The sequence below is a fragment of the Oenanthe melanoleuca genome, chromosome 26 (assembly GCF_029582105.1).
Source record: "Oenanthe melanoleuca isolate GR-GAL-2019-014 chromosome 26, OMel1.0, whole genome shotgun sequence".
In the NCBI taxonomy this organism is placed as follows: domain Eukaryota; kingdom Metazoa; phylum Chordata; class Aves; order Passeriformes; family Muscicapidae; genus Oenanthe; species Oenanthe melanoleuca.
Window position 1 is genome coordinate 1,928,864 of NC_079359.1, and position 122,273 is coordinate 2,051,136.

Sequence of the window (122,273 nt, forward strand, 5' to 3'; positions counted from 1 at the left end):
GGTATTTGAATGAAGAATGCAGAAAACGAACCCCAAGAGGCAGCTGGGACGTGGTTTGGTGTCACAGGAGCTGAGTGTGCCCAGCTCTGGCCCTCCTGGCTGGCACAGCCACCTCTCCATCAGCAGTGCTGAGAATTTAAATTGTCCTGGTTTGAGGGACAGGTGTCTGCCAATAAAGGCAGAAGTTTCTCTTTGAAATGGAGAATGTAAACTCCCCTCCTCCAAATTATTATAATTTTGAAATTAAGGGGCTCTCAGGCAAAGATAACAACCTGACACCCGTCAGTCAGTCAGGGTGTTGGCACAGTCCCATTCAATGGTGGCTGCATCCTCCTGCAGGGGCAGATGTGGTTCAGCTGGAGCAGTGCTCCTGGAGAAGGTGCAGTTTCCTCTGAAGCTCCAGGGATGATGTGCAAAGGTCTGGCTTTCCTCTGGGATCCAGTGGCAAAGGCTGCTCTGGTGTTCCAAATCTCAGTTTTTATCTGGTAGGAAAGGCTTGGCTCCTCCCCTGGCTGGAGCATCTCCCAGTGGGATGATGGAATTTTATCAGTCATGCCCTGGGACTCAGTGGCCATGAACAGGAGATATCTCCTGGAGGGAGGATGGGCTGTGGGAAGATAAAGATGATTGCCCAGCTGGTTTAAAGATGGCCCATGAGCAGATAATGTGTGCCAGGAGATCAGGGGCACTGCCCCAGCTGGTTTAACAGCTGGTGACAGAATTCACATTTCTGGCCACATCCTGTATTGCAGCCCAAGACATAAATACAGAGAACAGTGCTCAGCACCAGGTCCTGCACTCGGGCTTTGATCCATCCCTTCTCTCTGCTGACAAAGAGCATCCTCTGGACACCAAATCCTGCTCCCAGACTGGGACAAGAAGAGCACAGACCCTCTGCTGGCCTCACAAGGGCCTGGTGGGAATCTGTTGGAACAAAGCTTTGCAGAGCTGCTTGGCTGAATCACTGCAGTCCATGGTCATTCCTTGTCTGAAACAAGCAGGGAGCTCCTCAGGGCTGGGCACAAGGGCTGATTTTACATCTCCTCTGAGCAGGGGGATCCTTCCTGCTGCTGCTTGTAATTGGAACAATCCCTGCTGATATTCGCCAGCACAACAATTCCTCTTCTGCCTTCTCTTTTAACAGCAGCTCTTAAATTATTTGGATCAGGCCATGATCTTTTGCTGACCACTTTGTTCTCTCCCTGGAGCTGTGTAAACCAGGAGCAGGTCTGAGGAAAACTCCCCAGCCTCAAAGCTGCCCCAAAGTGGCTCCTCCAAAAGAGCAGGTGGAGTCTCCCCGCTGGATGGAGTCTATGAATAAAACAATGTTTTATTAAACTACTATTACATTTTGATTGAACAGCGTTTGGACAACAGAGGAGCAGACATATTCCTGAAAGTAATTGGTTTTCCACATCTGCTTTCCTTTCTAATTGGACTAATTACTTCAGTGTAGGATCATGTTCACTACTCTCCAGAAAGCAAGAAACCTTGATTTACAGTGAGAAGAGCAGCAATTAGAGAGAATTAATTCATACGGCAACATCTAAATAAATCATATTATGAGAAGACAGCAATGTAATTATTGTGACTGGTGACTCCCTTGTGGAGAAACATCATCCTTAAGCTGAAATCGAGCAGCTCAGTCCTCCGAGGAATCCACCACACTCCTCCAGTTTCACAGAGCGTGTAGTGCTGATTTTAAGACCTAATTGAGGTGCATTGTCAAAACCAATAGGTTCTAACACTCCTCAGGCAGCTGAGGAAGAGCAATCAAACCCTTGACAGCCCCTTGCTTGTCCTCAGAATCCAAAGTGTGTTCAACAGCCATGGATAACAGATGTGGCAGCAGCTTCCCAGCAGAGGTGCAGGGATTTCCTGGGTGTGAATCCTCCCTCTGGGATGAGCCAGGCTTTTCTCCCTCTGCCCAGCCTAACCCCATCCTGGGCTGGTTAAAGGGTTTGGAGAGGAGAACCAGTCAAACCACGGGGTTTCAGAGAGGATCCTGCTGCACACATGGAAAAACCTCCTCCCCCCTGCCCCCTGAGCAGTCTGGTGCTGCCCTTGGGATGGGGACGAGAATTTGCTCTGCTCCTTTGGGAAGTGGTGAAAGTGCTGAAAGTGGTGAAGGGAGGGAGCTCCCTTCACCTGTGTGTCCTTAATGCCACTCTCCAGTTATTAATGATGCTAATGACTCATTAATGACACGTCTCTGTCCCCAGTGGCATTCCCAAGAACATGGGTGCTCCTCTTATTGCTGGGGAAAACTGTTTCCTTCTCCTCTTGTACTTGCAGAAGAAAACCCACAAAGCCTTTGTTAGGGATAGATAATAAAGGGATAATTCCCACACTTTAACCAGACAGTGCTGAATATCCTGGGCCATAATTCCATGGTTTGCATGGAGCACCTCCAAGATTCTTTTTCTCCTCGGGTACTGAGTTTTTTTAACCCAGCTGTTCTGCTCCCAGGGTCTCTGTAGCAGTGACTCCTCCAGGGCTGGGCACTCCCTGGTGTCAGGCTCAGCAGCCCCTGCCAGGGTCCCAGGCTGTCACACACTCAGGACACGCACAAACACGACAGGAATTAGCATGATGTGATGCTGCACATCCTAAATCCCTCAGAGCACAAAGCCACCTTCACATCCCAGCTCTCCCCGACTCTGCCTGATCCATCAGGAATTAGGGAGATAAATTGTCACTTTGGACAGGTGCAGGCAGATCCATCCCGATTTGTGGCACGGCAGATAAACACAAGCATCACTTCAGCAGGGAGAGGTGTTCAACACCGAGCCTGTGGGGAAGAAAAGCCTGGGGCTTGCTGGGTTTAAGCAGATTTAGGAGCCTCAGCTCTCTCTGTTATTATTGACTGCAATTCAAATCTCTCCTTTTCCTTCTGAGAGGTTTTCATAGCTGCCTTTAAATCCCGAAGCGCTTCCAAAAAAAGTAAAATAAAATAAAATAAAACCAAATAAAAATGAAGAATTCCCTCTGCACTGAGAGTTTATCCAGACTCTCAGACATTTGCATACATAAGGTGAGAATCCCTGGGGATAGATTCCCTGTCATCCCATACCTGGGGCCATTGCTGTGCAGAAAATACATTGAGGGGGTGAAATGCTGCACAGAGGGGATAAAACATTGCCCCCCAGTCCAGCTGCTCTCTGTGCTCACAGCTGGCAGAAATTTGGATTTCAGTGCCACCAGGAACTTCTCAGCTCAGAGCAATACAAAACTCTCCTATTCCGTGGCCTTGCTCCATTTTTATATTAATATTTGTTACCTTAACCAGGCAGGCCTGGAAACAGAATAATGGGGAAATGGATCTAATTACTCTGGAAGCACGGAAGGGATTTTTAATTGGTTTTGGCCCTGTATATCCCTAACAAAAATACAGATGCAGAATGAGCAGAAGTCCGAAAAGAAAATTAAGGCTGCAGGAAGCACAAGCTCACTACAAAAGGAAAAAGAAAGAAGTACAATAATAAATATACCCAAGTATCACAACAGTGTAAGAACTATTTTGAAGGGAAGTGGAACAGCTAATAATTCACAGCCATTATTCTTTTATCATTGTTCAGATGAAGGTTGAGAAGATTTTAAAACTGCAATTATGAACAATAGATTTGCATTGAAATCAGCTCCTCTGCTGCCTTTATCCCTCCTCTCCCCTCCTCCTCCTCCTAAATAAAGAGGTGGAAGCAACAAAGAAAGCAACATCTTGAATACAAGAGAGAAAAGGGGTATTTAAGGAATATCTACATCATCAGATACTCCAAAAAAAAGGAAGAAAAGCAGAGCCTGGCTCCTTGGGCATCTCTTAAAAACCAAACCAGTTGAGTTGGGCTCTTTGTGCCACGTGGTCAAATAAGAATTAAAGTCCCTGTTGAGCCACACTGGCAGATCTTCACATCCTCTCCAACATCCCGGGCCAGGTTTCAGTGCTCACTCCTTGGGGCTCTCCAGGAAGGGGAACCTCACTCAGCTCAGCCCTGGGAGCTGAGCACAGGGCAGACCCAGAGCCAAGCCCCGAGGCTGCAGGTCCAGCCCAGGGGCAGACAGGGGAGATTTTCCTCTGGAAATCCCTTTGGAGAGAGGGAGCAGAGTCCCTGCACCTCCCCAGCCTCAGCTCTCCTGAGGATTCACCCCTCCAGCAACTCCAGAGATTTACAATCCCTTTTCTGGTAGAACACTGCCTGCTTGGGATTTGTTTTTCATTTCTGGTGCCTCCTTCCCCCGAGTCTCCTAATGACCGTGGATTAATGAACAATTACAAGGCTTCATTCTCACTGCCATGTAATTCCAAGAAAGGAAGAGCATCTTTCTGGAACATTATGCTTGAAAAACAAAGGAGAGCTTTGACTGTCAAGTCACTGATGTTCCCTCTTCACTTAAAAGCTTTCCAATTTACTTACAAATTATAGTGTTTTTAATGCAAATTAAGCACTAGAGAACATTCTTTCCTTCCCCCAGATTAGCAAGAACCAAATTGACCAAGAAAGCCAAACATGAAATCTGGACTCAATGAATATTTGAAATAATGAGGCTGTTTAATTATTCTGATTGGTGCAGGGTGATGTTGTTAAACCCTCTGAGCTGATGACAGGGTTGGAGCTTTGTGAACGCTGGGAAAGTGTTTTCTGGTACCCTGTGTTCTGTTTGCTGTGGAGTGAACTCTGGGGGTGAAATGCAGCTGCTCATGCTCTGGAGAATCTCCTGCTCCAGAAGCAAATCCCAGAATGGGAAGGCAGAGGAGCCAGGAAAAGTGGGAGGGAGCACACCCTGCCTCATCCCATCCCATCCCATCCCATCCCATCCCATCCCATCCCATCCCATCCCATCCCATCCCATCCCATCCCATCCCATCCCATCCCATCCCATCCCATCCCATCCCATCCCATCCCTGTATCCCATCCTTTGCCTTTTCCAGCAGAGGGAGCAGGAGGGGATTTATCCCAACCCAAAAGAACATTTTGACCCCAAGCCTGGCGCTCTGAAATGGGCCAGGGGAGCACAACAAGAACAAGGATCAGGCTCAGGAGGAAGAGACTGGAAACAATTGCAGTTGCTGGCAGAATGATGGAGAAATCTGCTCAAAGTGGGGCTCTTTTGTTTGTTTTCTAAATATTTACCATTAATTTCTATTTCAAAATGCTCTAAAGAGCACCAGTGCCTCGGGGTAGGATCCAGCTCTCTCCAAAGATCCAGGCTCTGTAACAGGATCCAGGATCTGCTGCTGCTCTGTCCTGTGGGCACTGCTGAAGGCTCGTGGAGAAACCCAATCTGGTTTTTCCCAGGCTGTTTTGACTTTTCTCAGCTCCAGCCAGGATCTTTCCCAGGCTGGGGATCTTTCTCAGAGACAAAACAAGGGAAGGTAGAAAGGAAACACAGATGGACCCCTGGTGTTGAGCACCGAGCCGTGTGTGCCTGGTGATGTTTTGCACGAAGCATGTTTTCAAAGAGGTGTTGCCTTCTTGGACCAATGAGTCTTTTCTACTTTTTTTTGTGATCTCCCTTCTATAAATGCCGTGGCTTTTCAATAAATCTCTCTTTCTTGCTAAGAAGTCGTGTTGCTGTGATCTTTTGCTGCTTCCTAGCCTTACAGCAGCACTGTAACACCCTAAACTTCCTCAAAATGGGCAAACCTGCCACTCTCAGTGGCCAAAACCGCCAAACCAGATGTGCTGCAGCCCACACAGCGCTGCACCAGCCAGGAACCTCCTCCTGCAGCTCCCACTGAGCTTTCCACTGCTGCCAGGGATGGCAAATTCCCCCTCAGGAAAAAAAAAAAATAAATTCAAGCTTCTACCTACATGAGCTACTGAAGGAAAAGACACAAAACCCACAAAAGCCAACTAAGCAAACAAAAAGGAGATAAAAGCAGTTTGCTTTAAGGCAGCAGCTTTTCTGAAAGCCCGCAGTAAATCTTTAAGATTATCAATAATGAACACATTCAATGTCTTTTTTCGTCTTCTTTTAAATCACTTCTTGCAGTGGAAAGAAATCAGTCCGGGGGGTAGTTCCTATGTGAGCTGCATTTATTATCAAGGGATTGAGAGTGCTGGAGATGGAAAGAGGGAAAATGAGCCTCGACAGGGCTTGGGGAAAAAAGCACAGCGCCACTTTCTAGTCCTTCCTCCACCTCTTTGTCACAGCACCCCGTAATGAGCCCTGGAATTCATCTCAGCTCTAATGACACTCACAGTGGTGGATGTTTCTCCCAAATTTAGTCAAGTGACAACACAGAGTCTTTAATATGCAAAGGAGGCCTTTGTGTAACTCCCCAGAACTTTGGTGTCTTGTCAATTCTTACAGGAATTCCGGGGGAAACAAATTGCGCTAATCACAGGAGGGGCTGTCACAGCAGCGCTTGATGTTCTGCACTCACCGCGAATCTCCCGAGCACCGCAACATCCCGGGATTCCTCGGGAATGCTCCAGCCTTGGGGACCCCTCCGTGCACACAGCCAGCAGTGACAGGGGCACAGGTCACTGCCCCAAACCAGCCCTGCCCCAAAAACAGCTCCAAACCAGCCCTGCCCCAAAAAACAGCCCTGCCTCAAAACCAACCCTGCCCCAAACACCAGCTCCAAACCAGCCCTGCCCCAAAACAGCTCCAAACCCCTGCCTTAAACCAACCCTGCCCCAAACACCAGCTCCAAACCAGCCCTGCCCCAAAACAGCTCCAAACCCCTGCCTTAAACCAGCCCTGCTCCAAAAACAGCCCTGTTCTAAACCCCAGCCCTGCCCCAAAAACCAGCCCCAAACCACCCCTGTCCCAAAAACCAGCTCCAAATCCCTGCCCCAAACCAGCCCCAAACCAGCCCCAAACTCTGCCCCAAACCAGCCCTGCCCCAAAAACCAGCCCCAAACCCCAGCCCTGCCCCAAAAACCAACCCTGCCCCACAGCCCAGCCCTGCCCCATCCCAGCCCAGCTGTCCCCAGTCCTGCTGCCGTTTCCAGGATGGAACCCAGAGCAGCCCCTGGCTCCAGGAGAGCTCCTGGGCAGCGCCCAAACCCCAGCAGAGGTGATGCTGCCAATGCCCAGGGTGCAGAGAGCTGGGCTTGGGCCTCAGAGCGATGGGATGGGCTTTGCAGTCACAGAATTTTTTAAAAAATCCATCTTTTTAGACATTTTCACAGAGTTGTCTTGGGGATTTGGCAGTGGTTGCTTTGGTTTTGCTTGTTTCTTGTTTTTTTTTTTTTTTTTTTTTTTTTTTTTTTTTTTTTTTTTTTCTTTTTTTTTCCTTTGGGGCTATTTTTTGATTAAATGGGGAGGAAATAAAGCAACACTCCCCTCCTAGCCCAAATCATTATGTTAGAAAATCCTTCTGGCCAAAGGCATTAAATTAAAAAGAATGTGTCATTTTCTCCTGATAATTTTTAATTGATCACATCCACCACGGAGGTGGAGCTTGGCTAGAAAGGGTCTGCACCAAACAGCTCCTATTTGTCTGTGATTTCCCTGGGGCATCTTTTAAACCATTAAAATTTACAAACAACTTCATTTCTTATTAACACAGTTCCTTAATTGCTTCCATGGGAAAAGAGTCAAGTTATTTGCATCTTCTTTTCTTGGGGCTCCAGGGCTTTAGAGCAAACATTTAAGGATAAGCTTTGAAATGAAGCAGTTCTGCTGCAGACCCAGGCCAGGCTCCTCTCCAGGCTGGCTCAGACACCTGCACATCCCACGAGGCTGTTTCAAACCTCCTGGACAAATGAAGGGATGGTTTGGGGCAAATTTTGGGATAACCCACTCACACCAAGACACCTCCATTGTCCCCCACATCTGCCAAAAGCTTCCAAGGAGAGCAGCACCATCATCTGTAGGACTGAACACCCACGAACAGCATCTCCTGCCCTGGGGGAAGGCACAAACCCCAGTCTCCTGCATTTCCCCAGCCAGGGACATTCTCATCCCCTGAGCCCCTCAGCACTTTGATGCATTAATTAAACCTCCTGCCCAGGGCTGAGCTCACACTGTGCTCACATCAGTGCGAGATGAAGCCGTTCCCAGGTCCAGGAGAGCCTCACCAAACAGAACTGAGGTTCCTTTGCTGAATGTCCCTGGCACCAGGGTCCTGTCTGAGGAGCCCTGGCAGAGCCCCCAGGCAGCTCCTGCAGCTGGGCCAGGGGCAGGGGGTGTCCCAAGAGATTTAATTTCACACACACCCTCCAGGCAGCTCCTGCCGGGCTCAGAGCAGCTCCTGGGCTGGGGCAGGGGGTGTCCCAAGAGATTTAATTTGTGGGAGGTGTCCCTGCCCATGGACTGAATAATCCTTAACCAGCCCAGGCTGTGGGAGTCTTTGTGTCAGGGTAGACAAAACTCATGTGCTCTGTAGAAGCTGGAAGTTACTTTTACATTTATTGTAAGAGTGAAAGTACATGGAGTCCCACTGAGTGTTCCTAGTGCAGCACAGAGTAGGACAAGGAGTGAGAGGGGGTTAGAGAAAGAGCAATGGGATAAGAGCGTGAGGGGGTAAGAGAAGAGGGAGAGAGAGCAAGAGGGGTAAGAAAGAGTAAAAGCAAGAGAGTGAGAGAGAGGGCAAAGGGGTAAGAGAGAGAGGAGAGAGAGAGCAAGAGGAAGGTAAGAGAGGGGTGGTAGCAGTAAGAGTAAAAGAACAAGTAAAGAGAGTGATTTCCGTGTTCCTGTTTACAATACAATAAATCTTCTTCCATGATGAATATTCTAATTCCCACTAACCAATCTAACACAAGATACAAATTCTACAGCATTTACATACAGCCTATAAGAATCCTTACCTTACCACAGTGTGTTGTACTTTAAACTCTAAAAACTTCTCTTTGTACCCTAGCAAGTCTTCTCTGACCTTTGGAGCTGCTCTCCAGCAGAAGACATTGTTCTATCAAGAGGGGATTACTTTCAGCTGGCCATCCTATTGTCTTTAAGTTATTCAGTAACTGAGGTTTGGTATCTCAAAAGTGGCTTTCATTTCAATCTCGCTCATGTTTTCCATATTCTCAGAATCTAAACATTCATGTTTGCAAGGTGTTCCTGGTTCATCTTTCCCAACACCAGGCCACTCCACGAGCGATGATTCCATGAAATCGTGATTCCCTGGTGGAAATGTGAATGCAGAGTGCTGCATCCCGTTTCCATGGGTGTCTCAGCACTGCTCCAGCAGGATCCATCAGCTGTGTGTGGGAGCATTCCCAGGGAGCCCCCACATGTGCCATGGAAATCCCCAGCTCCTCCCACGAGCCCGGCTGCACTTCCAGCAAACGGCACCGGCTTTGCCATAAGCTGCTACATTTCACAAATTCTCTTTACATCTAAAGACTGAAATATAAATCCCAGAGCTATATTGAAGCTGGAGCTCACCCAAAGCCAGGAGTCTGTTGCTTGGCTTTAAATATCACTGGGAAATAGAAAGGGATCCTTTGAGTTAATACTAATTATTATTCAGTCTATCATTAACAGCAACTGTGCTTTGATAGACGGGTTGAGAAGCAGCTTTGGTTTGCACTGATGGGTCTGTGACGAGTTGCCAAACTTTTTTTATTACTGATAATTAGCTGCTGTTCGTTCATCAGCTGCTCCTGCTTCAGCACTGGGTGCTGAGGGCTGCTCAAGCCTGGGCAGTTCTGAGACGGGAGAGATCTGAGCAGGCTTCCCAAAAATCTGAGTGGGCAGGGACAGCTGCCTGCGCCAGGACAGAGGGAAAAAAATAAATAAAGTTGCTTCCATAATCTCAGCTAATTTCTATAAAATGACCTTTGCAAAACTCGAGCTGCTCATCCTCTCCACAGCATTTTTAACAACACAAACGGGATGCTGGGACTGGCGATGGCAACTTTTATGTTTCCTGCTGGTGACCACGGAATGGCTTCAGGTGCGCTTTAGAACTTCTGACACATCCATCAGGGCATGACAAAGAGAGCGGGGCACAGAGAACCCATTAGAGGAGCTTTGCTCAGAATTCCTGGCAGTTGAGTCATACTTTTGTAAAATAAAGCCTCTGTTGATGTCTCCTCGGGGCATAAGAAGTGTTTATAAAATACCCATTACACACGGGGATTATGAGCAATTTGGAGATTTATTTTCATACGTGCGACTGATAAAAATCTCCGAAATTTTCGAACATTAATTTCGCCAAACGTCAGTTTCGCAGCTCCTTTGTTCTAGGGGACAATGGTGAACAATGTTCCAGTGACCTCCAGTGGGGAGCGGGGAGAATACAGCGACCCTGGGCTGCGCTGCAGAACCCGGGCAGGACACGGGATCCTCCCGCAGGGCTGCCTGTCCTGCCCCGGACGGACAAACAGAACGAGGGCTCCGAGAAAACCATCTTTGTGTTCTATTCAAACAGCTCGAACTCACCCCCACCCCTCTGACACAGAAACTCAGGTGAAAATCTTCCCTGTTTGGACAACAGGACCTTGGACAAAGCTGCCTGAGCCCAACCAACCTCGGAATTCTGCAGGTCCTTCACCTTTCCATCAGCCAGCACAAGCCAAGGGCTCTCAGCTCATTCCTGGTTATCTCCTAATGACTTCTGAACCAGCCAAGAACCAAAGACTTTTAGTCTAAGATTAATCCCCCCTTTTCCTGTTATTGGTGGGGGCCGGGGAAGAAAAGGAGGATGGTAATTTTTAAACCACAAATCCTTCTTATCACCATCTGGTGCTGATGAATACGGGCAGAACTCTGGAGCTCCGTTAATAAATGCAGGATTACACGGTAGAACTGATAGCAGGGGGAACACATCAGTCACACACGGCAGAGCTCTGCTCAACTCACAGGGATGACCTTGAATTAAAGGAAACTGTGACAGAAGGAAAACCCACGTCCTGTTCTGGATCTGAGTCAGGAGAGGCTAAACCAAATCAAGACTAAACCAAACCAAGACTAAAAATCTTCTCCTGATCTCAGCTTTCACCAAGACCTGCAGTGATGTTTATCTACAGGTGGCTGCCCCAGCCACTGCTCCTTTTAAAGCCCCTGGAGGAGCTCATGGAGTTCCTGGAGAGACAAAAAGCCACGGGCTGCCCTGGCTGTGCTCTCTCTGCCATCCCACACCCATCCCAGGAAACTCCTGAGCCGTCCCAAACACAGCAGCACTCCCAGCGAGCTCCACATTCCCACAGGATTCCCCTCACGTTCTCTCTGCCTGATAGCACAAGAAAAACAATTGTGTGCGTTTTGCCTCTTTCTTTCATAATTAAAGGACAAACATTGCCCTCAGAACTCATTGAGTGTCCCAGAACACCATCCCTCACTGCAGTGAAACTGCACAGAAGGGTAATTCCTCATCATGGAGGGAGCACCAGCACCAGTGCAGGGTCTCTATCTGCCACTGTCTGCACGATATTAATGTAGAAAATAATATATTGGCTGGAATCAATACTTCCCTGACTCCTCCATCCATCAGCCCCCCTCCATTTGATAAAAGTCCTTCCATGTCACGTTTCCCCAGACTGATGAGATCACAGCACCTCTTCCCAGCATGAGTGATGGTGTGGGGATGTGTAATTGCCCAATAAATCACACCCTCCGGATCAAAGAGCTGAGATCCTCTGGGTGCCAAGGAGGCACAGCAAACATCATAAAATACAATAAGTTAATTAATTGCTGCAAGATTTTTACCACCTTGAGACAGGCTGAGCGTGACTTGTCACACACAGATCCCCTGAAGGAGCCGGGCAGAAGCTCCTGGCTGCTCTGGGCTGGGGGGATCCAGGCCCTCCTGGCTGCTCCCATCCCTGTCCCCAGCACAGCCCAGCACCAGGGAGCTCCTCCAGCCACAGTCTGTGAATGTGAGCTCAGGAAAAACCCCCCAGCATCCAGAACCCTCTGCTTTACAGGCATCTGATTCCACAACCTTTAATCCTTTCTGCCAGCCCTGCAAGATCAGGTATTAACATCTCTGTAACCTCTTGTTCTAATTAAGACAGCAGATCTTTGGAATTCACCTCCCCAGCAGCTTCAAAGCCGAGCACTGCCAGGGCACTGAAGTGTTTGTGCTTTGCTGAGTGGCCCTTGTAGAGCAGAAATGATAATGAACACACCACAGGAAGCTTTAACAGGAGTGTGCAGCCATCAGCGAGTGGATTTGGGCTGAGAAAACCCAGGTTCAGCTCTGGGAGATCCCCAGGCTGGTGCTGTGGGAGCAGGCACTGCTCCCCAACACTCTGCAGAGCCTGGGGTGCTCTGCCCAGCTCTGCCTTCCCCCAGACACAGCCCCGACTTCTGCTCGTCCCAAACTGCCTGAGGAGCAGCAGGGGCTGCCAGGAGAGCCTGGGAACCACAGCAGGGCCAGGGGAACTCAGGAGCAGGGATTCTGCCCTCCTGGAGCTGCAGGGAGGATTTCACACGGACACACACACCATGGTTTAGTATTTAGTGTTTAACAGATACTATTTAGTATCTAGCATTTAGTATCTAGTATTTAGAATTTAATATCAGTATCTTATATTTAGAATTTAGCATTTAGTATCTAGTATCTATTATTTAGCATCTAACATCTAGTATTTAGTGTCTAGTACCTAGTATTTAGTATCTAGCATTTAGTATTTAGTATCTAATATCCCATATTTAGTATTTAGTATCTAGTAACTATTTAGTATCGAGTATCCCATGTTTAGTATTTAATATCTAGTATTTATTTAGCATCTAGTATTTAGTATCTAGCATTTAGTATTTAGTATCTAGCTTTTAGTATTTAGTATCTAGTATCTAGTATTTAGTATTTAGTATCTAGTATCCCATATTTAGTATTTAGTATCTAGTAACTATTTAGTATTGAGTATCCCATGTTTAGTATTTAATATCTAGTATTTATTATCTAGCATCTAGTATTTAGTATCTAGCATTTAGTATTCAGTATCTAGCTTTTAGTATTTAGTATCTAGTATCTAGTATTAAGTGTTTAATATCTAGTATTTAGTATTTAGTATGTAGTGTTTACTATTTGTAAATCTAGTATCTCATGTTTAGTATTTAGTAACTCATATTTAGCATTTAATATCTAGTATTTAGCATTTAGTATTTAGTATTTAGCATTTAGTATTCAGCATTTAGTATTTAGTATTTCGTATTTCGTATTTAGCATTTAATATTTAATATTTAGTATCTAGTATCTAATATTCAGTATGTAACATTTAGAGCCATTTCTCAGCAAGGTTTGCAGCAGTGAGAGGTTCCTCCCCTGCTCACAGCTCAGGGCCCTGGGCAGGGCTGGTCCCTCTGAGCTCCCCCTGCAGCCCCAGCTCAGGCAGGTCTGACCCAGCTGAGAGCAGCTCTGAGCTTAGGGCACAGCCCAGCACACAGGATTGGATAAAACTGAAATCCCAAAAGCTGCTTAGGACCCAGCACTGCTGTTGTGTGCTGGTCTGCAATGAGAGGCTGAGCACTTTCTCCACTTGCAGCTCGAGAACCACAGTTCCAGGGAAAGGGAACAGTAAAAATGGGTTTGGTGTAAATATCCCCAACCCCTGCCCAAACACCTGGGGGCACTGGGAGGCCAGACCTCCCTACCCACCCCTTCCAGCCAGCTGCTCAGAGAGAGCAAAAGAGCAAGAAAACAAGACAGGAAAAGAAAGGAAAAGCCTCCAGTGCGTTTTCTCACGCAGCTTATCCAGTCCTCACCGAGCCCCAAGTTCCATTTTCTGTCCCAGCACAGGCTTTGCCAAAGGAGGTTTTCTGCAGGGAACTCCCTGTTGAACACAATTCACCTTTGCCTCCTCATCTGCATCTCCTTCACCTGCTGGGTCTGCCCAGAGCAGATCTCAATAAAATCATTTGGCCATAGGCGTTCAGCTCTTGGTCCCTGCTCTGCCCTTGGCCGAGATAAAGAATTAGGAAAAAACAAAATCAACTCAGAAAAAAATATTTTGGTAGGTGGAATAATTCCATTGGAAATTTCAGTACTTTTCCAAACATCTCTGCTGGATTTCACTCCATGCTGGTCTCCCCAGCTTAACAACACACTTGGCCAAGTTAACCTTTGGAAAGGTTCTTTTATCGATCAGATGTTCCACAGACATTTACATTTCTTGGAGGGAGGGAGAGGCAGGGAAGAAAATTAAATTACTTTGCTCAGTCATCTTAATTATCTGAAATAATTATCTTCAGTCAATTCTCAAACAAGAACTCTCTGGAGAACAGTGTATTTTAGTTTGGATAAAGCAAAAGGAATTGAGTCCAGAGGAACACATTTTGTAACTTATTTAGAAATACCTAATTAACCATCTGAGTGAGGAATCCAATCAGAGCTCCTCCATTACACTTAATTATTAAAAGCCATTTGTGGGGAGACACAAAAGGAGGGGTCTAAAGCAGCCCTCTGTGCCTCAAAGAGTAATTTTAGCACAGAACTGCACAAATTGTGTGCAGGGACTGTGATGTGCCTGTTTTGGGGCCGTTTGAGGCATTTCCATGACTTGTGTGGGATTCATGGAGAAGCCAGGCTAAGGATGCTCCTCCTGTAAAATCAAATTAATAACTCAGAGCTCATGGCTCTAACACAGCCCAGGATGGAGCTGGGAGGGTTCCCCACCACCAGGAGCTGCTCTCCTGAATTTCCTCGTGCAGAGCTCAGCCCACCTTGCCAACCCCTGAGGTGATTCCAGGACTTAAAAGCAGGGTGGTGTTTAAGGGTTCAATCAAAGCAAACAAATTGCTAAAAATAAATTGGTATCCCATCTGTTGCCAGGCAAGGAATTCAGCCTCAACAATCGGGGAAGGGGATGAAAGGCTGCAATAAACACCTTGAAATGGATATCTGAGCAATTCTGTGGCCTCAGGAAAACGGTCTGGGTTTCTCTTCCTTCTCGTTTAATTCGTTTTTCCTGAGGGGAAGAGCGAGTGTGGGTTTGTGCAGCGTGGGGAGAGAAGCAAACAAACACTGAGATTATGAATGTTCCAGTGAACTTTTGCTGATAAACAGGATTTCATGGGCAGGACGTGCTGCACGGGGGGCTGGGGGTGAGCATGGAGCCAGCCCAGCTCTGCTCTGTCCCCACAGCATCCCAGGAGACCCTCCCTCATCCTCCCCACCAAATCCATCCTGTGGCAAATCCTCTGCTCAGGGAGTCGATATTTTGCAGCCAGCCTGAGGTTTATGGGCAATAATGGCCACTCTGGCTGCAGCAGGACTCAGCCCTGGAGAAATCCAATTCCCCAGGGGAGAACATCAGAACCTGTGAAGGGTCTGAGCAGGAGAACAGGGTCCTGTGCACAGCCTGAGCTGCTGTGGGGTGCAGGGACACCTCCCACTGTCCCAGACTGCTCCAAACCCACTGTCCAGCCTGGCCTTGGGCACTGCCAGGGACCCAGGGGCAGCCAGGGCCTGCCCACCTTCCCAGGGAAGGATTTCTTCCCCATCTCCAATCTCAATTTCTCTTTGGTCAGTGTGAGGCTGTCCCCCCTTGTCCTGTCCCTGCAGGTCCCTCAAGGGTCCCTCCCTGGGCTCCCTGCAGCCCCTCCAGAGCTGGAAGGTGCCCTGGGCTCTCCTTGCAATCTGCTCTTCTCCACATCTCATCCATCCCAGGAGCAGGTGACATTCCCAGTGTCCCAGGTGACATTCCCAGTGTCCCAGGTCACATTCCCAGTGTCCCAGGTCACATTCCCAGGAGCAGGTGACATTCTCAGTGTCCCAGGTCACATTCCCAGTGTCCCAGGTGACATTCCCAGTGTCCCAGATGACATTCCCAGTGTCCCAGGTGACATTCTCAGTGTCCCAGGTCACATTCCCAGTGCCCCAGGTGACATTCTCAGTATCCCAGGTGACATTCCCAGTGTCCCAGGTCACATTCCCAGTGCCCCAGATGACATTCCCAGTGTCCCAGGTGACATTCCCAGTGTCCCAGGTCACATTCTCAGTATCCCAGGTGACATTCTCAGTGTCCCAGGTCACATTCCCAGGAGCAGGTGACATTCCCAGTGCCCCAGGTGACATTCCCAGTGTCCCAGGTGACATTCCCAGTGTCCCAGATGACATTCTCAGTGTCCCAGGTCACATTCCCAGTGTCCCAGATGACATTCCCAGTGTCCCAGGTGACATTCTCAGTGTCCCAGGTGACATTCCCAGTGTCCCAGGTGACATTCCCAGGGTCCCAGGTGACATTCCCAGTGCAGGTGGTCCCCAGGGCTCAGGACAGACGTGGGGGTGACACCCAGAGCTCCAGCCAGTGCAGTCCCCAGTGCCAGGCCAATCCTGCCTTTCTCAGCCCTCCCACACGCTGAGATGGACTCTGAGGCTGCTCCTGAAATGTTTTGTCATCTCACTTCCACTTCCCCGCAAGCTGACGAAAAAAAAGCACAAATCCCTCCGACGTGTTGTCTTCCCAGCTCCTGATATGTTTTGGCTACTTGCAGAGAGTAAGAGGAGCCTTTGGAGCAGATGTGAGATTCAGCTCTTGTTTCCTCGCTTGTCATCACTCAGAAAGCAAAACAAACACTTCAGCTGGTGCAGAAAGCAGCCCTGGTGTCCTGCTCTGTGCCTGCTCCTCCCTGGGGATGAGCTCCTCTCTGTCCTTGTCCCAAATTCTTCAGAACCTGCTGAGAAGCACCAGAGATCAAGATGGTGTTGGTGTTTCACTTACAGGAGGGGTTTTTTTTCCTCATGTTCTTAAGCCTGTAATCACAGATAAAATAGAAAAAGTGATTTAAAGCTGCTATGTGGCCCGGGAGGAAAAAACCTGAACTGAAACACGCATAATCCTGTATGAGACAAGCCCAGAGAAATCTAATTGGATTCTTCCCCAAACCAAATTCTACAGTACAGTTATCTCCTTGATTATTTACTGCTCACAATAATAAGCTGACAAAGAAAAATTGCTCCTGGAAAAGTCTTTCAGGCAGATTTCAGCATCCTGAAAGATTTCTTTTGCTGGGAATGCCTTAATAGGTCTGAGTTTTAACAGCAATCACAAGGTGTGAAAGGAATGGCTGTGGAAATTCTGAATTCCATTGCTCCTGTTGCCTTCTTTGTGAGGACTGAGGTGTTGAAGCTTCTCCCCAGTGGGACACAGAGCAGGGAGGTGTCAGGGCCCAGCCAGAGCAGGCACTGGAGGGTGCTGAGCTCCCATTCCCACTGTGCTCCTGCTCCCAGGTGAAGCTTCCAGGGAGCCCCAGAGCTGGGGACAGCTCTGGTGTCCAGCAGCCCGGAGGGCAGGACATGAAACAAAGCCCAGCCCAGCCCCAGAGCAGCTCTGCACCTTCCCAGCCAGTCCCTGGGTGAGCAGGGACTGCAGGACATGAACTTCCCAGGGCTCCCCAGGCACCAGAGCCTGCACAGCCACGGCTCCCTGAGCCTCCCCAGATGCAATAAATGAAGTTTTGCTCTTCACTGATGCATAATTAACCCCGTGAGTAAACATCTATTCAAACCTGCATAATTAGCAGTGAATTTTTCAAAAGGCTAATGAAAGGCCCTTTTAGGTCCCTAATTGGCTTCCTCTTCATCAGCTCTATGAACTGTCAGCACGGGAAGGGCTCTGTGTGGATTGGGAATGTGAGGCTGGAATTCCACACAGGATGGCCAAGGGTGCCCAGCCAACCTCTCCTCGTGGGGACTCTCACTCCAAATGTCACTCAGGTTGGGGAAACACAGCCCCAAGCCCCCCAGCTCTGACTGGTGGGCAAATTTTGGGGTGGTGGTTTGTACAGGAGGTTGGGATGTGTCCCTGAAAAAAAGTTTTCTATGGAAATGATGGAGATGGAGGAGATGGATGGAATTATTTAGGGACAGGTAATGAAGCTGTGCAGTAAATGTGCCACTGAACAGGGTAATTAACAGTAATGCTCATCAGGAGCTAATTACATGATTCTTTGCCATTTTTAAATGAATAGTTACCATGTAGTTTCCAGAACCAGAATTCCCAGGTTAAGGAGAAACCTGAGAAAACTGAGTCTGAGTTCCTTGGGTAACTCATTCACCAATTTATCCATTGAATTCAAAAAAATAAAGCCTGGAAAAAAAGAGCAGCTCTTTCCAACTAAAACTCAAAGAATCAGCATCCAGACCCACCTCAACTCATTCCCAGTCATTCCACGGATGGAGGAGCCTCCCTGCTTCACAGAATCCCTGTTTGAGGGCAACAAGAAAAGCAAATAATGCTCCCAGACTGAGAGGAATGCGTTATGGAATTGCACATTATTTCCAGGAGTTCTGCTACAACGGCCAACTGTTCAAAATCCCAACTGCACCACTCGTGTTCTTACAACTTTTCCTCCCGTTTCCTCTTGCTCCCGAGGCCAGGTGGCTCCATTGGCTGTGCTGCAGTGCTCTCTGCTGGCACCAGCCCGGAGCTCCTGGGATGCTCCAGCTGGGCAGGGCTGTCCCAGACCCCCACACACAATCACAGAACGCTTTAGGCTGGGAAAGACCCTCAGGAACGTCGAGTCCAGCAGTGCCACAGCCACCAGCAGCCCACGTCCCCAAGGGCCACCTGGCACTGTCCCTGTGCTGCAGCCAGAGCCAAGGTTTGCAGCTCCAGCCAGCCCTGGCTCTCTGGGTTTGCTTTCTGAGGATGTGTTTCCATTCAGGGTGTTCAAAATCCTCCCCCAGGACCCACCCCGGGCACACAGGTCCTGCCTAAGGGCCCTGCTCCCCTCTCACTGGGGAAGGGATGTTAAAGATCTTCTATTTCCAATTTCCCCTGTCCCAGGCTGCTCCAGCCCCAAGGTCCAGCCTGGCCTTGGACCCTTCCAGGGATCCAGGGGCAGCCAGGGCTGCCCACCCTCCCAGGGAGGAATTCCCTCCCAACACCCACTCTAAATCTTCCCTCTTTTAGTTTCAAACCACTCCTTCTTGTCCTCTCACCAGCTGCCTCTCCATCTTTTCTATGACGCCCAGGAGATATTTTTTCCTTTCCCCATTTTTTTCACGTTGCAGGTGTTTCTCCCCAGGGATAGGGACACCAGCACCTTCCCCTGTGCACAGGGGCTGCTGTGCTGTTCCCTCACACCCCCTCAGTGTGATTCACACCAGCACAGCCAGCAGTGCTCAGGCTCTGCTGCCTTTGGTTCATAGCTGCAATTTTAGCTGGAGCCCACGGAGAGCTCTGCACGAGTCCCTGAACTGCCTTGCTGCTGTCCCAGATTTCCATCAGGCAAGGTCAGGAGCCACCATCTCCATCGATTCCTGCTGGGCAGAGCCTCAGGCAGCTCTCCCCCCTCTCCTGCAGGTTGTTGGTGTTTTTCTCTCAGTGTTTCTGAAGGCCAGGCTCTGAACTCTGGTGATGTGGGAACGCTGCAGCTGAAGTGTTCTGCTCTCCTTCCCTTTCCTCAGGGATGTTTCTTCCTCTTCTGGCTGCTGGGCATCCCCAGCAGGGCCCTACTGCCCTGGGGCTCTTGCTGTGGGATTCTGAGACGTTCACAGGGAGTTCTGCAGGCGCAAGGCAAGGTTGGGCACCCAGCTCTGACCCAGCCACCTCCCCTGCAAACAGCTCCAGGGGCAGAGCTCCCCTTTGTGCTCCTCCAAACCATCCCAGGATGGCTGTGAACCCCCTAATAACCCCCCAAAAACCCATAATAAACCCCCCAAAGCCCCCTAATAAACCCCTCAATAAACTCCCCTAGCAAACCCCCCCAAAAACCCAAATAAACCCTTCCAATAAACCAAATAAACCCCCCAATGAACCCCCTTAATAAACCCCTCAGTAAACTCCCCTAACAAGCTCTCCAATAAACCCCCCAAAACCCCCTAATATACCCAAATAAACTCCTCTAATAAACCAAATAAATCCCTCCAAAAAAAACCCCAAATAAACCCAAATAAACCCTTCCAATAAACCAAATAAACCCCCCAATGAACCCCCTTAATAAACCCCTCAGTAAATCCCCTAACAAACTCTCCAATAAACCCCCCAAAACCCCCTAATAAACCCAAATAGACTCCTCTAATAAACCAAATAACCCCCCCAAAAAACCCAAATAAACCCAAATAAACCCTTCCAATAAACCAAATAAATCCCACAATGAACCCCTCTACTAAACCCTTCAGTAAACCCCCCAAATAAACCCCTCTAAAAAACACATAAACCCCTCCCAAAAAAACCCTAAAAAACCAAATAAACCCCTGCATTAAACCAAACAAGCCCCCAATAAACTCCCCTAATAAATCCCCCTAATAAAATCTAATAAACTCCTCTAATAAACCCCCTAATTAACCCCCTAATAAAGCCCCCCACATCACTCTGGTGTCTCCCCCAGCACTGGGAATGGCTCCCCCTCACTCCCCAGCTTTACAGAGGCCTTACAGTGATTTTACTTTCTTGGTAAAATCCGTGCAAATTCCACCTAAACCTTGCACTAAGGGAAACCTGCAGGAATCCTGACCAAAATCCCAGTGGAGTTCCCAGAGATGGAGCAAAGACAGGACCAACCCCAAAGAGCCTCTGCCTTGGAACCAAGCTACTGAGGGAAAATATACTGAGAAAAAGAATGTGGTTCTCAAGTATTGCCTCAGAGCTGATTTATTCCTGACATAAAACTAAACTTCCCAATGATATGGACTTTTTCCATGCATTATTCTAGATGGCAGTGTAAATCAACTGAGAATGCAGTCAGTAAAGTTGTTATTGCCAGCTCTAAAACTCCCACACTGGAGAAAAGATTCAAAGAATTATTAATATTTCCTCTATTCATGTGAGCAGGCACTCCCAGGGAGGTTTTGAAATTCGAAATAGAGCCATTGTGTGGGGTGAAATTGCCCTGAATTCGGGGCATGGAGATGAACCTGGCTCAGTGATTGCTCTGCTCGGGTTTGTGCCGTTTGCAGACGGAGAACGAGGAGCATCCCCTGTCCCAGGGCAGCCCCACAGAACTCCCATCCCACGGAGCCATCCCAAGGCAAGCGGGGCGGTTTCCACGCCCTGGGGTTTGTGCGAGGAAGGCAAATCCCGTTTGCATCCCAGCGGGGATGTGCCAGCAGCGAGCGAGGAGCGGCTGCTGCACGCCCAGCTCCATCCTGAGCCTGCCGGGATCCGGGGCTGCCAGCCCTGCTGCTCCGTGCCCTGCTGACTCCCTGGTTACCAGCTCGGCTCCATCTCCTCCTCCTCCTCCTCCTCAGCGAGCTCTAATCCCCGCAGACTCGGAGCTGAGCGCCGGCAGCCAACAGGAGTTGCTTTGTCTGTGCTGACTTGGGTAAGCAAAAATATTCTTTCCTTCCGAGCCATTTGCTGTTCCTGCTCTTGCAGTGAAGCAGGTGGGATCCCTGCTCACCTGCTTGGCTTTGAAATGGGTTTGATCCTGTAACAGGGAAATACCAGAGGACTTCTCCTCTGTGGTATCCTCCAGGTTGTATTCAGCAATTTCATAGAAAGCTGCCTCTGACATTTTGCATCCAAAGTATATTAGGGAATCTGGGATGCTTATAATGAAAATGGAGATTTTGCAAGTGCTCCCCAAGTTGCCTTGGAATGGATGGTGTGGTGGGGGGAACACGGGAGCTTTGACGTGGGTTTGTTTTTAATGGCGAGCTCGTGGTTTCAATTTCTTCTTCTTTTGTCCCTGAACACAGAGGCTGCCCTGCACTTCATTCATTCATTCATTCATTCACATGCAGATTTGCTTGCTTTGCTGTATTTTTTTTTTTAAATCAAAGCTCTTTGAATTTATATTCTCCTTTTTTTCCTATAAACTTCTAATTCCTACAGCAAACCCCTGAAAGCTGCATGTCTGTTCACCCTGCACATGGAAGTTTGTCACGAGACCATTAATCATGACTTACAATCATTCTGCTAATGCAGAGCATCCATTCAGGAGCAGGGTCTGCCTGCAGATGGATTTGTTGCTGTGGGATGTGGAAGCAGAACAAATTTCCTCAGGAAAGATTTAAGCAAGGTCATAATAACATCCCTGCACTGTGAGCAGTGTCGTGCTGGCTCAGACAGAGCAGAGCAGTTTGTTGGCTCGGGCTGTGGGAGAGCCCAAAGGTCAGACATTCATATCAGACTTGTTTATTATCTTCTATCTCTGATATAAACCCAGCTGAAGCCCTGGGTGTTATGCTGGGGAAGCTGCACAGATTAAAGCTGTGCTGTGCGCTTCATCCTCAGCTCAGGTTCTCACCTGCATTAGTTAATGAGCTTTTCAACCTCATTACACAACCACAGCACAAGGTGTGCTTGCACTGCCAAGGGGTGAACGGGCAAAGGGCACCACAGCCCCTTGCTGGGATCAGGGGCTGAAAAAATGGGAATTCCCAGTGCCCACGGGTGCTCTCAGTGTGCTGGGCTGGGTCTGTCCCCAGGCACTGCCAGGGTGGAGCTGCCAGGGCAAGGAGGGCACAGCAGGGCTGGCAGGGTGAGATGGACACAGGGCAGGGCAGGAAAAGCTGCCAGCCCCAGCACGAGGGCTCTGCCCAGCTCTGCCATGTTCTCACTCCTGTGGGAAGCCCCTCCAGCTGAGGGAGTCCTTCCAGAAACGCAGGTTTGGGCACCAGCAGCAGGAAAGGGAGGGCACAGGGTGCCCAGAGCAGCTGTGGCTGCCCCTGGGTCCCTGGCAGTGCCCAAGGCCAGGCTGGAGCACCTGGGACAGTGGGAGGTGTCCCTGCCATGGCAGGGATGGCTCTGGATGGGCTTTGAGGTCCCTTCCCACCCAAAACCATTCTGGGGTTTTGGGATTTGTTGCACCAGAGCTTGAACTAATAACAAAAGACGAACAACAAATCCATCAAACACTGCATTGTGACCAACTGCTGTGAAGTGCAACAGGTGATTTAAGCAGAGTGAGAGACAAGGATGAGCTCCCAGAGACTCAGGGAATTCACATTCTCCTGATCCCATCATCGTGGCTGGACCCAGAGGCTGCTGTGTCCTGCACCAACCCCTTGGCAAACTCTTCCCCAGAAGAGACAAAACCATGGGAAGGGTGTGACCCAGCAGGAGCAAAGTGGGACTGTGCCCATCACCTGAGCACACACAGAATCACAGCACTGGGGCTGGGAGGGACCTTAGAGACCATTCCACCCCCTGCCATATGCAGCTCTACGTCTCAGGAACTCAAACATTGCATTATTTTGCTCTCAGAATAGCAGCATTTACTCCCCTTCCTCGCAGAGAGGCGAGGGCAGGCAGGAAATGACTTGCTGATGATGGCACAGAAAATCTGAGAAAGCAGGAAATCAAATCCACGTGTAGGGAGTGAGGGCTGCTCATGCAGCCTGTCCCCAGCACCAACTGCCACACAGAGTGACAGCAGGAGCAGCTCTGAGACAGGCAGATGATTCACAGGAGAGTGAAGAAAACATGGTATTACCTTCCCTTGGGAGCAAAATCCGCTTTAAAATAAGGAACTTGTTGAATTCACAAGGAGTTAAACATCAAAATACTCCAGGAATGGAGATGAAATGAGACAGGATTGGGAAAATTTAACCCTTGGGCTTGGATGGGCCAAATTCTCAGAACTGAGTGTGCATCACCCCCCTGTCCCCCAGTGGTGGGGACAGTCACCTCTGCCCAGTGCAGGAGGGTTTCTGTGCCCTGTCCCCTCTGTCCCACTGAGCTGGTCCCAACCAGGACGTGCTTCAGCACAGGAGCCCAAAATGCCACTTGTCCCCAGGGCCAGGCTGACCTACTTGGGTTTTTTTCCTCTTTTTTTTTATCTCATATTCTTTAGCTGACAGCAGCCTGGGAGAGGAATGGAGAGTTCCTCTCAGTGCTCCCTGTCCCTCAGCACCACCTGCCAGCCCAGCTCTGATCTTTATTTAGAGTGGATAAAACTCACCTGCCATCACCAGCTAAATGTCTCTGCCAGCAAATTCACTTTCTGTGATGTTCCAGATGTGTAGATTTGGGATGGGCAGATGACTGCAAAGAAAATATTATTTAGGGACTTAAAATAATTGGCAGAAATGTTTCTGCTGATTGATCAGCACTTTTGTGAAGGACTCTTCACCTTCCCTGCTTTCAAACAGCAAGATAAGGCTGGGTTCTAGAAGGAGCTGTGTTCCTGTGAGTTACACAGGCATCACAAACCAGGAGGTAAATAAAGGTCAAGTTCAGGAGGCCTTTGGTGATTTTATGGACTGAAGCCTTCAACTGTTTACAATCAAGTCAATTTTTGTTTCAATAATGTTAAATTAACCTTTAAAAATTGTGTCAAGGAGCTGAAAACCCTGCAAACGTGCTAATTAAGGAGATAAAGTAGGTTCAGGAGGAATCCAATATCTAAGCTGTCTCTCATGAAAAAAGACCTTTCAGCTTTTTCTCTACTTTAATACTTCTGCCTTTTCCAAAGGGATAAAAAACATCCATGAAAGCTTTGGCTTTGTCTTCTGAAGGCTCAGCTGTGTCCTACAGCCTTTGGCTCCCTTCCTGCTTGGGGAAGGGGGATGCTCCACATGTCCAGGGATGCTCCACATGTCCAGGGATGCTCCCCTATCCCAGGGATGCTCCCCACTCCCAGGGATGCTCCCCACTCCCAGGGATGCTCCCCTATCCCAGGGATGCTCCCCTGCTGCCCAGGGTCACTTTCAGATCCCGTTTTCCTTTGTCTCCAGGTTCTCTCTCACCTTCCAGTGTCCCTCCAGTCCTTAGAGCCGATCTCATTACGAGCACTAAGAGGTTTGTGGAGCGTTTTGCACCTCCCAGACCTTGGCCAGCTCTAATTCTGATGGAGCTGGGGAGCCCTGGGCTTCCTGCAGACACAACCCACGGCAGTGACCTCTCCCCCTGCTCCTCACAGCATCCCCTGCTTCCACTCTGGAGGAGATGGGGCGCAAGGAAGAGGATGGCAGCGGCTCCTGGAAGAAGCAGACCAGCAACATCCGCAAAACCTTCATCTTCATGGAGGCCCTGGGATCGTGAGTACCCCCAGTCCCGGCCCCCCAGACCCTCCTGGCCCTGGCCAATGTCCCAGGGACCCCCTGCCCAGGATGCTGCTGCTGCCATTCCTGGCTCACCCTTCCCAAACAGCCCCAGCTCCCCCAGGCACAGCTCCAGGTGCCCCCTGCCCTCCCCTCCAGCCCCTCTGACCCCAATGGAGCCTTGCACCAGAAGGTTTTTGCCCCTCTCCTGCTGCTGCAAGGTCAGAGGAATTGCAATAACAAGTTGTATATTTAGCTCAGGAAGCCTGACTCAGTTGGGGAATGAAACAAAAACAAGGATGTTGGAGTTGTACGATCCTTCCCTGTGCGTTAACAGCTTAATTTGCCTATTCATGGGGATGAGACAACAAAACATTTCCAAGGTGGTGGGGGAGGAATTGAATTACCTCCACCAGAAAGTTCTGTCATGGACAAATTTTCTGTGACTTCTGAGCCTATGACAAAGCTCCCAAAGAAGCAGCTACTCCAAAGTCCGTGCCTTGTCAGCCTCAGAGATTAATTCAATTATCCAGCAGCTTTCACTAAAGGAATGAGGTTAGAAAAAGCTTTATTCTCTCCTAGCCCACTTGTTGATTTCATCATTTTTAATAAGGGGCATAATTATTATAAACTGTTTGGGACAGAGACGTAGAACAGATGCCCCAGCAGCTGGTTTGTAGGTTGTTGATTTCCTACTATTGCTTTAATAGGAAAATTTAGCATTAGAAATTGGGATTTTTTTTTCCCCCATGCATCACTTCAGCTCTCTGAAGAACTGAAATGAAGATCTGGGACTTTAAACCATCTCAGAGTTGTTGTCACTGTCCCCCAGGGTCCCCAGCACTGCCCTTCCTTGCCTGCCCTCAGCTCCCTGCAGGGCTTTGCAGGCTCAGAGCCAGCCCCACTCCATGGCCCCAGTTAAGGAGCTGCTGGATTGATGAGGATTAGTGAGACACAGTGTCACTGTCACTGCCCCAGCCTCGTGCCCAGCTCCCAGGTCAGAGCTGTAACAGGATTGGGGGCTTTAGGCAGGTTATAAATACCTGCTCCCACTGCTCAGGGCTCACTGTCACTCTGTCACCAAGGGGACACAGGGAGCAGCAGCCTCTGCAGACAGGAGAGCAACCAGAGGCTGAATTTAAAGTTAACTGAGGTTCTCCTGCTGTTTTGCATTTCAGACGTGCAGAATGTTGGGTGACACCAACCCAAGCTGCAGCTCCCTGGTGGACTGTGCAGAATTAGCATTTTCTCTTCAGAAAAAACTGTGGGGTTTTATTTACACTGCATGACCTTGCCTTGACACCCTAACTTTGGGGCTGCTCCAGTGCAGCTCCAGCTGTAGAATCAGCATCCACCTGAAGTTTTCCTGTGCTATTTCCCCTCTCTGTCAGTCCCTCCCTGTCCCCAAAGCAGCACCCACTGAAATGCAGCTTCTCCCCCTCTCTGCAGAGGAGCCTTCTCAGAAGTTTTCCTGGTGAAGCAGAAAAGCACTGGCAAGCTCTTTGCTCTGAAATGCATCAAGAAGTCTCCTCTCAACAGGGACAGCAGCTTGGAGAATGAAATAGCGGTGCTGAAAAAGTGAGTGTGACATCCAAGGAACATTCCTGATGTGTTGAGTACTTTAAATAAAGGGTTTGGTCCCCCACTGATGGTGCCTGGTGCTCCAAAGGGAATTGGATGGGCATCAGTGATGCTCTGCCATGCAGGGGGCACAGCAGCCCCAGAACACCCCATGAATTTTCCCTGTAGATCAAAGCAGGATCACTGCTGGGTTCTCCACCTCAGAACCCCTTCTGTCCTTGCCAGGATCTCTTTCTGACCCACATTTCCCTTTGCAGAATAAAGCACGAAAACATCGTGACTCTAGAAGATATTTATGAGAGCACAACCCACTTCTACCTGGTGATGCAGCTGTGAGTACCAGCAGAGCCATTTCCTTGGGAAATTCAGGAAATTCCCACAGAGGGACAGGGCAGGAGCAGGGGGATGTGTGGGATTTCAGCACCTGTACCCCAGAGCCCCTCGAGGTCCCTTCAAACACCCTCAGTGCCGAGGCTGGAGCCGACCCTGAGGCTCCTTGGGGCACCTGGGCCCAAACCCACTCTAAGCAACTTTCTGAACCATGGTTTGGATCGATTTATGCAAATTAATTCCTCACAGTTTAGCAGGGCAGAGACAGAAGTATTTCTAATTAAAGCTGTGCCACGCAGGGTTTCTAGAAATGGAATTGGGCACCGTGTCAGCGGCAGGGGAAGAGCTCTGAGCTGCTGCTGCTAAACTGCAAATTCAGTAAAGAACAAAACCCTTGTAAAGAACAAAACCACCTGTGGAGTGGAGCCCGAGGCAGGGCTGGGAACCTGCAGCTCAGCCCTACCAGGACTTGCCTCACAACCTCTCCCAAATCACTCAGGTTCACCAGCAACCCTGGAATTGCACCCAGGAGCCTCCACCAGCCTCAGCCTCCCAAAAACTGCTGCGAAAGGAGCAGAAAGGCAGCTGGGCTAACACAAAAACGCTGTTCACGTTTTTTCCCAGTCCTTTTCTTTCTAAGCTGCCCTCTCCACAGGGTGTCTGGGGGAGAGCTGTTTGACAGGATCCTGGAGCGGGGCGTTTACACGGAGAAGGACGCGAGCCTGGTGATCCACCAGGTGCTGACGGCTGTGAAATACCTGCACGAGAACGGCATCGTGCACCGGGACCTGAAGGTGAGCCCTGCCCCACCTCCTGCTCCTCCTCGCCATTTCCTACCCCAAATTTCACCCTCTGACCACCCCTCCCACCCTGTGTTCCCAGCCTGAGAACCTCCTGTACCTCACCCCCGAGGAGAACTCCAAAATCATGATCACGGATTTTGGCTTGTCCAAAATGGAGCAGAACGGGATCATGTCCACGGCCTGTGGGACTCCAGGATATGTGGGTGAGCCAAGGGGCAGCAGTGGGCTTGGCTGGTGGATTTCCTGGAAAAAAGGCTGTGCACATCCAGGACATTCCCTGGCAGAAGGGGAAGAAATACATCAATATGTTGATAACAACCTGGGACTCACAGATGCACTGCACAGACCTTATAAACTGAACTGAAAAATCTCAATATTTTAAAGATGAAAAGGGTAATTTTGAGAGCAAAATATATATATTAGTAATTAATATAGAAATTAAAATACATATAAAATATAAAATATAAAATATAAAATATAAAATATAAAATAAATATAAAATATATTTTTATATAATATAAAATATATTTTTATATAATATAAAATATATGTATATATTTATATATGTTAATATATTAATAGAATATATTTATTGAAAATTTAAATTAATTTTAATGCAATGGAATTCTGTTTAATTCTCACCAGACTGCATTGGCTGGATGCAGGCAGAGATTGCCTTTGGTTCTTTCTATATAGTGGCATAAAAAACACACAATTCCAATTGTGACCAATTCAGCTGGGAGATGGGGCTGCTCCTGGCTGAAACTCCTGGATAACTCATTATTGCTCAGAATTCCCCTTTGGTTTTGCTGACCTGCAGCCCCCTGTGGGAGTTATTGTTGGTGGATGGTTGTCAGACAAACTCAGGAGCTCTCTATATTCTGGTCTTGAAGTTTGTAGTTTGTTGTTAGGGTGTGGGTACAGGGTCCTGCTAAGAGCTGCCAGCCTCAAGTTAGAGCAGGACAGAGAGAGAAGTATGAGAGGGAGAGAGTGTAAGAGAGAATAAGAGCGAGAGAAGAATATAGAATAAGAGAGCAAGAGAGGATAAGAGGGAATAGAGAGCGATTTCCTGTTTACAATACAGTAAGTATTCTTTTATGTTGAGTATTCCAATTTCCACTAACCAATCTGCTACAAGATACACATTTTCTACTATTTGCATGCAACCTATAGGAATCGCTCTATTACCATATTTTATGGCTTTTTATCTATAAACCTTATCTCCAAACCTTTCCTGCCATACTTGGAACAGGATGTCTGCTGGCTCTTTGGTATTCGTGGCATTTGGCATTATCTAAATGAAGGAAAGAGGCTTTAAACGTTCACATGGTTGCTCTCAGCCCCACAGTCGAAAACTGCTATAATTTCTATTTCGCTTATGGTTTCAAATTCTTTCACTAAGCACTCATATTTATAAGGTTTTCCTGTTTCCTCATTCCCAACAGCCCCCGAAGTGCTGGCCCAGAAGCCCTACAGCAAAGCCGTGGACTGCTGGTCCATCGGGGTCATCACCTACATCCTGTGAGTAGCAGCAGCAGCATCCCCGTGCCCTCCCCAGCTCCCACTCCCCCTGCTCAGCACTGAATTCCTCCCAAAATTCCTCCCAGCAATTGAGGGATGTGGGAATGCAGTGCAGGAGCGGAGATGAAAGGAATCACATTTGCTCTGTTCTGTGCCTCATCCTATGCTTTGTTTTTCACCAGTTCCCTACAAATACCATCCCATCTTCCCGGGTACTTTTTGTTTCGTTTCCTCCCACACTGCTCAGCTCGGTACCAGCTGTGGCTTTGTCCTCTCGCTGCTGCAGTGAAGTTTTTAACTCTTTTGAGGGAGAGCAGCTCTCCTGTCACTCGTGGGCTGCAGAGAGCCTGTGCCCACTTTGTGGTGGCACTGAAGGGCCCCTGGCTCTGTGCTCTGTTCCAGGCTCTGTGGGTACCCTCCTTTCTATGAAGAGAGTGAATCCAAACTCTTTGAGAAGATTAAGGAAGGCTACTACGAGTTTGAGTCTCCGTTCTGGGACGATATCTCCGAGTCAGGTGAAGCTCTGGGGATGGGGTCAATGTAAACCTGATTTTCACAACTGATTGCTGAGCTCTGAGTAGGCTCAGATTTCCCTTGGGGGTGTCCAAGGCCAGACTGGATGGGGTTTGGAGCCACCTGGGGCAGTGGGAGGTGTCCCTGCCATGACAGGGATGGCCCTGGATCAGCTTTAAGGCTCCTTCCAACCCAAACCACTCCGTGATTCTGTAAGAAGGGAAACTCTGGGGGTTTCTTCCCCACTTTTTTCCTCTGTCCTTCAGCCACCACTTCACCAGCCCAAGCTGCTCGTGGAGCTCCCCCATGCACAGCTCACTGCAGGCAGCATCCTCACGGCTTATTTCAACATCAATCTTTTATACAAACAAACAGACCTAGCAGGGGGTGTGCTGGGGTTTAATAACAAACATCACGATCCTTCCTGCAAGGAAAACAAGGGGAGAAAAGGGGAGAGATGTAAGAGCTCTTCAGGGCAACTTCTAAATCTGCTCTGTTTGCACTTCATGGTTTTTAGAGTTATTTTTTAGGCGAATAATTCAACTCCAATTCACACAAGCTAAGAGTGAAGTCTGCTTCATCCAGAGCTGAAACAGAAGCTAACCTTCTCCCTGCTTTTCCCCTTTCCCGAACAGCCAAGGACTTCATCCGACATTTGCTGGAGAAGAACCCGAGCGCCAGGTTCACGTGTGAGGAGGCGCTGCGGCACCCGTGGTGAGGGTCGGGGCGGCCACGGGGATTCTGCAGCCCCAGCTCTGCTCTGTGTGCTCCCTGTGCTCCGTGGGAGCAGGGCACAGGATGGTGACAGGGACAGGAGTGTCCCCAGAACAGGATTATCCCCAGGACAGGATTGTCCCCAGGACAGGATTGTCCCCAGAAACAAGATTGTCCCTAGAACAGGATTGTCCCCAGAACAGGATTGTCCTCTGGAACAGGATTGTCCCCACAATCAGGAGTGTCCCCAGAGCAGGATTGTCCCCAGAACAGGATTATCCCCAGGATCGGGATTGTCCCCAAGAATAGGATTGTCCCCAGAACAGAAACGTCCCCAGAACAGAATTGTCCCCACAATCAGGATTGTCCCCAGGAGCAGGACTGTCCCCAGAAAAGGAGCATCCCCACAATTAGGAGTGTCCCCCAGAACAAGAGTGACCCCAGAACAGGACTGTCACCAGAACAGGATTGTCCCCAGGATCAGGATTGTCCCCAGAACAGGAGTGTCCCCACAATCAGGAGTGTCCCCAGAACAGAAGTGTCCCCAGAACAGGATTGTCCCCACAATCAGGATCAGGATTGTCCCCACAATCAGGAGTGTCCCCGGAACAGGAGTGTCCCCCACCCATCATTAACGTCATCGCCTCCCCGCACTCCTGGCTGCCTCCTTCTTGTGTGCAAAGAAAGCAAACCATGAATAATTAAAGATGCAATTTGTGCATATTTGCCTCCACAAACAGAGGCAGAGGAGAAATCCCACCCTGAGCTTTCCCAGGCTTTGAAGTGTGTGTTTGTGTTACATTTTGTTGCTGTTTTTCCTTTGGGTTTAATTATTGCTGATTGAACGTACAAAGCAGTTCAGTGCCTCCAGAATGTGGAATGCCTTACAAATGCCATCTGCCTACGAGCCCATTTTCTTCACTTCCATCTGCAGGATTAATGGAAATACAGCCCTTCACCGTGACATCTACCCATCTGTCAGTGCTCAGATCCAGAAAAACTTTGCAAAGAGCAAATGGAGGGTAAGTGGCTGCTGCCGGGAGCCCACAGCCATTTCACCAACAAGTACCAGTTGCTGTCAGCCAGCACTGAGCAGGGCTTCAGAGGGGAGGGTAAGCACCCAAAAACTGAGATCCTCCAAAGCTGGATCCTCCAAAGCTGGAATTGCCTGCAGTCGATGGTCACGGGGTGTTTGGAGCAATGTTCCTGCTGCAGAGTGAGCTGGGAGGTTCACCACAAGCATGGAGCTGCAGGGGCCTCCCCAGGAGAGCAGAGGGCAGGGGGTCATTTCCAGCTGTGCCCCGTTTTCCTGGGCTGGAAGCAGCTGTGAGCTCCAAAAGCTTCAGCAGCTGGCACTCGGTGGAAATCGCGGTGTTTGTGGCAGGAGTGTGCCCACCCCAAAGGCAGGGCTGGGCCTGGTGTCACCTGGGGGGGACCAGTGTCCATCCCAAGCAGTCAGTGCTGGCAGGGCTGTGCCTGGTGTCACCTGGGGAGGGGGACAGGTGGGGACAGTGTCCTGGCATCTGCAGCTCACTGGTGGTTTTCTCTCCTTCCCCAGCAAGCCTTCAACGCCGCGGCCGTCGTGCACCACATGAAGAAGATGCACATGAGCAGCCACGGGGCAGCTGAGGGCTCTGTCCCTGCCCCAGAGAGCTCAGAGCCCCCCAGGGCCAGCAGCCCCACGGGGACCCCCCTGCCAGCAGCGCCAGGCGATGACAAGGACACGGCACAGGGACACCCAAACCCACCCAGACCTGCTCAGGACATGGCAGTGGGGGGGGAAAAGCTGCCAAACCCCCTGGAGGAGGGACCCCTGCCCAGGGACAGCAGCCTGGCCCTGCTGGACACCCCCAGCCCCCCAGAGGAGGGACCCCTGCCCAGGGGCAGCAGCCTGGCCCTGCCAGACACCCCCAGCCCCCCAGAGGAGGGACCCCTGCCCAGGGGCAGCAGCCTGGCCCTGCCAGACACCCCCAGCCCCCCAGAGGAGGGACCCCTGCCCAGGGGCAGCAGCCTGGCCCTGCCAGACACCCACAGCCCCCCAGAGGAGGGACCCCTGCCCAGGGGCAGCAGCCTGGCCCTGCCAGACACCCACAGCCCCCCAGAGGAGGGACCCCTGCCCAGGGGCAGCAGCCTGGCCCTGCCAGACACCCACAGCCCCCCGGGCAGGAGCTCCTGTGGCTGCAGCCCCTCCTGTGTGGGCCATGAGAAGACAAAGGCACCCTCCTGCTCCGAGACAGTGCTGGTCAAAAAGTCTTCAAAATCCCAGTAGGTATCCAGGTCATTCCCATTAGCTTCCAGTGAATTGTGTGGGAAGAGCCGTCCCTGGCACTGGCACTGGCACAGGAGCTGTGCCCAGGGGGAGGACAAGGGGAGGGATGAGCCAGTGCTTTGTTTGGCTGGAGGCTGTGCCCAGCCCAGGCTCTCCTGGGTGTCCCTGGCATGAGCAGGGTGCCCAGGCTGGGGGGCACAGCTCCCCAGGGACTGGAGCACTCTGATTTTCCAGAACAGTGACCAGTGCTTCAATCTGCTGGTGCTGAGTGCCCAGACCCTGCCTTGGCTGCAGGGACTGTACCCAGCCCTGCTCTGCTCTCACAGCTGATGTTCTGTGCATTGACACCACAATGCCCCTGCAGAACAACCTGAAATAACTTCTGTTTCTCTTTTTTCTGTTCCCTCTCACCCATTCCCAACCAGTCACTTCAAGTCAGAGGTTCTTGTCCCAATGAAAACCAGCAAACACTCGTCTCACTGTGGCACTGGGCAAACTGGAGTTTGTTTGATCATGTGATGGAGGCAGCCACCTGTTCAGAGGTGAGTGCCCTGCAATTCGATCATCCACTGCTCTTAATTAATCCAATTAGTCAGGCACAAATACCACAGTGACTGTGCATGAAATAAATGAACCCGGGATTTTTGCAAGAGAAAAACCCTTTCCCCAAAGCACCTCTCCAGCAATGGCTCAGCTCTCAGCTTCAGGGCCAGGACTCGGAATCCAACTTTCACAGCACCACGAGGAACGTGAGAGAGGAAGCCAAGCATGGGCTTGTCATACCAAACTCCACAATGATTTCAAGCTATTCACTGGCAAAAACTCTGATGCAAACGTGTCCCTCAGCTGGGATTGGGGCTGTTGAGCCAGGTCCCAGCTGTGGCCACGAGCAAAGGGCTGACAGAGCTGCAGCTCCAGGGCTCAGCACGTCTCTTTCCCAGATTTGGCCCAGACAGGCTTGAATGTCTTTGTGAGCAGAGCCCAGAGAGGCTCCTTTTGAAAAGCAGAGTAAAATAATGAAAGTTTGATCCTGTCATCATTTGCACCACTTTGAGTGTGAGCAGTGAGGAGCTTCCCTGTTAGATCCTGCTCTAAGGAACGTCCCCAAGGTGAGCTCCTGCTGGCAGAGCTCTCCTCAAATGCGACATCAAGTGAGCTCCCTCCTCTCATGTCCTGTGCCAGTCTCTGCTGATGAGGCTGTTTGAACAGGACTGCCATGTACAAAGGATTAACAGCAGAGCCAAATGCGAGTCAGAGCCAGTGCAGACTCCAAAGAGCCCATTCCAGCAATCAGCGCTTTGTAGGAGCCATCAGAGGGAGCCGAGCTGTCCCCTGCCCCTGCAGCTCATTAGCAGCACTCCTGCAGGCAGCAGGGCAGTGAAACAAAGCCCAGTCCTCACCTGGAATTCTCTCTCTTGCAGAACCAGAAGGGCTCTTTCACTCTTTCCTGCACTTCAGAGCCAGACAGCGCCAGTGTGAGCAGGACTGGAGGCCAGCAGCTCTGAGAGCAGTGCCCAGCTGGGGACAGGGGCTCAGCAGGGCCAGGATCCATCCCTGCAGCAAGCTCGGGGTGTTTCTGATCATTGCAGCTGGGAGGAGGCTCGGGAAGGTCTAAGGCTCCTGCTCTCACACCAGTGTACATTATCATAGGGCATCACCAGTGCTACCAGCTTCTGTTTGCTGTTCCCCGTTTAGTTGTCAATGCACAAATGCTCAACATCCACCCCACAAACCAAAGCCAGGCAGAGCTTTACTCCCGTGGCAGCTCAGTTTATTTTTACAGCCCTCACAGGCTTTGGCACTCTGGAGTTCAGCTGCCCAGGCTGCTCAGCCCCCACTGCAGCTGCAACAGGAGAGAGCCTGCTAGAAACCTCCCTGTGTCTGACAGTAGCACAGCAAGGTCTGAGCTCCCCTTCCAAGGCTGTAATTGCACAATGAACACTTGCTTAATAAAGCTGAGATTTGTTTTGTAAAGTGCCTCTTGGTTATTCATAGAAATCTGATGTGGAAATGGTTTGTTAAGTCCCTCCTAAAGCTTTCCCTGTGCATCTCAGACCTGCTCCCGCTGGTGCTTTTCTGGCAAAATGTTCTGTGGTAAATAAGCAGATTGTGGCAGAAAATCAAACAAGACATCTGACTTCACCTTTGACTGTGAGCCTGTTTCTCTCTAATTTGCATAAATATAGGTACGTTGTACAGAGGGAGATAAAATTCTCCATTTCTCTGATCTGCTTATTTGAAGGAAGATCTCAGAGGGAAGTACTGAAGCCACGGCATGTTTGAAGAATTAACTGCAGTACAGATAAAAAGCTTTAGAAGACCCCACAGGAGGGCTTTGATTTGAACAGTGAAATTCAGCTTAAAGAGCTTGAATTGGCTAAAAGAAGAAAAAAATAACGTCCTGGTTTATGAAGCCCTCTGGAAATAACAACCTGTGGATGTGTTTATTTGCCATGGGAGCCTGATGTCTCTCCCCCTTTTTCCTCCAACCACTGGGCAGCTTTGGCCAGTCCAACCCACTCCATGGGGCTGCTCCTTTGGTTCAGTGCAGCTATTTTCCAGAGGTTTGGAAAATTAACTTGCTAAAAATAGGGATATTGGGCACAGGAGAGCTGCAGTGGGAATGGGGATGAATGCAGCAGTGTGTGTGCAGAGGGGCAGTGGTGCCTGGGGCAGGGGCTGCTCAGGGCTCAGGAGCAGCTCTCGTAGTAGGCGACTTTGCTCTTGATGCTGTCCCGGATCCTCCCCACCTGCTCCTCCAGCCCCGACAGCCGCGACATCCTGGACACCAGAGCCTTGTTGCCTTCCTGAATTTCTGACTCTAAAGCTGAGGAGAGAGGGCAGGGCAGGGAAGGGTTAAGTGGTGTTGTTGGGCAGAGCCTCCACCTCACTCCTACACAGCTCTGACAGGGCAAGAAAACCAACATGCTGCACTCCCTCTGCTCCCCACCTCTAAACACCCCTAAAGCACCACTCCCATTAATTGTGAGTGCCAAAAAATGGAAGTGAGTGTGTGGAGGAAAACGGGAGCACAGTGGCACTGCAGCCAGGGCTTCCCTTCGTGCTGGCACCCGTGAAAACTCCCCATTTCCTGGCCCAGCACCACCAGCTACAGCCCAAATCCCTCCCTCACTGCCCAAAACACATTGTCTGCCTCCTCACTCCTTCCCCTCACCCCACAGCAGTCCAAGCTCTCCCCTGGGGTGTGATTGAGCTTGTGAGAGCCTTACTTTCCATCCTGAGCATGATGCCCATGGTGTCCTGGAGGAGAGCCTGTGCCTCCCGGCCGATGCTCTGCACCCTCCTGCCCTGCTCCCCCAGCGCCGGGCCCTGCCCCACCCTGCTCTGCAGCTCCAGGTACAGCTCCTTCACCTGGGCAAAAGCCTGGCCAAAAGCAAACAAACACTGCAGGTGAGATCCAGGCTGTGCACAAGGGGCATTTCCAGCGTTGAACCCTGTTTGGATATTAAATGGAACAGCACCAGAGCTCTGTCTCTGTTAGCAATGTGTGACAGTTTGTGATGCGCTCAAGGACTGACACACGGCTCCACGAGCTGCTCTGCCTCAGGCAGGACAGCCCAGAGTTCCCAGCAAAGGGCATTAGGGAATGGCTCTGGAGGAATGCAGCAGTGGGACAATGCTGTGGTGTGCCAGCACAGCAGCCAGGACTTGCACAGGAAGGTCTGGCCTCGCTCAGAGCAGGGCACAGCTGGCAGTGCTGTGCTGGCAGCGGGCACAGCACGAGCTGGTACCTGCTGGGCAGTGCTGGCCCTGCTGTGTCCCAGTGAGCTGGTACCTGCTGGGTGCTGCTGTCCCCACTGTGTCCCACTGGGCACACCCTGAGCTGGTACCTGCTGAGCACTGCTGGCCCTGCTGTGTCCCAGTGGGCACACCCTGAGCTGGTACCTGCTGGGTACTGCTGTCCCCACCATGCCCCATTGGGCACACCCTGAGCTGGTACCTGCTGGGCACTGCTGGCCCTGCTGTGCCACTGTCCCCACCATGCCCCATTGGGCACACCCTGAGCTGGTACCTGCTGGGCACTGCTGGCCCTGCTGTGTCCCAGTGAGCTGGTACCTGCTGGGTGCTGCTGTCCCCACCGTGCCCCAGTGGGCACACCCTGAGCTGGTACCTGCTGGGCGCTGCTGGCCCTGCTGTGTCCCACTGGGCACAAACCGAGCTGGTACCTGCTGGGCACTGCTGGCCCTGCTGTGCCACTGTCCCCACCATGCCCCAGTGGGCACACCCCGAGCTGGTACCTGCTGGGCAGTGCTGGCCCAGCTGTGTCCCAGTGAGCTGGTACCTGCTGGGCAGTGCTGGCCCTGCTGTGTCCCAGTGAGCTGGTACCTGCTGGGCACTGCTGGCCCTGCTGTGTCCCAGTGAGCTGGTACCTGCTGGGCGCTGCTGGCCCTGCTGTGTCCCAGTGAGCTGGTACCTGCTGGGCGCTGCTGGCCCGCTGTGCCGCCGTCCCCGCCGTGTCCTGCGTGTCCCCGGCCCGCAGGCGGTTCTGCTCCGTGCCCCGCTGCAGCTGCAAGAGCCGCTCGGCCAGCCCGGCCAGCCCGGCCCCCATGGCCACCACGTTCTTCTCAGCCGGCCCAAGGACAGCCTCGATCTGCGGGCACAGGGGTCCCCGGGGTGTTCGGCCACATCCAACCCCCCTGTGCAGGGACAGCTCTGCTGGCTGCAGCACAGGACGGGGACGGCGCTCGGGGTGGTTTTTGGGAGCTGCCGCGCATCCCTCACCTCGTCCAGGCGCTCCTGGATGAAGCGCAGCGAGGAGCCCGAGCCCCTGAGGGCCCCCTGGGCCTCCAGCAGCACGGTGCTGGCTCGCTGCAGGGTCCCCAGCACCTCCTCCACGCTGCCCTCCACGGCCTTCGCACGGTTCCTGGGGACAGGGGGAAGCAGCCAGGAGTGAGCGTGGATGAGGGCACAGAGTGGAAGTCGAGGGCACAGAGGTAAAATCAGGGAGCTTGGGAAGCAAGAGGATTGCTAAGGGGAGGTTGCAATGTCCCGCTCCCAACCACAGGTCTGCACTCCAGCAGGTTTCCTTGCGAGAGGAACATCAGCTCTACCTCACAGCCTCAGGCAGAGGAGACCAGCTAAGAAGGGGAGAGAAACATCCTCCTTGAAGCTAGTCAAAAATTTCATGGTTCATGACAAGGCATCAAAGGAAAGCACTGAGGCAGTTTCAACGGCCAGTGTTCTGCTGACGGTGGGACTGCTCAGGCTGGGTGACAGAGCTCTGGAGAAAACCAAGCTCCCCTGTCTCATCACTTCCAGCAGGTTAAGCAGGTGTCAGACACTGCCAAGGAGTTTACAGATTTATCCTGCTGACCTTCTCGCTGGAGCATTGCTGCAAGTCAACTTGTGACAAAGCAGATGCTCCAAATTGGCAAGGACACCCTGTAATTACTTTTTAAGGGACCATGGGATAATTGTCCCAACTTTCACCCAGAAAACAAATAGCCCACTGACTCTCCCCGTGCTCTCTTGTGCAATTGGGATGTAGGTCATCCATACCAACTAATACCAGGGCAATGCTGTCACCTCCCAGCACAGGCACTCGAGATAAGGAAAAGCCTCCACTGCTTTTGATAAAGCCTTTCTTGTCCTGGTATCTATATTGGGATCTATTCTTGGGAGATTTATTCACCCTGGGGCCCCAGGGAGGTGTCTGGAGATTTCAGACTCATTCTTTTAGGCGCTGGATGGACACAGAAGATCCTGGCCTAAAACTTCAGATTGTGCAAGTCAGGACAGCTCGGGCAGAGCGAGATTTGACCCCAGCTGAGAACCACCAGTTCCACCCCAGCCAAGGCACCCTCAGCTGCCAAGGGCTTGAACCCCCACCGACCTGGCCTGCTCTGCCTCCTGCTGCAGCCTCTTGGCCCTGGCGATGTCCTCGGCCGTCTGGGCAAGGATGTCCTCCGGGCACTGCAGCGCCGTCGCCAGCCTCTGGATCTCGGCCATTCTCCTCCGGACTGCGGCAGCGTCCGTGGGGAGGCGCAGGGACAGAACTGACTCACTGATTTCCTGGATAGAGGCAGGATCCGTGTCCTTGTCTGCAGAGCCAGCACACACACAGCGTCAGGGAAAGTGGGAGTGCGAGGGAGGAGGAGGGCAGCCACCCATGCACATCCCACGCACATCTCCTCATTCCAGCTGCCAGGATCCCTTCTGAATTAAACTCTTTGAATTCCATGCACTTCTCATTCACACCAGCAAAACTTTCAGGAAGCAGCTGAAGTGATACCTTGGATTTGGCAATGATAACATCATGGCTGAGCCCAGAGCAGCCAGGCAGCTCTCACTGAGCAGATGAGGGTGTGATTCAAGACAAACATTTTTCATTTCACAAATACAAGTTAATAAATCAGAGGCGGGCAAAGCCCAAGGGACATTAGCCCAGCGATTAGCTCAGAAATATCTTCACTCATCATTAACACCAGGCAGCACCAAATGACCTGATTTTCTTATTCAGCTAATGCTCAGGAGGCTCATTATGTTATTACAATCTGTCTGCGAACAATAAGTCATCCCATCGGTTTGTAGGACAACAAGGAATTCTCATCTGATTAACAGCCTGCCCCAGAGAAGGGTCATCTGTCTGTCTGTCTACATCAGCGTGCGTGGCCAGAAAACCTCTCTGCATCAGGTCCCTGCTGGCTGCCAGTGCCCATCCCTGCAGTGCCCAGGGAACACCTGGACGTGGCACTCAGGGCACAGCTCGGACTCGGTGACCGTGGAGGTGTTTCCCAAGCTCAGTGATTCCTGCTCACAGCTCACACCGGCTGTGTCCGTGCCCAGAGCTGCCCCAGCCCCGCAGTGCCACAGGTACCTGCCAGGAAGCCGCGCAGGCGCTGCAGGAGCTGCCGCACGCGCCGCACGTCCCCCTGGATCTGCGTCCTGGTCACCGCCAGCTGCTCCGCCAGCCGCCGCGTGCTGCTCCGGATCTGACCCGCCGACAGCTCCGTGGTCTTGACCTGCACACAGCAACGGCCTCCGCTGGATCCAGAGCCCACAGCCCTGCCCCAGCTCTGGCCTGGGCCAGGCGCGACGCTGCTCCCTGTTCTCACCGTGCCAGAGCTTTAGAGGACTGTAAATGTTAAAGGCTGAGGGTTGGATGTGCAAAGGAAGCTGTCAAAGAGGGACAGCACCATGTAGCTTTTAAAAATGCCTTTGAAATGGATTTTGAATTACTTTGAAACCTCACTTCCTCTTTGCAACGCAGAGAAAGAAGCTGCAAGAGCTTCTTGAACACTCTCTGTATCAAATGCACCAAACCCGCAGAGAGTTTTCCAAATTCCCAGCCCTTCTGCCGTACTGAGGGAGAGAGAATTCCTTGTGGTGTGTCCAGTTCTCCTCAGGCGCCTTCATCTGCACACCCAGCAGGGAGCCTCCCGCTCCAAAATCCCTGCCTTTCTGAAGCTGCCCAAGGCATCACACAGAGTGTGAGGTGGGTATCCTGGCTCTGTGCTGTCTGACAGGGGACGGGCAGTGCCCACACTCACCAGCTGTGCCGTGTCCTGGAGCCGGGCACTCAGGCTGCTGAACTCCTTGGCCGCTTGCCCGGCCGCAGCCAGGGCCCCGCTGGCCAGCGGGAAGAGGCCGTGGCAGGGCTGGCCAGCCCCACAGACAGAGCTGTTGTCCCGAGGGCACAGCAGCCCCGGGCAGCGGGCAGGGGTGCACGGCTCCACTCGGGCCCCTCCGCACACCTGGGCAGGGAGAGAACAGCTGGAGTTGTGCTGGGCACAGCCTGCAGGGAGGCAAACACAGCCCTAAGGGATGGCAGACCCTGTTCCCTGTTCCCAGGGAGCTGGGAACTGCTGGGCTCACACTGCAGGAGCTCTGTGGGCGCAGGAGGGAGCCCAAAAGGCTGGCAGTGACACAGGTGGCACAGCCACACTGCAGATGTGCCACCATCAGAGAAGGGCAGCCAGAGCTGGATGCCCTCACCTGAGCCAGTGACACTGGGTCAGCACAGCCTCACCAACCCAAAAAAAGGAGCAAAGCAGGAGTAAAGCAGGAGCCAAGCCCCAGTGGCTCACAATGTGTAAAAGCAACGTGTGGAGCAAACATCTCTGCAGAATGACCCATCTGCCTGCGTGCTTTGGGGCAGAACTGGATGAGGAGCCCCTGGAGAGCAGCAGCTCTGACTGCGGCATCTGGCAGAGCTCCCCCCAAACCCACAGTGCAGCAGGGCACGTGCACAGCCAGGCCAGGCCAGGCTGGTGGCTCAGAACGTGCTGGTGCCCCCAGCAGCAGAGAGGGGAGGCTGGTGGTCTCCACAGCAACCGACACCGGGATGGATCTCCATGGCAATGACAAAGCAGAGAAGGAGAAAGAAGAGAAACCTCATCCAGAATTAAAGTGGGTCTTGGAGATACAAGAAGTGACACGGGAGTCCCCAGAGCAGGGGTGGGAGGGGGTGGAGGGCAGTGCTTTGGGATCCCTGGGCAGGGGGTGCTCGGCCAATTCTTCAGCTGAGTCTGTCTGGGCAGAGATGTGTCCTGCCACACCTGAGGAGAGGCACTGCAGGATGAGACTCCTGCCTGCTGAGCCCTGCAGGGCCCCCTTGGAAAGCAGGAGCAGTGAAAAACCTGCTTTGCATCTTCACCTGGTTGATGGCAGGGGTGAGGTCGGGGGCTGAGGCCAGCTGGCCCTGCAGGGCCACCAGCCGGGCCGTGCTGGCAGCCAGGTCCCGCTGCAGCCCCGCGGCGCTCCGGCGGCTCTCCCGGGCCTGGGCCAGCAGCCCCGGGGCCCCCTGCGCCAGGCTGCCGGCGCTGCTGGAGCTCTGGTAGGCAGAGCGGATGGTCTGGAAGGCTCCTGTGGGCATAAGGGATAAATGGCACAAATGACTCAGAGACGCCGTGCAGCCCCTCGGGGAGGCTCTGCCTCTGCCCTGCACAGGAGAGGGTGCAGCCAGGGATTAGTCACCAAAAACTCCTTCTAATTCCAAACACCTTTCAGCCATGCCCTCAGCGAGATCGAGGTCTCCTGAAGGACTGAACTCAGGGAAGTCCCTTCCATCTGTGCACAACCTCCGTGCTCTCAGTGCCTCGTGGATTCAGTGACACTCCCAGCAGGGCTGGCCCCTTCCCACCCTCCCTGGCAGCAGAGATTGCGCTGGTGGGGAGCAGGAGCACGGAATGAGCTCAAAAACACCACAGCAAATACCCCAGAATGTGAAAGGCAGGTCATGGAGCAGGGAGCATCCCTGTCACTGGGACAGGAGATCTGTTTGCTGTTCTGAGGCTGCTAGGGGTAAAAATCGCTCCTCATCCACCAGGGGGAAACCCTGGCAGCCAGGCTGAGGTAAATTAATGACTGCAAATTAAGAGATGCTGCAGAGCTGTACCTGCCAGGTCCGTGCTGCGGCTGCTTTCAAACTGGGTCTTCTTGCTCTGGTACTGGGAGCTGGTGGCAATCAAGCTGCTGTTGAGGGCTTGGAGCTCCCTGGATAACGAGGCAGTGTCATCCAGGAAATGAAGGTCGGGATTTATGCCTCGGACCTGCTCCCTGGGAGAGAAAAAGAACAAAACGTGAATTAGGTAGAGAACAAAGGACCTGCAAACAGAGATCAGGGCTGAGAGGGCCACCCGTGCTGGGGCACTGCCAGCACCTGGCAAAGGGACACTTCTGAGCCCAGAGACAGCCCAGGACAGCCAGGGCCTCTCAGGTTTACAGAGGGAGGAGCTGGGCTGCAGCCCCTTCACAGCAGGGCCGTGTCCACACAGGGACCAGAATGCTGGATGTGCCCTGGGAGAGCCACCACACATCCCTGAGTGCCACCACACATCCCTGAGTGCCACCACACATCCCTGAGTGCCACCACACATGCCTGAGAGCCACCACACAGCCCTGATTGCCACCATGTCACCCCTGAGTGCCACCACACATCCCTGAGTGCCACCACACAGCCCTGAGTGCCACCACACATCCCTGAGTGCCACCACACATCCCTGACTGCCACCACACATCCCTGAGAGCCACCACACATCCCTGAGAGCCACCACACAGCCCTGAGTGCCACCACACAGCCCTGAGAGCCACCACACAGCCCTGAGTGCCACCACACATCCCTGAGTGCCACCACACAGCCCTGAGTGCCACCACACAGCCCTGAGTGCCACCACACATCCCTGAGAGCCACCACACATCCCTGAGTGCCGCCACACATCCCTGAGTGCCACCACACATCCGTGAGAGCCACCACACAGCCCTGAGTGCCACCACACAGCCCTGAGAGCCACCACACAGCCCTGAGTGCCACCACACATCCCTGAGTGCCACCACACAGCCCTGAGTGCCACCACACAGCCCTGAGAGCCACCACACATCCCTGAGAGCCACCACACAGCCCGGAGAGCCACCACACATCCCTGAGAGCCACCACACAGCCCTGAGAGCCACCACACAGCCCTGAGTTCCACCATGCCACCCCTGAGTGCCACCACACATCCCTGAGAGCCACCACACATCCCTGAGTGCCACCACACATCCGTGAGAGCCACCACACATCCCTGAGAGCCACCACACATCCCTGAGTGCCACCACACAGCCCTGAGAGCCACCACACAGCCCTGAGAGCCACCACACATCCCTGAGAGCCACCACACAGCCCTGAGTGCCACCACACATCCCTGAGAGCCACCACACAACCCTGAGTTCCACCATGCCACCCCTGAGTGCCACCACACAGCCCTGACTGCCACCACACAGAGCTAGGTTGGGCAGGGGCAGAACCAAAGCAGAACCAAAGCAGAACCAAAGCAGGACCCAAACAGGACCCAAACAGGACCAAAGCAGGACCATAGCAGGACCCAAACAGGACCAAAGCAGGACCAAAGCAGGACCCAAACAGGACCCAAACAGGACCAAAGCAGGACCCAAACAGGACCCAAGCAGAACCGAAGCAGAACCCATGCAAGGGCCCACAGCTCCCGGAGGAGCAGGGACACGCAGCCATCCCTCACCTGACGGCCGCGAGCGCGCTGCCCGCCTGTGCCAGCCCCTGCAGGGCGCCAGCGGGGTGCCCCAGGATGGCCCGTGCCTGCTGCAGGTCCTGCAGCGCCCGCGAGAGCCGGGGGCCGAGCTGGGAGCCGCCCGCGGCCGGGGGCAGCCGCGCCGTGGCGTTGGCCAGCCCGGCCTGGCGCTGGCGCAGGCGCTGCACGGCCCCGCCCTGGCTGTGGAAGCAGGGGTGGCACAGCTGGCAGCCGGGGTAGGAGCCGCAGTGGCCCTGCTGGCACTGGTCACAGCGCGGCCCGCTGACCCCCGCCCGGCACAGGCACCGGCCCGTGGCCCTGTCACAGCCCAGCTCCTCCGTGCCCTGGAAGTCGCAGTCGCACTCTGGGACAGGAGAGAGAAGGTGGCGGTGATGAGCTTTGTGTCTGCACAAAAACAGCCCCTTAATTAGGGTTAATGAGGCCCCAACCCAAGCTGACATCCATCCCCTCCCAGCTGCTGGGACCAAGGTGGCACAGGCAGAGGAACAGGATGAGCCCCCAGGCCCAGGAGCTGGCACAACCCCTGACCCCACAGGGCCAGCCCAGCATGGCAGGACTCGCCCAAATCTGCTGGGACCAAGGTGGCACAGGCAGAGGAATGGGAAGAGCCCCCAGGCCCAGGAGCTGGCACAGCCCCTGACCCCACAAGGCCAGCCCAGAGTGACCCAGGACTCGCCCAAAGCTGCTGGGACCAAGGTGGCACAGGCAGAGGAATGGGAAGAGCCCCCAGGCCCAGGAGCTGGCACAGCCCCTGACCCCACAGGGCCAGCCCAGCATGGCCCAGGACTCGCTCAAATCTGCTGGGACCAAGGTGGCACAGGCAGAGGAATGGGAAGAGCCCCCAGGCCCAGGAGCTGGAACAACCCCTGACCCTACAGGGCCAGCCCAGAGTGACCCAGGACTCGCCCAAAGCTGCTGGGAGGGCGCTGGTGGATAGTGGAGATGAACTGGGAGGCGGTTCCAGAGAGGAAATGTCTCTCACCAAGCAGCACAGGGATAGGGATGTCAGCACATGGGCCAGCTGCTCCTTTTCCCCGGTAATCCGTGGTGCCCCCCAGGAAACACCAAAGCCGTACCTGTGCACCCTCCCCGTGCATCCCTGTAGTGCCTGGCTGGGCACTGCTGCTGCCCCAGGGCCGAGCACGTCTGTCCTGTGAAGCCATCCCTGCACGGGCACTGTCCTGTGAACTGAGAGGAGGCACAACAGGGACACCCCTGCTGGACACTTCCCTGGCAGAGCCCTCCCCCAGCTGCTCCTGACCACCACAACCAGCCCATGGACCATTTCCTCCTCTCAGTCTGTGCCCGAGGTGCCCGTGCCAGGCTGCAGCTCGGGCACAGGGTGCACACAGGCTCCAAACAGCCCCAGCACCACAAGGCTCAGCCTTGTTCCAAAAACAAAGCGATCGCCCACGAGCAGCTGCTTTGCCATCTCAGGTCTCCTCCCCACGCTGAGCTTGTTTGGAATCTATCTTAGGCTCTTAGAATTTGTCATGTTTGGGGTTTTTTTTACATTTAACTTTAATTTTCCCAGTTGCCTCTTAAGCCTGAAGTGGCACACATGCATTTCATTGACAAATGAGCGTAATTAACTTCCCTCGCCTGTATGAAGATGTCTTATTAGCACTTCCTTGATAAAGATCAAGCTTGTTAAAGTGACTTAATCTTGCCTCAATAATTACCACCTTCTTTCATTTTCCTTAATAATCTGCTGTGGTGTTTTCTAAGAATTAGGAGAAGGAAAATAGGAGTGGGATGCACTGGGGAGCACATGGCTGTTTGTGTGAAGGTTCCTATGGATAGGGGAAGGGAAGGGAAGGGAAGGGAAGGGAAGGGAAGGGAAGGGAAGGGAAGGGAAGGGAAGGGAAGGGAAGGGAAGGGAAGGGAAGGGAAGGGAAGGGAAGGGAAGGGAAGGGAAGGGAAGGGAAGGGAAGGGAAGGGAAGGGAAGGGAAGGGAAGGGAAGGGAAGGGAAGGGAAGGGAAGGCTCAGCTGGGTTGGAGGTACCTGGTTGCAGTGGGGGCTGTGGGAGCCGTGGGGGTGGCAGGCACAGGGCTGGCAGCCCTGCCCGCTGGCCAGCCCCCAGTGCCCGGCCGCGCACTGCCCGCAGTCGCTGCCCACCACGTTGGGCAGGCAGAAGCAGCTGCCGGTGTCACCGTCACAGGGCACCGTGTCCTGCCGCGTCCCCAGGGCGTTGCAGGTGCATCCTGCAGCAGGGAGGGGCTGGCTGTGGCAGGAGCAGCCTCTGGAGGAGCCACAGCCCCCCAAAGAGGGGCTCTGCCCCTCTCCCTTCCCACCCGAGCTCAGGAGATCTGCGCCTCGCTCTGACAGCCCCCCAAGTGCAGCAGCAGGAATTGGAGCCCGAGGGGCCTCCGCATCCCCCAGCCCAGGGGTCACAGCAGTGCCCTGACCCGTGCTCTGCATGGCATCACCTCCTGAGCCCTGGGGACACCCCCAAACCCCACCTGCCCCATGCTTTTTGCTAAACATACACCTGAAACCACCCCCAGACTGAACAAGGAGCTTTTATAAACCTTAACAAATAAGACCCTTGGCTTGGAAACCCCAAAGCAAAGCTGGGCAGGACCCGGGTCCCTTTTGGAGGGGGCACCCCGGGGGCAGGGGGGTGTCCTGGGGGTACTCACTGCGGCACCCAGCGGGGTTGGCAGCGGCCAGCTGGGCAAAGCCCGGCTTGCAGAGGTGGCAGCGATCCCCCTGCACGTTGTCCTTGCAGACACAGCGCCCCGTCCCCGGGTCACAGGCAGAGCCGGGCACGGTGCCATCCGGGTCGCACTCACAGGCTGCAAACGGGCAAGAGATGTCCCAGCTGAGGGGGGCAGGTCCTGGGGGACGTGCTGGGGGGTTCTGGGGTGTCACTCACGCAGGCAGGCCTCGGGGTGGCTCAGCTCCTGCCGCGGGTTACGGAAATAGTTGGTTTTGCAGCGCTCGCAGTTGTTGCCCTCGGTGTTGTGCTGGCAGTGGTCACATACCCCCCCGCTGGCCCCGCCGCTGGCCTGGTACAGCTCGGGGTCAAAGTGGCACGAGGACGAGTGACCATTGCAGTCGCATCCTAAAAAAGCCCAGAAAACGGCTCAGCGGGAGCTGGAACCGCGCAAGCCCCTCTGGCAGCAGCAGCGGCGGCACTAGAGGGTGCCCAAGGCTCCTGTGTGACACAGTGACACCGTGACAGCCCCACAGTGGCACCAGGCGCTGGGCACTGCTGCAGCCCACGAGAGGCACCGTGCCACCCCCCAGCCCCACAGAGTCCCAGGAAGGGGCTGGGAGCTGCGGGCTGGGCAGGATTTGGGGCGGGGGCAGCACTGGCCGTACGCTGGCACTCGTGGGGGTCGCTGTCCTGGGCGGGTGCCCAGGGCCGGGCGTTGAACAGGGCAGCGCAGCGCTCGCAGTGCGGCCCGGCCGTGTTGTGCTGGCACACGCAGTGCCCAGGGACCTGCTGTGTGAACAGACACCCTGTCACCCACCCTGGGACAGTGACCAGGATAAACCCTCACCCTGCCGCTGCCCCTCCAGCTCTTGCCCATCGAAGAGCCTCCCACAGCCACATATGGTCACTATGACTGGTGACCAAATGGTCACTATATCCCCAGGAGCACCCCAGGCAGGCAGTGGAGCCATGCCAGTCATGCCCAGACCGCTGGCAGCCCACAGCAGAGATATCCCCATGGTGCCCAGGTGCCTGGCAGGCAATGGAGCCATCCCAACCGTGCCCAGACCCCTGGCAGGCAATGGAGCCATCCCAGCAGTGCCCACACGTCTGGCAGGCAATGGAGCCATCCCAGCAATGCCATGCCCCTGGCAGGCAATGAAGCCATCTCCATGGTGCCCAGACCCTGGCAGGCAATGGAGCCATCCCAGCAGTGTCCATGCCCCTGGCAGCCCATGGCAGAGCCATCCCAGCAATGCCATGCTCCTGGCAGGCAATGGAGCCATCCCAGCAGCGCCCATGCCCCTGTCAGCCCATGGCAGAGCCATCCCAGCAGTGCCCAGACCCCTGTCAGCCCATGGCAGAGCCATCCCAGCAGTGCCCAGACCCCTGTCAGCCCATGGCAGAGCCATCCCAGCAATGCCATGTCCCTGGCAGGCAATGGAGCCATCCCAGCAATGCCCACACCTCTGGCAGGCAATGGAGCCATCCCAGCAGTGCCCAGACCCCTGCCAGCCCATGGCAGAGCCATCCCAGCAGTGCCCATGTCCCTGGCAGGCAATGGAGCCATCCCAGCAATGCCCACACCTCTGGCAGGCAATGGAGCCATCCCAACTGTGCCCAGACCCCTGGCAGCCCATGGCAGAGCCATCCCAGCAATGCCATGCCCCTGGCACCCGCGCTCACCACGCTGTGCTGGTTCCCTGCTGGGGTGCAGCTCTCGGCGTGGCCGTGGCAGAAGCAGCTCCCCAGCACCTGCATCTCCGTCACGGCGTAGAAGGTGCTGGGCGAGTGGTAGCCCTGGCGGGGGATGTGGGGCAGCTCCGTGAAGTTGATGCGCAGGTTGGTGAAGGGCCCCAGCTCTGCTGGGGACAGGGGATGGGTGTGAGGGGCAGCAGGTGCCCAGCGGAAGCTCCTTGCAATTGGTGGGGAGGGTTTGGAGCATGGGAAGGAGGACTTGGCACAAAGAGCAGCAGCTGGGCCAGCAGCAGTGACCAAATGCTGCTCCTTGAGAGCCCAGATGTGCAGATGAGGGTCCCCCAGGGGTTACCCAGCTCAGCACTTCCCACCCTGCAGGGAGAACCACAAGGAGCCTCAGTCCCCTCTCCACTCTGGACGAGGCCCATTGCTTACTCTCCATAGCTTGGCTGTAAGAGGAGCTGATTGTAGACCCCAGGTCTCGGACACTGAATTTCACCTTAGAGGGCAAAAAGCCAGAGGTTAAAAAGCAGGAAACTCGAGCTGCTCTCTGCTCCTGCTCTGGGCACTGTGTGCTCTGGACTTGCCTTTGCCACTAAACACAGGGACAGCCTTTAGAGCTGCAGAGGATTTTACAGTAAGTCCAACACAACAGCTCACCCATCACAGAGCAATGACAGCTTTCCTGCCAGAGGAGCAGGAACCTTCCCAAGGACTGCCCTCAGCAGCCACCGGCCCCATCCTTCCCCAGGTGTAAGAGACTTCCACCCCGCCAACCCTCACCAGGTGTACAAGGTTTCTACCCACCCAATCCCTCACCAGGTGTACGAGGTTTCCACCCCCCCATCCCTCACCAGGTGTACAAGGTTTCCATCCCCCCATCCCTCACCAGGTGTACGATGTTTCCATCTCCCCATCCCTCACCAGGTGTACAAGGTTTCCATCCCCCCATCCCTCACCAGGTGTACGAGGTTTCCAACCCCCCACTCCTCACCAGGTGTACGAGGTTTCCAACCCCCCACTCCTTACCAGGTGTACAAGGTTTCCACCCCCCCATCCCTCACCAGGTGTACGAGGTTTCCATCCCCCCATCCCTCACCAGGTGTACGATGTTTCCATCCCCCCACTCCTCACCAGGTGTACGATGTTTCCATCTCCCCATCCCTCACCAGGTGTACGAAGTTTCCACCCCCCATCCCTCACCAGGTGTACGAGGTTTCCATCCCCCCACTCCTCACCAGGTGTACAAGATTTCCATCCCCCCATCCCTCACCAGGTGTACAAGGTTTCCAACCCCCCATCCCTTACCAGGTGTACAACGTTTCCATCCCCCCATCCCTTACCAGGTGTACGAGGTTTCCATCCCCCCACTCCTCACCAGGTGTACGATGTTTCCACCCACCCCAGCCCCAGGGCCACAGTGGGGTCCCTGCCACCCCCCAGTCTGTACCGTGCCCCCGTGCACGGGGTGTCCCTGCAGCTCCTGGCACCGGGGGTCCTGCCAGCCCTCGGGGGGCCCGCGGGGCACGCGGGGGAAGGCGGTGGCACAGTCGGAGGCCAGGTACTGCAGCACCTGCCACGTCCTGCCCGCGTCCACGGAGCGCTCGATCAGCATCGCTGCGGGCGGCGACTGCGGGCACGGACACACACACAGACAGACACAGGGGCTGGCACCACGGGCGACACCAGGGGTGACACCTCACGGGCAGAGGAGCTGCCCACAGACACCAACCCTGAAGTGCAGCACGACGCTGTCCAGCTGGAACGTCTGCTCCAGGTCCAGCTGCAGGGACACGCGCTCGACACCTGCGGGCACAGACAGGCACCGTCACAGGGACGCGCTGGGGACGTGGGGACAATAATAACCAGTCAGGCCAGCCATTTCCTCCCTCCTCCCCATCCACAGAGCTCAACACCGTTCCCTGTTCCCCTCGGGCACGTCACTGGCAGCAGTTTGTGTCCCTCACCGTTCTGGGACTGCCACCAGCGCGCGCGGCCGGCCGAGGACAGCACGTTCTCCACGCGGTGCCCGTTGTAGCTGTGGGGCAGCCTGGAGTCACACCTGCAGCACTTCATGCTCCACTGCAAAAGAAAGGACAGCAGGAGTGACCATCCCAGCATCCCAGGGGGAAAGGGCTCAGGGGTGAGCAGGAAGGGCAGGGTGGATGCAGTAAGGACCAAGGAGCGGCAGCACAGCTCAGTTAGAGATGAAGGACCACGATGACAAGACTGCCAACACAGGCCTCAAGTGCTCCCCTCCACACCTCGGTGAAAACCACAGCTCAAGGTTTTATGGACTATAAACCCAAAATGCTTTTGACCAACACAGATTTTTGGCAAACCATCAAAATTGTGGCTTTTTAAGCAACCCCCCTGGTTTCCACAACGCCAACACTCGATAGAAAGCCCTTTGCAGCTTTTCAGGACTGGTTTGCCCTTTCCACACAGCAGGGCTGTCTGGGGGCAGAGGAGCCTTCCTCTCCTATCCAGGGCTCCGGGCGATGCTCGGCCCCCAGGGCTCTCCCCGGGGAGCAGAGCAGGAGCGAGCAGTGGGTGAGAAGCCAGGGGGTGGAAGTCGAGTGGCTCAAAGTTCAGCCCTTCACTTGTGCAAGTAATCCAAGGAATAAACAGAGATTTAGCGCGGGGAATGTGGGGACGGGAGAAAACGGTCCCCGGGGAGCAAACAAATACCCAAAATGTCACTAACCGGGCAACGCTCCCTGCAGGCACCAGCAGCCACCGCCGCGGGGCTCCCGAGCCGGCTCAGGAACGGGCAGAGAGCAGGGGAGGGGGTGAGCAAGAGCCGGGAGTGGGGAAGGGCTGGGCAAGGGGACAGGCAGCACAGGGTGGGCGAGCAGGATGGGCGAGGACCACCGGGAAACGGGGATGGAGACACCCAGGTGAGACCACGGTGGGGAAGGGAAGGGCTCGGGGGATGGGGAATTAGGGAGTGATGAGGAATTCAGAGATGATGGGGAATTAGGGGATGATGGGGAATTAGGAGGTGGGGAATTAGGAGATGAGGAATTAGGAGGTGGGGAATTAGGAGATGATGGGGAGTTAGGAGATGGGGAATTGGGAAATGAAGAATTAGGAAATGATGGGGAATTAGGGGATGATGGGGAATTCAGAGATGATGGGGAATTCAGAGATGATGGGGAGATGGGGAGATAGGAGATGATGGAGAATTGGAAGATGGGGAGTTAGGAGATGATGGGGAATTAGGAGATGGTGCCAAAGCCCACAGCAGCATCCCGGGGGGGACACAGGGAGGCCCCAACTGAAGCACTTAGAGAGGAGCAGACTCCAGGGACTGCAGAGGCCACTGGCAGGGGAAAGATTCTGCTCAGGGTGTGAAATGAAGGGTTCAGCACCTCCAGCCTGGTGGGAAACAGGGTATCCTGAGAAACTGTGGGTGCCCCATCCCTGGAAGTGTCCAAGGGCAGGTTGGATGGGGCTTGGAGCACCCTGGGATATTGGAAGGTGTCCATGACAGGGCACTGGAACTGCATCCCCTCCTCCAACCCAAACCTTGTGGAATTCTGAGCTGTCAGTGGCCTGAGCAGCAGAGCAGCCTCCCAAATGGAGCAGTGGGACACGTCTGTCACACTGACACATCCCAGAGCCTGAGGGATTAGAGATGGCAGGAGCCAGCCCTGGCAGCTCAGAAAGGTCACCCTGGGTGCAGAGTGGGTCTGGGGGACAGCAGGGGACAGGGCCTGGCAGGGGCACAGCTGGCACAGCGAGGGCAATGAGATCCCCTGGCAGGGCTGGCAGGGGCTGCAGTGACAGCAGGGGCACGGGCAGGTCTGGGGGCCCAGGGAGGAATCAGCTTTCAGTGACAGCAGGGACATGGGAGGTGACAAGTGACAGCAGCACTTCACAGCCACCCTGTGCTAAAACCTTCCACGGGCTGCTTAAAACAGAGCAGCCAAATCCAGCCCTGAGCAGGGCCTGGGAAGGGACAGGTCTGTGCTCAGGGGAGCAGCAGGAGGTGGCAGCCACTGGGCCACGGTGACACCACAATTTCTGGTTTCCCCTTTAGAAATTAATTTGTGGTTTACAAAAATTAGTCTGTGCTTTCATTCCTAACACATCCTAGACCTGAGTCTGCTCTGTCCCAGGCCTGGGAACCCTTCCCCAGCTGGGTGCACAGTGAGATCCTCCCTTGAAACCCATCTGTTTCCATATTTTCCACAATCTTTATGTTCTCTGTCTATAAATACCCCAGCACAGGAGTTGGCAAACTACAATATTTATAACAATATCACAAAGTAAGCAAACATAGCACTGAAAATATATAATCATGCAATTTCCCTGGCTCTACCAGTGAGAATCACAAATAATTTAATCAGGTCTAGGCAGAGCTCATTTCAGATAATGGCCACGAGCAGCAAATTGTCAGGGAGCTGCAGGAATTATCCACAGAAATAATCTACTGAACAATTGCCAACGGTGATTAAACTTCCCACCAGTTCTGACTGTGCTTAGCAAAGGAGAAAGGAAGGTTTTCTGCGAGGGGAAAGGTTAATCTCGGTTAAATTATTCATTAGCAGTGACTCGTGCATACTTATGAGATCATTCACACAGGCAGGACAGCGGCACAATGCAGCTGCAGCCCCACTTCCAACGTGGTGCTAAATCAAGATGTGGCTTCAACTCTGTGAGACAAACCCTTCCCAGGCAGCCCAGGGCTGGCTGGGTGCAAAAATCGCCTTTTTTTTCCCCTTTTTTCTCAGTTTTCTTAATTAAGACTAAAATTAACACTGGAAGCCAAATTCATTTCACCTCCTCGGAGTAAATTGTGAAACCCCTGTATTGCACAATAGCAGGATTTGCTCTTACCAGCTGTGACTATGTGTCTCAAAGTTCCTTGGGACAGAGGGAATTACCAAAAATTACAGCCCAGAATGAGGAGAGATTTACCAGCACGTACCTTTTTCCAGCTTTCTTCCATGTGTTTTTTTTTTTTTTTTTTAACCAGGCTCAGTGGATCTCTGGGAGCTGGGCCAGGAGCACACAGTGCTGAAGCACTGTGTGATAAATTTCAATTATGTGATAAACGGCAATTACATGATAAATGGCAGGGAAGATTTTGGGATCTACTCTGGGTCAGCCACCCCGGGGCAGCGCTGCCTCCCTGCACGTCCTCCCCTGGGGAAGGGCTGCCAGGGCCATTTTAGGAAGGTAAAACAGCCTGTGGGTCTGCCAGGAAATCACTTCTCACCCTCTGTGCCTCCAGGCTACTCCAGAGTCACCCAAAATATGGGGTTTGGAGCTTCTGGGATTAAGGGAAATTCATTCCAGACTTTTGAGAGATAATTCACAACACAGTTCTGTGGAAGGCTACTGTGCTCAGAATAAATAGAGTCATGTTTCAGAAATAAATGGAAGGGGGGAAAAGTCCACAAAGAACAACTTGGAAATGCCCAGGTGACAGTTCTGCAGGGTTGTGCTGCTCTCCCCCTGGCCTGGCCTTGTGATCCAGCTCCTGAGCAGCCTCCCTGCTCGTGCAGGGCAGCAGATCTCACACGATTTCAACCTGATGCTGCCTGACCAAAGCTATTTCAGGAGCTCCTGCTGCCTTTTAACATGAGCAGAGAGCCCTTGAAATAAAAACCTCCTGGCACAGGAGCTCAGCCCAAAATAAATTGCACTAATTCATCAGCAGAAAGGGAAGCTGAGCCGTGGAACAGAGACCTCGGGGGTCCCAGCTCGTGGCAGGGATTCAGCACTGTGTCTGTCAGGCTCCTGGCACTCAGCCTCCCACCAGGCAGCTCTTGCACAACCAATATTCCACAGGGAGAGCAATTGCCATTCCAATTTTATCTGGGAACAATCTGAAATTTATACACACACCATGATTTTGGGTTATTAAACAATGGGGTGAGGCCAGCTGTAAGTTACATGGGGGACAAAGGCAGCTGCAAAGCCAAGTTATGTAATTCCCCATCCCAACCCATTTTCTGCAGGACAGTCTCTGCTCCAGCAGTGTTATCTGCAGGATATGGCTGTGCCAGGCTCATGGAGCAGGGCTTGTCATGCCTGGGAAGAAATCCATACATTTGCCATGGGAAAAGGCAGCAGAAGTTCCTGTGGCTCTGTCATCATGGTTAAACTTCCCAGTGAGCAACTGGTATTCACTAAACTGGACTGGGATTCAGTTTTGGAACACAGATCTACCACAGAATTGTGGGGTTGAAAGGGAGCCATGGGATAACTGAGTCCAGTTCCCACAAGGACACCCCAAAATCCCAAAGAGGTTCTCTTTGCCATGACACCAACGTCACTTCCTTGCCTGGCTGGGTGGAAATGCCACTCAAAACCAGTGAGGTTATGCTCAAAACACAGAGAGGGCTCTGCCCCCAGCTTGGCTTTACCCCAGATTCAGAGAGGGCAGCAGAGATGGGTGAAGACATGAGTTGGACAAACATCCCAGGGATGAGGCTCAAGGAAATGAAGTTCCTTTCCCTCACTTAAAAGCAAGCATGTGGGTGCTGTTTTCCTCACCCCATCTGTTCTCACATCAGCAGAACTTCATCTGAAATCTGCCAGGATGGTTTGACAGGCTGCAAACCCCAAACTGCACCAGCTTATCCCACACCCCACCCGGGTCCTGCTGCCTCTGCAGCTCGGCTGCCAGGCAGTGACGAGATGTCTCCAGCATGTGTCAATCTGCAGCCAAAAAAATGAGATGCAGGGAAGGGAGGAGGGAAAAAATGATGGGAAATCGGCTTTTTCTTCAGCAGGTAGGGGCACATCCGTGCAGCAAAGAGCAGGGCGTGCCTGATGAGATAAGCACTGAGCAGCAGCTGTGCTTGCTGCATTACCTCCAGCCCATCAGGAGCACTAATTATTCAGTGCAAACCCCTGACTTGATGAAGAAAAACCCCAACTGGAAGCCGTGCTTCGGTCCCATCCAGCCCCAGCTGCTCCATGTGGATGCAGTGTCCTGTAAACCTCGCTGTGGGTGTGGGACAAGGTGAGCTGGTGGGGTGGGCTCCCAGCTCCCTGAGTGACTCAGGCAGGTGGCCCAGCAGATGTAAGCACTAGCCAGCACCAGCCAGGCTCCAGACCTGTCTGGCACTTCCCTCCTGGCAGACATTGGCCGGTATTTTTGGAAGCAGCCAAAGAGGAGCTGGTGCTGAGGCTCCAGAGATGCTGCAGCGCAGCCCTGCCAGGCAGCTGCCACCATCCATCAGCAGCAGGGAGCCCTGTGTGTGCCAGGAGCTCCAGAGGGCTCACATCTCCCTCCCCTGGCTCCCACAGGCTCCCCTGGAAGATCTCCTCTCCATCCCCCATGGTCATGTCACCCTGACACCAGAGCTGATAGAGTGACCGCCCACCCTCCACATCCGCCCAGTGCCCACAAAGATCAGAAGGCAGAAAATCCTATGCAAAGAACATTTTAAATATCAAAAGTGTCCCAGGGCTGGAGGGTGAGGAGCCCCAGTCACAGCCCCAGCCTGCTCCACGCCAGCAGCTCAGGGACACAGCTCTGCTCCCCTCCTGCCTGCTCTCCTGCCCTCCAGGATCCCACAGGGATGCTCAGGGTGTCTGGGAGAGCACCCTGTGCCTCCCCTTGGCTGGAGGTTCCAGTGGGAGCTGCTCCCTGCTCCTCGGTGCTGTGCAGACATTTACATATGTGCATACATATTTAATATAAAACATACATATTTACATATGTAACACGTATATTTACATATGTAATGTTCTATAATTAAAGGAGAGAAGTGTTGACTGGCTTGACTCACGCCTCAGTCCATCACAGTCTTTCCCACTGAGCCTTTCCCTCAGCACCTCCCTGTCTCCAAACCCACCCTCGCTTCTTTTCCTGTTTTATTTTCAGTTTCCCTGCCCAGCTGGCTCCAGCAGCACCTCCCAAGCACTGAGTGATTTCCAGAGCAGACCATTGGCCTGCCTGCTCCCACTCCCCCCTGCCCTGCTCGCTGCCCTGTGCTATAAATGGCAGTGCTGAGTGTCCTTTCTGCATTTCACCGAGCCCCCCGCCAGGGATGGAGCAATCAGGAGTGCAAAGTATAAAGGTTAGAGGGATCTGCAGCTGGGGCAGACAATGGAGCAGAGGCTGAAGTTGATGAGTGACCACCAGGGTTGCAAAAGAGGGCCCTGGGGCCAGCAGGGCACTGCAGCAGCCACAGCAACCCCTCATCTCATGCCCTCTGCTGAGGTTGCAAAACCACCTCCAGATTTGTACCTATTTGGCAACTGAACAAGAGCAAGGCTTGCAACCAAAAAAAGAGTCCTAGGAGTCTATAAATTAAACGTGCATGCTTTTTATAGGATGGGAATAGGGAAATTGAGTTCAGTTTTGCTTAAATTAGGGAAGTAGGGAAAGGGAGGGAAAAATTAGGAAATGTTGAACCCGTGGGGATTTCTCCCTAGTTGAGAGTTGCTATAATCAAACCTCCATCAGCAATTACAGCTGTAGAGCAGAAATTGGGGGATTTGCTATCAGTGACTCTGAATCTCTCATTTCAGTAAAGGAAAGGAGCAAAATGTGAGGAAGCAAAGACCCCATTCCCAGAGCTAGAACTGGAGAATCCAACTCAACATAATGTTAATTATGTTAATGATCTAAACCCCCTTTAACCCTGGTTCTTGTAAGGGATGAAGGATATGAAAACCAAGTAGTTTGGGGATTTGTAGCCTGGAAGAGAGAACTGCAGCCTCACTCCCTGCCTTCCTCCAGGAACCCCCACTGCCCAGCCCTGCACTCAGCAGGTCACTCCTGCTCCAGGGGTAGCACAGCCAGCAGACATGGCCAGGTCCACTTCAAAGATTCCAAATGATGCAGAGGATCACAGTGATGCCCTTAAAAGAGCTCCCAGGGTCAGCAAAGGGGGTCACCAGCCCATTCCAGCTGCTGTTGGGATGAGCAGCTTAATCAGGGTTTTGTCCACACTCACTTCCCAAGCACAAGGCCCCCATGCCCCCTTTTCAAATAAAAACCACTGCCAAAAGTCAGTGCCTCATCAGAGGCACATTTATGAGCAATTTCCCTCATCTATAAGGAGAAATTTGGAATGAAAAACTAGTTAAGCCACGGGAAACAGTTTCTTTGTGTGGTGAGCACAAATCCTGATCCCCGAGAGCAGCAGAAGAGCTCCAGAAAAAGGGAGTGGAGGAAATGCCTGACTGTGACTGTCAGCCTAGAAAAGGACCTGAGGGAGGAGAGATGCAGCATCCAGGAGGATTTGGTGCTCACACCCCTCTGGGCCATCCCTGAGCTCAGGGATGAGTGGAAACCTCTCCAGCCCAGCCAGAGCACCACTGGCTCCACAACAAATCCACTCACAGCCGCATCTTGGCCTTCAGTTTGCAGGGGAATTAAAAGTAGGAGAGTGACTCACTGCTCCAGAAAACACTGCCCCACTGGAGAGCTGCCACCTCCTTTCCTCTGGAGCATCTCTCCCAGGACCCTTTCTGCCTGTCCTGCACTGAGCCCTCGGGCTCCTCCCAAGGCACTTTGGGGTTAACAGCAGCCCCAGCAGGGCTGTAGGAAGTGCTCCCACCAGGGACACTTCACCCCTGCAGCTCTCAGCTCTGTGCTCAGGCAGATCTATCCTCCAACTCTCCCAGTGCCTCGGTGGCAGCTCTGGGAATCTGCAGCTGGATGCAGCATTGTGCCCCAGCAGGATTCCTGCCCCCACACAGCAGTGATTGGAAACAGTTGTTCACTTCAGCAGCTTATCCAAGTCTTTGTGAAAGGCCTGAGATGTTCCCATTTATGACAAGTAAAATACGAGTTTAGTTTATAACTAAAATGTCCACAGGGCTTGGGGTGTTTCACACACAGTGCTCATGCCAGAACCTTGCTGTCCCTGCTTTCCTGCTCAGTTCCTCTCCCATGAGGACTCCAGGGGACACTGCAGGTGGAGCAATGGCCCTGCAGGGCTGTGGGGGGGCAAATCCCAGCACCACAGAATGATTTGGGTTGGAAAGGACCTTCAAGCTCATCCCATTCCACCCCAGCCACGGGCAGGGACAGCTCCCAGGGGCCCAGCTCAGATGTGCCAGTGGGGGAGGATGGGGGGGATGAAGGCATTCCCATCCCTCCAGGAGGTTTGGGGAGCAGGGTGGGCAGGGCTGTACCTCTCCATGGGGTGTGCAGTACGTCTCAGGCTTGCTGAGGCCGCAGGTGGAGGAGGCTCTCAGGTGAGGGGCTCGTCCCAGCAGCAGGTCCCCGGGGGCAGGGAAGCAGGCTCCCTGGGAACAGGCTCTCTGTGCTCCCAGCAGCTGGGGGGCAGCTGGAACAGCAGGAAAAGGGATCAGGGAGGCACAGACACCAACCAGCCCCCCAGAACAGTTTGCTACACCAAACCATGAGGCTATGCCTAACACCTGTGCCAACAAAGAGAAGGGAGTTTCACCCCGAGGTACCTTTATTTTAATAATAGTGCTTTGTACTAAGAGTTACTTCCAAAACACTTGCTTGCCCTGGCTCCAGGTTTTGGACTGCAGGGGAGGTCTGTGCATTGCCCATCAAACTGACCAGCCCAGGTTGGTGTCCCCTGTCCCCAGAGCCAGCCCAGACTGATGTCCCCTGTCCCCAGAGACAGCCCAGACTGATGTCTCCTGTCCCCAGAGCCAGCCCAGGTTGGTGTCCCCTGTCCCCAGAGCCAGCCCTGGTGATGTCCCGTGTGTCCTGTCCCCAGAGCCAGCCCAGGTTGGTGTCCCCTGTCCCAGAGCCAGCCCTGGTGATGTCCCGTGTGTCCTGTCCCCAGAGCCAGCCCAGGTTGGTGTCCCCTGTCCCCAGAGCCAGCCCTGCTGCTCAGGACAGAGAGCAGCAGCCTCCTGCCAGCCCCCAGCACTATAACCAGATCTCCCAGCAGCAGCGCTGCTGTTTAGCCAGCTGCACCCCTGCTGGTTTGGAGCACTGTGAGCGAGCCTTACCCAGCAGGACAAGCACTGCCCACGGCCACAGCTGGCACAGAGGCTCCATTCGGCCACACCTGGGGAAGTTTGCAGAGACTGAAAAGAGCAGAAAACATCGGTTCAAAAGCTCAGTCCAGGTCCTCCTTCCTTTTCACTTTGCAGGGAGATACTTTTAATTAATCTATACAGAATAACATGGGGGGAAAATCAAGAATAATAAAGAGGAAAATCAGATGCTCAAACTGAATTTGCCTGTGAGGCAACGAGCCCCCGCCCCAGCCCCGCTGGTGCCAGGAGGGAATGCGGGGCTGGAAGGGAAGGGATGGAGTGAGCACACACAGCCCGTCCAACCCCAGCCGCCCCTTCCCTGTGCTCCAGCCCCGTGGGACAGCCCAGGGGAGGAAATGCTGCCAGCACACACCAGCCCCAGCCCAAACCTCACCTGCCCCGTGCCCCGCGGTGCCGGCGCTGTCCCCGTGTCCCCCCGGCAGCCCCGAGAGCCTCTGAGCTCGGCGGAGCCCGGCCGGCTTTAAGCGCAGCTGCCTCACCTGCGGGGAAGGCGCCCGTGGGTGCAGTGATGATAAAGGAGTGATTCAGGGATCCCCAGACATCCACACCCTGCTAGCGCACAGCTCATGCCAGCTCCCAGACGGGCACGGCGAGGGCGGCGGGGAAAGCCCGGCTTAACCCAGCGCGGCTACCCGGAGCCGGCTCTGCTCGCCCACCCGCCCGGGCAGGGTTTGCACCGGGGGTTCAGTGCCACCGTCAGCGCCTCATCAAACTGTGGCATAATTTTATTATTATTTTATTGCGGCAGCAAAGTAAGAAACTTTTAAAAACCTGCTTGAAGTGAGGACTGCTGAGAGCGCAGCCACCACCACCCCAGCAGTGCTCACACGCTGAAGTTCAGCTAAAACAGCTTTTCATCCTCAAAAAATCTTTATTTACTTGAGTAAAATAACGCCAAAGTCACCTCCCCTCCCACCCTGGTGAGGGCTCAGCAGGACCCTCCAGGTGTCGCGTCGGTGTTGGTGTCACCCCCTCCCATCCCCACCCCGAGTGACACAGGCTCGTCACAATGAGGACCAGCAGCTCCGAGCAGGGGGACGCACAGAGCTGGAAAAAATAAAAAATAAATATAATCCCTGAGGCTACGGTGTGTGGAAGCCGGGCCGAGGTGTGGCTCACCTGGGCGAGCTCAGCAATGCGGTAACGCCGCATTCCTCCCCCAGCCCCCGCCCCGGCGGCCCGAGGGGAGCAGGAGAAACCCTGGGATGTCTGAGAGAGAAAGGGAGCGATGGGACGTGCCCCGAGCTGCACACACTGCTCTGCACGGGGGGGAGCGAACCCCTCGGTTCCCACCGAGCCCAGGCTTGCCAGAGCAAACATCGCCTGCGATTCCACATTCCACAAGTTCTAACAGGAACAAAACCGAGGAGAAGGCTCGTTTACAGAATATCCATGGAAATGGGAAAGGAAAAAGCCAGCTGTGAGCGGGTGGCAGTGCCTGGGGATCCCTGACCCAGGGCCCTGGTGGGAGTCAGGGGGCTGGAACAGCTCCGGGCTGTCTGTCCAGGGCTGTCCTGGGCAGCAGGGAGGGAATGTGTTACAGGTGGAGATTGTAAGTGATGGTAAAATTGCAGCACAGCAAATGAAATGTCCACTGGAGCAGCCTGGGATCAGTGGGACAGACAGGGGGATGCTCACAGGGCTCCACTTCCTCTCCAGCTCAGCATGAGCTAACCTGTGCCAGGCTGTGCCCACAGCCCTCAGAGGGCTGGGCGAGACATTCCCTGCAAAACAAACACCATTAACTGCTGCAGGAAATCGGGTCTGAGTCACGGGACATCCCCTGCCCTGATGGAGGGGACATTGCTGTGCAGAAATCTCTCCTCCAGGACATGGTTGTGCAGATATCCTCTTCTCCAGGACATAACTGTGCAGAAATCCTCTTCTCCAGGACATGGTTGTGCAGAAATCTCTTCTACAGGTCACTACTGTACAGAAATCTCTCCTCCAGGACATTGCTGTGCAGAAATCTCTCCTCCAGGACATGGTTGTGCAGAAATCCTCTTCTCCAGGACATGGTTGTGCAGAAATCTCTTCTCCAGGTCACTACTGTGCAGAAATCTCTCCTCCAGGACATTGTTCTGCAGAAATCTCTTCTCCAGGACATTGTTCTGCAGATATCCTCTTCTCCAGGACATAACTGTGCAGAAATCCTCTTCTCCAGGACATTGCTGTGCAGAAATCTCTTCTCCAGGACATAACTGTGCAGAAATCCTCTTCTCCAGGACATGGTTGTGCAGAAATCTCTTCTCCAGGAGCAGGTGAGCACTGCTGCTGCTCCCCATGCCCAGGGACATCACACGAGCAGGACATGCCCTGTGCTGCAGGGCTGAGCTGTGCCAGGCAGGAAAACTTAGGAGGGTTTTGTCAGGGATAAGAAATTATGTCTCGTGTTGTAACTTTTTGACAACTGTCTCAGTTGCAAGATTAATGATATCAGTAATAAAAGAGGTTTTCTTCCACCTAATCTTTTCATTTCCCATTTTAATTCAAACCTGATCAGCAAACTGTCTCCTTATTCCAGCAGAGATGATTTAAATCACTGGCTGTGCTAATTACCATGATCTCCTTTGAAAGCATTTCAGTAATTCCTGACGAAATTCCAATTCCTGTTCTGAAAACCTGCTCTGAAAGCAAATAAAACTTTGAACTGAGAAGCCACTGACCTACTTTAGCTTTGAATTCCAGTCGCTCTGGGAGCTGGCTCCAAAGTGCAGCAACCCTGTGCCCCAGGCTCGCTCTGCAGCCCCTGCCCAGCTCCAGCTGTGGGCACAGCTGGGCCCGTGCTGCCAGGGAGGGACAGAGCTCAGGACCTGCTCCACACCCAGCCCAGCACTGCAGCAGAGCACTCATCCCAAATCCCTTCAACACCACTTGCAAAGCAAAGGCTCAGGATTTGCCCTTAAATTTGGTTTTCCTTTTTCCCCCCAGTTCCTTTCCCCATCCCATGAATCCCCCAGTGCCCCCAGGATCCCCCTGGAGCAGGAGGGGCTGGGCACAGGGACACAGGGCAGAGCTGGCAGGGCACAGGCTGGCACTGTGCCTGCTCCCACCAGGACCTTGATAAAATTATCCTTGCAGGGGAACAGCGTTATTTTTGTCACGTCCTCATTTTCTAAACAGGAAAATATTCCATTAGGAAAGCGTCCAGCTCCCCTCTGAAGGGTTTTGGCTTTTTCAGGTGGTGGAAAGGAGGGGTCTCTGCACCCCTGGTGCCAGCCAGCAAACCCTCCACAGCCTCCCCTGCAGCATTCAGGGCAGAAGTTTAAATTAATGGAGCATTTCAGAGCCCACTTTAAGGCTCAGATTGTCCCTGTGTGTGACATGGACACGCTGTTTGCTCCTGGCTGCCAGCTCCCCCCAAAATGCTGCACCTGCAGCAAGGCTGTGCGTGGGATCTGAGCTGCCCAGGTAAAACAGAACCTGCTCCCACCTCTGCTGCCCTCCCAGCTGGGCTGAGGGGTGGGCACAGCCCCTGGGGCTCACACTGGTCACAGACAGAGCCCAGCAGGGCCCATGTGGGGAGGAGGCAGCAGCACTGGTGAAGCTCTGTACAGCTCTGGTGCAGCACTAATGCAGCTCTGGTGCAGCCCTGTACAGCTCTGTGCAGTTCTGTGCAGCTCTATACAGCTCTGGTACAGCTCTATAAGCTCTGTACAGCTCTGTGCAGCTCTGTACAGCTCTGGTGCAGCTCTGTGCAGCTCTGTAAGCTCTGGTGCAGCTCTGTACAGCTCTGTGCAGCTCTGTGCAGCTCTGGTACAGCTCTGTAAGCTCTGTACAGCTCTGTGCAGCTCTGTAAGCTCTGTAAGCTCTGTACAGCTCTATACAGCTCTGGTGCAGCTCTGTACAGCTCTGTACAGCTCTGTGCAGCTCTGTAAGCTCTGTACAGCTCTGTACAGCTCTGTACAGCTCTGTACAGCTCTGTGCAGCTCTGTACAGCTCTGGTACAGCTCTGTGCAGCTCTGGTGCAGCTCTGTGCAGCTCTGTAAAGCCCTGTACAGCTCTGTACAGCTCTGTGCAGCTCTGTACAGCTCTGTGCAGCTCTGTGCAGCTCTATACAGCTCTATACAGCTCTGTACAGCTCTGTGCAGCTCTGTGCAGCTCTGTGCAGCTCTGTGCAGCTCTATACAGCTCTGTACAGCTCTGGTACAGCTCTATACAGCTCTGGTGCAGCTCTCTACAGCTCTGTGCAGCTCTGTGCAGCTCTATACAGCTCTGGTGCAGCACTGGTACAGCTCTGTACAGCTCTGGTGCAGCTCTGGTACAGCTCTGGTACAGCTCTATACAGCTCTGGTGCAGCTCTGTGCAGCTCTATACAGCTCTATACAGCTTTATACAGCTCTGGTGAAGCTCTATACAGCTCTGTGCAGCTCTGTGCAGCTCTGTAAAGCCCTGTACAGCTCTGTGCAGCTCTGTACAGCACAGGTGCAGCTCTGTGCAGCTCTGGTACAGCTCTGTGCAGCTCTGTACAGCCCAGGGCAGGGCTGTGGCACATTCAAGGACCCAGGGGCTGGGGCTGGCTCAGTGTTTTGTCCCAAAATCCCTTCCACAGAACAGGACAAGGCTGGGGCCCTGTGGCTGTGCCTCTGTGCCCCGTGCAGGGCAGCAATCGCTCTCAGAGCAGAGCAGGTCAGCGCAGTGACCAGGTCACCACGGCCCGGCCACGTGGCCAGAGCTCCTCACCCTGTGTCCATCACGGCCTGGGGGAGGCTCCTCTGGGCTAAAGGCACCAAACCTGCATTATTCCATTCTTTTCAACAGGACAGACCTTTAACGTGCCTTGCTGGGCTTTAGGCTTTCCTTTTTCCATCCCTGCTCCCTCGGCTGTTCCAGGGTGACACCCCCCACAGCAGCTTGTGCCCGAGTGGATCAGATGTCCTGGAAATGTCCTGGTGCTTCCTATGGGGGTGTTCTGGCAGGAGGGGCAGCTCCCTTTCCCTCCCAGCCCCTTTCAGGGCAGTTCTCCTCCCCGAGCTCCAGCACGCACCCGCGGCGTGGCCAGCGCCTGCCGAGCCCCTGCCCGGGCCAGCAGGGAGTGTGCCAGCCCTGGGTGCTGAAACCAGAGCTGGGGCACCTGGAGCCGTCCCCAGGGCTGGCAGCACTCCCACAGCTCCACTCCCCAGAGCATGGCCAAGGTTATCCCCGTGCAGAGCCAGGGGCAGCAGGGCTGCGGCTCAGCAGCACCTCCAGAGCTGCTCCTAGCAGATCTCCCCTGGCTGGGAGCATCATCATCATCATCATCATCATCATCATCATCATCATCATCATCATCATCATCATCATCCCCCGGCTGCCAAGCATCCCAGCCTCCCCTCCCTGCAGGATTTAGGTTAAGCTGCTGACGTGGCTTTGGAAGTTCTTCCCCCCGATGACGTTAAGCTCGTGCAGTTCCCCCAGCCACAAAGCCTGGTTTAATCAAAGTTGTGATTAAACCTGACAATATCCTTGTGCAGACTCTCCTTAATAAGATTTAGAACAGCTAAAATTAGTGTAATTTGGTGTTAATCATTAATCGTTTTATCCACACTTAATTCAATTTAAACGTCCACACAACGAGCTTGCGTAGACTTTGTTGCTGAAATACAAACCAAAATTGAATTAAATGTTGTTAAATTAGATCAACACAACCTGAGTGCTGCTATGAGAAGTGTTTGCCAGAGATGATTATCAGCTGATTGGTTAATGCTCAAAATTATCCTGAGCTGTGTTAGCCCAGCAGCTCCAGCCTTTAGTACTTTGGGAATGCATGGACATCTCCATCAGTATTTAGTGGACAAAAATGCCCTTGCCAGCCCTCAGGAAAGACTTGCAAACATAAGGTTCAGCAGGCAACAAAAACCCTGCCTGAAAAAAAAAAAAAAAAAAAGAAGAAGAAAAAAAGAAACTACCGAAAATCACTTTTTTAGGTGAAAAGTCACAATTCCACCACTCCACAGTGACCTCTGTGTCAGGGGCTGGGGTTGAGCAGGGCCGGGGCAGCCCCCGCCTCTCCCTGGGGGCTGGGAAGGGTCAGCACAACGACCCCGGAGAGGAACCGCGACCTTGAACTTGCCCTGTCTGGTCGCTGTCTCCTCCAGCTATCTTTTCTCCAATGGCCATTTTTTTTTGAGTGCTACAGAAGAGAAAAAACAGCCCGAACTCAGGAATCAGCTGCAACCTCGGCTGCCAAGTTGGCAGAGAAGATAAGGACTCTTTATTTAAAGCAAAAAACCCCAGACGCTGAGGAGGGATAGACAAGTCTTTAGCAACTTTTACAGCCGGTCGTGCAATACAATTTCCTAAGCAAACTCAAAACTTGCAAAAAAAAAAAAAAAAAACCGAGTTTTCAGCAGAAGGGTTTCCTTGAGCGCTGCGCTGCTGCTGCCAGCCCGGGACGTGCGGGATGTGCGGGGAGTGAGGAGCCGGGGGTGACTCACGGCCCCACACACCCCGGGCACTGCTCACCGCCAGGGAAAACCCCACAAGTTCAAGGACAGTGTCCCTTCTTGGGGCGGGTCAGCAGTGCCCACAACATCGTGGGCAGGGAATCGAGCGGTGTGTGAGGCATCAGAGACTGGGGAGGAGGGAAGGAAGGGAGGAAAGGAGGAAGGGAGGAAAGGAGGAAAGGAGAACATTCCTCACCTGCAGGATGCTGGGGCAGGAAGGGCAAACACAGCACCAGCCATTCCATCACCAGTTATTTATTCATTTACGTCACAGAGAGGTTTCCCCTGTGTGGCCCGAGGTAAAACCCAGCTCAGGGCATCACACCCACATCTCCTGTGCCACAGGGCCTGTCTTGCATGTGCTGGGGGACAGGAAGTAAGGCAACCCCCATTTCTCCCTCTCTGGTTTGGGGACAAGCTCCCTTCAGCTGCTCTGGGGGCTGGAAACCTTTACAGCATCCTTTGAAGGATCCCTCAGGCTTTGCCTTCTTCCACATGCACCAACCTCTCCCTAAAACTGCTGCTACAACATCAGCTTGTATTTTAATTTCTATACACTGCCTAGCAGAGTAATTCCCATCCTCTCAGCCACATGGATCAGCCGGGAAATCTGTCCCAGAGTCCATAGTCTGCTGGAAATCCCAACAGCTTCTCGTGGCTTCAGCAGCTCTCTGGGCTCAGCAGCTGCTGAGATGTGCATGGAATCCACAGGATTCCTGCAGCCAGAGCAGTGTCTGCTCTGATGGGCCCTGCAGCCGGAGCAGATGATGGTGATGTGGTGATGATGATGATGATGATGCAATCGTTCTTGCATCATCACTAATGCCGGGGGTTATTGGTGCAACACTCGCTGGCTGCAGAGCAGCACAGCCTCCTGCTTTTGGCCAGCGTGGAAACAGCACCTGCAGGTGGCACAAGGAGGGACACAAGGGGTGACACCAAGGGGTGACAGAGATTCAAGTGCAGGAAAAGTGAAGAGTGGGTTTTAAACTGACGTAACTTCCTCCAGCTTTGGAGTTTCCAGAAGTTCTCTCACTCCCAGGAGGTCAAGGCTGCAGAATCCCCTGCTGATGTTCCCTCTGCCATGAGCACCTGCAGAACCTTTCACAAACACCTCGGCCTGGGTGACGCTGGTGACACCGATCCGGTGCCTCCCTGGGGCAGTTTCTCACCTCTTTCTCCCCCAGAATGAGCAGCAGGGCAGGGACACTTTGCTGAATTGGCCTCGCACAGCCCCAAGCCCTGGATCCAAACACTGCCGTGTTTTGGGAGCTGTGGACAAACACCCTCTCCTCCCAGCCAGGCAGTCAGCAAAGCCTCCATGAACATATTCAATATCGATTGCAGAAGCAGGTACAGAGCTGAACAGCAAGTCAGGCATCAGAGCTCTGGTTCAGGAATTAGACTTTGAGACACTTTTGGGGGTTTTGTTGGAGGGGGTAAAAACACAAGTTTTTAAGAGAAAAAGGAGAAATGGAAGGAGGGATGGGAAAACACAAGGAGAGACAGAAGAAGAAAGAAATTGAATGAGGAATGGAGGGAGGACATAAAAAGAAAAAAAAAAAAAAAGAATAAAATGTTTTTACAAAGGAGGGGAGGAAAGGGTTGAAAAGAAAAAAAAAAAAGAAGAAGAAGAAAAAAGCGGTTTTTTTTTTCGTCTGGCCGGATTAGGGGCAGGAGCTGCCAAGCGGCGGGGGGGCCAGGCTGGCCCGAGCTCCGGGCCCCGCTCCCGGCCCGGCCCCCGCCCCGCCCGCCCCGCCAGCGATAAAAGGAGGCGGCGGCGGCCCCGGGCAGCAGCTGCAGCGGAGCGGCCGCGACAGCGACAGCGCCGGCGACAGCACCAGCACAGCTCCGCAGCAACACCGCAGCGCTCACTGCACAGCAGCTACAGCCGGTAAGGGATGGACGGGATGGGGATGGAGGGGATGGGGATGCGGTGAGGGATGCTGTGCGATGGGACGCCGCACAAAACGCGCGGTACCACAGCGTGCCCACCCCTCACCGCAGCCTGGTGAAGGCGGCACTGTCCTGGTGAAGGTGGCACTGTCCTGGGCAGGGTGGCACTGTCCTGGGGACGGTGGCACTGTCCTGGTTAAGGTGGCTCTGTCCTGGGCAGGGTGGCACTGTCCTGGTGAAGATAGCTGATTCCTGGGAAGGGTGGCTCTGTCCTGGGGACGGTGGCTCTGTCCTGGGGACGGTGGCACTGTCCTGGTGAAGATAGCTGTGTCCTGGGCAGGGTGGTTGTGTCCAGGGGACGGTGGCACTGTCCTGGTGAAGGTGGCACTGTCCTGGTGAAGATAGCTGAGTCCTGGGCAGGGTGGCTCTGTCCTGGGGACGGTGGCTCTGTCCTGGCAGGGCTCTGCTCTGTTCTGAGGCACTGCGGGGACACGGTGGCTGCATTTTCCTGAAGCAAACCTTCAGCAAAAAGCCCCGATCCTCATTTATAGCGCAGCCGGGGGGGGTCTGCAGGGAGCCGGGAGAGCTCTGCCACCACAGCAGCTGGATTTAACCCCCGTCCCTCTCTCTTCTCTTCCAGAACTGACACCTAAACCTGCTGCTGCAAAACAGAAATGGAAACCATGCACGAGCTGATCCCCTTCGCCAAAGAAATGCTCAGCCAGAAGCCCAACAGGAAGATGGTCAAGCTGTACATGCTGGGCAGCGTGCTGGCGTTCTTTGGGGTGGTCATCGGGCTGGTGGAGACCGTGTGCAGCCCCTTCAGCTCCCAGGGCAGGCTGGAGGAGGAGGAGGAGGAGAAGACCAAGCCCGCGGCAGCCCGGGAGCAGCGGGTGCCGCAGAAACAGGAGGGTTTGGTGCTGGACAAGGGCAAAGCTCCGCCGGCGCTGCACAGGGCGCTGGTGACCCGGCACCACGCGTCCTGAGCCGGCAGCGCTCCGGACTCCGCCCGCACAGCGCTTCCAGCACGGACAGAGGGCTCGGCTGAAGGAGGCTGCACGTGTGAGACCCGCCGCAAGCGAAGGGCTTTATTTGCTGCTGTGCAGCAGTGGGAGAAAATACCTTTTTGTTGGTATAAACCTGTGCGCCATGCACAGCGTGGTTTCTTATTTTTCTTACGGACGCATTTTACACCATTTTGCAAGATCAATAAATATTTTATATGGTACCAGTGGTCGCTCTGGCTGCATTTATTTTCAAAGGCTCCTCGTGCTGGTTTGCAAAGAGGTTTTGCTCACACCTCTGGCTCCCTTTGCGGGGCAGGGGGCCCAGGGGACAATGGAGAGGGGGCTGTCCCCTCCCCATAAAGCCCAGTGAGGCTGCTCTGGCTCTGTCCTGTCTGTCTGTCTGTCCCTCTGGCAGGGGAGGAGGTGGCCCTTGTGTCACACGGGTGCCACATGCCCCGAGCTGGAGCTGGGGTTACCTGGGTTCAATGGCACAGATTTGTCTCTGCCATGGCCATGTGTGCACAGAACTGGTTTAAAATAAATCCAAACCCCATTCTTGCCCTGGCAATCCTCCCGCAGGCTCCAGCTGCTGCACAGCTAAAAATATTTTTTTTTAAAAACAGCAAAACCCTTCTACCTTTCCTGGGATCTTTCCCAAAGGCACCACAGACACCTGATTGTGCAGGGTAACACTGGCTGGCAGTGTCACAGGGTGTCACACGTGGAAAAACACGGAGATGGCACAGCCAGGCTGGAGGGTGTGGAAACAGTTCCAGGCTTCAGGCTCTACTCAGAGCGCTGCCAGCACCATTAGAGGACTTTCACCTATTTAAAAAATGTTCTGGGGCTTAGCAAGAGCCTGTTGCATTTGGGACTGTGTCATGTCAGTCAAACAGAGTCTCCAGCCAGCCACAGCTGAGTGATCCTGACCACACTTGAGAGGGGAGGGCAGGCAAACAGGCCCTGCCAGTGCTGAGCAGGGCACAAAATTCTATTTATCTCCCAAAGGTACACCTGCAGGGCAGGGGGAGGAGCAGGATGCACACCTTGCACGGAAACTGGGAGATGCACCAGCAGTGTGCCACTCTCCAGCTAAAAGCAAAACAATTGAGCCAAACATTGGATCATGGAGAATGAACAATCCCTGCAAGACCTCAGTGCCCTCCCCGAGCTGCACAAGGTAAGATCAGGGACTGAAAATATCAGAATACAGCTGAAGTTCACGATTTCATTTTCACAATACATAACCCACAACTCATTTTGTTGACAATTATTTCTGTTATCAAAACAAACCCAGCAGCATAGAAAGAATCCTATCCAGTATCTGCACAAAAACTCTGCTCAAGCTTTCAATCCAATTTAAAGCATCTTTTCCTCAATTAAAATTATAGATTCATTTAAAATAGCTTTAGATGAGACATACTTCATTTACTCTGTAACAAACCCTTTGGTTCTGTCCAGGTAAGAATCACAACCTGACAGGTAAGAATCACAGCTTGGACAGGTGAGAGTCACAGCCCTGTCCAGGTGAGCTGGGAGCTGTCCATCACCCCTCCTGCTCCTCTGCAAGTCCCAGGTGTCTCATCCTGCCTGGGAAAGGGGCTTGGAAAGGGAGGAGAGGGAGCTCCAGGTGAGCCCCCCACCACTCCTGGTGCAGAGCCCAGGTTTCCCTGCCCTGCTGCCCGCACCTCCTCCTCCCAGAGTGCCAGCCCCGGGGTTATGAGCTTAAAGCAAAGAGGGTTGTGAGCAGTCAAAATAGCTGCTAAGACAGCTCAGGGGATTAGACAGCTCAAGCCCAGCCCAGCAGCCGCCCTGGGAACCTGCAGAGGACGAGCTGCTGCCCTGCAGGCTCTGCTGGGCACCGAGCCAGGGTCACTCACGCTGCCAGCCCAGGCTGGAGGTCAGCCCTGAGTGCTGCCCGTCCCCAGGGCACTGCAGGGACTGGAGGCACTGCTGGCTCTCTGCAGAGAGGGGGATTAGACCAGTATTCGTCACTGATTTTACCACAACGACCCTGTAAAGTCTTGGTTAAACCACACAATAAATTCAGAGTGCCTGAGGCTTGGGACAGCACTGCCACAGTGACCAGTGACAGACTGGCCCAAACACTGAAAGGCTTCAGCAAAACCTTCTCATCTTTAAACCCCAGGCACAGCAAACAGCATCCCCAGAGCCCCTGGTGAATTGCAAAGACAAAGTTTAATCACAAACACTGGGACAGAGCAGAGAGAAGCCAGATGGGATGAGGCACACAGAAGCACCTGGGAGGGAGCAGGCAGAGCATTCAAGGCTGAGTTAAACCCAGACCCTGAGGGACAAACTCCTGGGGAGAGAGCCACACACTGCCCCGGGGCTGAGTCACATTGCTGGGTTTGATTTCTGCTGTTCTCAGACTTGTCAGAATCTGGTTGATTCCAACCTGCAAACGTGGCACTTTCCTGGTGCATTAAATCCTCAGGGAAAATGCAGCTGGCACAAAATCTGGTGAGTCTTTGTCTGTACCCATCTTTCCAAAGCTCTGATTTCAGCCTGGAGCTGCCATCCAGCCCCTCATCCATGGAGCAGAGAGCAGCAGATCCCCTCTCACAGCTCAGCCCCTCCAAAGGCAGGAGCTGAATGTCTTCAGAGTCCTCTCTCTATTTGCAGTGTGGACACTGAATATTCCAGGCTAAATTTAGGGGTGCAGATAAGAATATCAGCCTCAGCCACGCAGCTCCAAGGGCACTGGGGACATGGACAGTGGCCAAGGCTCAGCAGCCACAGTTCCAACAATGAAATTTCAAGGCAGCAATTCCCAATTTGGTCACACAGGGAAAAAACCACAAGTTTAGGGCTCGGAAGTGACTTAAACATCACAGTATTTTCTCTAAACCAGAGTGTGTAGAAATGTGATGTCAAACCAAACCAAACCCATCCTCAATCCTCTCATCTCCCATGGGGCTGGGAGGGCATTTCCAGGGGTGTAGCTGTGACAGAGATGGGGTTCTGCTATACAAGTAGAAAAATAGAACTGAGGGCAGCCCTTTATGTCATGATGGCCCTGTCTGTAAAGAAAGGAATTAGAGCTGTGTTCATGGCAAAGGGCACTGGGACAGCTGGGTAGGAAAAATAACATTTTAATGTCTGTGAGATATAGGAAAGCAAGAGGGGAAAGAAAAAAAAAAAAAAAAAAAAAAAAAAAAAAAAAAAAGAAAAAGGAAAATCTTCATCTGACCAAGATTTGATAGTGATTTGAAAAAAGCCAAATATCACTCCAAAAAGGGGGGGAGGAAATAAAAAGAAGTGGTATCCAAATTCCTGCCACGTGTTTTTGAGTCTTGGAGCTGCCTGCAGAAACCTGCCCGAGCCTCAGCCGTGCCCTGAACGTGCTCCCTGCAGGGGCTCTGCAGCTCCCCTCTCCCAGTTTGCTGCCAGGACAAGTTTCCTTCCCAGGTTTGGAGAAATCCCCGTGAGCAGAGCAGGCAGGGGAGCAGCAGCATCCCCTGGGCAGCTCAGCACAAACACACAGGAGGGAGCTGGAGCAGGGGAATCCACCCAGGGCCACTCCAGGGCTGGGCACAGCCAGGATCAGAAAACCCTTCCCTGCCAGCCCTTCCTGCCCCCCTCGCCCTGCCCGCGCTCCCCGCCCCCAGGAAAAGTTAAAAACAAGTTCTGGAGCTGCACACAGGAAAACAAGGCCAGAAAAAGCCGTGAGTGGGAGTGAGGAGCAGCAGCACCCTGGCAGGGATGGGAGGCTGAAACTGCTTGTACAGGAAAACTGGGCTCGGTTCTGTCCAAAATATTCCATATTTCAGTCCTTTATTGCAAAAACTCAACCCCTCAATTCCTGCCACCACCAGCAAGGCAGGCCAGTGCTGGCTCTGGAATCCCCCAGTGCCTCCAGCCCCCATCCCCTGGTGCCACCATGGAGTAAAGAACACGATTCCTTCCTTTCCCACTTGCAGATGGTGCACAGAGGTTGGTGATTATTGCTTCACTGATGCCAGTAATAAGCTAAAATATCTTGAAAAGAGCCTCTCTCCCTGGCAGCTGCAGACAAGATCCCAGCTCAGATATGGTTAATTACTTCATTTTCCTTCCCTTTCCATAGCCAAGGAGTGAAATGGTTGCCCCATGATCACAACCCAGGCTCCAAGCAAGGCAGGAAAAGCAGAGTGACTGCACTGGTGTTATCTGACCCAGTGTGGGCTGAGTGCTTCTTATCAGAGGGAAAGTTGAGACTAGAGTAGAAAGGCAGAAAAGGGAAAAAAACTCACCCATAAAGCAGTAGCAAGGCCAGAGAGCAACTGCTCTACCAGGCACACCACTGAATTAAAGCACTTGTATTTTAAAGATATGAGGGGAAAAACCATTAAACAATTCTGTGTGGTTGTGTTAGAGAGAGCCAGGCAGAGTGCTGTGCCCCAGACACCAGAGCACAGAGCACTGCTGCCCTGCCACCAGGCTCCTGCCCTGCTTTTGTCCCAGCTGAGGCTCTGGCAGGGCAGCATTTCCCCATCTCTGGTACTGCAGGATGGAGATCCCAGCCCAGACCAAGGCTGGGAATGCTTTATCCCCATGGCACAGGATCCCCAGCATGGAATGTGCTGCTGCTGAGGCTCAGGGTGTTCTGTGGGTTTTCCCCAAGATTATATTCATTTAAAAGCCAGAACAGAGCTCTTGCAAAACCCAAAGGAGGAACCACAGCAGCAAGGCCACTGATTTCTCTGCAGAAAACACATCCAGTGTTTCCCTGCAATCCTCCCTGTGCCCCTTGGGGCTGAGGTGGCTGCACCCCACAGATGGGTCCAGCTCCCTCAGCTGCTCACAGACAAAAAGAAAAGAGATTAAAAACTCAGCCCTGCCTCAGCAGAGCACTCCTGGGGCTGTTTGGGTGCAATGCTGAGTCCCTGCTGCCAGCAGCCCGTGGCAGGAGCTGCTTTGGGGCACTCAGGACAAGTGTGGGTGCCCCCCATGCCAGGCTGGGTCACATCCCTGCAGGAATAAAGGACAATGTTTAACCACCTGCACTGGGCTCCCTCTGATGTTCTCCAAGTGAAACTTGATGCTGCTCAGCAAAGACACACCTCTTCCAGGGTGTTGTGCAAAATTCTGCATTTTAATGTAGGACAGGAAATATGAAAAGAGCCGGGCAGAACCCAAACAGCCCCGCTGGCCAGGCCGAGCAGCAGGGAGCAGAGCAAAGCCTTTGCTTGGCTCATCCATCCACCCACCCGTGATTTTCCAGGGCTCTGGAAGCTGCAGCTCCGCCGCTCACAGGTTTTTAAAGGGTCACTGTGCTGCTTCCCTCAGCTCTGCAGAGGGGTTTTTTGTTCCTTCCTTCTCTCTCATGCTGTGTTTCCTGACTCCACAGTGGGATGGGTCGGTTGCAAAAGATTCTGATTCCCTTTCTGGGATTGGTTTTGGCCTTCTGGTTCTATTCTGCGAGGGACACTTTCAAACCGGGTAAGTGTCCAAAGGGAATCTGACTTTAAGGAAAAAGCTACGAAAAGCCACATTTGGGTGTTGTGCACAGAAACCGGCCAGAGCTCGGACCAAGCCACGGCCGAGCCTTTGTGTGGTGGCGGATGCTGGAAAGTTGCTTTAACAAAGATTAAAAACCAAAGTGAGCCAGGACTGTGCAGAGAAACCTCCTGAGGGAGCAGGTGAGGCTGGGGGCGAGAGGGAGAGGGCACTGAACGCTCCATTTTCCATTTGTGCAGGAAGAGTTTGTAAACAGGGCTTGTAAGTGCTGGGGTTTAAGTTTGGAACACGCACTCAGTGGGTTGTTTGTATTACAGAATAGTTGGGGCGTTATTAAACTGTGTCCTGGCTGGTGGAAAAAGCTGCTGGAAGGGTCCAGCACTGTCCCTGTGTCGCTGCACTCCCAGGGGAGCTGCAGCAGCCCCACAGCTTTTTCCATGAGATGGGAGAGCCCTGCTGCTGCCAGAAGCTTTGCACTCGCAGGGTCGTTTACCTGGCAATTAACTGGTGATTTTTTTCAGTTTTGAGATTTGTTCTGAGAGCATTTGGGTGACTGGGATGCCTCTGTCGCAGAGATGCTGCGGGGGAAGCGGGTGATCGTGACGGGAGCCAGCACAGGGATTGGGGAGCAGATGGCTTATCACCTGGCACGGATGGGCTCCCACGTCCTCGTCACTGCACGGACAGAGGCCAAGCTGCAGAACGTAAATGGCAGCCTGGGCATGCCAAGGGGTGATGGCAGGGCTCACACAGACACGGGGAGGGACCTCCCATCACAGCTGAGCATCCACAGCACAGTCCTGCCTGGGCATGGGGACAGTCACAGGTGCTACCTGGGAATGGGGACAGTCACAGGTGTCACTGGGCATGGTGACAGTCACAGGTGCTACCTGGGAATGGGGACAGTCACAGGTGTCACTGGGCACAGTGACAATCACAGGCTCTACCTGAGCACAGTGACAGTCACAGGTGCTACCTAGGAATGGGGACAGTCACAGGTGTCACTGGGCATGGTGACAGTCACAGGTGCTACCTGAGAATGGGGACAGTCACAGGTGCTACCTGAGCACGGTCACAGTCACAGGTGCTACCTGAGCACGGTGACAGTCACAGGTCTCACTGGGCACGGCGACAGTCACAGGGCCCAGCAGGACACGGTGACAGTCACAGGTCCTACCTGAGCACGGTGACAGTCACAGGGCCCAGCAGGACACGGTGACAGCCCCCCGGGAGCTCCTGCACAGCCATCCCCCGTGCAGACCCTGCACCCCGCGCCCCCGTGCCCGAGCTGAGCACACACCCCACACCCTCATTCCAGGCAGGGCTCCCAGGCTGCTGCAGAACCGCAGCTCAGCCTGCACACACAGAGCCAGCTGCCTGGGGGAACACGCTCGCCCCAGCAATCATCTCCAGACTCCCTTTGAAGCTCACAAGGCTCCAAACACCCTCCCAAAACCCCAAAGCGCTGGTTTGAGGTGGGGACGCAGCCCGGGGAGCCCAGGCAGGGCAGGGCAGGGAGGGGAGCCTGACCCCAAAGCCGTGCAGGTGGGGACACAGCCCGGGGAGCCCAGGCAGGGAGGGACAGGGAGGGGAGCCTGACCCCAATGCCGTGCAGGTGGGGACGCAGCCCGGGGAGCTCAGGCTGGGGAGGGGAGCCTGACCCTGACCCCGCTGCCGTGCAGGTGGGACACAGCCCGGGGAGCCCAGGCAGGGAGGGCAGGGCAGGGAGGGGAGCCTGACCCCGCTGCCGTGCAGGTGGGGACGCAGCCCGGGGAGCTCAGGCAGGGCAGGGAGGGGAGCCTGACCCTGACCCCGCTGCCGTGCAGGTGGGACACAGCCCGGGGAGCTCAGGCTGGGGAGGGGAGCCTGACCCTGACCCCGCTGCCGTGCAGGTGGTGCAGCGCTGCCTGCAGCTGGGAGCAGCCTCGGCGCGCTTCGTCAGCGGCACCATGGAGGACACAGCCTTCGCCCAGCGCGTGGTGAGGGAGGCACAGACCTCGCTGGGTACGTCTGCAGCCTGCCCCGCACACCGCCGGCATCCCAGCCCGGCCCTGCCTTCTGCCGCGGGCAAAGAAACGGGAGAGATGGGGAGATGTGGGTGATTCAGATACCCCTTTAGGGCGCCCTTGGAAACTTACCCCTTAGATAAGAAATCCTTCCTTAGGATGACTCATGCTAGAGAAATGTTCATCCCCCTGTAGACCCCCCTGCTATCTCTTCTAATTGGTCTTTTTTTTTCCTTTTAAGTAATTAGTCACCTCTTTACCTAAAATCTTAAAATAATTTGATAGCTTTCAACTTATAACTTTATTGGTCACTTCTCAAGCCACCTCAAACCTATAAAATCCCTTTGATATTCTGTGAACTCGGATTTGCTGTTGGATTCCTTCGCAGAAATAAAGGTGCCTACAGAACTTCTGTGCAGCGATCCCAGATCTCTTTCTCCCTGGCTAAGACAGTGCTGCAAGCAGAATGAAATCACAAAAGAGCTGATAGCCTGAGCCTAGGCCTTGCTTGCATTTAAGGACTTTGTGGCTGACTCTGCCTAAAGCAGCCAGGAGAATCTGTTCTGTTTGGAACGTTTTATCCGTTTTATCTGGGCTTGCTGTGGCAGCCTGGGGCAAAACCCCAGCCCTGGCAGGTACAGGGTGAGAGGGGAACAATTCTCCCCAACTCTGCCCTTTGCAGCCCTGCTCCTCTGCCTGCATTGCTGCCTCTCAAACTGAACTGCGCTCTCGATTTCAGCCTGGGCCTCCTGACATCCTCTTGCAGTATCAGAGCCCTGGATTTCATCAGTGCCAGGGTCTGGAGGATCCAGCCACTGTGGCCATGGGTCACGGCTCAGAAATGCACCAGCCCAGCTCCATGTGGAGCACTGCCTCTCCCTCCCCAGCCCACTGACAATTCAGGGGTGATCTCCCTTGGGACATGGTACTTGAGTTTTGAACTAAAAAAAATATATCACAGCAAAATATTTACTGGCAGCCACCATCCAGGCTATATCCCTGCTCCAGAGACAACAGGCCACAGCTCTGACCCAAAAACCTGATTTCCTTGCATTGCACTTATTCTGCTCCCAGAAAATGTTGTTTTGCTGGTTGCAGGCCTCTCCCCCCCGGCACTAATGCCCTTTTGTTTTTTTGCTTGCAGGAGGCCTTGACATGCTGATTCTTAACCACGTTGGTGCATCCTACTTTGGCTTCTTTGATGGGGACGTGGAGCACGTCCGAAAGCTCCTGGAAATCAACTTCCTCAGCTACGTGGCCATGACCACGTCAGCCCTGCCCATGCTGAAGGAGAGCGAGGGCAGCATCGTGGTGGTTTCATCCATGGCAGGTGAGGGGGCAGTGTCACTCCAAAGGCACCTGGGCTGACTGTCAGAAACAGCACAGAGACACCAGGCATCCTCCCGAGCCATAAACACTCAAACTCCACCAAAACCAGCCCCAACGCCCAAATCCAGATGGGTCTGGGACTCCCTTGATGGAATTTGTTTTCTGCTCAGTCTCTTTAAACCCCATAGCTGCTATGTTGGTCAGTGTTCTGCTGATCAGCTCAGTGCCCAGGGACAGGAGTTTGAACTTTGCTCCTTCTCTCCCCTCTGAGGGTTTTGTGGGTTTTTGTGAGTTGCCCATGCCCAGAGCAGAGATGTGAGCCATGGCTTTGGCCTTAAGATCTGGAAGCCAACAAGAATATTTGTAAGGCTGCTGTTCAGGTGCCAGGATGACCTTTCACTGTCTATAAACTACCTTTGGGTAAAATACTCTGGGGTTTTTTACCATTGGATAAGACACTGTCTCTGATGAAGGGCAAAAGAGAGGTTCAGGCAGAGCAGCCTCGTGTGCTAACACAGACCTTCACTCTGTGTCCAGGTAAAGTCGGGTTTCCCTTTACCGTCCCCTACTCTGCGACTAAGTTTGCCCTGGATGGATTTTTCAGCTCCCTGAGGCAGGAATTCGCCATTCAGAGCATTAATGTTTCCATCACGCTCTGCATCCTCGGCTTCATCGACACCGGTAAGAGCAGCGCTGCTCTATCCCTGCTGAGCATCCCCAGCCCGGCTCCTCCCCCTGCCCTCCGCCCCTCATCCTTTCACCTCTGCTGCAGCACTTCTGGGGGATCCCACCTCTCTGCCACCAAAAAAACATCTTCTAAAGTCATTCACTTCCCCGTGCCGCGTGAAACCGGGCACTGCTTACAGGCTGGCACAGCCCCACATCTTCCTTCGTCCTGCGGGGGTGCCCACTGACCTCGCACATCCCGGGTGTGCCCACTCTGCCCGCATCCCACGGGATGCTCCCCGGCCCCACATCCCCCAGGGAAGCCCACTGACCTCGCAAACCCTGGAGGACCCCACTGGTCCCACATCCCCCGGGGATGCCCACTCTGCCCGCATCCCACGGGCGCGCTCCCTGGCCCCGCATTCCCCGGGGATCCCCGCTAGCCCCGCATCCTCCGGGGGTCCCCACTCTCCTCTCATCCCGCGGCGGTTCCCGCTCTCCCCGCTGGCCCCGGGGGTCCCCGCTGGCCCCGGGGGTCCCGGCGCTGACCCGGCGCTCAGAGCGCGCAGTGCGCGCTGCCGCGGAGGTGCTGCAGGAGCGGCCGGCGCCGCGGGACGAGTGCGCTCTGGAGATCCTCAAGGGCGCGGCGCTGCGCCGGAGGGAGCTCTACTACCGCTACAGCTCCACGCGGCTGCCGCTGCTGCTGCGGGACTGCGCCGCCGAGCTCCTGGATTACCTGGTGCGGAGCCGCTACCGCCTGCCCGCGCCCCCCGGCGCCCCCCGCCCGCCGCACTGAGCCGGGAGGGTCCCGGGCACCCCCGTCCGTGCCCGGCATCGCCACCGGGAGCGTCCCCGGGCACCCCGTCCGTGCCCGGCATCGCCGCCGCCCGGTCCGTGATGCGCTGGCGGCACCCGCAGGGACAGAACGGGGCCGGCAGCGGCGGCTCCGTGCCCTGCTCGCCCCCGCCCGGCCGCGGAGCGATAATTATTGTTAATTGTTAAATAAAGTGTAGTAACCGGACAGCTCTGCGTGCGCTGGCGGGGTTTTATCGCCTTGCACTGCTCTGCTGGGCACTGCCGGGGATCCAGGGACAGCCACAGCCAGAGCCTGCCCACCCTCACAGGGAACAATCCTTTCCTAATTTCTCTTCTTACTCCAGGGCCACCCATACAAACCAGCACACACAGAGTGGGCTCTGCCCTTTAAACTTTCAGAAAATCACTCTCAAACCCATTCACATCTGCCCAGCAGACACTGAGCACTATCACAACACTGGGAAAGGTGAGAATCTTTGCTATTCTTCCACTTGCTCTTTTACTGCCTTCTGCAACCCATGGGTTCAATAGTGATTATTTTTAGGGGTAAGAGCCACCCAACAAACTGCCAGTATTCTAGCCATGGTGATATCCCAGAGGATAAACCAGAACCATCAGTAATGGCTGGAAAACAGAACCTCTGCCAGCCCTGTTCTCTGCAGGTATTGCCATGAACCTGTACAGCAGAGAGTGCTGAGCAGTAAATCCTGTGCAGCCAGCGAGGAAGGGAAGGGAAGGGAAGGGAAGGGAAGGGAAGGGAAGGGAAGGGAAGGGAAGGGAAGGGAAGGGAAGGGAAGGGAAGGGAAGGGAAGGGAAGGGAAGGGAAGGGAAGGGAAGGGAAGGGAAGGGAAGGGAAGGGAAGGGAAGGGAAGGGAAGGGAAGGGAAGGGAAGGGAAGGGAAGGGAAGGGAAGGGAAGGGAAGGGAAGGGAAGGGCTGCTCCTGCTTTAGATGTGGAGTGGGGAGAGAGGGATGTGCACTCATCCCATGGATGTTGCTCTGAGGGGACACTGCTGTCCCAGCCCCCAGGGCAGCCACCAAACCACGCACCCACTGCTCTGTGGAGTTGGAAGCTGCTCAGTGCCTTCTCTCCAGCACTCTCAAAAAGCACACCTGACACTCCTGGCAGGCCAAGGGTGCAAAGGCACAGCCTAAAGTCCAAAGCCACACACTTCATTAGGTTAATGTTTGCTAAATCACTGGCAGGGCAAAGAGAAGGGCCAACAGATACCAGCAAACTTGTGTGAGATAAGAACCAGCTCAAAAGTGCCCAGCTCCATTTGCAAGCTCCAGCCACCTTCACCTCCTCGCTCCTGCCTGTACCCCTGCAGAGGGATGGGATTGCTCCTGAAGATTTTCATCCCTTTGTTGGGAGCAGCACTGGCCTTTTATTTTTATTCAGCACCTGAGAACTTCGATGAAGGTAAGCTGTGGGACAAACAGGCTTTACAAACACAGAGGGGCAGTGTGTGCTGTACACAGGAACCTGGCAGGGCCGGTCAGGGTCAGAGCAGGAGGGCTGGGAGGGCAGACAGGCCCCAGGCAATGGGTCAGAGCACAGGGAAAACTCATGGAATTACACTGGGACACAGTGCCTGACCTCTGTAAATGACTTATTCGGGAAACAAGCAGTTTTCCCACTTTAATCCTTTTACTGGTTGGCTCTTGGTGCTCCTTTGCCAAGCTGGGTGCAGAGCTCAAGCCTCACACGTGCTCCCCACCAAACTGGGATCAGGGACCAGGCTCCAGTGGGGTCTGATGAGGCTGGCAGGGACAGGGAGGAGCCACAGGGACAGGGAAGGGGCACAGGGACAGGGAAGGGCGCAGTGCCCACGGGCTCTGAGCTCTGCCCTGCTCTGCAGAGATGCTGCGGGGCAAGCGGGTGATCGTGACGGGAGCCAGCAGCGGCATCGGGGAGCAGATGGCTTATCACCTGGCACGGATGGAGGCCCACCTGCTGCTCACAGCACGCACAGAGGCCAAGCTGCAGAAAGTAAATGGCGAGCAGGGCAGGCTGGGCTGGGTGTGGATGTTCACCCCTGGTACCCTCCAGATGCGCCCCAGGGCTCCCCCAGCACCAGCCCCATCTGGCCCAGGTGGGAACCGCCTGGGATGGGGGTTCCATGCAGGGCAGTCCAGCCAAGCCCCTTGTGTCCCCCAGGTCGTGGAGAGGTGCCTGGAGCTCGGCGCTGCCTCCGCCCGCTACATCAGCGGCTCCATGGATAGCCCCAGCCTGCCCCAGCAGCTGCTCAGGGAGGCTGAGAACACCTGGGGTGGGTGCTGCGGGTCCCTCCCCTCCCCACAGCACAGCCAGCCCCCAGCAGGCTGCCTGGCTGGGAGAGGAAGGTGCCCAGTGGCAAACGTGCTCTGCCCCAGGTGGCCTGGACATGCTCATCCTGAACCACATCGGCCAGAGCGGCTTCACCTTCTTCAGTGGGGACGTGGAGCACGTCCGAAAGCTGATGGAGACCAACTTTGTGAGCTACGTGGCCTTGGCCACGGCTGCCCTGCCCATGCTGAAGGAGAGCGAGGGCAGCATCGTGGTGGTTTCATCCATTGCAGGTGAGCTGGCAGGGCCCTGCCCACAGCCTGCCAGGGATCCCTGCTGAGACCCTTCAGAAGGCAGAGTCAGGCCACAAGCAGAGAGCTGGGACTCAGGGTCAGCACATGATTTAGATCTTTGGTGCACAACTCAAATCCTCTGGGAAATTTCCATTTTGTGTTGTCAGTCTCTTGGCACTCTCTGCTCACCCTGACATGTGGCAGTGCAGGTATTGAACACACATTTGCAGTACGTGGGCATCTCTGTGGGGATACAGGAGCAGAATCAACTGCACTGGAAGGCACTCTGTGCCATATGCTACATTTTAAACATTCCTGCTTGTGTTTATTTCTTTCAAGCATTCATGACAGCTTATTCCAACACCCTAAATCCCAACGCTGTAGCTCCTGGCACGGCAAGAGGAAGGGAGAGCTGGTGCCTGCCTAGCACCTGAACACTGTGTCTGTGCTCCAGGTAGGATTGCTGGCCCTTTCACTGCTCCCTATTCCGCAACCAAGTTCGCCTTAGAGGGATTTTTCAGCTCCTTGAGGCAGGAATTCATCATAGACAAGGTGAACGTTTCCATCACCCTCTGCATCCTGGGCTACATCAACACAGGTAAGCTCAGCCCATGCCAGGCACAGCCAAGCTGAGCCCACCACCCACTGCTGCTGGAGCCTCCTCTGCAGTGTCTGCACCTCTGGAAACAGGACACAGCTCTTAAAAATGCGTGGCCTGAGAGCTTTGACTCTGCCACCCTCACAGTGAACGCAGGGGAGGCCCTGTAGGAAGGGAAGGGAAAGGGAAAGGGAAAGGGAAAGGGAAAGGGAAAGGGAAAGGGAAAGGGAAAGGGAAAGGGAAAGGGAAAGGGAAAGGGAAAGGGAAAGGTTACAATTGTTACTGTCACTGTTCTAAGCCTGGTTGAACAGCTCTGATGCCCAGAGTTTGTGGGCTGGAGGGTGCCCCAGACACCCCGAGGAGCTGCCGGTGCCTGTGCCCTGCCCCAGCTGCCACGTCCCTGTCCCCTGTCCCTTGCAGAGAGCGCCGTGCGCGCCGTGTCCCACGTCATCCCCGACACGCCGGCCCCCAAGGAGGAGTGTGCCCTGGAGATCATCCGGGCGGGAGCCCTGCGCCACAGGGAGCTGCACTACCCGGCCAGGGCCGTGGGCACCATGCTGCTCACCCACAGCATCGCCCCCGAGCTCCTCGAGTCCATCGTGCGCAGCAACTACCGCCTGGAAAACGTCAGGAGAACGTAGTCCCGAGCTGTGAGGGACACCTGGGCCCAGCAGGATGGGTCTGGGTGGTCACCCAGCTGCCTGGGGGTCCCTTTGCATCGCTGGGGCATCCCTGTGCTGGCACAGGACACTCCAGGGTCTGTAAGGCAGCACAGAAATGTCCTTTCTAGTAATGGGCTCCTGTAAAGGGCTTTTTCCAATCGGGGGCACTTCAGAGAAGTCCTGCAGCAGCATCTGCTGCCAGTGTCCTGCTCACCAGCAGGATTCCTGCTCACCCTGCAGAAACTGTTCCCTCTGGAAAGTCACTGGGGCAGCTGAGCTGAGCCCTGGCCCAGAACCAGGGCTTGGGCCAAGCAGCACAAACCACCCAAAGCCACGAGAGTCTCTGGACCTGGAGATTTTCTGTCACACATCCCTTCCATGCCGGTCTTTGTAAAAATAAATCCAATGTTACTTTGAGATCTCTGCTTTTCCGGGTGTTCCTTCCCACGTGCACAAGCAGGGAGCCCTTATCAGTGCCCAGCACCCTTATCAGTGCCCAGCTGGCTAAACCGACCTCCTCCCGATTTGCATTAACGAAGCTTTCACTTCTCTAAAGACCTTAATGAATTTCTGCCATTCCTGACCTCTCCTCAGCTGCCAAAAACACACTTTTTTTTTCCTCTTTCAAATCTGCAAGAAGCCTTAAAATAATAGCATTACTGTACTTCTCTAAGTCTGGATTTCTCAAAGCCGCTCGGGGAAACTCCGTCCCCGAGTGCCACGAGCAGCTCCATGAGGCAGCACCCAAGCTCTGTGTCACAGGCCAGCACGGGGAGATGCCCCAAAAGATAAGTGCTGGCCCTGCTTGGAGCCAGGCTGGACACTCGGGGCTCCCAGGATAAGCCTGGCCCCGCTGAGAGCCGGGCTGGGAGCACACACAGGAACCGGGGCTCGGCCGCAGCTGCAACGTTTCCTGTTTGACACAGAGCAAAGACAGCCAGAGCCAGGATGAGGTGGTTGGCATGAAGAGGGCAGCTGGGGCGTGTTCCTGCCCGGTAACACCCGGCTCAGCACGGCACTCGAGGGGCAGGACGGGACCCTGGCACCAGGTAAGGGCTGCAGCACCCCCAGCACCAGGCTGCTGGGGCTGGAGGGGAGCAGAGGCTAAGAGCTGCACCAGGCACCTTTTTCCTCTTTTTTCACCCCACTTTTCAGCCCATGCAACTTGCACGGGGAAACTGTAATGTGAACCAGCAAGAAGCACAATTTTTTTTTCTGGTTTCCCTTGAAGCAAGAAGTGTAACAGCTTGGAAAGGAAAGATAGAGGACATGTTTAATTAGAGAGGGTAATTTGGGGTAACAGAAGGAGGAAATAGAGCATTAGCTTGTCAAGAAAGCCTCAAGGGTTTACTCAGCCCAGGGTGAGTAATGGACTGTGTTTCTTTAAGCTTATTCTGCTTTTTGGTGCATTTTTGGTGAACTGAGGCTTTTACAGCCCTGGGACAGGCTGGGCAAGCCAGAGGCAGCACAGGTGGGAGAGGCTGAGCTTTTCCTGATGGGAGGAGATGGATGAGTGGATGGATGAGCAGGACACACATTCAGGCCTTTTCTAAAATGGAGCAAAACGAGTTGGAAAACGCTCAGTATTTGGAGCAGTGTCCTGGCTGGGGCTTGTGGGCACCTTCCCCGCCCAGAGCAAGAGCTAGCCACCCCAAAAACGCTGCTCACCTTCAAAGGACGCCCCTACAGTAAGAGATAGCACCAGGAATGAGCTTTGAGCACAGCTACCATGGAGATTAAAAAGAATTACCGAGCAGATTTTAACAGAAACTAAGAAGCATGGGAGTATTCTACACATGAACGGCGCTCCAGCAGCACTGCCGATACCCCACAACCCTTAAACGCCAGAAACGTTCGATTTTCCCTTAAGCCCTGTGTTTTGGCCCGGTTCCACAGGGCAGAGGCCCCGAGGGGACGAGGCCACCATGCCCAGGAGGGCACGGCCACAGAGGCGCCCGGGCGAGAGCTACGAGGAGCGGAGCGAGCGGAGGCAGGAGGCCAGGGAGGGGATGTGCCACAGGCACAATGTCACCTCCTGCCGCCGCCCCGCCCGGCCAGCGCCTCGGCCACCGCACAGCCCCCGCCAAAGGGAGTTCCTCAGGAGGAGGAACCTGCCTGGAGAGACCCTGCAGGGACAGGAGCCCGAGGCACAAACCGGACCGAGCATCCTGCTCCAGGTAACTGTGCCTGCAGCGCAGCCCAGAGCTCGGCCACCTCTGGAGCATCAGCACCCGGGTCAAAGCACAGCCAGAATGCAGACTGAACAGGCAAACGTGGGCATTTCCCCACGAACTGCAGAGTCAGGCGTGGGGACACACTCACCTCCCTGCTCCTCTCCTGTTTGCCAAGCCCTGAACCACATGGAGATTTTTCTGCCATTTCTCCAAGTACCACTCCAGCTTTTTGCTGCCAGGCTGCAGTTTTGCACTTGCACAAATTCTTTTTTACCCTTGATGAGTGAGGTCCATCCACCTGGCTTCCCTTCATCACCTGTGCTGTGAGCAGGGAGGGTGGAGGAGGCAGGAGACTCCCTGGCACTCGTTACCCACCCTGTGCCACACAGGAGCCCAGAGGGCTCCCTGCCTTCAGGGACAGCTTTGGGAAGGTGCAAACACCCCAGGCAGAGCCAAACAGATCTCCTTGTAAATATATTTCTGTGTAAAATTCCCCGGTGCACCTTGAGGGGTCACAAAGCTGAGTGAGCAGAGAGAGCTGAGCACGATGACACAGACCCAGCCTGGAGCTCCCCGTACGAAGCTCTGGAGCTGCTGCAGCCAAAGCAGCAGATCCCTGGGGATTTGCCACGGCTCCTTGGCATCTCCTCAGGGGCAGCCTGTCCCGGGCAGACCCTGACTCCAGCTGCCCTCTCGTTCCAGCACCCCAGGAGCTGCCCCAGCTTCCCCCCTGCTCAGTCCCAGCTGAGCCTCAGCAGCCCCTGGGGACGAGGGGACTCTGTCAACACCCAAGGTACGTGAGGGATGCTCAGATCTCCCAGCACAATATTCAATTCCCATCTTCCCGGAGCTGTTTGGGATCATCCTCACTCCTGTGTTTTACCGGCCCAGTCTGAGTTTGCCCTGCAGACTGCAAGAATTAGTAATATTTTTCCTGGGGCAGGACAAACCAGCAGCGCTGCTGTGCCCCAGGGCTGCCCTGCTGCTGTCCCGAGATCAGCAGGGGAGGGATTTCACTCGGGATCACTTCCAGCTGCTTCTCTGCCCATCAGAGCAGGGCGTTTCTCTGCCTCCTGTGCCCATTGAGCTGTCCCTGGACACTGAACTGGGAACAATGGGAGCCATCTGGGAAATGAGCATCCTCATGGAAGAGCATCCCCTCGGGGGATCGTTCACACCCTCTCACTTTGCTCCCACAGGAACCCAGACCCTCCCAAATCCCAGCTCAGCAGTGAAAGACTCGAGCCAGCAGACAGAGTAAGCAAAGCAGCTCCTGCCTGGGAATTCCCACAGCTCCCCAAGCCCAAAGCGCTCCCCCTCCAAAAGCTTTGCTGCACAGCACTCACAGCTCAGCCAGGGAGGGGGTGTCCAGCCCGAAGACCCTCCCTGACCCCTCAGTAACACACTTTGTTTTTCATTCCAGCTGGGGAATTGCAGTTTTAAACAAGGTAAGCTAAGCACTGGTAATGACCAGCCTGAAACTGCTGAAAGTTAAACTGCTGTGGAAATATTTCCACTTCCCTGGGAAAACTACCCCAATGGACCCCAGCAGGCTCTCCTTCTCCACCAGAATATAGGCTGTTAATTCACTTCCGTTTAAAAATATTTAGATTTTTGTATCAAGTTCATGACATGTTTATAAACAGAAACAATCCTGTTTTTACACATTTGCCCTTTCCCTTTCAGGAAATGGTGCAGCTCTCCAACTACCTGAAGGTAGGTACCAAACAGTGCTCAGCACCCACTGGGTGCTTTTCATCAAGAATAATACTTTTAAATTAACATTGTATTAATATTGCTAAATCAAGGGGTACTAAAAGCCCAATGTTATCATGGCCAAAAAAGCCAACAGAGCTCAAAGGGCTGGAGCCCCTGGGCTGGGGGGCTCTGGGCTGTCCCCCCAAACTCTGACCATGTCCCCCTTGCCCACAGGAGGCTCTGCACCGTGAGCTGCTGCTCAAGCAGAAGATGGTGATTTTACAGGAGCTTTTGTCCACTCTGCTCCAGGCATCAGAGAAATCCTGGCAGGTACCAGAGAGCTGCAGATCCCCTCATCACCTCCCCTGGCTCCCTGCCCTGCTTCACCTCTCTGCTTAGGGAAGGTGGGACAAGCTCAGCAGAAAAGGGGGGAGCTTGGCCTGAATTTTTCCCTTTTGTGCCCAAAGAGATTATTGCAAAATGCACTTTGCTTTCAGATCAACAGCAGGTCTAAAAATCTGTATTCTTCTGCAAGGTTTGGAGGGGTTTTTTATAGCTTGCCTTTCCCACTGGTTCTTAAATAAAAACAACAGCAGTGAGTGGGGAAGAAATACCAGGGTCATCCTCCCTGTTCCTTTCAGGGATGTATTCTGGGCCCCAACACAGCCCAGAGCCCCAACTCCAAGGCTGTTGGTGCTGAATCATGGCCTGGCATCCTCACAGCTCAAAAATAATCCTCTGGACACCCTGAGACGGGGCCCTTTTTTTCTTCTGTGAGGATGAAAAATTAAGATATTTTATGTAACATAAGAGGTTTTCTTACAGGATCATGAAATCAAACAATTCATGCCATTGTGGCATTAAAAAGTGGTTTGAAAGTTCTGTTGGGGCAGAGAAGCGAGTGATTGGGTGAGGGGGCACAAAAACTTGTGTTAGACATCCTGTGGTCAGAAACTTCCGCCTTTGCTCGCTGCTTCCATATAATGTGAGCAGGAAAAAACACTCACAGGAAGTGGCCACGAAACCTCAGATGACAAACAGGTGGGTGCCCCTCGCTGCTCCTGCTGCAGCAGAGACTTTGCTGCTGCCTCCTGCACGCTGCTTCTCATCAGCCTAAAAACCAGCTTTCCAGCAGCCTAAAACCAGCTTTCCAGCAGCCTAAAACCAGCTTTCCAGCAGCCTAAAAACCAGCTTCTCATCAGCCTAAAAACCAGCTTTCCAGCAGCCTAAAAACCAGCTTTCCATCAGCCTAAAACCAGCTTCTCAGCAGCATAAAAACCAGCTTTCCATCAGCCTAAAAACCAGCTTCTCATCAGCCTAAAAACCCCCTCGGTGCTGGAGCCAACAGGCAGATGCTGCAGCTTGGAGGGGATTCCACGAGGCAGGTGGGGCTGGGGGCTGCTCCAGGGGTGCTGGCAAAGGGAGGGATGGATGGAGCTTTCCCATAACTCTGTGCCATGGAAAGGGAGGGCTGGCTGTTCCTTTCCAGCCTCGGGTGAGATGCCAAATGTTTGTTGTAGCAGCTTTTGAACCCTTTCTAACAGTTGGGTTTCAAAGATGAGCTGTTAAGCACCTGCGAATGATGTGGCAGTAGCTCTTGGAATGGCCAGAGTCATTTTTGAAGTGCTGTTCATGTGTGGTTGGGGTTTGATGGGGCACGTGAAGTTCTGCAGGAGGATGGGGGTGTCAGACTGCAGGGATAAAGCATTTGGCTCCTTCCCCCTCTCACAATTTCATTTCGAGGTCAGAGAGACCTTCCTACCCCAGGAGTGTGCCTTAAATCCCCAGCAGTTGTAAAACTTGCCTTGCTGATTCCAAAATGCTGCCAGTGAAGGATGATGCTCAGTGTGATTAAGGGCCCTTCCAACCCAAACCCTTCCCTGATTTCTGCTCCAAAGCACAGCAAGGGCCTGACTGCCTGTACCTGGCACAGCCACATCTGTGCAGGAGGAAAACCAGGCAGAATATTGCACATCTAAAATTGCTTTTCAAAATTCCACCTACTTACTAAGAGCCTTTAGTTCTTTGCACCAACAACTGAACTGGGAACATTTAGTCTCTGGGACTGTAAACATGCTTCTGTGTGAATTTAAACACTGCTGAGACACCAGGGAGGCTGGTTTTGCTTGGGTCTGTCAGCTATTCCTGCAACATCAAGGAGTTTCTTCTCAGAGTCGTGACTTCAAACAGCAGTGGGCAGAGAGGATATTGGTGTTCTCAGTTTGGTGGTGGAAAAACAGCCTACGTGAACTCTTTGCTGGAAATGTTATCTGAATTTGCATGCAGTCTGCTTCACAAAGCCTGAGCAGCCTGACTAACAACGAGAGGAGATGACAATGAGGAAAATGAATCACCACCAGTGCCCTCCATCCCCCTGCCCAACTGCAGGTGTTGCAACACAGACCCAACCTATTTTCTAAGGAAAGCAGCGAGACAAGACCGTTCCAGCAGCCGGAGCTGGAGGCAGGGAGGGAGCACAAGCAGGGATCAGGGATGCTCGTGGGAACAGGCAGCAGCTGCATTTCTGCCAAAGCCAGACAGAACAGCCCAAAATCCCCTCGCTCCTAACTTGTCATGTCAGTGCCAGCACCTGCACCCGGCAACCAGAGAAACTGCCTCAGGACAGGGTTTCAATCCATCAAAGTTTTACTTCCCCCATTATTGTGAGGCTGGGAAGGTTGACTTGAGCTCTCAGCACTGAAGAGACTGATCTGATTACAGATGAAGGGAGAAAATGGATCAAACCCAACCCAACAAAACATTGGGGGCACATTGTGCAGCTCATTTCACATCTCACTTCAGTTGTTTTTTCCCCAGGGTCAGCTGAACGAAGACAAACTGAGGTGTAAACTACGGGTGCTGGAAAATCAGCTGCAGGCCTGCACCCAGGTAATGTCTGATTCACTGACAAACACAAGTGAAGAAAGGCAGGAAAACAAAAACCAAGCCTTGTAAGTGGGTCGGGTCTCAGTTTCTACATCAATCTGATTAGATACCTATCAAAAAAGGACTTCAACTCCTTGCTGAAGCAATGCTTCACAGCACATTAGCAGTAGCACTTACACACTCTGGGTTTCCTAATACTCAGGTTTGGCAAGGTCAGGAATGACAGACAAGCACTTCAAGCTCTCTTTCTCTAGAGTTACTCAAAGGAGTGTGTGAAGAAGATCCTGATTGAGATGGAGGACCAGAAGCAGGCCTATGAGCAGAAGGCAAAAGAGGCTCTGCAGAAGATGCTGGAGGACAAACTCCAAACAGAGCAGCAGCTGCAAAACTCTCAGGTGAGCAACGTGTCTTACAGCTGGCCTGGCTTTAATTTAGTCCAAGTGTGACAAAGAAAACCCACATGTCAGGGAAAGGTGATGACAAGCTTACCATTAGCAGCAAAGATAAAAAAGTATGAAGTTTGAGCTACTCAGCAAAGCCCAAAGCAGCTTTAATGCAGCCTGTTCTCACTGCACATCAAGTTACAGACAGCTCACAGCTGAGGAAATGCACTCGGGTTTGTCAGCTTGAATTGCAATCCCTTCCCCAGCAGCGTCCCTCTGGGCCATTCCCTGCTCTGCCCACACTGACAGACACCAGAGCACGAGGTCTCCAGAGCTGTTTTTTTCTAGAGTTGCTCATTTATCTGAAAACAGATTTTCCCCAAGAGGCAGCAAACTGCTTTGACCCACAGGATAACTGGTATTTACAGAAAAACAAGAGAGTTTTATCCCAAGCAGCACCAGGCTACAAGCCTGGCAGCACAGGAATGTGTTCCAGAGGGAGCACTGCCCGTCTGGGCTCTGTCCATCAGATGGCATCAGCCCCACACGGGTTTTGTGTGCTGGGGCAGCCAGCACAACCCAGCTGGTGTGACCCAGGGCAGGCTGGCACCTGGGGCACCCACCCCTGGGTCACAGCCACCCCTGGGTCCCCGCTCTCCCCTCCAGAGAAGCCTGGCAGAGACACGAGAGGACCTTGCCTTCTGGAAAGAGCACGACGCCACGCTGAAAGCCGAACTGACCAGGGTGAGCACAGCACACACCGAGCTCAAAAACAGCTTCCAGGCTCTAGAGAGTGAGCTCCAGGTACGTCAGTGCCCTGCAGCAGCAGCTTCCTCGGGAATGTGTGATTGCACTGATGCTGGGCTGCCCAGAGCAGCCGTGGCTGCCCCAAACCTGGCAGTGTCTGGGCTCGGAGCAGCCTGGGCCAGGGGAAAGTGGTGTGGGGGCAGGATGAAATGAGCTCTGATGTCCTGCCCAGCCAAACCAGCCCGTGCCTGTGTCCCCTGTGTCCTCTGTGTCCCCTCTGCCCCCCATGTCCCCTCTGTGTCCCCTGTGCCCCTCTGTGCCCCGTGTTCCTCATGTCTTCTGTGTCCCCTGTGCTCCCTGTGTCCCTTCTGTCCCCTGTGCCCCCCTCTGTCCCCGTGTCTCCCTTGTCCCCTCTCTGTCCCCTCTGTGTTCCCTGTGCCCTCTCTGCCCCGTGTCACGTCTGTCCCTCGTGTCCCATGTGTCCCCTCTGTCCCCTGTGCCCCCTGTGTTCCCTGTTCCCTCTGTCACCTCTGTCCCCTGTACCCCCATGTCCCTTGTGCCCCCCATGTCCCCTGTGTTCCCTCTGCCCCCTCTGTCCCCTGTGCCCCCGTGTCCCCTCTGCCCCCTCTATCCCCTCTGTCCCCCGTGTCTCCTCTGTCCCCTGTGCCCCCCCTCTGTCCCCCGTGTCCCCGCAGCGGGCGGACTCGCAGAACGAGCGGCTGAGCCGGGAGCTGCAGGCGCTGCGGGCGGAGCGCACGGAGCTGCTGCACAGAGCCAGCGCCCTGCGCAGCGACAACGACCGCCAGGCCGGCCACATCCGCCACATCCAAGGTACCTGGGGCCACCACGGGGGGGGTGTGCCCCCAAAAACACGGCAGGGGCGAGGGAAACCTCCTAAACCCGCGGTGCTCAGAGGCTCACAGCTCAACCCGCCACAAAAACTTCTGAGGGTAAAGTCCTCCAAAAGTTGTTCCTGACTAGATTGAAGAGTTCAAAGAAGTGGCTTTGCTGGAGGAGAACTGAAAAATAAAAACCTAAGCTGTGTCCTCAGCTTGGATCAGGGCTTTTCACCCTTGCCAGATCATGGAACTGCACTGTAGCCCTGGGAGATGTGTGGTGATGGGGTTACAGAGGAGCTGATCCTGTCCTGAAGCTCCACTTCAGAGGCATGGAAACTCAACAAGTTATTTTAAATGCATACATGGCTATTTTAAAGCATAATTAAGGAAGAGAATGTGGGTTGCAGTTCTAATCTCTTAACAGGTCTTGCATGAACAGCTTTAAAATAAACCATAAATGACTTGAACGCAAGGCACGAGAGAAAAAGCTGCCAAAAAAAAAGAAAGGGCAGTAAACAGCTAAAAACCCATCCCTTCAGAGAAGAAAGTCCAGGGCAGCCAACAACCTCTGCTCCACTCTACACATGTGGAGAACAGAAAAGTTCCACCCTTGCATAAAGATACACAGATTTACACCAACCTTGATTTCCTTCTATCCTTATTGCAGACAAACTGCAAAAAGAACAAGAGCAGAAGGTAACACTGGAGGAAACAATCAGCCATTTGCAGAGTAAGTAACACAAAAGCACCAAGTTAGAGACATCCTCTAGTGCTGGAGACAATTGATGTTGCTTTTTGTGTTCCCAGACTTGATCCACAACCAGAACAACCAAAGGAAGAGCCAGGAGGTGACGGTGCAAAGGAAAGGTCAGCAAACTTTGTAACCCCTGACTCTAGGAAAAGTCTGCACTGGTTTAGAAGAAAGGGTTATTTTAGAGCTATACAGAATGAGTTGTTTTGCTAGCTAATATTAAAATATAAATGTATTTATGATGGCAAACACTTTAAAAATAAACTGATTTCACTGCAAATTCTACTTCAGTGGCTATGCCATATTTTTTTCCAAACAAAAAACATTCCAGTTTATAATTGCAATTACAGCTGTATTTGACAAAGAGAAAGCAATAAAAAAAAGCATTTTAACTGTCCCTCCCCTCCATTTCTGGCAATTGCTTAGAAATATTGCTCTTAAGATGATGAACTTGTAGCTACAGAAGAGACAGGCCTGTGATAACAACTCAGCTCCTGTGTCTTTGCTTTGTGCATAGCACACAAATATTATCCTTAAACTGTGCTGAGTAAACAAGAGCTGAAGCCTGCCCAGAGCCTGGAGCTGTTTCTCATCAGAAGCCTGACTGTTTTCTAGACCAGGTTTTCACCACACAGACCCCACCTCTCACTCCTGCCAAGGAGAAACAAAACGCTCTGTTAGAGCACCCCGAGGAGGAGGAGGAGGGAACAGACAGTCTGCAGGATGAGATGCAGAGAAGGACATCCCAGCTCACAGCAAAGGAGAACGAGGTGAGGAAATCACTCAGTGCTGGTTCTGCTCCAGCAGAAACCCCACACACCAAAGCTCCTGCAGGTAACCCAGGCTTGGTGTCTCCTCTAAGGATTATCTGCCCTGATTTTCATCCTGATACCACCCTTGCCTAAACCCCTGATGAAGCAGCTGCACACAAGGACAGGGCTGCAGGAGCAGAGCTCTCCCTGTACAAACCCACCCCTGCTCTCACAGACAGCAGAGCCTCCACAGCCTCACAGGGAAAAGCCAAAGCCACACTTTAGGAACCAAGCCCTGAGCAGAAAAGAAGGAGGAAAATAATAACAACAATAAAAATAACAGGAAGGGTCTGCTAACAGGACAACTGGGCTGCAAAAAACCCAACCAACCAAAGCTTTGCAGCCTTTTACACACGCCCTGCCATCCAACAACCTTCTGCCAACCAACAGCCCCTCAATTCTTACAGCAGTATTCAGCCAGCAAGGATTTATTAAAAAGTACTTATAAAAGTAATTCATAACTTACTGTAGCAGAACTAAGAGCCACGGAGAAGAGCTTGTCACATTAACACACAGAGCTGAGGGCACCAGCGCCATCAGGGATCACCCAGCAGCTGCCAGGAGGGTTTATAAAGCACAGTCATGGCAAGAGGGAACAGCTGCAGGGGACAAGACACCCAGGTACCCCCACCCAGGCTCCTGGAGCCTCTGGGCACAGGCAGCTCATTCAGAGCTGCTGCCAATGCCCTGCCCATCAGAACGCCAGGGAGAACTCGCTCCACCTGGGTGGTCAGGAAAAGGGGCCAGCCCTGAGTCCCATCTCCCAGAGGGTTAAAAGGACTGTCAGGAATTGCTGTCAGGATCAGTAAAATGCAGAAGGAATTTCAGGCTGAGGGGCAAACCCTGACAGGAGTCTGCATTCCACATCTTCTTACTTGCACACTCCTGTGGCTGTAAAAATCACATTTTTCCTTTCCCCCATGCTGGCAGCAGAGGCAGACAGGTGTGGGATGCAGGCAGGCAGGTGTGGGATGCAGGCAGGTGTAGGATGCAGGCAGGTGTGGGATGGAGGCAGGCAGGTGTGGGATGCAGGCAGGCAGGTGTGGGATGGAGGCAGGTGTGGGATGGAGGCAGGCAGGAGTGGAATGCAGGCAGGTGTAGGATGCAGGCAGGTGTGGGATGGAGGCAGGCAGGTGTGGGATGCAGGCAGGTGTGGGATGCAGGCAGGTGTGGGATGCAGGCAGGCAGGTGTGGGATGCAGGCAGGTATGGGATGCAGGCAGTTGTGGGATGCAGGCAGGCAGGTGTGGGATGCAGGCAGGTGTGGGATGCAGGCAGGCAGGAGTGGGACGCAGGCAGGCAGGCACTGCCCCAGCACCCCGCTGCAGTAACGCTGAGCTGTGCTCTGTCCCTGCAGGTTCACCAGGATGCTCGGGCAGCAGAGCTGGGCTGTGCCCTGCTGCGGGCGCAGCGCTGCAGCCGCTGCAGCAGCCCGGCCGCCCGGGGTGGGTGCAGCCCCCAGGGGACCCCTCGTGCCCAGGACCCCCCCTCGCTGTGCTGGCAGTGCTCGGAGCTGCGCTCGGAGCTGGAGGCGCTCAGCGAGGAGTACCAGTCCTGCCTGAGCCGGCTGCGCCAGTGCCGCGCCGAGCTCAGCCGCCCCCAGGGCAGCCAGGCACAGGTGGGAGCTCCTGTCCCCGCCCCAGCCCGGCACTGACCCCTCTGTGCCGAGCACAGGGAGGAATGGCGTGTTTGCCAGGCTGGGATGAGAAGTGCCTTTTCCCAGCACACTCCAGTAACACAAGCTTCTCCTGGCAGAGGCAGCGCGGCCCCTGGATCCCTCTCCTGCTGGCAGTGGCCGCAGTGGCCATCGCCACCTTCCTGGCGAGTTACAGGCTGTGAAGGAGCTCCCTGATGACTGACTTCACTGCGGGAACTGACCTCTGCTTCACCAAAACCCCACCCCACCTTCTGCTGCTGTGTGTGTGCACATTGGGTTGGATCCTGAGCTGGCCTCACTCCAGACAGGTCTCAGTGACCACGGGGACATCACTCCTGCACTCAGCTGCTGTGGTTCCTCTGTTCCTGCTGGAGGCTGCACTGCCCAGTCCCTGAGGCACAGGGGGACAAAGCCCCTCTGGCTGCTGCTGCTGTGGCTGCACAGGTTGAGAGGGACAGGGCACTCTGTGCCCTTGGCATCCAGCCTGCCTGGGTTCCATGCCCCCCAAGTATCCCTCCTGTATTTATTGCCTTCCTAAATGGGAGGTACTCGTCCTGAGCCATCCCAACTCTTACCTGACAAAGAAACCCAGCTCAGGAGGGTCCTCAGCACAGTCTCCTGTGTCCTGAGCAATCCTACCCCACACCCACCAGGCCCTGTTCTTGTGGCCTCCAGCCTCTCTTGGGGCCGAGCATCTCCCCAGCCGCACCTGCTTCCCTTTCACTGCCAGCCCCACATGAATTAATCAGAGACAGGGGTTTAAAGTCCCTTTTGCAGCTGTGCCATGCAGGTTTTACAGCAGCACTTGCCTTTCACTCATGTGCAGGCTCAGACACAACACAGGCCATGACACCAACACATGGGAAATAAATAGAACTGAAATATACACGTAACATACACGTAGTAAATACCCACGGAGCCTACAATAAACTTCACAAATTCAAAGCACCATGGTGTTCAAATAATTTATTAACCTTCAGCTGCCCACTGCAAATAAATACCCACTGACTTTGCAGGGTGCAATGTGCAGGCAGGCAGGACTGAGGCTGCAGAGCACACGTGTCCACACACTTGGTTTTTTAAAGAATTTGGTTTTGCCACCGGCCCGCGGTGACTGTCACAATTCAGCCTTCAGTGCTCAAGGACCACGAGGGATGCAGGGGACTGGATCTTCTGCCTTGGTCCCTGACGCAGCGAGGAAGGCTAAAGAGTCACAGTGTGCTCGTGTTTCACAAGGCAACCGCTGGAAGAGACACGACCTCGCTGGAAATGCAGAGATCTACAAACTCAGTCTGAGCACTGAAAGCCTCCCTGAGCTCGCGGCACCAGGCATCCAGCACATCCCCGAGCTGGGCGCACAGACTCTCCGGGACGCTGAAGGAGCAGATCCGGACCCTGAGCCCGTCCTGGATGCGGGGGCAGGCGGCCTGCGCCGTGAACACCCGCAGCGGGGTCAGCGCCAGGCAGTTCTCGGCGCCCTGGGCGAACGTGTACACGGCGGGGTAGCCCAGCAGCACCCCGGCCACGGTGCACAGGTTCCAATCGCCGGGGGCGACCTCGCTGGCGGTCACCGGCTCGGCGCCGGCGGCCTCGGCGTCCCGCAGGTGGCCCAGCAGGGCGGCGAGGTGCCGGAGCGCGGGCCGGGCCTCGGCCGGGCCGCAGAGCGCCGGGCGCCGCCGCGCCGCCGACACCTCCACGAGCGGCGGGGCCCGGGAGCGCAGCGCGGCCCGCAGCCGGCCCCGGGCCAGCGCCGGCCGCAGCACCAGCGCCGAGCCGCCCAGGCCCAGCACGTGCAGGCGGCCCGCGGCCAGCCCGGCCTCCCGCAGCCGGCCCAGGTACCGCCGCAGCTCGGCCGGGCCCGCGTTCCCGCAGTCCCACAGCAGCGCCGGCTTCAGCCCGGCCGCCACCGCCAGCACCTCCCCGGCCGCGTGCAGCGCTCGGGCCGCGGGCAGCCGCCGCCTCCGCCCGCAACCGGAGCCGGGCCCCAGAGCCTCCCGGGCCGCCGCCACCAGCAGCGGCACCGGCAGCGGCCCCGGCACCGGCACCGGCAGGGACTCGGGCCCCGCCGCCATCAGCGGAACCCGGCGCGGATCCGGGGCGGGCCCGAGCTCGGCACGGCCCCAGCGCAGACACCGCCTGTGGGCGGGAGCGCTCGCACGGCCGGGAGCAGGGCTGGGAGGAGGGAAAAGGGCCTGGAGAAGGGCGCCAGACGGGCTGGGAAAAGGGCTGAGAGTCCGGCTGGGGTAGCGCCGTGGCCTCGAGAAGGACCGGGAGAAGGATCTCGGCACCGGCATAGCCGGGAGAAGGGCCGGGAGCCGGGCAGGAAAGGGCCGGGAGAAGGGCGGCAGAAGGGCTGGGAGAAGGGAAAAGGGCCGTGAAAAGGGCAAGGAGCAGGGCCCGCACCTGTGCACAAAGCAGGGACAGGACAGGGACGGGACCCAGCCGTGTTGAAGCCGCTGACAGCTCTGTACCATCACTGGGTGCTCAGGCTTGTACAGATGTGAACGATCAGCCCCAGGAGACTGGAGGAGCTCCACTGGTCCCTTCCAACCCCGTTCTGTTATATTTGCATTTACAATGTCTGCATATACACATTCCTGTAAAAAAACCCCACACTGTAAGGAATATCAGCCTTCGAGGTTGCTCCTACAGCCCCGTTAAAGAGAACACAATTAGACAAGGTAATATTGTCCAGGCACGTTTAATAGAGCACAGATTATTTTCTTTCTCCTCCTCTAATGATCAACTGTTTATATACATTGTATTAATAGCAGATTAAAAATTTTACAGAATTGAAAATCTGATTTACACGGAGGGGTTGCTTAAGCAAACAGGCGTAAAGGGTGAAGGAGTGAAAAGTGTTCCTGTAATCCCCTCTGTTTTGAGCCAAAACAAAAGCACCACAGACCGCTAACATTGTGGAATCAGATGACGAGATGTACAGATTTTATTTATTCAGATTAAAGCAAGGCACTGGTTAAGGAACACTTGTGTATATGTACAACTAGGGAGCCCCGGGGGAAGCCGAGGGCCGGTCACTGTGCTGGCAGTGGCTGTGCCATGTGCATGGCCGGGGCCTGCATGGGCCAGCCCTCCTGGTGGTTCTGCAGCAGCCGGTAGAGCTGCTTCAGGTGCGCCACGATGTTGTCCTTGATGTCCGGCGTGGAGATCTGCAGCCGCACGCTGCCGCTGTCGAAGGAGCGCGTGAAGTCCCCGGAGAACATCTCGTAGATCATCCGGGCCACAACGGGGATGACCTGATAAAGAAAAAGTCCCTTTTCTCAGCCTAAAGGCACATGGAATAAATATCCTTGTGACTCTGCAGGAACCCGTGTCCTGCATGCAGCGATGGTTTCCACAGTACCCTAAAATGCACTCACAAACCAGTTCTATCCAGCACGTCACATTTTTATTTCCCCTCCGAAATCACCAGTTTTACTGGAGTTTTCCTGGTGGCAGTAGCCACAGCAGAAAAGAACCGGTCTCAGTATGCACAGGAATTGATCCCAAACCCAACAAGGCTGGCACATGTCACCCCAGAGCCCCTGAGCCCTACCTGCACCACAATCAGCTTCCTCTCCCTGGGTTTTCCATCAGGCCACTCTTCTCCAAAACAGAAGTAGATCTCATATGGTGGCTGTTTCTCAATTTGTCCCTTCTGATGGGCAATCAGCTCTAGGAGGAAAAGCAGAGTGCTGCAGGGCCGTCCTCTTTAGGCTGGAAACACCCACAACATCCCACCTCATTGCATCACCCCAGGTCTTGCCTGCACACTGTTCTCTCCCACCTCTCACACAATTACAGCTCACTCCTTGCACATGAAGTGCTTTCTTTAAAAGCAAGGCACTCTGGTGTCCCTCAGAGCATTAAAAGAGTGTACAGTGCCTTTCTCCTGCCACACATCCGCTCCAAACTCCCCTGAAGTCAGGGCAGCAGTGGCCCCGACCCGCTCTCCACACCTGGTGCATGCAGGCAGAGCCCCACGCAGAGCACCTTGCCCACAGTGTCCAGAGCTGCTTGCCAGAGCAGAAGTTACCTACCGCTCAGGAACGTTTCCAGACAGAAGAGCTTGACCTTCTTCTGCCTCTCGATGAGATTTGGGGTGGTGGAGGAGGGGGCGCAGGGCCCAGACCAGTACACCTTGCACTGGCAGAGCCGCACGGCGTAGATGGCGTGGCCGCTGACCTCCAGGATCAGTCCCCTGTCCATAACATCCAGCAGCCGGCTCGTGAAGATCTTCTGCCTTTCATTGGTGATCTGCTCCGTCCCTGGGAACTTGACCTGCTCCAAACTGATGGGCCCAAAGAGCTCCTCCTGGTCTGGCATGGGACCCAGCTCTCCGTAGAACAGTCTGCAGCCCTGCGGGTTGCTCACGGTCGTCGTGGGTCCGGTTTCCTTCCCTCGATACTCAAACTTGATTTCTAGGTCTGTCACTGAGAGAGAAACCGTCAGTGTGGCTTTTCCTGGGGCAGCAGCAGCAGGGACACCAGGCAAACCCCGCTGCCCTCACAGGGATGTTTAAACCACACACAGCTCTATTTAAAATACACAAGTTCTCCTCACTCACACACAAACAGCCACAGGAAAAAAAAGGGCCAAACACTATTCTCAGTGGGGTTTTAAAGCACAAAAGCAGCAGCACTGCTACAAGCCCACGCACGTACTTGGCAGGGAGCTGATCCAGAGCTCGGGGCTGCTGAAGAAGTCGTGCTGCAGCGCCGTTGGGGGCATTTCCATATCCAGAGGTTCGTTCTTTGGCCACACAGTTTCAGGGCTGCAGTTTTCTGCATTGGCTGGAGCCATTGGAGAATCTACAACAAGGCAACAACTCTCAATAAATCAAGATTTCATTTCAAGCGTGTGGCAATTTACAAACAAATACCGTCACTAATACATTAGTCTGTGCCACCAACCATTGATATTAAGAAATGGAAACGTCTCTTGAATTGGGACATGCTGAGATTGATTCAATTCTTCTTCCTCTTCATCATCAAGATCATTATCCTTTTCATCCCACGGAGCTGAGCCAGTGGAACCTGCAAACAAGCACATCCTTGTGGGTGGATGATGAAGCATGAAACACTGAAAAAAAATTCATCTTCATATTGGATATTAATTTGTGTATTTCTCCAATTTCAGTGAAAAGGATAAATCTGATCCACACAACATGCTAATTTCAGTTTAACATATAATTCTAGAAAGCAAAGGTTGAAGTATTGATGAAGTAAGACACAGCATTACCAATATTAGGCTGTTTAGCAGGAAAAGATACAACTGTGTTCAGCTTTATTAATTTTAGGCCTACAGCATGGTCCAAAGTCCTTTTAGTTTAAGTACAGGCTTCACCTAGCAGTGCTGCTGCTGCTGCACAAGGGCAGCTGGAGAGTTAATGCAGAGGGAAGGAGCTGCCTTGGCCCAACGCCTGCCCAGGAGCCAGCCCAGGAGCCAGCCCGTGGCAGCAAGGCCCTCACCTGGATTAATGATTGATCCCTGCGACTGCGGGATGTCACACACTTCATAAATTTTAATGGGGTTCATGGGCACCTCCTTGGTGCCATCGTACATCAAGTTAAACTCCCGGCTCTTGTTAAGCGCACACCGGAGCTGGGCTTTCCACTTCGCAGGGTCGGGCTCGTCCACTCCTTCCTGGTACTTCCCTGTTTCCACAGCCCATGCCTGGGGACAAAGTACAGCCAGCTCAGTCCAGCCCTCCCCAGAGCAGCTTTTATCAGAAATCAAACTTCCAAACAAATCCACCGTAAAATCCTTCTCTTGCAGAAGTCCTAATTAGAGCTCTCATGATAACAAAAAAATGGAAATTCCCTCTTTAATAGTTTTTGCCATTAAAAGAAAGTGAAGGAAAAAAGATATAAATCCAAATTCCAAAAGAACGTTCACAAATCTGGGTTAGAGATTTTGTGGGTCTCAGATTCAACACCAGAAGTAATTTTTGACAGGGAGCCTGTGCAGGAGGAATGGACTCGGTTAAAATGGAGTGGAATGACAGCCACAGACATCCAGCTGGCCTCTCCCTCTCTCACCCCAAAATCTGATTATTGGTCCAAGATAACCCTCCAAGACAGAGGTCAGAAATTCCTCAGAGGAGTGCAGGGAGTTACAGGGAATCCCTTGGGATAAGAATATTAGGGACAGCAGCGATGAGTGCTTGTGATGAGCTTGTGGTGGACCTCTTAAGGCTTATGTAACAGCGTTTCATGGTTTGCTGCCAAGAACAAGCCAGTGACCACATCCCAGCCCGAGCAGATGAAGCCAGCAGCAGTCATCTTCCAGAGCCCATGGATCACACAGCACCTGGCCTTAGGTGGTGGGAAAGGGTTAAAGAACTCAGCCCCATCTCAGGCAGTGCCAAGCTTGGCATCCAGGTGCACAGAGCGGCTTTTCTGAGGTCAGATAAATAAAATGTTCCTGCAAACAGCTCCCAAGATGCCTGTCCAGCTCCTGGGCCAACAATCCAGCCCTTTGTGTCCGTTCGGAGCCGTGGGATGCCCCAGCTCTCCCTGCCTCACCTTGAAGATGGTGTTCTCCTCCTCGTGCTGGGGGCTGTGCCGAGTCGCGTGTTTCCAGGGGATCTGGAAGCGCTTGGCCTCGCGGTTCAGCCAGACCAGCCCGGGGTACATCCCGCTGTCCACCTGGGCCACCAGCCACGGCTTCAGGCGCACCCGGCGCGGGTGGAGGGCCATGGTCTGCAGGGGGGACAGCAGAGCCATGGCTGCAGGTTACTCGAGCCTCACTTGCTTCAAAGAAACTGAATCCATTTCACGAGAAAGGGCCCTGTGCTGTGTCCCTGCTGTTGTTTGGATGGCACTGCACCCTGAAAGCACCAATTCAGATTCAGCTGGGTGACTCCTCTGCCAGGAGCAGTCCCACACACGTCCCTAAGCGAGGCCCAGAACTGTTACCAGGATAAGAGCTCACATTCAGCATTCCAGAGCTCAGTTACTTGTGCTCAGCCAGCACACGGAGGGCAAGCTCTGAGCAGACCTGGGCTACAAACCCTGGGCAGGAGGTAAAGCCACGAACAAGCCACAGCAAGAACACACAGCAGAGTTCCCAAAGCCTCCACGTGCACCTTGGAGAGGGGGCTGGTGTGATCTCTGCTCCATCAGTCCTGTCACACTCACAGCGAGCAGGAGAAAGGCTCGTCCTGACTGGGAGGCTACAGGGGCCAGCCTGAGGCACAGGGGCTGTTTTACCACAGACTCTGAAAGTCATTTTATGACTTTTCCATGAATGCCCTGAATGCAGCATAATCATTGGCAAACAGCAATGACCTGTAATAACCAGGATGTTTATCCAGAAGGACATGAACTGCAGGTCTGCCTGCACTGCTGCTAAAAATCGAGCGCTGTTTACTTAATGTTTTTGTTAAGTAGCCCTGTGTTGCTCATACAACTGCAGCCAGCCAACAATATTTTCCTTGCGTAGAACAAAGCCAAACAAAATTAATTCGTGTCCCTCTCTAAGAGGAGGCAACATTCAGTATCTTTAGATTTTGTGAGGGGATTTCTGCACTGCACTGTGCTCAGAAGGTGCATCGCCCATACTCATTTGTAAATCCTGAAACAGAGGTGAGAAATTACAAATATTCCCAGTAATAAAGCAGTTACAGGACAAGTAAAACCTTTGCCATAAGCCCTGAATATTGCTGGAGGAGTTGCAAAATGCATCTGGTAGCAGAGATGGAGAAGATTAAAAAAAAAATCCTATCCAAGAACTAGTCTAGGAACAGGTTTTATTTGTTCAAATACCTGCAGATCCCATTCAAATGCAAGCGTTCACACAAAATTAATCCAAACACAACTCAGTTTATCTGTTTATCTTTTCTGCAAAGAAAATGTTCAGCTTCAACTGCAAACCATCTTTAAATAATAGTTTGAAAATGTGTGGGCACATTACCAGACTGTTTCCCAGGAGCTGCAAAGGATCAGGAAGCAATCATCAAAATTATTTTAATGCTGCTCCAACTCTGCTGTGTTGGCTCTCCATGTTGAAAATGCTGTCAGAATTAAATCTTCTGAAGAGTGCTTGCAAAGACACAAAGTCCAGGTTAATCCTGAACTTAGAATGGAGACCAAAATCAGGCACTGATTCCTCTTGAGAAGGACAAAAAGTGACATTTTGAAGAATCCTTACTGGGGCTGGTTTCCACCACCTCTTTTACACTTAACTTTACAAGCAGTCCCTGCTAATAACGCGTGCTGTGCACACACAGTTTGCAAGACAAGGAGTAAATTCAGATGCCCAGAACAGCAGATTTGTGCTGGCTGGGATTGTCCCTGGGCCCGCAGACAGCGTCTGTCAGTGCTCCACACTACAATGCTTTATGACCTTTTATCACCAATGACTTGTTGACACAATAACTGAGAGCAAATCAACTTGAATCCCATTGCTGGGCTCAGACGGTGAGTCAGCCTCTTACAACCTTCAACTTCGATCCGGTGGGTTCCACCGATGCCAGAGACCTGGGGAATGCCTGTGCACATTCACGGCTCTGCCAAGGCAGGCTTGGCCCCTCTCGAGCCTCCCCAGCGCACAAAGCCAGGGACTATCCAATTCCCACTCACTTTGGGAGGTGTTCGGGGATAATTAGCACATCCCCGTCCTGCTAATGCATCTCTGGTCAGTGATGTAATTACTCCCTGTACCCTAATTATTAGTATTTCTCCTTGAAGGCATTCAGCCCAACGAGAACAAACTCGGGAAGGAGCAGCCGGCCTGCAGCACTCCCCGGAGGGCTGCAGAGGAGTGACCAAGGTCAGGGACAGCCCCGGTCAGCTGTGCTGACACTCGGGGCCCTGCTGAGCTCCAACAGCACACGGAGCACAGGAAAACCGCCCTGAAACCCAACTCAGCTTTGCTGCACAGATGCTTTCACTCCCCACCGCAGACCCAAATTTATTCAGTGTTCCTGCTCCACCTCATCCATTAAAGCCTCTGAAGATGGAAGGGGATCCTGGGGTTCACTGCTGCGAACCCACAGACTCTGCTCCTTCCTTGTTACCTTTGTTTGACTTCATTATCCTGGATTTCACGGTCCTGTATTCATTTTCTCAAAGGCAAACCTTCCCCCAGAGAAACAGGCTGAATTTCCATCTGACGCTGAATCACCTCCCTGCACCGGGAACCTTGGGTTCCCACATTTCAGAGGTCTCCGGGTACATCTCCTGCTTCGCACCACCCCTGCTGCCCCCAACACACCCGAGCACCTTTAACTCTTTGAATTCCCAGTTTGCGCACCCCAATCTGGGCACCTCAGCCCCTGAAATTGGAATGGGCACGAGTTGTTACACAAACTGTTTTGGGGTTTTGGGGTGTAACAGCTGCGATCCGAAAACTGCAGCGGGTGAGGGGGGTGGTGGGAAAACCCCAGCCTTGCCCTAACTTTAGGCCTGGCTTTACACCGCCCTGAAAGGCGTAGCCCGGGGCCAGCGCAGCGCAGCCGAAGGCAAGGAGCGCTAAATGGGCATTTCCAGCGGGCTCTGCCCCGCCGGCTGCGCCCGGCCCCGCACGGCGCCCCCGCACCGCCGCCCTCGCAGCGGGGCCGGGGCTCTGCAGCCCCCCGAGCCCCGCACGGAGCGCCCCGAGCCCCCTCCGCTCCAGCCCCGCTCCCGCACCCAGCCCCACGCGGGACGGGGCCGCGCCCGGCGGATCCCGGGCCGGGCGGCTCCGGGGCCGGTGCCGTCCGATCCCCGCACAGCTCACCGCAGCTGTCCGCTTGTCCGTCCGTCTGCCCGTCCGTGGGGCTGGGGCGGGTCCGTCCCGCGGGGGCTCGGGGCCGCCCCGCGGGGCCCGCGCGTGGGGCAGCGGCGCTCGGGCAGCGGCGGCCGCGCTCGCCCAGCGCCCGCCCCGCCTCACCTGCCCCGTCCCGCCCCGCCTCACCTGCCCCGCCTCACCTGCCCAGGTGCGCTCGGCGCAGCCGCGCCGCCCGCCCCCGCCCCGCCCCGCCCCGCTCCCGCAGATCGCCCCCGAACTCCGCAAATCCCCCCGAACCCCGCAGGAGGAATCACCCCTCAGTCCCGCCCCCCTTCTGCCGTGGCTCTTTTCTTTTCCAATTGAATGTTTAGGAAGCTTCCAAACGGGATATTTCCCCCCCCCACACACACCCGGTAAATGGAGTATCTAGGAAAAGAAGTTTGCTTTTAAGCGGGGTATCTTTGCCTTTTAAATGGAATATTTTTGGAAGAAAACATTAAGTTCCTGGGCTCTTTCACAGGTCAAGGCATACTCAGCTGAGTCATAGAATCATAGCATAATTAAGGCTGGAAAATACCTCTAAGACCATCGAGTGCAAACATTAACCCAGCACTGCCGTGCCCACCACTAACCGTGCCCCTTGGCACCACATCCGCAGGGTTTTGAACATTTCCAGGGACGGTGGCTCCACCACTTCCCCAGGCAGCCTGTTCCCACGCTTGTCCATCCTTTCAGTGAAGAAATTCTCCCAAATATCCAATCTAAACCTTCCCTAGCACAACATTTGTTCTTGTCCTACATCCATATAAATCCATATCCAGTCAATGATAGCACAGTTTTTTCTCTGAAAAGCAGGAAAACGTCTCTCTTCCCTGCCTCCAAGCCCGCTCTGGGGTCACACCTACCCCTGGGAAGGGGCTCAGCAGCTTCTCCCTGGTCCCTCTGCAGCCTCCTGCCCTCCAGCCTCACGTCTTATTTATTTTCCTCGTAGGTGGAGAACCGTGACTCAGTGGTGAATCTTGGTTTCAAGGATCATACAATACTTCACTATTCAGTTTCAATGAACTAGGAAAGAAAAAAAAAAATGGGAATTTCCCTTCTCCTTCTCACTGTGAGCACTGTGGATAATGCTGACTTTGGGAAGGGTGACTTACACCCACAGCTCAGTCCCAAGCCAAGAGTTTGGAACTAGACAAAATCTTGGAGATCTTCACACAGAGACAAAACAATTCACTGTTTTTCTGGGGAAGTTTGCCTTGCTGGATGCCAAGTGCAAGGTAAATATTTCAGGCTTCATTCAGCATGGAATTCCACTCAGAGGAAACATGCAGGAGTTTGTCAGCACATAAGAAAATCTTTCTGGCAATAAGCAGAAGACAAGATGTGTCAGTGCTCTGTGTTGGGTTTTGTTAAAGGTACCCGACCATTCCTGATGTGTAAATCAGGGGACAGCTGCTCCTGGAATAAAACACCTTTGTTATTCCTGCTGTATCAGAGCATGCAGTGATGGGACAATTTTGGGAGCAACTGGGAAGAGACACAGGGAAGCACTGGGCTGAACTCCAGGCCAAGCTCTGAAGGATCTTTGATCTCTCCTCTGATGGGTCAGCACAAAAGCCGCCCTTCATCCTCCCTGCATTCCTGCTGTCCACGCCTCCCTCCTGCCTGGCGGAATTTTGGGATGCTTTGGGCTGGCTGTGTTTGAGTTGATGCAGTGGAAGGAGCCAGCAGCTCCTGCTGCCTTGGCTCTGGGCAGGGCTGGAGCTCCCGGGCTGGGTTTGCCCTTCCCAGAGCCACTGGAGGGACACTCGAGATGAACGAGGGGTCCTGGGGCAGCTCAGGGCTGGGCGGTTTTAACAAATGGAGCAGCGTGGCAAAGCAGCTGGGTGAGGATGCTCCAGCCTGGGAGAAGGTCCAGCCCTGCCTGCAGTGTCCCTGCAGTGTCCCCTCTGGCAGCTGCCTGCCAGCACCCTGTGCCTCTGCCACAGCCTCTGCTCCTTCCCAGCACCGACACAGATGCCAAACAAATGACTCTTCCCAGCCCTCTGCAGGGCTTGGTGGTTGGTTTTTTTTTTTTCCCTCTTGAGTTTCTACCAGGCTGTGCTGAAGCGTGTGGCAGCACGTTGGGGCAGCAGCTGATGGGAAATAAGCTGTCTTTTTCCATGCTCTTGGCTGGGAAACTCCACAGCTCTGGAGCTGCAGAGGTGATAATGCAGGGATAACTCATCAGGCAGGGCTGCAATCAGATGTTACCTTTAACTGATCATCCAGTGTTCACTCTGACACAACACAGAGCGTTGATCCTGCTCCTTCAGGGGCACAAACAGCACCAACCTCTGCACTGTAGTGTTTTCTAGAAATTGTTCTTTTATTTTTACTTCTCTCTGCCTATATTTACCTCTACCTGCCTTGGTTTTTTTAATCAAATTAAGAGATCTTTTGACTGATAAACTGGACCTTATGAAGTGACATCCTGCTGGCTGAGAGACAGCAGCTCTTTCAGTACAGTCTGCAGAGCACACAGAGGATGTGCAGAGGAATTTTCATGCCAGGAGCTATGGGATTTACTTTATTTCAGTGCCAAATTAATATCACTGTTTTATCAACACGATTGTATGTCATGATACCTGCAACAGCAGCAGCTGGGCTTTGTACTCCAGGTCTCTTGCAGCCCTTTGTTCCCAGCTGGAGAAGATTGCAGTCATCAAAACAAAAAGGAACCATTTTCTCTCCTGGGAACAGATCACCAAGTTCCCATAAGGCAAAACAAAATTATGCAATGAGTCAAGACAATGTCCTGGGCATGTGGAGTCTTGCTGTGTGCTCTCAGCACTCACATTCCAGCAGGCAGCTCCGTGCAGGAGAGCAGCACAAAATGGTGGAGAGGCTTCACCCCAGCACAGCCCCAACTCCCCAGCTGTGCTGCAGGAAAAAGGAATGGCCAACACCAAAAAAAAGTTCCAAAAACGAGCAGCTTAAATCATCTGGGCCTTGGCATTAGGATAAGAGAATCTGTAGTTTCCTATTAATGCTGCTCCAATCCTCTTAATGAAGATATTGGGTTGGCTTGGGCACATTTATAGCTCAGGTCATTCTTTCCACTGGCACAGATACTGGTTGGGTTCAGAACAAGTGGTCTGGTGTCCAGGAAAGCTGGTGGCTCCTCAGGAAGAGGAAAGGGCTCTGTGTGTGCTGAGAGGAGGGGTTGAGCCGTGGCTCTGAGTGGGGCTGAACAGGAGCCCAGGGAAGAGCTGCACTTTGTGTCTGTAATCAAAGCAATAAATCAGGGGGAAGGGGTAAAGCAGGAGAATTTCCATGGACACAAAGAGAGGAAGGGATTAAGGAGAATATGCTCTAAAAAGATGGAAATAAACAATTTTAGCTTAAAGCTTTAAGATGGAGATGTGACAAAAAGAGAATATGAGTATATCTAGGTGCCTTCACTAATTGTCTCACAGCCTACAGTAGACATTCAGTTAATTTAATCCATCAGCAGGTTTTTTAATGGAAATATTTGTTTTCTCAGGGTTCCCTCTCTGTGGTTGTTGTTTTCCCTATGCCCCATCTCACTGAAGCACTGAGCAGGTAAATTACCTGCAGGTAATTTAGCACAGGCAGGTAAAACAAGCCAGCATTGCAAAGATTAATGTTCCTTCCCCTGTAATCCCTTTTCTCCCCTAGAAAACTCTGCAGTACAGGGAGTGGGGCTGTGTGTGGTGTGCACAGGGAACCTCTGCTCCCAAATTCTTTGACAGGGAGGTATTAATGTGTAGAAAGACCCTGATCCCCTGGAGTTCACTCCTAAATAGGGCACAGCTCAGAACATCTGAAGGTCTCTGGGGCTCATGGGTGGGAATCTCCTAATGATCTTTAGTTATTTTTATCCGTGCCCAGTGCTCAGTGCTCTGGGGCAGAGGAGCCACTCTCAGATCTCCTGGGGAGCACAGGCAGCAGCCAGGAGCTGGGCAGGGGAGGAGGAACAAGAAAATAAAGCACAAAAAAGGGAAGGTGGCACAGCAAGACACAGCAGTAGCATCAGAGAGAGGCACGAGACAGCAAGAAGGAAAAGAACAAAGGGCTTGGGCAGGGTTTTTCTTCTTTTCCTTCTGTTTTTAACCCTGCACTCCGGAGGAGAATGGGACAGCAGTTCACCAATGCTGAAGGGGAGCAAGGAGAGATTGATGTTGCAGAGCTGCAGGAATGGTATAAGAAGTTTGTGGTGGAATGTCCCAGTGGGACCCTCTTCATGCACGAGTTCAAGCGGTTCTTCGGGGTGCAGGACAACCAGGAAGCAGAAGAGTACGTGGAGAACATGTTCAGGGCTTTTGACAAGAATGGGGTGAGTGCTGAGAAGGTTTTACAGCTATTTGTGTCATAATTTCCAAATCTGATTTCTGCAGTGGGGAGGTGTTTGGGCTGTGCCCACCCTTGATGGGACTGAGGTGGGGGCAGGAGAAGGACACAGGCTGGCCTGGATTTACCTCCTTGAATCTCTACCTAAATTAAGGTCAGATTGTCCCCTTTAGGGATGAAGGGTGGATTAAAAAGTTGAAACTTAGGCAGTCACACTTTGAACACTCAGATAGCCAAGGCTCCCACATGGCAAAAACATTTCTCTGTGGAGATAGAGGGGAAATGACAGTGCAGGCAAATCCTACTCAGGCTTGCTGTGTTGGAGGAACTGTCTGTATCACATATGAGCAGGTGGTTTGTAATAAAATACTGATTTTAGCTTTGCTTCCCAAAAGCACAGGAATGCTGAACAATTCAGACATTCTGATTTTGGTTCCCTTTGCTGTATTTGTCTTGAGGCACCAGGGGAAGGTGGGGTCTGTGGTTTAGTCCAGCTCCTGCACCCCCTGCCCTGCTGCCACGGGGCAGAATGGTGGAACTCAGCTGCCCTGGCTGAGTTCAGTTATTCTTTTCCTGAAGCTCTTGTCCATATTCCAGCTGTGGGGATGCTTGTTCCTTCTGTCAATACAGGAAAAGGGGACTCAGGTTGTTCAACTCTGATCAACTCATCTCCTTTTAGCTCCCTTTGAAAATAGGGTCAGAATCTCATTGAAGAGGCAGCAAAAGTCAGTTGGTGGGAAAGGATTTAAAAAGGCCATGAAAGGTATGGGCAGGTCAGGCTTGTCTCAGAATTCCAAGTTGTAAAAACCCAAATTCCTGTGAAAAATGAAAGGTTCAGGTCCCAAATTCTGCTCTGAAAGCTGAGGAGAAGAGGTAGCAGAGCAAACTGCATAGAAGCTGAAGTCCCATTCCTGATTTATTGGATTTTCCCAACAGGACAGAGATTGTTTTTAAGGATGCTGGAGCATGGCAGGATGGGGGAGGAGGAGCCAGCCCGGGTGCTCAGGGTGTGTCTGTGCCTGCTGCTGTCCTGAACTGCTGCAAACCTTCCCCAAAGTGCCAAACAGCCCCTGTCCCATGCATTATCCTCCTGAGAGTTTTACCCAGGTTTCCTGGAAGCTCTAAAGCACTTTTCTATCAACTTTCCACCCAGGCAAGTGTCATCCAGCTGCTGTTTCTCTGTTGCCACAGGATAACACCATTGATTTTCTGGAATATGTAGCTGCCTTGAACCTTGTTTTGCGAGGGAAGCTGGAGCACAAGCTGAGGTGGACGTTCAAAGTGTATGACAAGGATGGGAACGGCTGCATAGATAAAACTGAGCTGCTGGAAATCGTTGAGGTAAGTGGGCATTGCCCAATCCCCTTTTGAAGCAATCCCTGCTCTTTGGCAATGCTCTGAGGCCTTTGGGGTTGGTGATAATCAGGTTTCAAAGCTGCTGGGGATGGTGATGGAGTGAAAATGCCTGACCTTGGTGAAAGGGTTTGGAGCCTGCTGAGGTCTGAGGGCTCTGCTGTACCCACTGGGGCAGCCTCTGGCTGCTGGGGATCCCAGAGCTCTGCTCTGCCTTTCCTTTCAGCCTGTGCTGCCTGGGGAGGAGGGTTGCTCCCCATGCCCTCCCTGGGGCTGTGCCCTGGCTGGTGGATGGTGACAATGCCCTCAGAGGCACCAGTTAGTGCCCAAATCCCTTTGTACTGGTGCCTGTCTGGGTTCCTGCTGTGTCCTGCACTTGGATTTAACCGTGTGGAGGTGGAGAAGAGACCTCTCAGTGATTCCAGGCTTTGATTGGCAAGGTGGGAGCTGCTCTTTTCTGCCAAGAGACAGAACAAGGGGAAATCACCTCGAATTGCACTAGGGGAGGTTTAGATGATTATTAGGAAAAATGTCTTCACTGGAAGTGCTGTCCAGCCCTGACACCAGCCCCTCCATCCCTGCAGGGTTATAAAAGCTGTGTAGATGTGGCACTTGGGGACAGGGGCTCGGGGTGGCCTTGGCAGTGCTGGGGGAATGGTTGGGTTGATCCTGAAGGGCTTTTCCAACCTGAAGGGCTGTGGGGCTGAGCAGACAGCCAGGCACAAGTACCTGTGCTCTCACCTGAGGTGGGATATCTTGGTGGCTGTGCTGCAGTTCCCTGCCCAGCAGTGCTCAGGGGGCTGAAAACCAGGCTTGTCCCTCACCTGAGATCCCAGGGAAGTGCAGGAATTTCCCCGTGGGCAGCAGGGCCTTCTGGCTGGGAAGGTGAGCAGCTGGTCACCTGCAGCAGCAGGTGTGGAAGCAGGACAGCCTGTCTGGGCCATGTTCATTGCAGTTTGAGGTCAGCCAAGAATTGCCCAGAACTGTGAGGCCACTGCTAATCCTCTCTCTGGGAAGACTTTAGACAAAACCCTTCAGCCTAAGCAGTAAAGGTAACAAAGGTGCTGCCACGGGAGGAGAAGATAAAGTCTGACCCTTTCCTGTGGCAAAGAGGAGCAGAAGCTGTGGGTCAAAACATGTGCTGAGCCAGGCTTGATCTGCAGCCTCACACAACTTCCCCAGAGAGAGGGCTGGGCTAGTCCAGATGGGCCTGGCTGTGGATGTGAGCAAAAAATCACTCTCAAGGCTTTTGATTTTTCCCATCTGTGAAACTCTGTCTTTGTTCTTTGCAAAGGAACCCTGAGGTCTGAGCAATATGTGTAAGGAGAGCAGCAGTGCAGCAGCTTCACAGAGCAAATGAGATAATTAATGAGCAGTGAGCATAGGGTAAGGTCAGAGGTTCCATTCCAGATCTGAGGCTCTTGAGGGGCAGATCCTTCCAGAAAGGTCAAACCCCAGCCTTTGAAAAGGACTTTCACAGTGATGGGATGATAACAGAGTTCACTGCTTTTAATTTCCCAGTCCTTTTCCTAATTTGTGAACCCCTTTCAGTCCATCTACAGGCTGAAGAAGGTGTGCTGGTCAGAAGTCGAGGACAGGCCCCCACTGCTGACACCAGAGGAGGTGGTGGAGAGGATTTTTCAGCTGGTGGATGAGAACGGGGATGGTGAGTGCTGGGTGGCACAGGCTGCACTCCTGCCTGCTGAGAGCTCACCTGAGCTGAGCTTTGGTCCTGGGTGCCCAGAGAGCTTGGCTCTGCTGTGTCACTCACCATGGACAGCTGGGTTTGGTTCTGCTCTGTTCCACAGAGCCAGGAGTGTCCTGGTGGAGCAGGGTGACACCTTTCTCGTTGTTATTTTAATGTAAAATACCGAGGAGTCGCTGCTCGGGCTGGATTTTGATGTCACTCAGATCCCATCCTCTAACAGCCCCCGGCAGCCAGAGGGCAGGTGCCAGTCCCAGCACAAAGAGCTGAGTAAGAACACTGGTTCCAGTCAGACTGGGACCTGCAGGACCTGACTGGCCCCGGTGCTGGAGGAGCCTGGTGAGCCCCGGCAGCGTCTGGAGGCTCCCGTTGGGCTGGGGCAGGTGGGAACAGCCCCTGGCCCGGCAGAGCTGGGCAGGATCTGAGATCGTGTCTGACTCACGTTTTATCTGACACGTGGGTGGAACTGCTCCTCCTGCTCTCTTATCTCCTGTTCTGCTGCCCACCCGTGCCCCCTGCTCTCCCCCACAGGGCAGCTCTCTCTTGACGAGTTCATTGACGGAGCCAGGAAGGACAAGTGGGTGATGAAGATGTTGCAAATGGATGTGAACCCCGGGGGATGGATCTCTGAGCAGCGGAGAAAGAGTGCTTTGTTTTGAGAAAATTCGGGTTTGGCACAGCTGAAATCCTGATGCTGACCCTTCCTCTAGCCTGGTAGTGACTTTCCTTTTTAATTCAATCTCAGCATCCAGACGAGCACTGGAGTGGTTTAAGGAGCCGTGTCTCGATGTAAAACCCGCGTGCTGAGCACTGCTGGTACCCAGGGACTATTTCTGGCCCATGAATAAGTCTCGCTGTGTACACAACGCTGTGTTTGCCAGCTCTGCTTTTTGGTTACACCCCAAGGAACAAACTTTTTGTGGCTTCCTGCAGCAGACCCTGAGCAGGGTTTGGGGCTGGTGGCAGACGGGGCTGGGAGGTGAGGAGTGCAGTGGTGCTGTCAGCAGTGCTGCTGCCACAGCTCATTCCTGCAGCACAGGGGCTCTGGCAGGTGCTGGACGTGCAGGGCTCTCTGTGTGCTCTGAACCTTTACTGCTGCTCGTGTCACATTCCTGCAGACCAACACGCAGCCAGCAAAAGTGAGAACTGGATCAGAGGCAGCAGAGCTGAGGGAGGGCTGGGCAGGAGGAGCAGCTCCTTCCTCTCCCTGCTGGGCACCAGAGGCTGCTCCTCCTGCCCGGGGGGATGTGAGTGCAGACTCTGCCATCCCACAGCCCCACTCAGAGCAGCAGCACAGCACAGCACAGGGGTGACTGTGCCCCTCTGAGCCCCTGGCTCCTGCACAACCATCACTCTGAGCAGCTTCTCCTGCTCTGGGAGCAGTGCACGAGCTCAGGGAGCTCCAGGATTTCCACTGCACTGGGAAAAGTTTGGTGTGGCAGCAGAGATGAGGGTTTTGCTTGGAAGTGTCTCTGCAATGAGAGGATTTGTGCTGCTCCGTTGGCAGGGCCACAGAATCATAAATGGTGGGTGGTTGGGGTTGGGAGGAACCTTCAAACTCCTCGATTTCCAACCCCCTGCCCTGGGCAGGGATGCCACATCAGGTTGCTCCAAGCCCTGTCCAAACTGGCCTTGAAAAGTGGAAAAAGTGACAAAAATTCCAGTACAGTGGTTTTACACTGGACTTAATTTAGCCCCAGACTACAGATACAAAATTTACACAAGCTGCAGTCTGAGCCCTGCTGTTCTAACCTATGTTTCTACATGGATGTATGTGGGAAAAAATTTGGGTTGAGTCAATATTTTGGTTCACCTTTATTGAATTTACTGATTCATTTAAAAGAAAAAACTTCCCAGGAAAATAGCATGAGTTTGTCTGTTCCTTTTTAATTTTCCCATGGGATCAGTGGACCAGGTCACACCAATGAAAAGATTTACTACCCCTTTTTGTGGCCTTTAATTAGGACTGCAGTAACTGTCATTAGCTGATTAGTTTGCTGGTTTGTGGTCTTGTCAGTTTACCCAGTGCTTAAATTCCATGGGGAAGTGTTCAGGATTAGACACAATCAGTGCTACATTTCCACTCTGAAATAGCCTTTCTGTGAGTTCTCTGTAAATACTGAGCAGTTTGTGGTGTGCTGACTTATCAGAGCTGATTAGACCTGTGCTTTCTGGTCAATAGTTTATCAGCCCAAGATCTGAAAGAAAAATCTGACTTCTGACTTGAGAGCCTGGGTGAAAACATTCACTTTTATTGATTATCCAGCTTGTGAAAAAAAATGTTTTCATTGTAGGATAAAAATCTCTGAGAATTCCTTACATTTCAGCATCTCAACCAAGGTAACACACCCTGCTCCTTGCAGGGATTTAGAGAGGCTGTTTAGTTCCTAGAATTGCATTTTGCTGGTTCACTGAAATGCTTCAAATTCTCCAATTCTGCTCACCCAGACTCTGCAGGGGCAGCTCGGGGACCCCCAGGCCAGGCGCCCTCCCCTGGTGAGCACTTGTACAGATGTTGGCAGAAGTTTTGTAAAACAAGAATTGAATAAAGAAATATTTATTAAAAACCTTTGTTTCATAGTATTTGTTTGTTAATTAGGTGAAGACCTGTGTAAGCACCTGAGCATCTGACTGAAACTGTAGCCTGTGAGTCTGATCTATTGAATTTAGGGGAGGAGCTGGGTAAGACAGAGATAAGGCAGAGATGACGATGCTGTTGCAGAGGCAGAGGAGGGAAGGAGCCTCTTCTGTTTAACTTCCACGTGATGACAGCAAAAACCGTGAGAGTATCATTAAAAAAACCCAGTATTTCTCAGTGGAACTTGAAAGTGGTGCTTAAATGGAGTGAGCTGACTGCTGCAGTCAGATGTGCCCTGTGACCCTGCCAGGAGTGGATCAGGACCCCTGAGGGCTCAGGGGCTGGGTGGTTCCGTGCCCTGTGGCCTGGGCAGAGCTGGGATGGAGGTGCAGGGGCTGTGCTTGTGTCAGAGCTGGCAGGACCCATGGAAAATGGTTCCTCTTATCAACTGTGTAATCTTTGCTGGAGAAATGGCGAGCTGCTTTGGCCTGAGCGCTATTTTAAAGCCCTGGGTATAAACAGCCTGACCTCCTCCCAAACCCCAACACTCTCAGCAGGCTGTTGATGTCAGGCACTTTGCATAATCCATTTCCCAGATTTAGGGCCCAGTTCGAATTGGATTTCACTGATCCGATTTCTTTCTGCTCTAAACTGGGAAACAGGCTGGCTTGGAAAAGGCAAATGCCACCTGACTTTTCTGGGCTACCATCTGCTCTGTGCTGGCCAGGGTGGAATGGTGAGGCTGGAAAGCTGGAGCTGAGGCTGTTGTTGAAGGGAAGAGGGAACAGGAGCCGAGGAGGCATCACATCCTAAAATGCTCTGGGAGATGCATCCCTGGGCAGCAGGAATGGAAGGCTGAGAGGAGAGAGGATCCCTGCACCAGCTCTGGGCTCAGCCCTGCTCTGTGTGCAGCTGAGCTTTGGGCTGCCTGGGGGTAGGGTTTGTGTCCAGGTCATTCCCGAAGCACCTTTGGGCAGATTCCCTTCAAAAATGTCCTGTGGAAAGGCAGAGTGACCTCCTCAGCCCTGGTCACTGCAGGCACTGCCCCTGCTCTCAGTGCTTTTCTTACAGCACCTCTGCTCAGCTCTGCCATGGCAAAATTCCTTTTTCTTCTTTCCTCCCTTTCCTTCTTTACCTCCCTTTCCTCCTTTACTGTCCTTCCTTCCTGCTTTCATCTCTGCTATTCCTCCCTTTCCTTTCCTTTCCTTTCCTTTCCTTTCCTTTCCTTTCCTTTCCTTTCCTTTCCTTTCCTTTCCTTTCCTTTCCTTTCCTTTCCTTTCCTTTCCTTTCCTTTCCTTTCCTTTCCTTTCCTTTCCTTTCCTTTCCTTTCCTTTCCTTTCCTTTCCTTTCCTTTCCTTTCCTTTCCTTTCCTTTCCTTTCCTTTCCTTTCCTTTCCTTTCCTTTCCTTTCCTTTCCTTTCCTTTCCTTTCCTTTCCTTTCCTTTCCTTCCTTTTCCTTTCTTTCCTTCTCCTCCCTTTTCTTTCTTTTCTTTTTTTCTAAGCTAAGTGCAGCTCAGAAGCTTAGAGTCTCTCAAGTGCATCCCTGGTGAAGCTCCTGCACCTGAGGATGTTCTGGGGTCTGAGGGGTGCTGTGACAGCGCCCGAAACCTGCGGGAAAGGGACCTTGGGAAGGGCTCAGAATGGCTTTTGTGGCTTTCTGTGCCTGTGGGATCAGTGCCTTGGGGGATCCGCTCGGGTTTGGGGTCCCGGGGCCGATCCCGGCGCGCTCCCGCTGCTCCCCGCGCGGCCGGCAGAGGGCGCTGCGGGACGGGCGGACACGGAGCTGGGGGGGGAACCGGGGGGGTCCCAAAAACCGGGATGGGATGGGATGGGATAATGGGATGGGATGGGATGGGGATGGATGGGATGGGATGGGATGATGGGATGGGATGGGATGGGATGGGATGGGATGGGATGGGATGGGATAATGGGATGGGATGGGATGGGATAATGGGATGGGATGGGATAATGGGATGGGATGGGATAATGGGATGGGATGGGGACAGGGACATCCCTTTTAGAATAACTTCGGCTTTGTAAATAGAAATCTGTCTGGTCAAAGCTGCTTCTTGCTGCTCCTTGGGTGCAGAGGAGAAGCTGAGGGAAGCTCGGGCGGGGCTGACGGTGTCTGTGCCCAGGGAGGGTGCTCAGAAAGCCCACGCTGAGCTCAGCTCCCTCCTCGTGCTGGTGCAGAGCCAAAGGCTCTGAGTTTTGTGCTGGTCATCTGTGGGGGAGTTGGTTTTGCTGCCAGAAGGAGAGTTACACTCTGAGTAACCAGCTCAGCCCACCCCCAGTGAGCTGCTGCCTCTTGCAGGGCTGCGAGTGGACAAGCTGGCCCATCGAGGGCTCCTGTCCAGGGTGCTGTGCTTTGTGAGCCCGGGAACAACCCCAGAGCAGCAGCTTCTGTGCTGGTGTGAGCCACTAAATCTGTCCTGCTGGAAACAGAAGAATTGATTGGAAGAGAGAAAAGCATGAGCTGAAATAATATTGTAAAACATCTTTATTAGTTCACCATAGGACTAGAAGTACAAAAACTTCCAGGTAAAACTCTGTCAGATGGAAAAGACACACAGGAAAAACAGTCAGGAAGCTGCTTATGAATTGCAAACACCCAGTGCTAAATAACAAAACTCTCAGCTGGTGTCCTGTGTTGCTTCACCACACCTGGGACTGCTCCTGTGGGTGAGGAACCTCCCTGCAGGAGCTGTTTGGGGTGAGGCCGCTCCTGCAGCCACCCCTTTGTCCTCTCTGGGGTCCTGGCAGCCCTGCCCCAGCGCCCAGGGCTGCAGACAGGAGCACTGAGCTCCACAGGCACGGCCCTGAGCCCACCTGCAGGCGATGGGCGCCAGGGTCAGGGATCCTCAGGGACCTGTGGGTGCTCTGATTCTCCCCCTCCAAAACCCACACGGACACAGGGGTCAAAACATCCTGCTGCTCGTTCTCCAGGTGCTAAAACATGCAGGAACAGGTTATTGCATTGCTGATTATCTGGAAGCCCTTCCTTCCTTCCAGATGCTTCAGGGAGAAACATTTCCTTCCAGTCCAGGGGGTTGTTTAAAAAAGGCACCATTCGATGTTTTTAATGCTTTTAAACAAAGAAAAGCCACTGCATTCACCTGTTCCCTTTTTCTAGCTCATGAATGTTTTAACTCACGTTATCACTAATCACTGCTGAGCAAACAATAACGAATGAAGGAAGGAGTGACCAGAACTCATCATTTGCTCTGGAAATACACATGGAAGGAGAAGGTTTGGATCTGCTTTTCCAGGACCCCTCTCACCGGGGCCAAGTCCTGGGCAGCCCCGGGTTGGACCCCAATGAGGGGGGGCAGCCAAGCCTCGGTGGGAGTTTTGGGGTGTTTTTGGTGCATTCCTGCCCTGCACGGGCTCTGCTGCTCCCCTGCCCAGGCAGCACCGGCTGTTTCCTCTCTGAGCTCAGCAGCAGCAGCATCCAGAGGCCCCGAGGCCACCCCAGGTCCGTGTGAGATGAGCCCAGCTCTGCACCCCCTCCTTGCAGACACCTCTCCTGTGGCTGCCCGGGCACAGCCCCGTCCCTGAGCTGTCTGTCTGTCTGTCTGTCAGCGGGGGTGCAGCCCCACAGCCCGGCCCGAGGGGTCAGTGCCAGGGGGACCCCGCGGGAAAATGTCCTGGGGGCTACTGAGCATCCTGAGCCTCCTGCCCCGCCTCGTGCGGGTTCTTGCCGTCGTTCTGGATCAGCCGCACGATGTGGGTCAGGTCCAGGCTGCGGGTCAGGATTTCCAGCAGCATCTCGTCCTTCTGCACGCCCTCCATGAACTCCTCCAGGGACAGCTCGCCTGCAGGGCAGGTTCACAACGATCTGTTAAACCCCAGCCTCGCTCCTCCCCGCGCTGCTGCCCCCCAGCATGGGCACGGAGCCTGGAACTGGGCTCTGAGCACTGGAACTGGGCTCTGAGCGCTGGAACTGGGCTCTCAGCACTGGAACTGGGCTCTGAGCACTGGAACTGGGCTCTCAGCACTGGAACTGGGCTCTGAGCACGGGTATTCGGCTCTGAGCACTGGAACTGGGCTCTGAGCGCTGGAACTGGGCTCGCAGCACTGGAACTGGGCTCGCAGCACTGGAATTGGGCTCGCAGCACTGGAATTGGGCTCTCAGTACTGGAATTGGGCTCTCAGTACTGGAATTGGGCTCTGAGCACTGGAATTGGGCTCACAGCCCTGGAATTGGGCTCTCAGCACAAAAATTGGGCTCTCAGGACTGAAATCGGGCTCTCAGCACTGGAACTGGGCTCTCAGCACTGGAATTGGGCTCTCAGCACGGTGCATTCTGCCCAAAGTCCAGCACTGACCCCACCCAGGAGGGGCTGTGGGCACTGTCCCTCTGGGGATGGGGAGCTCAACCTTCACTGGGTCACCCTCTGCCAGCTCTCTGTCCTGGTGTTTTGGGGCTGGCAGCAGCAGGAGCTGCTCTGGCAGCTGGAGGGCAGGAAGGGGGAGGCAGCAGCAGTGGCACTGCCCAAGGGAGGGCCTCACCATCTCCGTTGATGTCGATTTTGTCGAACACCATGTCTGTGAACTCCTCTGCCGTCATCTTCTCGTTGCAGCGGTTGATGGATCGGATGGCCTGGGGGAACGAGGGGCACAGGCAATCACTGAGGGCTCTGCAGGTTTGTGTGTCCATCACAACATGACAGGCCAAACTCTTTCTCAAGGCTAAAACTTGTTTTCAGGCAGTTAGGCTTTGAAAGGAATAAATCCTGTCTAAAAATCTGGAGATTAAAATCACCCAGAAAGGCAAGCAATGCTTTACGAGATTTAGTGGGCATGCTGGGATAAGCCAGAAGCCATTCACCTCTGCAAACCCTTAGATTAAATTCAACTGCTTATCTGGGCCCCAGTTTGAGTGAAGAGGGTTGGAGAACCTGCCAGGAGAGGATGAGGGGCTGCAGGGTGTCCGAGGGGTGTGGGAGGCAGAGGGAGGACGGGCAGAGGGCAGGCAGTAGGTCTGGGCACTGGCTGCTAACTGCCCACGGGATTCTCTGGGCTGGAGGTTCCTGTGCCAGCCCCTCTGGCTCCCTGCACCCAGTGCCCAGCTGTGGCAGGAGAGCAGAGCTGAGCACACTCACTTTGATGATGTTCAGCAGCTCAGCACGGTCGATGCAGCCGTTCCCGTCCACATCGTAGAGCTTGAAATACCATCTCAGCTTCTGATCCACCTTCCCCTTCAGCACCAGGCTCAGGGCTGCCACATATTCCATAAAATCTATGTAGCCATCCTAAAAGCAGAAGGTTAGAAGCAAAGGTGAGATTAAAAGCAGGGTGTCAGGCAGTAAGGGATTTTCTTGGTCACTTTTGGAAGTCCCCACTGGAATTGGTGCCTCCACCCTGAGAGCAGGGGCTGGTGGAGCACAGTGGTTAAAGCCATGGTTCCACCTTAATCTGTGCAGAAATGCTGTAGAATCATAGAATTATAAAATCATTAGGGCTGGGAAAGGCCTCCAAGATCATCAAGTCCATCCTTGCGCTGTTACATGTAGGGAAGGCACGGACTGGGTGGGTGGGCCTGGCTTGGGGACTGAGAGCTGGCCTGTGCTCAGGGAATTAACATGCCAGGCATTAATTAGCAGCCCAAATCAGTGAGAATTCAGAAGTCAGAGAGGTTTTTGCAGATGAACCCTGATAAACTACCCAACCTCATCCTACCATCACACACCTACAGCTCCTTTCTCCTGCCAGGGGGGTCTCATTTCCAGGAGTGGAGTCAATTCAGGAGTCACCCCAGCACTGCTGACACCTCAGGCTGGGAAGGTGTTTCTCTGTCCCTGTGCCACTTCTGTACCTGCTCCACGTTTGGAGCACAAACACTTTTATCTCTGACTTTGCTTGTGGGTGTTTGCCCACCCCAGCTCACACCGCGGTGTTTGAGGTGCCAGCTGCACCCAGGGTGGTGGAACCAGTGCAAAGCTGCTGCCAGGAGCTCACAGGGCACCAAGCTGCCCCAGACACTGCCCATGATGCCCACAGCTCCCAGAAGGGTGTTAAAATCCATCCTGCCTACCAGAGCATTCCCATGGTGCTCTGAAGGGTTCTTGGAAGGGTTCTTGCTGTGGTTCGTGGCACTTCCCTGGCACTGCCCAAATCCCTGTGGAAGTGGCACTGGGGACATGGGATGTGGTGATCCCAGCAGAGCTGGGTCAGCAGCTGAGTTCAGTCATCTTAGGGGCCCTTCCCAACCTCAGTGATTCCATGATTCCCACTGCCATGAGCAGAGCAAAAATCAGGGTTTAGTCCATGAACAGGCACGCCCCCATGCCAGGGCCACTTCCAGAAGGGATCATCTGCTTTATCCCACTGCTGCAGGAGCCAGATTAGGTACAAATAGCTGCTAAGCCCCATCCCCAGCAGGATTTCCGGTGCATCAATTCCTTTTCCAGGCATATGTTCAAACAGGGGCATCGAGCAAGGGAAAGGCCAAGGCACAAACCAAACACCTGAAGGATTTAGGGCCTGATTTGCATTTTTGTCAATGGGATTAATGCCACTAAGCCCTTTGGGTTGCCATAAAATAGATTCCTCATCTCCCAGGAGGTGCAATTTCAGGTCATTTGTAAGTAGAGGAGATGCAGTTTCCTGTTGGGGACACAGCATCTATCTGCTTCCCTGGCACAGCTCCTGAGCTGGGGGAGCAGCATTCCCAAATATCTGCTCTGGGGCTGCATTCCCAAATATCTGCTCTGGTGCTGCATTCCCAAATCCCTGCTCCAGGCCAGCCCTGCTCTGGGGTCTGGCACAGCCACAGCCTGGGCTGCAAACCCTCTCCACAGAGAGCTCCTTATCCCATGGAATAAAATCAATCCCAGGGCAGCCCATTCACAGTTTCAAACAATGCCAGCAGCCCTCACTGCCCCTGATGAATGCAGCCCTTGTCCTCACAGAGACTGTCACAACATCCAGAGTTTAAGGATTAAAGGGCACTTCATTTTAAAGGGATCAAAGACTGCCAGATAAAACCCCACTGTTATAAAAGGAAAATATCAGTTTGGAAGAAGCCTCTGCGTCCTTGCAGAGCAGGCAGTGGGTGAAGAGTTTTTGCTGGCACGTTTCACCTTCCAGAACTGATTCTACAGTTTATGAGGCCACAGTAAATCGGGCTGTGCACACTCAGAGCAGTTTGTCCCTCACACCCACCCAGCCCCAGCCCAGGGGATCCCAGGGCGCAGTGCACGGCCGAGTGGGAAGGACAATATTTACCTTATTAAAGTCAAACGTCTCAAACATTTGCTCAACGTATTTGTTTGCTGCTGGACTCAGGTTTTTCAAGCCAAAAAACTGTTTGAACTCGTAGAGGGTGAGCTGGCCAGAAGGACACTCTGTCATGAACTTCTTGTACCACTGGTGGCACTCGGTGGTGCTCAGCTCCTCCACGGTTTTCCCGTCCATGTTCCCCATCTCCACACCAAGTCCTGGTCCCTTTGCAGCCAAAAATGGAGGCTTTGAGAAATTTAGGGAAAAAAAAAAAAATCTCACAGTTCTGCTTCTTGCCTTCAAAGTCCAGATGTGCCCAGCACTGCAGGGGTCATCAGGAAAAGCCAAAGTTCCTGGTGCTGTACAGATTCCAGTGGTGATGGAGACTCGTCTCCCTGGGAAAACCCAAAAGCACAAAACCCTCTTTGGAGGGGAAGGTGACATTTAAGTACCAGCAAATCCCTCCCCAGCCAATTGGGGCTGGGCTGGGGGTTGTGGGCTCCTGCCAGGCATTAAGATTTCAGTGTTAAAATAGAAAAGAGGTAAAATGGGGAAGTCTTGCAGATTACAGGCCCAGCAGGAGATTAGGAGGGTGGAATTTTCTCTGTGATGAGCTAATCTCTTAATCCACTTCATTTATCCTTTTGGGGGGGGGGGGTGGGGCTGGTGCCACATGAGCAACAACTTTTGCATCAGAACCAGAGTAAGAAGAATGAGAGAAAATCACTTTGAATCCTCTGTTACTGCTTTTTGCTTTCCCTTCACCTCACTCTGCCAGAGGATTCCAGAGGGGCTCTAGAGCCTGGAATTCAGGGAGGTGGAAGTGCCACTTCAGCTCCTGGAAGAGACCAGGAGAGTAAATTTGGTGTGAGGAGACAAATATAGAAACATAATAGCTTTGAATGGTAAAGGTTTAAGTGTTTTAATCGCAGACAGCAGGAAGGGGAAGGGCCCTCTTCCCCCAGCTCCAGGGGTCCCCATCTCCAGTCTTGGTCCTGCTAATTGGGTGTTTTTTCCTCAAAACTGTCCCACACTCTGCTCACCCCAGCAGTGTGTCCTGCGTTACAAACTCAGCTCACAGCAGTGGAGTTAAATTCAGCTTCAATTTTCACTGATGATGGGTTACTATGAAAAATTA

At 53.6% G+C, this 122,273-nt stretch overlaps 10 protein-coding genes across 13 annotated transcripts; 6 read left to right on the forward strand and 4 right to left on the reverse strand.

Annotated features, from left to right (window-relative positions):
* The first annotated feature begins 20,598 nt into the window (after nt 1-20,598).
* Nucleotides 20,599-34,482, forward strand: CAMK1G (calcium/calmodulin dependent protein kinase IG). Its single transcript, XM_056511188.1, has 13 exons — nt 20,599-21,108; nt 24,652-24,769; nt 26,222-26,350; nt 26,611-26,685; nt 27,339-27,477; nt 27,566-27,689; nt 28,932-29,007; nt 29,410-29,522; nt 30,156-30,234; nt 31,169-31,256; nt 31,793-32,499; nt 32,929-33,045; nt 33,925-34,482. The coding sequence occupies exons 2-12, from the start codon at nt 24,678-24,680 to the stop codon at nt 33,020-33,022; spliced, it is 1,716 nt and encodes a 571-aa protein (XP_056367163.1). The 5' UTR covers nt 20,599-21,108; nt 24,652-24,677; the 3' UTR covers nt 33,023-33,045; nt 33,925-34,482.
* A 95-nt stretch (nt 34,483-34,577) lies between these two features.
* LAMB3 (laminin subunit beta 3) lies at nt 34,578-58,850 on the reverse strand. 2 transcript variants are annotated; one of them, XM_056511187.1, is made up of 22 exons: nt 58,785-58,850; nt 57,984-58,138; nt 49,838-49,952; nt 49,603-49,676; nt 49,321-49,500; nt 48,306-48,369; nt 47,859-48,034; nt 46,838-46,958; nt 46,389-46,577; nt 46,153-46,308; nt 45,515-45,714; nt 44,586-44,697; nt 43,480-43,852; nt 41,862-42,022; nt 41,121-41,329; nt 40,015-40,218; nt 39,342-39,486; nt 38,358-38,565; nt 37,247-37,388; nt 36,939-37,115; nt 35,734-35,887; nt 34,578-35,330 (listed from the first exon to the last, which is right to left on the reverse strand). In XM_056511187.1, exons 1-22 carry the CDS (start codon nt 58,831-58,833, stop codon nt 35,194-35,196), a joined length of 3,501 nt encoding a protein of 1,166 aa, XP_056367162.1. In that variant the 5' UTR covers nt 58,834-58,850; the 3' UTR covers nt 34,578-35,193. The 2 variants fall into 2 exon arrangements, with proteins under 2 accessions (XP_056367162.1, XP_056367161.1); XM_056511186.1 differs by having other exon boundaries at nt 46,838-46,961; nt 58,785-58,849.
* An 8,192-nt stretch (nt 58,851-67,042) lies between these two features.
* G0S2 (G0/G1 switch 2) lies at nt 67,043-68,384 on the forward strand. The gene is made up of 2 exons (XM_056511195.1): nt 67,043-67,154; nt 67,797-68,384. Exon 2 carries the CDS (start codon nt 67,831-67,833, stop codon nt 68,140-68,142), a length of 312 nt encoding a protein of 103 aa, XP_056367170.1. The 5' UTR covers nt 67,043-67,154; nt 67,797-67,830; the 3' UTR covers nt 68,143-68,384.
* Nucleotides 68,385-71,872: 3,488 nt separating this feature from the next.
* On the forward strand, nt 71,873-78,650 carry LOC130263589 (11-beta-hydroxysteroid dehydrogenase 1-like). Its single transcript, XM_056511192.1, has 7 exons — nt 71,873-73,422; nt 73,517-73,608; nt 74,200-74,330; nt 75,519-75,630; nt 76,777-76,962; nt 77,499-77,642; nt 78,188-78,650. Exons 2-7 carry the CDS (start codon nt 73,521-73,523, stop codon nt 78,421-78,423), a joined length of 897 nt encoding a protein of 298 aa, XP_056367167.1. The 5' UTR covers nt 71,873-73,422; nt 73,517-73,520; the 3' UTR covers nt 78,424-78,650.
* A 980-nt stretch (nt 78,651-79,630) lies between these two features.
* Nucleotides 79,631-82,680, forward strand: LOC130263590 (11-beta-hydroxysteroid dehydrogenase 1-like). The gene is made up of 6 exons (XM_056511193.1): nt 79,631-79,864; nt 80,304-80,434; nt 80,603-80,714; nt 80,818-81,003; nt 81,458-81,601; nt 82,022-82,680. Exons 1-6 carry the CDS (start codon nt 79,777-79,779, stop codon nt 82,240-82,242), a joined length of 882 nt encoding a protein of 293 aa, XP_056367168.1. The 5' UTR covers nt 79,631-79,776; the 3' UTR covers nt 82,243-82,680.
* Nucleotides 82,681-82,767: 87 nt separating this feature from the next.
* TRAF3IP3 (TRAF3 interacting protein 3) lies at nt 82,768-95,154 on the forward strand. Of its 2 annotated transcripts, XM_056511191.1 has the most exons (16): nt 83,229-83,312; nt 84,160-84,440; nt 85,140-85,230; nt 85,637-85,694; nt 85,861-85,885; nt 86,124-86,153; nt 86,370-86,465; nt 88,953-89,024; nt 89,276-89,416; nt 90,071-90,208; nt 90,847-90,982; nt 91,658-91,720; nt 91,798-91,857; nt 92,357-92,511; nt 93,910-94,170; nt 94,308-95,154. In XM_056511191.1, exons 2-16 carry the CDS (start codon nt 84,189-84,191, stop codon nt 94,389-94,391), a joined length of 1,662 nt encoding a protein of 553 aa, XP_056367166.1. In that variant the 5' UTR covers nt 83,229-83,312; nt 84,160-84,188; the 3' UTR covers nt 94,392-95,154. The 2 variants fall into 2 exon arrangements, with proteins under 2 accessions (XP_056367165.1, XP_056367166.1); XM_056511190.1 differs by lacking the exon at nt 84,160-84,440 and having other exon boundaries at nt 82,768-83,312.
* A 6-nt stretch (nt 95,155-95,160) lies between these two features.
* C26H1orf74 (chromosome 26 C1orf74 homolog) lies at nt 95,161-96,311 on the reverse strand. The gene has a single exon (XM_056511194.1). It carries the CDS (start codon nt 96,279-96,281, stop codon nt 95,439-95,441), a length of 843 nt encoding a protein of 280 aa, XP_056367169.1. The 5' UTR covers nt 96,282-96,311; the 3' UTR covers nt 95,161-95,438.
* A 583-nt stretch (nt 96,312-96,894) lies between these two features.
* On the reverse strand, nt 96,895-104,085 carry IRF6 (interferon regulatory factor 6). 2 transcript variants are annotated; one of them, XM_056511482.1, is made up of 9 exons: nt 103,933-104,085; nt 102,127-102,283; nt 100,737-100,913; nt 99,681-99,885; nt 99,123-99,245; nt 98,874-99,020; nt 98,250-98,642; nt 97,766-97,884; nt 96,895-97,466 (listed from the first exon to the last, which is right to left on the reverse strand). In XM_056511482.1, the coding sequence occupies exons 3-9, from the start codon at nt 100,908-100,910 to the stop codon at nt 97,245-97,247; spliced, it is 1,383 nt and encodes a 460-aa protein (XP_056367457.1). In that variant the 5' UTR covers nt 100,911-100,913; nt 102,127-102,283; nt 103,933-104,085; the 3' UTR covers nt 96,895-97,244. The 2 variants fall into 2 exon arrangements, with proteins under 2 accessions (XP_056367457.1, XP_056367456.1); XM_056511481.1 differs by lacking the exon at nt 102,127-102,283.
* A 3,973-nt stretch (nt 104,086-108,058) lies between these two features.
* On the forward strand, nt 108,059-111,993 carry GUCA1B (guanylate cyclase activator 1B). Its single transcript, XM_056511343.1, has 4 exons — nt 108,059-108,262; nt 109,468-109,617; nt 111,181-111,295; nt 111,866-111,993. Exons 1-4 carry the CDS (start codon nt 108,059-108,061, stop codon nt 111,991-111,993), a joined length of 597 nt encoding a protein of 198 aa, XP_056367318.1.
* Nucleotides 111,994-117,565: 5,572 nt separating this feature from the next.
* GUCA1A (guanylate cyclase activator 1A) lies at nt 117,566-121,339 on the reverse strand. Its single transcript, XM_056511398.1, has 4 exons — nt 121,142-121,339; nt 119,017-119,166; nt 118,424-118,514; nt 117,566-117,726 (listed from the first exon to the last, which is right to left on the reverse strand). The coding sequence occupies exons 1-4, from the start codon at nt 121,337-121,339 to the stop codon at nt 117,566-117,568; spliced, it is 600 nt and encodes a 199-aa protein (XP_056367373.1).
* Nucleotides 121,340-122,273: the final 934 nt, after the last annotated feature.

Coding starts and splice junctions, on each gene's coding strand:
- GUCA1B (XM_056511343.1), top strand. CDS start 108,059: ATGGGACAGCAGTTCACCAATGCTGAAGGGGAGCAAGGAGAGATTGAT. Junction 108,263..109,467: donor GGGCTTTTGACAAGAATGGG/GTGAGTGCTGAG, acceptor CTGTTGCCACAG/GATAACACCATTGATTTTCT. Junction 109,618..111,180: donor AGCTGCTGGAAATCGTTGAG/GTAAGTGGGCAT, acceptor AACCCCTTTCAG/TCCATCTACAGGCTGAAGAA.
- G0S2 (XM_056511195.1), top strand. CDS start 67,831: ATGGAAACCATGCACGAGCTGATCCCCTTCGCCAAAGAAATGCTCAGC.
- LOC130263589 (XM_056511192.1), top strand. CDS start 73,521: ATGGGTCGGTTGCAAAAGATTCTGATTCCCTTTCTGGGATTGGTTTTG. Junction 73,609..74,199: donor GAGGGACACTTTCAAACCGG/GTAAGTGTCCAA, acceptor CCTCTGTCGCAG/AGATGCTGCGGGGGAAGCGG. Junction 77,643..78,187: donor CCTCGGCTTCATCGACACCG/GTAAGAGCAGCG, acceptor CCCGGCGCTCAG/AGCGCGCAGTGCGCGCTGCC.
- C26H1orf74 (XM_056511194.1), bottom strand. CDS start 96,281: ATGGCGGCGGGGCCCGAGTCCCTGCCGGTGCCGGTGCCGGGGCCGCTG.
- CAMK1G (XM_056511188.1), top strand. CDS start 24,678: ATGGGGCGCAAGGAAGAGGATGGCAGCGGCTCCTGGAAGAAGCAGACC. Junction 29,523..30,155: donor GGACGATATCTCCGAGTCAG/GTGAAGCTCTGG, acceptor TTTCCCGAACAG/CCAAGGACTTCATCCGACAT. Junction 32,500..32,928: donor AAAAAGTCTTCAAAATCCCA/GTAGGTATCCAG, acceptor ATTCCCAACCAG/TCACTTCAAGTCAGAGGTTC.
- TRAF3IP3 (XM_056511191.1), top strand. CDS start 84,189: ATGCCCAGGAGGGCACGGCCACAGAGGCGCCCGGGCGAGAGCTACGAG. Junction 84,441..85,139: donor GACCGAGCATCCTGCTCCAG/GTAACTGTGCCT, acceptor CTCTCGTTCCAG/CACCCCAGGAGCTGCCCCAG. Junction 89,417..90,070: donor AGCAGCTGCAAAACTCTCAG/GTGAGCAACGTG, acceptor TCTCCCCTCCAG/AGAAGCCTGGCAGAGACACG.
- LAMB3 (XM_056511186.1), bottom strand. CDS start 58,833: ATGGAGCCTCTGTGCCAGCTGTGGCCGTGGGCAGTGCTTGTCCTGCTG. Junction 49,501..49,602: donor GCGTCGTGCTGCACTTCAGG/GTTGGTGTCTGT, acceptor CCGTGCCCGCAG/TCGCCGCCCGCAGCGATGCT. Junction 46,962..47,858: donor CAGGGAACCAGCACAGCGTG/GTGAGCGCGGGT, acceptor CTGTTCACACAG/CAGGTCCCTGGGCACTGCGT.
- IRF6 (XM_056511481.1), bottom strand. CDS start 100,910: ATGGCCCTCCACCCGCGCCGGGTGCGCCTGAAGCCGTGGCTGGTGGCC. Junction 99,886..100,736: donor AGGAGAACACCATCTTCAAG/GTGAGGCAGGGA, acceptor CTTTGTCCCCAG/GCATGGGCTGTGGAAACAGG. Junction 98,643..98,873: donor CTGGATCAGCTCCCTGCCAA/GTACGTGCGTGG, acceptor TTTCTCTCTCAG/TGACAGACCTAGAAATCAAG.
- LOC130263590 (XM_056511193.1), top strand. CDS start 79,777: ATGGGATTGCTCCTGAAGATTTTCATCCCTTTGTTGGGAGCAGCACTG. Junction 79,865..80,303: donor ACCTGAGAACTTCGATGAAG/GTAAGCTGTGGG, acceptor CCTGCTCTGCAG/AGATGCTGCGGGGCAAGCGG. Junction 81,004..81,457: donor GGTGGTTTCATCCATTGCAG/GTGAGCTGGCAG, acceptor TCTGTGCTCCAG/GTAGGATTGCTGGCCCTTTC.
- GUCA1A (XM_056511398.1), bottom strand. CDS start 121,339: ATGGGGAACATGGACGGGAAAACCGTGGAGGAGCTGAGCACCACCGAG. Junction 119,167..121,141: donor AGACGTTTGACTTTAATAAG/GTAAATATTGTC, acceptor TTCTGCTTTTAG/GATGGCTACATAGATTTTAT. Junction 118,515..119,016: donor AGCTGCTGAACATCATCAAA/GTGAGTGTGCTC, acceptor TCGTTCCCCCAG/GCCATCCGATCCATCAACCG.